Raw genomic sequence first — 118485 nt, forward strand, 5'->3', positions numbered from 1 at the left:
GCAGTATTATTAACTGATGCATTTTGAAAAAAAAAAACATGTTTTCCTGTGACAGAACTCCTTTAATGTAACTTTCAATAACCGACTTTTATACTGATTTTTGCAGCCCTTGTGAAATCCATGAGTGCCTGGATGCCCCTTGTTTTTTGCTGTTGATTTATCATGTCCTCAAGTTGAGGGTCCAGGACCAGAGCACCTGGACCGCCTTATCTACATGATGAGTGTTTCAAATAGTGTTCGTGTTTTTTGTTTATTCTCTAGGGAAAACAGGAAAAGAAAACATCGTCCAAAAACACACCAGAATTTTTTCTTCTTTGTGGACTAGTTCCAAGCGTGATGATGATCCCACAAGATCAGAGGCCTGTCCTTCAAGCTGAAGTGATGCAAGGGTCACAATTTGGTCAGTCATGCACCACCATCCAATACATATGCACATCCAATACATATCCTGGTATCCATACAATCCACCCATGCCTGCCACATCAAATGGATGAGAACAGTCTCGACCCTCAATTACTGAACTTTAATATGGAGCTGGCTTCATAACAATGCTGCACTTTAGTTGCTCTTTTATTGTTATTTATATAGTTTAGAAGTTTTAGGGGTATATTTAGCAAAGAGTTAAGTTAAAGATCGTCACAGACTGCTAGAGTGAAATTTTGCCACTCTCCATTTATTTCTATTGGATTTTGAAAGGCATATTTATTAAGGATGAACTTTCACTTTTACCCATTGATAAATACTCTTTTAAAAATCCCATAGAAATGAATGGTGGAATTTCACTCTAGAGGACTGTGGTAATCTCTAACTTCACTCTTTGATAAATATACCCCTTTGTTTGCACTTTAATATTGCTTACATGTTTTTAATAAAAGCTTACATTTTTGTTAATTTAGCCTGTAGTTTTTATTATACTGTATATACCACATAGAAGGAATCGGGGTTTCCTGATGAAAACAATAGGATGTTTATTTGGTAGAGACTTACATTTTAGCTAATCCACTCATTTGTCAAAGTGCAAGAAGCAATACATTCACTTGTCTTAAAAACATATAGTAATGGGATAGCTGCTAAATTGATGTCAGTTGATAATAGATCCTATACCTGTATATACTCTCAGAAATGATGAAAACAATTGGATGTTTATTTGGTGAAAATGAAGGGTCATGGCCCATAGTTTCATGCTTTAATGATGTGTGGGTTGGACCCACACTCACCTTGCTCCCCTCAATTTATAGACCAGCACCGATCCACCCTGCCAATGATGTCACAAAAGGGGCAGGGCAGGCGCAAGCCTATAAAACAGGAAGTCAGAAGCCAGCAGTCTAAAGTGGCAGGGGAGAGCAAGCAGAAGAGCTAAACCCGAACCCGTCCGCGACACGCAAGTCGAGCAGCGAGGTTGGCCAGACCTGCGGGTAAACCAGCGAGTCAGGCCGCCCATCACTATCATGCTTCTCCACCAGCAATAATGGAAATCGGTGGTGGTAAAAATTGCTATGACGAATTATGGGATTTCTGCCAAAGCTTTTATGGGAATATTTATTATGTTGTGTAAAATGTTGCATTGTGTGTGTAATTTTACGCCATGCGAACGCTAGATTTACCACCATTATTTTACATTGCTTCTGGCGAAACCTCGCAACGTGAAGGTGTATTATCCCGAAATGTTTTAAACAGCATAATAAATATGCCCCTTAAAGTACTGTATATATGAGGTGGATACTTGCCTCAAGCCTACAAAAAAGATATACAAATCATTTATAGTTTTTTGCTTCTGAATGTGTTCATTGTGATGTGCCTTTAATATTCAGTTTCCAACACTAGGGTGATTTTTTGCCATTAATTCTTCATGCACCTTAGACAATTCCAGGAAAAACGTTGCAAAGAGTTTTGTCCCCTGTATATAATTAGACCTGCACAAAAGAAAAAAGAATTCAGTTAACTACTCAAAACAGCTTAGAAGGCGAATGCATTCCATAGTTTTTTTTATTAAAAAAAGAAACATAGACAGATATTTAACCTCTGCACTGCTGGTTACCCCTCAAATGACTATGACTATGGGCCTTTAGTCACCATTCAATGGCAGGTGTGATGTACATTAAAGGTTTTAGAATTATGGATTATCTTTAAATGATCTAGACAATTATATGTGCTTCTCTGGCTATTCTTGAATTACTATGGCAGAGTCAGTGGTACAACTACCATACAGCAGTGGCCCATGAGAAAGGGGGCCCAGATGATCACAGGGTCTGTTATATGGTTTCGGTTCCTTTGCCTGCTGCAAAGTGAACTAACAGGGAGAAGACGGGCCTATTCTAAGAATATTTTGAGTTGTCTTTCATTTTGTATAATTTTAGAATTACTTTTTTTCCTATTAATAGCTGGCAACTGAAAAGACAAGTCAAGTCTGGTTGTCAGGGTCAATAACCCCAAGAACTAAAAAACAGACTTTATGCAAAAGTATGTGACTCCCTCCCCATTTGAACCTTACTATTCCAAATATCATTTTTTTCGTTACATTTTTTGTGCAGTTGAGAGACTGTAAAAGAACGGCAGGAGAGAGACATTTCAAAAGGCTAACTATTTCTACACTTGTTGTACTCTGTTACACATTGCTATATTGTATATTCCAAATATCATGCCTTGTTTGGTGCTTCTACCATATGAACATCTGGCTGCAGTATTGTATATGCACTTCACCTGTGGGAATGTAGTGGGGATCAAATCACCAATAATCAAATACGAAAAGGGGCATATAATGAAAGGTGAAATAGAGCTGCTGGGGGGTTACACGAAGGAGATTCTGACACTTTATTCACTTGTGTGGGACAGATTTAGCAATTTTATTTAACAAAGTAGTGTGGTTATGAAAGGAAATAATTTACTTTACTGCAAGATATTTGCACACTTTGTACTTGCATCTGAGATTATTTTTCCTGGTACTCACCCAGCTATTTGCAATAAACCACAGCCCTAGGTTTTCTATAACTGGGATTTTAGATATTTCCAGGATCAGATCCCATGACCCACAAGACAAAGCAGGATCTGAATGGCTCATAAACATTAACTACACTGCTGCTTGGAATGTTTGATTTAAAGTCTGAAATTATACAGCACACCAAATAGTTACAATGGTTTTAGGTGGTGTGTAGCAAATTTGCTTAAAGCCTAATCTGGTCAATCAGTTACAGTCTGAGAAAGTGAACATCATCCTGCTCCCACCTGCTTATCTTCTCATTTTGGGAGTGTTCCCCAGCATCTGCATCACCAATAGGAAGCATCATAACACTTTTCTTGGTCAAATCCTGGAATATTCTGGCCAGTGGAATGGTTGAACCATCTCGGATCATATTGGGTGTAACTCCAAATACTTAATAAAAAAATAGTAGTGAAACAAATAAATTCTAACATGACTTTATTGCAAAAGTTCCCCTTTTTTAATAAAAGTCTAGTACAGTAACCCATAGTAACAAATATGTTTTCTTTTCAATGGCTCATTAATGCTATTTAATGGTTAGACCTGCAGCAAACATTGAACCATTTATTAAATGACCCCAATATTTAACAGCATAATTTCTGTTTCTATTTATATGTTGAAACATGCAAGTGCAGCCCTGTACTCAATATCTGGTTAAGGCAGGTGTTTGGGACAGGGTATACCATCTTGGGGGAGGGGGGTCTATAATCAACACTGGGTGAATTTGCCCATGGGCGGTAACTCATCAAATTGTTGCATTAATTGTTTTACCTTCAGCTGGCTGAAAAAAGCCAATCACCGACTGGTTGCTATTGGTAACTGCCCACAGGCTAATTTGCCCAGTGTTGCTAAATGAGCACCATGTGCATTATAGACATAAGCACAAGTAGGAGTAAGTGCATTGCGTATACCATTTATAGTCTGCACCAATAATAGTGCCAATCATGCATAAATATGTGTCTATGTGCAAACACAATTTATTTATGCACCCAGTTTGAAATATACAATGACACAGTGAGTTTTCCTATTAACAGAGAAGGAAGTTAGTAGAATGGCATGAACATGATAATCAGCCACATACAGAAAATGGGTTCAGCTAAATTACTTTCTGTATTTTGGAGCTTAGTTTTCAAAATATGCATTTGATTTTCACATAAACCAGAAAAACCAGAATGGATCTTGATCTTCCAGGTAATACAATTGCCTGCTTGCATTCCCTACAGCTGTGATCCCCAACCAGTGGCTTGTGAGTAACATGTTTCTCACCAACCTTTGGATGTTGCTCCAAGTGGCCTCAAAGCAGGTGCTTATTTTTGAATTCCTGACTTGGAGGCAAGTTTTGGTTGCATACCAAACAGTCTCTTATAGCTGTCAGTCCACATAGAGGCTAAAAAATGGCCAATCACAGCACCACCCAGGAACATTTTTTATGCTTACATAGCGCCTTTACTCTTAACATCTGAATGTGGCTCACGGGTAAAAAAAGGTTGGCAACCCCTGCCCTAAAGGATCTGTTTATATGAGTTCCTTTTAAGGCAGAGTTAAACAAATATCAGAGAAATGACAGGGGCAAGTTTCTGTATTGGTAAGCAAGCAGGAGAAGTTGAAATTTACAACCCAAATCTTTGGCATGTCTGTGTGTATTAAAAAACCAACCTTTTGTTATAGCATTCCGAGCTGCTGCGTACTGAGGATCATTGACATCAGCCACCCAAGGCGACGCTCCAATTATCATGGACACTGTTAGTTTATTTGGGCTCTTTAGCTTTGCAAACACATCTTCTAAATGTTTTGTTACCTAGATTAAAAAAATCTTTATATATAGAGAAACATAACTCCAAATGCTTATCTTGTTTGCATAGTAAATGAACAGTCCTCTCTATACAAATAGTGTTACAGGTATGGGATCTGTTATCCAGTTATCCTGTTATTCTGGAAAAAAGGGATCTTTCTGCAATTTGGATCTTCATACCTTAAGGGTCAGGCCACGCAGGGCGTTTTGGGGAGATTTGGTTGCCTGGCGACTAATCGCCTCGTTTTTGCGGCGACCAATCTCCCCAAACACCTTCCCTGACTCTGCGCCGGCTAAAATTAAAAAATGCTGTGTGTGATTAGCGCCGGCGGTTTTTTTTTTTTCATTTTAACCGGCCAGAGTCAGGGAAGGCCTTTGCGGAGATTAGTTGCCGCAAAAATGAGGCCAGATGACCAAATCTCCCCAAAACACCCTGTGTGGACTTACCCTAAGTCTACTAAAATAAGATTTAAATATGAATTAAAACTAGTAGGATTGTTTTGCTTTGATTTCAGTAAGGATAAATTATATCTTAGTTTGGATCAAGTACAAGGCAGTTTTATAATTACAGAGAAAAAAAGGAAATAGTTTTTAAAAAATTGGATTATTTGGATAAAATGGAGTCTATGGGAGACTGCCTTTCCGTTATTCGGGGGTTCTAGATAAAGGATTTCTGGATAACAGATCCAATACTTGTATAGGTATATATATATATATATATATGTAGAGACCCTGAGATTTGGGTGTATTTATCTCAGGCATTCCTCTTTAGTATTTGGACACCTAAGGGTCCTTTAGTTAACTCAGGCAGCTATGTCCCTAGCTGGGTCCACACTAGTACCTGGGGATTGTCCACTAGATGGCACTGTTGGTTAATATAAAAGGGGTTAGCACCATGAGGTCTGGGTCTGTCCTGGGACTTTGCCTCACTGAGAGGTACTACAGGTCCAGGTCTGCCGAGAAAGTTAGTGAAGTGTAAGATAGTGATAGTAGTACTGTAATAGTCGCTCTAGGAGTGAAAGTCAGCTCAGGGTAGCTAGTGAGCAGATGTGGCTCCAACGAGGAGGTGTAGTGGGGTTAGGACCCCGTGGTATTTGAACCACTAGTGCAGGGACTACAGTGGGTGAGTTGAGGACCAGATAGGATACCAAGACCCAAGATCCCAGGCTGAATACAGTGGGTGAGGTGAGGATCAAGTCCGGTGCCAAGATACAAGACCTCAGGCTGAGAAACCCTTGCCTTAGTGTTTCACCAGAGGGATAGTGCCTAGTGAGAGTGGTAACTATTCCCCACGTCTATTGTTGCTGTAATACTGAATACTAGCCCGTTCGCTGCACCCTGTACTCTTTAGAGGGATTATTGCTGTGTGAAGCTATTCTATGATAACTGTGAACATCAAAGTGCCTGTGAACTACTACCTTGTTACTGTTCTCTGTAAATAAACCAGTTATAGTTTACTGCAAAGAAACTGTCTGGCTGAATATCCTGCTGCATTTATTCACACCAGGTACCGGGAGTTGCAGGGAGTTGCACAGGTACACTGGGGGTCTGGGGCACACTAATAGCAGTTTTAGCCTGGTCACACACAGCCTCAATATACAGCAAAAGTACACTCAAGGGTGTGCTACATTTGGGGGCTCGTCCGGGATCATTTTATTGAACTCATTGCTGTGAGAGAAAAGTGTGACAGGCGCTGCAGTGCCGGACCAGAGAGGAAAAAGGCATCTTGGCCTAGCGCAGCTTGCAGCCTGAGTTCCGACCGCCCTAAATTTACTGTTGCCTGAAGGAGAGGGCTGACTGGAAAGTTTTGTGGCCACCTTTCCAGATTGGTGGGGAGAACCAATCAGGATCGTGTGTATTGGCGCCAGAGAAAGGCGCGAAACAAGTGTGAGTGACGTGGGCCTAATTGTCTGCAGTACCACCCTGTTTAGCCCAACCTCCTCTGACACCAGGAGGTGGGATAACAGCCAATCAGAAGTGCGGAATTCGGCGCCAAAAGGGAACAGGGAGGAGCCCCTGTTATACTGACGTCATGGCGGCCATTTTGCGACTGAGTGCGAGAGTAGCTGGTCAGAGGAGAAGACGCATGCAGCGAGCCTTGCAATTGCAAATCCAGCGAGCGTCAGAAGGGTCCAGTATGTCTGACAGTGACCAGGGTAGCTTCCGATCTACCTCAGCAGTGATGCCTCTTGGCGTGCTAAAAGACACAAGCCGCCGTTATACCTGGGGTGGCGTGTTCGCTCAAAAGGTGAGCGACTCGGGTGATTCCGTGATGGTTCCCGTCTGCGGCCGCTGCCGACATGAAGCCTACCCAGCTTTCCATGATGTCAGGGGTCGATGCCCCCATTGCCAGCAAAGCTGCTGGATTGGGCCGTATGTGGATGACAAGATCCAAGGATCACCCCAGGCTGTCCTAGGACTGATTGCCCTCATGGCCAGTGAGGAGCGCTACTTCACAGAGGGTGCAAGTCAGTCTGAATCGACCGATCCAGAGGGGGTTAACCCTCGCCGAGAGCTGACAGCGAGAACCGCCCTCCTGACTATCACCGACCGTCCAGCGGAAGAGACCCCCCTGGAGGGCAGCACCCCGCAGGGTCCAGCAGTGGCGGAGGCCTCCGTCCCACCCAAAGCGGCACCAGCGCTGCCCGCGGCTGCGGAGAGCGTCATGGTGCCTGTGGACAGTAAACCGGAGGAAGGGCCTAAGCAGGAGGTCCCCTCCAAAGGTTCCCAGGAAGCGGAGGATGCCACCCGCGAGGAACGACGCCCACCTTCCCGCCGCTCCAACCGCCCAGAGGGGGTAAGTGCCAATATCCCCAGCCGGGGCCCCCAAGAACCACCCGTGAGGGAAGGACCCCCCCCATACCCTGAGGCTAGCAATAAGGAGGGATGGGCCCGTAAGGGAGCAGATCTGCCAAGCAGAGGGGTCACTCAGGGTGCGTCCAGCGGTAAGGAGGGGACAGTGGATGAGGCGGAAGATGATGGAGCCACCGATAGGCCTCTGTTTAAATTACCCCATAGCTTCTGGGCCCCCAAGAAAATTACCCGGGCTGAGGAGAAGCATTTCTGGGTAATCCCCGGTCGAGCTAATCCTGAAATCTTCTGCAGGGTTTCTCGGGTACAGCGGGTCATCAATTTCCGCGTGTACAGGAAATGGGGGTATTATATGCCCTACGCCCCGTTGTGGGTTTACGAGCAGGTGGAGGAAAATTTGGATGAGTGGGTGGTGGAAGAGATCGTGGCCAAAGAAAAAACAATTGGCAATACGCTCTCTCACCCTGACCAAGCCAGGCGTGCAGCTGCCTGGAGCTTCGTGCGGTCCCTGGAGAATGAGTGGTGGTGGGGACGCACCATTTTGCGCCATGCTGTTCATAGCTGTGGGAAGAAGAACCCCACCCCACGTTATTTCAGTGTGGATGTTTCCGTTCCAGAAGGGGGCACTGTTGAGAAGCCGCACCCCAAATACTACATCAGTTACGAGGACACTAAGATGCGGTTCACATACATGATTTAAGCCGGCATCTGTGGGACTTGTTATTGCTGCCTCGTGATAGGCGCCACACCCAGGAGGGTGCTGTTCTGTTGTGGGGGGAGAGGAAAGTAAACACCCCCAGCAAAAGTTAAAGCTGACCCCAAGAAGTCGGCCAGTGTGGAGTTTTTGTTGCTGCTTGTTGGGACTCAGGTGGATTTAATTGACGAGGACTGTCACCACCATTTTTCTTTTCTTCATTTTCTTTCCCTTGCGATCAAAGGAAAAGGAGAGACTGTTGGTTAATAAAGCATTTTGTTCTTGAAGTATTGTCTGTGCCTGACTTTTCTCACTACTGTAATATCTGTTAACATGTAGTGTTGGTAACTGTAGGGATTACTTCCCGAGGTAATAGGGTTTGCTCAGGTAAAATGCAGGTTGCAATATTTCTTTGTTACAGGAACCAGTGTACCAGGGGCAGTCCTCTGGAGAGGCTGTTGAAGCGTGATGTACAAATGGTAAATGTTATTTAAAATGTGATTTATTGTGCACTTGAGGTTAACGGTTTAGTTTGTCAACGGGGACGTTGACGTTTCTAAGTGGGGGGAGAATGTAGAGACCCTGAGATTTGGGTGTATTTATCTCAGGCATTCCTCTTTAGTATTTGGACACCTAAGGGTCCTTTAGTTAACTCAGGCAGCTATGTCCCTAGCTGGGTCCACACTAGTACCTGGGGATTGTCCACTAGATGGCACTGTTGGTTAATATAAAAGGGGTTAGCACCATGAGGTCTGGGTCTGTCCTGGGACTTTGCCTCACTGAGAGGTACTACAGGTCCAGGTCTGCCGAGAAAGTTAGTGAAGTGTAAGATAGTGATAGTAGTACTGTAATAGTCGCTCTAGGAGTGAAAGTCAGCTCAGGGTAGCTAGTGAGCAGATGTGGCTCCAACGAGGAGGTGTAGTGGGGTTAGGACCCCGTGGTATTTGAACCACTAGTGCAGGGACTACAGTGGGTGAGTTGAGGACCAGATAGGATACCAAGACCCAAGATCCCAGGCTGAATACAGTGGGTGAGGTGAGGATCAAGTCCGGTGCCAAGATACAAGACCTCAGGCTGAGAAACCCTTGCCTTAGTGTTTCACCAGAGGGATAGTGCCTAGTGAGAGTGGTAACTATTCCCCACGTCTATTGTTGCTGTAATACTGAATACTAGCCCGTTCGCTGCACCCTGTACTCTTTAGAGGGATTATTGCTGTGTGAAGCTATTCTATGATAACTGTGAACATCAAAGTGCCTGTGAACTACTACCTTGTTACTGTTCTCTGTAAATAAACCAGTTATAGTTTACTGCAAAGAAACTGTCTGGCTGAATATCCTGCTGCATTTATTCACACCAGGTACCGGGAGTTGCAGGGAGTTGCACAGGTACACTGGGGGTCTGGGGCACACTAATAGCAGTTTTAGCCTGGTCACACACAGCCTCAATATACAGCAAAAGTACACTCAAGGGTGTGCTACATATATATATATATATATATATATATATATATATATATATATATATATATATATATATATATATATATATATATATATATATATATATATATACAAATATGCATACATACGAACATACACACATCTATCATTCTTATTCTAGACAAAAGTGCAGCACTTCTTCCAGTGTCAGTCCCATGTTACAGAACTCATTCAATTTATTACACAGCAACATGAACAAATATTGCAGTTAGTCTTTAATATTGTTATTATTATATATTATTGGTAAAGGTCTCATTTACCTGTTTTTGCACAACTGAACTCTTCATATTTGGAACTTGGCGAATGGAGAATTTTCCTATTACCTTTGAAGGTATAACAGTTTTGCTGCCGGGCCCAGAGAAAGCTCCTTCAATTCCATGGATAGTCAGGCTGGGATATCGCCACAGATGCTGAAGTATTTCCTCCTATATAAAGTAAAGTTGAATGTTGTTACATCAATAACTAGGATAGCCAGAAATGTCAGACTAAATATTCTTATTGAAAGTGCATTTATAGGCTGTCAACAAAGTAGGAATACAAGAAAGTGAAGGTAATTAGAGCTTATTTATTGATATTCTGGACAAAAGTTCAAGGAGGCAAAACTGGACCAATTCACAGAGCACTTGGGCCAGTTAGTATTTATGATCTCAGCACTTGCCGAAAGAAAAGTCTGTACTCTGAAGCTTGTCCTGCATTAAAAAATAGCATTAAAGATAGTAGGTGTCCTAGGGCTAGGGATGCCTGTGCCCCTCCCATTATATATACAGCACCTGCTTGAAAATTAATGTAAAATGCAAAAGTGCTGAGAGAATGACTCTAAGGGGCAGATTGTAAATTCGAATTCGAATTTTCTAGTTGGATTCTTGGTCAAAACTCACAAATTCAAGTTGTGAAAAAAATTGAGATTTAGCATACCTAGACCCTGGGAAGAACTTGAATTTGACTATTCGCCACCTAAAACCTGCCGAGTTCATGTAGAAGTCAATGGGAGAGGTTCAGTGACCCATTTGAAGATGTTAAAAGTCTTCCTGACATTCAAGATTTTTTCTGAGAAAAAACTTGATTTAAGCTTAGTCGAATTCGATTCGAGTTTTTGGTTGGTAATATACGAGTTTTAGATTCATGTTTTTTCTTAAATAAAGATACTATTCGAATTTTGCGGTCATTCGAGTTCATTCAAATTAAAAAAACTCTAACATTCGACCTTTAATAAATCTGCCCCTAAGTATGTTTGCACTGATTACATTGATTCATTTTTGGTGTATACAGCTTAAGCATTGGCTAAGGAGCCATTGTTTCACTGATAAGATGGCCATAAACTCCTTGACACCTCCAAGTGGGCTCCTATTGTGTTTAAAATTCCATTACTAGAAGCCAGAAGGGGGGGGGGTTAAAGCCTAATTGTAAAGTGGGCCTGGCAAGTCAAATGAGAACTGCAATGGAGAGGAGAGGAAGTTAAATATGACATTGACATCTATAAAACGTAAAAACAACCTTTGTGCTATACAAAAATGTATTCACGCCACTATTGTTTTGATGTTCCTCCAAGTCGAAATCTATATGTTCATACAACTTTCTTTCTTCTTCCGTAAGCGGTGCAACATCGTCATAAATGCCAGGGATGAGGATATGGCCAGAAGAATCTATAAGGTTGGCTACATGGAGAAAATAATGCAGAGAAAAAGTCATGTATGAAAGGAAAAAGCAAGGAAGGTTTTATATTGTATACTGAGCAATCTGTAGTATAAAACCTGTACTGGTAAGGGTTATATCTCATACCAATACAAACATCATAACAACATCTGGCATGACTATACTGAAGAATACTAATGGATAGAAATCTCATTGTGACTGTATATCGGCCATGTCTCTTGTTGATACTTAAAAATACTTAAATAAAGCACTGTACAGAAAACAGTCCTAATAATTCAAATTCCAAGTTTAATGATTTCATTTCCCTGGTTCCTGCCTCTGTGACCTTTGATGGAATCTTTATGCTGTTTTATTTAATATGATTCAATAACTCCTGAAAAGAACATGTCTACTGGGAAGGCTCACCAGTGTGTCCAACAGATCCAAAAACTTGTATGACATAATTTTTTTATAGGGCACCTATCTGCCACAAAATATTCTCCCATTGGAGCTACAGGATAAGACTTTGACCTGGAGCTGCTGCCAGCCACCTATGAAGCCACCAAGCATGGGTTTATCTTATAAGCGATATAACTCTTCTGTTACATTAGAAGTAGCAGGACACTTGAGAAATGTATCTTGTCATGCTCCTGTCTATTAAAATATTGTTTCCTCCACCCAGAAAATGGAATGTGGGGGACAGATGCATTTGACATTATGGGGGTTATTTACTAAACCTCGATTTTTTCTGTTCAGGCTTTTTGGGGCAAAAACTCAAAATTTTCATGGAAAATATATATTTCCATGTGGGAAAACATTTTTTGTGGGAAAAAAAATGCAAATTTTTCAAGATTTCATATACATGCTGCATATATATATATATATTTGAAGATATTGTGGTCTGAGCTGGGTTTAGCCCGATAACCTGAAAAAATTGAGCAATTTGGGAGTAAAGTCCAAAAAAAATAGTACTATTCAAGTTTTCGCTCGATTTTATCAAGTTTTTCCCAACCCAATTTTTCAAGTTATTTTAATGACAGATATCAGAAAGGTCCACCTAAACATAACAGTAAACACTCAAAGTAACGCCACTGTCCCCTGTCAAAAGAAACAGTGCATTTCTTTCTGTATCAGACTTCCTGCTCTCAGCTTAAACCTCCTTGCCCTGGGCGTGAGCATGCTCTGTTTGCTCCTCTCCCCCCCCCTCCTTTCTCTGCTGTAATCTGAGCTCAGAGCTATAAGTGAGCAGGGACAGATTTAGGCAGGAAGTGATGTCACACCAAGCTAATACTGCAGCTGCTATCCTAAACAATCAGGAATGATAAAACATTCTACAGAATAAATATAGTATTCTAGCTTGCACTTTTGCAGCTAATCTATTGGCAATAAAATGCCTCCTTCTCCTTTGATAAAAAAATTAGATAATTTAGGATTTTGGTAAATAGCCCCTGTATGAAGCATGCCCTATCCTGTTCCTGTTAATAATTTGGATCAGCACTGGCCTCATTTATGCAGTTGTCAATATCAGAATTTGTATTGATATTTAGCATATATTACCTAAGAGGTATATTAGATCCCTCATTGCTTCATGGATGATGCCTCCAAATGTTCCAGAATGCAGATCTTTTGTACCACCTTCCACCTTAACAGTCATAAAAGTATTTTAATTTTATGCAAAATACTATCACAATCCAGATTCATTATTATATATAAAATATGTGTGCCAAGATCTGGCTATGACCCAGTATGCACATATAATGTATTATGTGTCTAACAGTGTGAGGTTCAGAGTGCTGGTGGGTGCAAATCATCCCTGTCCTTACCACTAGTGGGTAGCTTTGTCCTTACACCTGCTGTAGGGCATATGGTAAGGGTGGGGTTCCTTTGCATCATACGCCTGCTGGTGTTCTCTAGCTTTCATATCTGAATGAAGTGCAATTTAGGGAGTAGGATGGGGTCACATTTGTGCTTTCCGCAGCCCACTCCCTCTTGAATACAGGTATGTGGTTGCAGTCATAAATGAGTCTTACTGTATTTGAATACTGCTGCTAAAAGTGTTTTTACCTCTTTAAATGGACAATGTAGGGGTCTCCAATATTTGCTACCAATGAGCCACATTCCATTATAAAAAGAATTGGAAAACAACACAAGTAAGTTTGTGGGGGTGCCAAATAGGCTGTGAGTGGCTACTTGGTAGGCCTGTGTGAACTGGAAGCTTAAAGGAGACTCTATTTGGCACTACACCTGGTTTTAATGCAACCTCAAGCCTGGAATTCCAATATAAGCACCTGCTTTGTGGCTACTGGGAGCAACAGCTAAGGGATTGATGAGCAACATGTTGCTCGCGAGTGACTGGTTGGGAGTCACTGTCCTAATCCAATTATCTACCTTGAAAGTACCAAACATAGAGTAGCTTCAACTTCCCTGCTTACCCTGTTTAAAGTATGTTTGGCACAAGCCCAATTCATTTTACTCATGTTGAACTTGGGGTATACTGTTCCTTTAATATTATGGTAGTTATTATTGAAAATAATCATCTATGCTACAATGACTATGTAGGGAGTTAGGAAACTCTCCCTTTTACAATATAAGTCTGCTCTATCCCTACATCCGCCATAAGCCAATACCATTATATCATCACCATAATATAAATGGCTACTTGAACTAATGAACCTTCAGAAATCCTGCACAAGTGAGGGAAACTTTAACTAATTCCCCCTAGATGTATTCTAAGCCATACTAAGCCAACTCCTACTGAAGCAAATTGTGTAGAGAAATTAGTATGTTAACAAATGTTAATGTCAAACACTTATACAGTTACCAAATGGTCTATTAATTACCTCAATGAAGAAGTAGGCACTGCCTCTAGTTCCATATGTCAGAGCAGGTTTTCGGCTTAGCCACAGGTTATCAGATATGACAATATAGTCAACATCAGAAAAAAAACTGACATGTGCTTTAATAAGATCTTCTAGCCCTGGAGATCCAGTCTCTTCTACTCCTTCGATAATGAATTTTAAATTCACTGGAATTTCCTAATAAGGAGATCAAAATACTGCAATGATTTATTTAATAATGCACCTTTTCCATTGACTAACGTTCAGATTTCCAATTTTTTTTATAAATCATATTTTTTCTCTAAAAATTTGTTTTTTTAGTTCTCTAAAACCCTAAAAATTAGAGATTAATGAAGTGTAAAAAACATGAAAACTAAGTAAGAGCAGTCGTGGTCCCATAAAAGTCAATGGGAGCTGCTCTGATCCTAATGGACCTTTTTTTTTTAGCCATTCAGACTTCTAGAGATTTTTTTCACTTGTAATTGTCCAAAAAAACTCAAATTTTCAGGTTTTATTGATGTTTGTATTTTTTTTTCTGGATCGTTCGGCACTTTTTTCCTTTTGTACTTTTTATATTTCGATCTTTTAATAACTTTCAAAAAGTTTTAATACAACTAAAATTCCACCTTTAATAAGTGTGCTTCCCAAGCTCTAAATTCATTTTTTGTGATATTATTGTAGGTTAGAAAAACATCTTAAGAAAAATGTAGCATCGCTACATTTATATTCATAGCAATTAAGTGTGTGGATTGGCCAGTTATATAAAAACATCATGGGCCTTGGGCGGGTAAGTAAATCTGAACAATAGCATAATCTTCTTATTCAGACTTGTTATATAAGCTGTTCATACATGGGCCCATGGGCTACCATCTTATCCCTTCTAGACAGACTGTTCAACTAAGTGGCCCTTTTTGGGCCTCTTTAGATGGCCAGAGCAGGCCTTAAAAGCACTAATTCCACCATGCCCAGGCATAAGATAAGATGACACTAGAATCGCTCTATGAGTCCCCAACATAAACTGATGCATTTATGTGCATGAACATTCACTAACACGCCCAAATATAAAACGGTAGTGTCCCCATCATGGCCCAGGAGGAAACTCCCAGCAATTCCCAAAATAAAATGACACTACAGATGATATAATTATTAAAATACATTTATTTAGGTGTAAAAATTGTTGTTGTTTACATTTTCACAAACAATTAATGGGTGATAATTAAACTTAATCAAAAAGTAGTTGTAATTCTTTTGTTAATTGGCTCTTAAACGTACCTGATTCAGACTTTTATATGTTTTGACTGCATTTATCCATGCTAGCACTGGGCCTTTATTATCAGCTGCTCCTCTACCATAAAGATCTCCTGCATATATAAAAGGAATAGGTTAGAGGCATGATTACATAGGAGCAACAATGAGTAATATATACAGAGATCTTTAGGGCAATGACAGAGGTGGGGTTTGACATCAGTGTTTTGTCCTGGCAACAAAACCCCCAAAAAATCCTTTCTGCAGTGGACAATTTTGCCGGAGGTAAAACACTTCATTTGCATTATTGATCAAAAATGGGTATGAAGGTACTTGTCAGCAATTACATGATTCAAGTCTTTTATCTACAATTATTTACTTGTCCCATAACGGAAAGGGATATTTTGTTTTGTTACCGCGACAAATGCCTTGTCTGCCATTGGCCTTAGGGTTGACATAGTGTTTTGATCACTTGATTTGGAAGAACCTCAGGCACAAGAACCTCAGCTAACAAAATGCTGTTTTCCGTAACCCTGAAACAGTAGTTCACCTTCAAATGATCTTTTAATATGTCATGTTTTAAGCAACCTGTCTTTATTTGTTATAGCTTTTGCATTACTTTTGAGGTTTAAAATGTTATAATTGTTGGTTGGTGCCCCCCCCTCCACAGTCAAAAACTATTGCTCTGGAAAGATACATTTTTACTGTTAATCTCACCTATTCATCTTCTAGTATGACTTTTAAACAAAACTGAAGGACTGCTGAGCCAATACCTAAATAATTTATAAATCACACAAAAATGAAGACCAATTGCACATTGTTTTAGGATATCAGTGTCTATATCATACAAAGTCGCCATTGGGCCGAATGCAACCATCAATGTCACAACTACGGTGGATGGTATTAGAGGAGGTGGTGACTAAATCAGACAATGTAGATCAGAAACTTCTCCAGAGTGAAACATTTTGAATTGAATACTTTGGCACCTAGGGACCCCAATGAAGCAATTAACTATACATGTTTCTTATGAATTTATGTCTAAAATCTGCCTTCCGTTTCTTGCAGTGAAGGAGAAGGAGAACACGCTTGGAAATTTAGTTGATTGAGAGGTATAAGATAGAGTCTCCTTCTCTGCAGTTAGTAAGTATTATAATTAACCATTAATTCAGTTATTGAAAATAATTAGCAAAACGTTATGTGTATACCAGATCTGCTTTCACTTTAAATCAATAGTGATGGACTTAAGTGACTTTGTTTTGAACTCTATTGGAACGTTTTTTAGGAAATCGTTTTTGAAAATTTGATATTTTTTGTGCACATTTTCACTAAAAAAATTTCTGGGCTTAAGGAACAAGGCTTGGGGACTGGGATGTACACTGGAGCTGTTATGTCACTACTTTTGGAATTGTTGAATGTAAATTATATACAATGTACCATTGCTTGCAATATAGGGGTTGCACACTAGATGGCACTATACATATTGTTATATAAGCAATGTTGGGATCTATGGTGGGTTATCACTTGAGGAAAGGCAGTTGATGTCCCAAAACGTTTGATCGTGACCGGCGTGTCCAGAGCACTTAATAAATTCGGGAACCCCCCATTTACGACTAAGGTATTGGCATTCTATTTTTTCTCAGTAGCTGGCGGTGGGAGAGGTCAGTACCACATACCTTTTTTTCCTTATACGTTTGAATTTTTGCCACTTAATTGATGCCTCCCTATGTCTGGGCCTTTGCGGCCTTGCCACAAATCAGGCCCTGATTGCTACTTTTTATTGCTCATCTTTCTATTCAGGCCCTCCCCTATTCATATTCCAGTCTCTTAATTAAATCAGTGCATGGTTGGTAGGGTAATTTGGACCCTAGCAACCAGATTTCTAAAATGGCAAACTGAAGAGCTGCGGAAAAACTCAAAAAAACAAATAATAAAAAAATCAAAACAAGTTGCAAAGTATCTCAGAATATCACTCTCTACATCATACTTAAAGTTAACTCAAAGGTGAACAACCCTTTTAAACTCTGCTACTGGGATCTTCCTGCTCTCTCCTAAGAGGCAACTTGTTCAACCCCTGGTAAAATCTCTATCATGGCTGCCTGTTAAGCAAAGCATAGTATTCAAAATGATTCTGCTAACATTCAAAGCCCTTCACTACTCAGCCCCTCAATATATTTCTTAACCTGTCTCACTGTACATTCCTTGCTGTCTCCTCCCCTCCTTTCAGAGCCACTGTCTTTTCAAACCATTCACACCCACTGCCATCTCTCATCTTAAACCTTTCTATCTTGCGGCTCCTTATCTCCTTATCTCACTGAATTCCTCTGTGAGGAGCACTCTTTTAATCTCTTCAAGAAAAACAATTCTATCTTTTGGAGCAGTAGAATATTAATCCTGGTGCTTAAAGGAGAAGGAAAGTAAAAAAATAATTCCTACTTCATTAGGTTCATCAATATGCCCCCTCCTGAAACGCTATATTTAAAATTCGCATTTTGCTGCTGTATCCGTGCACTTTCATGACGAAGATGCGGCGCTTGTCATAGTTTGGCGCCGCCATTTTAACCTAGTCGCGTCATTTCCGCCCTGCGCTTGATCCGTAGTGCGCATGCGCTCCCTTCGTGACCCCTTGACGTCATCTGAGACGCATCTGATTGCCAGCACGGAGTCCATCCTGCAATTACAGACAGACCCGCTCGCTGGATGGCTGCCTTCCGCTTTAAGTTTTAACTGTGCTCGCTCGCTGACAGTGACTGAATGAAAAGCAGAGCGAGCGCAGGAGATAAAAACGCTTCTCTTAGTTGCTTAGCAACGTGGAAGCAGGAGCGCTATTGGCTGCTTACAGAATGGGGCTGGATGAGAGAGGTCAGCGCTGACGTCAGCAGAGATCACATGATGAAAATGTCAGTACTAACCACGGAACTCAGAGGTTTTTTCTGCGCATGCACAGGGCACTGCAGATCCATTCTGCGCATGTGCATGCCCTATTCTAACAGATTTCTGGACTGCAGACAGGGTATGTCAATTTATCCCCCCACCCCACATAGCCCCGCCTCCCTCCTCCCCCCAGCCTAACTGCCCCACTGGGGAAATGCTCCATACTTTATACTTACCCCTCGCACAGATTCAGGCATCGGAATTCCACGCAGCCATCTTCCAGGTTATCGGCAACCTGACTGGGAGATCGGCATGACAGCGCATGCGCAGTTGGAGTAATTTGCCAATTTGTGACAACTGCGCATGCGTTGAAACTCACAAAAATTGCTGAAGCGCCAGAAGAATACACGAAGACCCGGAAGATGGCTGTGTGGAACTCTGCCTGAATCTGCGCCAAGGGGTAAGTATAAAGTATGGGGCATTTCCCGGGGGGGGCAGTTAGGCTGGGGGGAGGAGGGGGTCTATGTGGGGTGCGGGGGTACGTTTTTTTTATTAAAGGGTTAAATTCTCCTTTAAGGGGCAATGACTTAACATTGTGCACATTTCTACCTCAATTTGTGCCTGTATGTTACCCAGCCACTGTAAGCTCTATTTGGCAGGGACCTCCATCCTACTAGCTCTTTTACCACATGACACTTAAGCTCTGTGCACTTATATATATTTATTGTACAGGTATGGCATGTTATTCAGAATTCCTGGGACCTGGGGTTCTCTGGATAATGGATCATTCCATAGTTTGGATCTTCATACCTTAAGTCTACTAGAAAATCATGTAAACATTAAATAAACCCAAGTAAATGGTATTGTTTTCATTATTACAGAGAAAAAAGGAAAAATTTTAAAAAAATCCTTTCCGTAATTTAGCTCTTTCTCAATAATGTGTTTCTGGATAATGGATCCATTTTCCTCCATGCGTATACTTTTATATAGGGATACACTGAATCCACTATTTTGGATTCGTCCGAACCCCCGAATCCGTCGCAAAAGATTCGGCCGAATACCAAACCGAATCCTAATTTGTATATGCAAATTAAGGGTGGGAAGGGGAAAACATTTTTTTACTTCCTAGTTTTTTGACAAAAAGTCATGCAATTTCCCTCCCGCCCCTTATTTGCATATGCAAATTCGGATTCGGTTCGGCCGGGCAGAAGGATTCACCCGAAGCCGAATCCTGCTGAAAAAGGCCGAATCCTGGCCGAATCCCGAACCGAATCCTGGATTCGGTGCATCCCTACTTTTATATACTGTAATAGCTGTACTGCCGCATTTCCTTATAGCGCTTTTTAGACATTGTACATACACATATATATTTAAAAAGAAAGTCACAATTGAATAAAAACTCCTGAACACCACAGCACCAATCAGCAAAACATTTAGGGGGTCATTTACTATTTCCCCAGATGTAAGCACTGGAGCAAAAAGGGGTGCAAAATGGAACTTATATCTATACTCTGGCTGCACTTTGTGCTTATTAACCATAAGCACATAAGTCAGGCAATAATTACATGGCTACATTGCGGCCTGTGCCCACAGGCACTCTCTTACTTGTACATCTGAATAACCCAATAGTGAGGGGGTGGAAGTGGGGGATGCGTATGCGCCTCATCCTCTATGAAACCAGTGCTGCCGAACACAGGTAATTCTATATTTATGGGGTGCACATACATTTTGGAGTGCAGGGACCTGCAGCTCTTCAGAAATGTGCAGGTCACGGTGCAAGTGTGCAAAAGGAATGGCTGTTTGCACATCTTTTTTTGCACTTTGCAACCTGTCCTGCACTTTACAAATGGCCTTTTTTTTATTGTGTACACATACCATTTATTTCTGTCATATTATAGGGATCAGTGTTCCATCCATCTTCCTTTTTAGCTGGCTGCACATCTACGTGCCCATAAATGCAAACAGTCGCTTTTGAAGAATTGTTTCCAAGTTCGGCTAGTATTGCTTTTGGAAAGGGAATATTCCGCCCGTCATTCAGCTACAGAAGAAATAAATGCATGATAAATTAGATCTGTTTTTTCCCCTATTATTTACTTATTGATCACGCTGTAACAAATATAGTTGATTGGTATAGTATCTGTGTGTATTTATTGAATGCATCTAATATTGCGGCCTCCATGATACCTGGGCTATCCCAAAGCCTGCCAGGGTGGATAATCCAACTCTAAGGGGTCTTACACACAGGCATTTTTTTGCGTTTAACACATGTTTAAATGCAGGTTGGAGTGCAAATAAATGCATTCGCTAATTGTTTCAATTGTAGTCTGTCTGGTTGTATTCATGAGTTGCGTGTTACTCCATTTGTGTTTTATTGCGTTTGTTTGGAAGCAGCATGTTGCATTTTCTTGCGCTTGACACTTGTTCAGTTATCAATAGAACGGAAAAAAACGAGTTTAATCTCGAAATATGCGTTTTTTCAAGCTCAGCATGTGTAAAAAAAAACACCCATGTGTAAGAGCCCTAACTGAAAACTGTATTCCTTCAGCACAACAAATTACTAGTGGTGTAACTAGAGAGGCACGGGTCTGGGTACAGCCCCTCCCAGGCCCCTCCACCCTATTGACAGACCCTCTAAGGCCCCCACCCTCTAAAAAATGTGCCTCTCATGTAAGGGCACCTACAGATGAGGTTCATGTGGTTCCTTGTGGAGAGTGAGTACAAGCTCACTGAAAAGAAGGCGCTTGTTTAACTCCTGTGTTACCCTGCAGGAAAGAAATTAGCCTGTAAGAGCCCTAAGGGTTAAACAACTGTTCTGCAAAGGAAAGCGCCAATGAATCTGAGTTGACTCATACAGCCTGCCTGACTGCTGAATTGTTCAAGTGCTTCCTCAGTATTGTGAAATATTTTTGTGCTAAAATAACATTGCTACACAATCAGCATATAATAGATTCCTTTATGAAGCGGAGGCAACACAGAATATGGTATACAGGGCCACCATTAGAAATCATGGGGCCCCCTGATTCTGACCACACAGAAATCAGCACTAAAAACAGTAACCCCCCCCCCCACACACACATACAAGTTATAATATGGCCAGTGGTTTGATAAAATAAAAAAAACACAACTCGTGGCTTCAGGACTTCAACTTTGGCTCCCTTTTGTGGCTTCAGGTATTTTAGTGGCTTCAGGACTTCCAAGTTCGACTCCTTTCGTGACTTCAGGTCTTTTTGCGGCTTGGGAACTTCAAGTTTGGCTCCTTTTGTAACTTCGGGTCTTTTTGCGGCTTCGGGTCTTTTCACGGCTTCAGGACTTCAACTTCGGTTCTTCAAGACTTCAGGCTGTTCAGAACTTTGGCTCCTCGGGACTTCGGCTCCTCGGGACTTCGGCTCCTCTGGACTTCGGCTCCTCGGGACTATGGCAGATGGAGCATGGATTCGGCGCTGTCAAAGGGGGCCAGCTATTTAGAAAAGTGCAGCACAGCTGGGCCCTCCTTTAGGCCCAGTACAGCAGTACCCTCTGTGCCCCCTGATAGCCCCTAACTGTCAGAGGCAGTACATTAATTTTACTACATTATATATACAATGTATCAATGTATATAATGTATTAATGTATACAAATTTTACCTTTTCTTCACCCATATCAACTAGCTTCACAGTGGCTCCCAGAGCTCGAATGCTTTTAGCTGCGATTTCCACCATGTTAGACAGGTCTTCACGTAGGAGAGGGTCACTAGAATCACTTGGGATAGCAACCCAATCCTTAAGGTCCTGTAACAAAAATAACTATATTAATCTATACAATGATAGTTGCATAGGGGCAAATATACAATAGTGTGAATTTTCTCACGAGAGGTACACCAGTGTATTTTCCCTAAGCAATTGTAGTGAGGGGGTATTCTTTACGGAATTTATTCCATAATGAAATAGGGCTGATCTGTCCAGAAGGGCATCAGACCAGCCCTCATTCTTTCTCCTCTTCCTCGACTACTTGGTGGTCAGAATGGTAGGAAACTGACCAGCAGGTATTGGTATCGAAACAAAATTTAATTATATTAACAGTACATGTATACTTTAATATCTTTGAATTAAACAAAAAAATAATGAATGTAAATTGCAAAAGTTCTTAGAATGTCAATTTTACATTTACTTATCCTTAAAATAAAATAAAATGTATTTTCAAAACAAGCCATGAACCAGCTTTAAAACCCAGTGGGTTAGCCTAGCGGGTATTCGATTAAAGAAGAAGGAAACTGCACCAGTCTGGGGTTTTCTTAATGAGTACTAAGGATTTACTGTGAGATACAGGTTATAGTACAGTTTTATAGTGTTAAAATGGATCCTTTGGGAAGAATTTAAAAGACATGTAAAGCCTATATTTTCCTACCATATACATAAGTTGGGCACATCTCCCCCACCCAAATGGCATTATTTGTAATGCAAACATCCCCAGCGTCATTACATTTCCCTAAAACAAATAGCAGCTTTCATCCGGAGGCCATGTTTCCTCTGACACATCTTCAGTGCATTTATATCTTACATATGTAATGTAAAGTTCATGCAATTAAAAAATGCAGGCTAACACAGGCAGAATTTACTATGATGACAAGTCCTGCTTGGTTTGAGCACTGTAATGGTTGCTCTGAGCTTAGGAGAGGGGGTTAGGATTTAAAAATAGAAGCAGAGCAGCTAGAGCAGAGTTTCTATGGGAACCAGCAATACCATCTCTTCATTGGCTGTTAATCTGAGTTGAGAAGAACTGAGCATGCTCAGTAGCCAACAGCCAAAGGAAATAACTGAGGGAGGGGGCTGAGTGGGTTAGAGGAGGAGAATGATTTCTAAGTGATTAAGGGGATGCTTCAGCCTTAAATCAACTTTGGCTCCCGCACACCATCTGACAGATATCAAACGCTACCTGGTGCACAAAGGTAGAGGATTGGCTGCCTCACAAGCAGTATAGCAGAACAAATCCCAAGGCACACAGGGTCAATGCAAGCCTTGCGTGTTTATTGCGAAGTGCAACGTTTCGGGGTCACGCCCCTTTCTCAAGCATGATGCTTCAGACTTAACATTGACCTTTGAACAACCAGAGTGACAGGTATTTAGAGATTTCAAAGATACAATTCAGTGATTACATTTTTGTGTGGGGTTTACATGTCCTTTAATAAAAAAAAAGTTCAACTCATAGCAATCAGGCAGCAGGTAGTATTTACTGGTCAGCTGTTCCACAATAAATATTTTCACCATGTATTACTTACCCCCCGACTTACCTGAACAAATTCATCCTGGTGAGTATCAATGTAATTAAACAGTTCCACCACTCGTTGCTCAGATCCATGACTTCCATTAAGCAGCATGATCAGGTGGATGATGAAAACCTTGAAATAAAAAAACACCTTACATAAAAATACAATGTCATTGCCAAAACAAAAACATAGAAACTTACTTAAAAACCCTGTGACATTTGTGTTCGACTTGCCTGTTAATCCCAGAATGGAATAAAGAAACAGACTTTGTTACAGAGAGAAATTATGCATTTTCCTCACCTTCTGGCACTATGAGTCTAATGACATATGTAAACAGAGACTGGTTCAGCAAGTATTCAGATTTACATTTAACCAGTAAAAATTAAACCATTTCTTTTTACAGATCTGTACACAGGCCCTGTTATATAGGTACAGTTCTACTAGCATTATTGTATAGGTTGTACCGTGCAGCAGCAGTAGCAGGATGTTGGTGCTGGATCAGCTGGCACCGTATAGTGCACACACAATTCTGATTCTGGGGAAGGCAGTGTCTCTGTGATGTATTCATTGTATTTGTCTCTTAGGAGGAATTAAGCTCCCTACATAACAGGTTCTTCTACTTACTCATGCCACGTGGGAATCATGCTTGGGCAATGTAGCTTGGTGGTTTTTGAATTAGTATAAAATAAAATTAACTCTGGAGAACCACAGCGAATTCAGTGTGTTTATTCCATCACATGTTTCGGATAAACATTTCCTTCATCAGGTGCACCTGATGCAGGATATGTTTATCCGAAACATGTTGTGATGGAATAAACACACTGAATTCGCTGTGGTTCTCCAGAGTTAATTTTATTTTGTACTGATCTTGGAAGTGTTGTGGCCTGGACGGTGCCATTACTCTGTTGAGAAGAACCCTGATACATATTGGAGTGAGGGACCACCTAAAATTGCACAATTACCTGGTTTTTGAATTATCAGGCTGAGCATGATTCACTCTACCACTGATATTTCATGTAAACTTTCTAATTAAAAATATATATATATAAACATATACTTCAGTGGCATGGCAAGTGTGGGCCCCCCCCCTCTGCAAAAAAATCTAAGAAGGGGCCCGGTGCACAGCAAAGCCTACCCAGCCCCCTACCCGCTGCTCCCCACTTCCCACCTGCCCACATCCTGCCTCCCACTGGCATCTCCAGCCCCCTACATCCTCCCTCTAAGCTCACAAGTAGAAGAGAGGCTGGTGAAGAGGGAATGATTTCTAGCTAAAGAGGAAGTGTTGAACACATTAAGGCATCTTACCCTGCAGAAGTGGAACCAAAAGAATGTCCAGTGGCACGAGTCACCTCAGTAAGTCAGGAAACTGAGCATTCTACAGTAATCTCAAAAGAGCCTACTAAATATTAGGTCACCAAGTCCTACTGTGGAGTTGTGGGACACACCAATGTCCTTAGAGCACTTAAAGGAACAGTAACACCAAAAAATGTAAGTGTTTTAATGAGATGGCAATATAATGTACTGTTGCCCTGCCCTGGTAAAACTGGTGTGTTTGCTTCAGTAAGACTACTATAGTTTAAATAAACAAGCTGTGTAGCCATGGGGACAGCCATTCAAGCACAGGATACACTGTAGATAAAATATACATTCTAAAGAATCCCATTTTATACAAAAGAGCTTATCTGTTATCTGCAGTTTATCCTGTGCCTTTTCTCCTTTTTCAGCTTTGAATGGCTGTCCTCATGGCTACACAGCAGCTTGTTTATATAAATTATTTTAGAGTATCTGAAGCAAACACACCTGTACCAGTGTAGCACAATAGTACATTATTCTCATTACTTTAAAACACTTAAAATTTTTGGTGTTACTGTTCCTTTAACAAAAGAGCAACAAGACACTGTGAGGCAGATGTTAAGAGAGGAGTGTCATGCCTTTGCAAAAGATGACTAAGATGTTGGATGTATCCCTTCCTTTCAGCTAAGTATATGGCTCAAGGATAACACTCATGTGAAGCGGACTTATATGTCAGTCCCAAAGCCACTGCACAAGAGGGGGAAGGAGTATCTGCAGGTCTTACTAAATCTTGGGTGGATCACAACATTCAAATCCTCATACTCTTCAACAATTATATGTGTAAGAAAGAAGGATGGCAGCTTAAGACTTTGTTGTGACTACAGAGAATTGAGCCAAAAGTCAATCTCTGATCGCCACCCAATACCAAGAATCCAAGACAAGCTTGATGGTTTGGGAGGAAGCTCATGGTTCTCAGTGCTTGTCCAAGGGAAGGCCTATCATCAATGCTTGGGAATCCAGCCAACCATTAACAGCTTTCATTACACACTAAGGGTTGTATGAATTGGTTTGTATCCCCCTTTGGCCTCAGTTCAGCAGTGGCAGAATTCCAAAGGAGCATTGAAGAATGTCTGACAGGACTAAGATGAAAATTGTCAACCCTATCTAGATAACAAATTGGTTCAAAGCAAATCTTTTTAAGATCATGTGGAAGATGTTTGAGCAGTATTAAAGCGTTTTCAGAAGCATGGAGTCAAGTTCACTGCCAAGAAGTGTGAACTTTTTAAGGACCATGTCAGATTTCTGGGGAAAACTGTGTCAAAAGATGGTCACTCTATGGATCCGGCTGAAATTGCACCTGTCTTAGCACTAAAAGAGAAAAAGCAAGGGAATATTGGAGAACTTAGGAGAATCCTGGGATTCATTTCATATTATCAGTCAAACCAGAAATTGAAAAAGGTTAACCAAGCATTCTACAAAGAAATTTGTTACTACCATGTGACTTTCTACCAGCAAAGCCAAATATAATAGTAAGACCAAAGAAATCTCCAAAGAAACCAGGAAAGCATACTGTCCAAAATAGAAAGCAGTTTGTTCAAAGATCAAACCAAGATTCAGACAGTGAATCAGAAGAAGAACATGGATTCATCTAACTTAGGATAAATCACCTGAAGTTACAAAAGAGTTAAACCCAGAGGCAGAGGAGTCCTACCCCTGTAATATGGAAAGAACATAAGATCCAGAAGAGACTGCTATAGAATAAAACTCTCAGAAAGTAGCAATAAATCCTGAAGAGGTACCTGAGAATTTTGAAAGTGACCAAGATGAAGGTGAGGACTTTTGTGATCCAGCACCTCTTCGAAGGATACAGCTCAATAGAACCAAGAGACAGCCAAAGATTATAACCTATGATACATTTGGTCATCAAGTACTGTATACAGAGAGACCAGCATTCATATTTACATAGTTATGAACACATCTACTTATTCATTGCACAGAATACTATTGTTTTTATTTTAGAGTGTAGAAGGGCCCCAACAATAACTTTAGTCATATTCTGCTTTTGTGGATATTGTGGACAGTGAAAAGCTGACACAGTTTACTCCAATGTGGTATCTATCACCCTGTTATTTTTCAGAGGACTCTAAACAGTGGTAATACAACTGACAATTTTATTTGAACAGTTACGAATGTTTATATTGCAGTGCTTGATATGCATATGTAATGTTTGCGTTCTTTGCTATAACATGGTATTTTGAATGTTGATGATGCTAGGTAAGATTAAGTAGGCTGATATTAATATGGTGTTGGAGGAGATAACATTTTTGGATTTTGTGCATATGTATTCCATCTAACACAAAAGAAAACACAGAGATAACACATATGTGCTCCCTAGCTTGCATCATCATTGGGTCTAATTATTATAGTCTGCACATAATTTGTGTTAAAGGACATGTAAACCCACCAACAAAAATGTAATCACTGAACAGCCTCCTTGAAATCATTAGATAACTGCCCCTCTAGTTGCTAAAAGTTAACTGTAAGGCTGCAGCATACCCTTAATCACAGAATTCCTTCTACTCCTCTAACCCACTCTACCCCCTCCCTTAGGAATTTGCTTTGACTCATGACTTATGAGCATGCTCAGTTCTTTTCAGCTCAGATTACTAAACACACCCTTCAGTCTAACAGCCAGTGACGAGATAGCATTGCTGGCTCCCATAGAAACTCTAGCTGTCTGATCCTATTTTTCTCTCCTAACCATCTCTCCTGAGCCCAGGTTAACCATTACAGTGCTCATCCTCAGCAGAACTTTTTATCAAAGTATGTTGTGCCTGTGTAAATCAGCATTCTGCATTGCATAAACTTTACAGCATACTTGTCTCAATGTTACTGATGATGTGTCAAAGGGAAAATGGCCACCAGGTGAAAGCTGCTATTTGTTTTAGGAAAATGTGATGGCGCTGGCAAATGGAGGGGGCATATGCAGTACAAATGATGTTGCTTGGGTGGAGTAGATATGGCCAACTTAAATACATGGTAGGAAAATGTAGGCTTTACATGTCCTTTAAATGAATATTAACACCAAAAAACAAAAGTGTTTTGAAGTAATAAAAATATCATGTACTGTTGCCCTGCAAGGGTAAAATTGATCTGTTTGCTTCAGAAACACTCCTATAGTTTATATAAAGAAGCTGCTATGGAGCAATGGAAATAGAAAAAAGACTATATGGCACAGGTTAAATAGTGGATAACACATAAGACCATTATGTTCCACAGAGCTTATTTGCTATCTGCTGTTTAACTTGAGCCTTTTCTTCTTTGAATAGCTGCCCCATTGCTACACAGTAGCTTATTTATATAAACAATAGTAGGGCAGGGCCGGGAAACATTGCATTATATTTGTATTACTTGAAAACACTTTCATTATTTGATGTTACTGTTCCTTTTAAGGGTTATCTCTTGCATTAAATTGCATGTATATTTCACTGGATACCACAGCGCGCAATGGACTTAGTGTAAACTTGTGACAAAATATATAATGAAGCAAATGTCACAAGGAGGATCATACCTCCCAACTGTCCAGTTTTTCATGGGAAAGTCCTAATTTTGACACCTCAGCCTGCAGTCCCAGATTGTTACTGAAATGTCCTGACTGTTTCTTTGATCTCATGTACTGAACAACCAGAAGAAGATACAAAGTTTCTAAAACTTAATTGGCTTTTGGCAGAGAGCCCAGAATACATGGCAGGTGCACTTCGATACTTTTGTAACAATTAAAGATAAGCAAAGAAACAATTGTAACAATTTAATATAAGCAGGTCTCTTGGGAAAACTGGCAATTCACCTTCACTAGCACATAATAACACATAAAAACCACAGGAAGTTTTATAACCTGATAAATTTTATAAAATGAACATGGTAATTATGGAGTGTGGCAATAAAACGGGCGTGGTCAAAATACTTTCACTACGCAAATCTTTTTGTCCCTCTTTCTATTTCCAAAATGTTTGGAGGTAGGACCAGTATTACTTGATACTGTCCCAAGACTCCAGAGACCCTAACAGAACCATAAAAATGGTTGAGAATACAAGTTTTGTATATGTCAGGATGACATCAGTTTTGTGGGGGAGATTATTATAGATACAAAGTTAAGCATCCCCTTAATAAAATGTGTGCAATAAAACAAGTTCAGCACTTACTTACATTTTGTTTCCTGTAAGACCATATTTGCCAGGAACACTTCCTGCTCTGCTTACTGCACAGGGAACCAATGTGCACAGCTAAGGTAGGAACTTTTACATGATGCACCAGTTCCCAAATTCAGGTTTAAGTGAATGTTCCTGTTATCTTTCAGGTACTAACTAAGCCTTAGTCTAATGTTTAACAAACTTATTGAAAACTGTTTATATGCCACTGCGCAATAGTTTTATACTGTCTCCAGCGCATACAGCCTGCAGTGAGCCGACAGACAATTAAACATGCAGAATCAGTGCACACGTTGCACAGTAATTAATGCGGATTACAGATCCCTTATGTTGCCTGATATAAAGTCTATTTATAAAACTCACGGTAGTATATATATATATATATATATATATGATTGCTATTTGTTATATGTGTTTCCAGAAAAGTATTGCTAGTACAGTAATAGGTCATATTACCTGTATATTGGAGTACTTGTATAGAAGTATATATGTTTACTTAGTTTAGGCACTTTTACCTGATGCACCAATTCCCATGTGCAGGATTAAGTGAATGTTCCTGTTATCTTTCAGCTCCCTGCAATAAATGGAATTACTTCTCTCTTACCTTACCCTGCAGAAGTATTTAGGGAAGTATTTAGCCCATCACCTAATTTTAATTAGAAAGTGTGACTTGCCCTCCTGTTGAAGGTCTTTGGACTCCTTATTTATCATTCTCTATAATTGTGCCAGACTAAGTTTGAATTTCCATATATAGGGAATGATGTCCCCCGTTTTTAAAAATCAGCATATTATGTCAACGAGGAGTTCCATGATCATATAAAAGCACAAGGCCAAAGGCTGAGTCATGAAATCTGAGATGACTTCTAATATACTTTTACAACAAGGAGTACATTACTAGCAACATAGTAGAATGCCTTCCTATGAAGTAATAAATGGTAAGGATCCCTCAGCCCTGCGATTACTATTGTTTTACTCAAACCTGCAAATATCCTACTTTTACAGTGTACAGTGTGAAATAATTACTGCTATTACAATTCCACTTAAGGGGTAATGTTCTGCGTTCATACCTGCACCCATTTATTATGTCATCATTATTTATTGTGATATGCAGGATTTAATAAGGCAATGAAGTAACTTTTATAAAATCCAGGTCTAGTAACCCATAGCCACCAATCTTACAATGGATGAAACATTTGTGCAAATTATGCTGCAACACTGGTAAATAATCTAGTCACAGAAATGTATGCTGTATAATAACATAGTACAGGTATGACCTGGAGTTAATGGGATCTTCATACCTTAAGTCTACTAGAAAATCATGTAAACAATAAATAAACCCAATAGGTTGGTTTTGCTTCCAGTAAGGATTAATTCTATCTTAGTTAGTACAAGGTACTGTGTTTATTATTACAGAGTAAAAGGAAATCATTTTTAAAAATGTTTGCATTTGAGAGACGGCCTTTCTGTAATTTGGAGTTTCCTGGATAATGTGTTTTTGGATAATGGATCCAATACCTGTATTACTATTATTATTCTTACCCTTTTCCTACTCTGCTTATCAGTGAGTTCAAGCATTAAGAAAATCTCCACTGTAGATCCTCTTATGTCAGCAAACTCTAATTTGGCACCCTGATCTGAATTTCTTCAAACGCGTGCTATCAAAGGCAACAAACAATTTATATATGCTTAGTTTTTAAAAACAGGGCTTTTTTCCTAGGTGTCCCTATAGCAGCCATGGCCTTTCTACAACCAGCTCTGACACCAACATAGAGATAAAGGAGATAAAGCTCCTTCACATCAACTGTTTTTTTGGAATATAATATCACTTCAAAGCAAACACAGAATGAATAAGTACAGATTCCAAGGTAAAAACACTGCTACATATAGTTCAGTTGTGTGATAATTGGATATTCATTAACTAAACACTTAATTACAATGTACTTAGCACCTCCCAGCAAGCAAATAATTGAAATGATCGTACCCCTGCCCATTAGAGGTGCCTCGAAACAGGCATCGTACCACGGGGTATCCCAGTCATTAGCAACACAAAATTAAACTTTCTACTGCCTTAAACCTAGCTTCTTACCCGTTTCTACTTGTTATTCCTTCAGTCTGCTGAATACATGTATTTTGACCCATGGATTCATGATCTATTTAGTCACAGTACGGGGGTAAAGGTCCTATGAGAATGGCACAGATGTGCAGAGCTCAGCAAAGTGTCGCATGTTTATGAAAAGGCAATTCTGCAGCTCAATTATACAAGTGCACCGTGTTCCTAATAGTTTCCCAATTTGGCAGACTCATTTATTTTTGTGAAATGTACAGTAATACATCACTCCACCACAGGCAAGACTAAATTAAAGCACAGTGATTGTGCCAAATGTCATCCGTTAATTTATTATCCAAGCCTATTCATTCAGTGCAATGCATAGAATAAAGACATGCATTGTACTTTGGTATTGTTTCAAAAGGCTTTCTGGAATTTCACCTGCTGTAGAATTTTTAAAAAAATGCTTTCGGTATATGAATTATTTCGCATTTCAGCTTAAAATTTACATTCTTCAGTTTGAAATTTATTCTGAACTCAGCAAACAGATATCATTTTAATAAAACACAAAAACTACAGCATGCTAATCCAACTGTCCATAAGATGCCATAAAGTCATTGCAGGGCTAAATAAACACCAGGGGATATTAACAGAACCATTAAAGGAACAGTAACATCAAAAAATGAAAGCCTTTTAAAGTAATGATAAAATAAGGTAGTGTTGCCCTGCACTGGTAAAACTGATCTGTTTGCTTCAGAGAAACTATTATAATCCATATAAACAAGCTGCTGTGTAGCAATGGCGGGAATTGAAAAAAGGCTATATGGCACAGGTTAAATAGTGGATAATAGATAACACCATTAAGTTCTACAGAGCTTTTTTGCTATCTGCTGTGTAATCTGAGCCTTTTCTAGAACTTTGAATAGCTGCCCCCATTGCTACAAAGCAACTTATTTATATATACAATAGTAGTGTTTCTGAAGCAAACACAGCAGTTTAAGCAGAAATCTGAGCTACCTCCAGTACAGTACCTCAATTTGTACTAGCATAAGAGCACATGGGGCATTTTGTCATCCTGCAATAAATCTTCGCTACCCCTGATGACAAAATGTCCCTTGTTTCTGCCCCACCAGCTAAAATGCAAATTGCTGGTGGTAAAACATATACAATGTGAAGTTGGGAAAGTAGCTGCACCACCCAAAATGTATCATGGGTGACAAAACGACCCATGTGCCATAAATTTAAAGGGACACATTTTTGTAATGGATTTCATTTATGAAAGCACAGGGGTATGGAGGTGGGTATCACTTTGCTTGTCACTCTGTTATTTGATATGTTAGTAATGTTGCCATTCTACAAATGCATGAGGTCTCAGTTGCCCATAGCAACCAATCAGCAATTAGTTTTGATCAGTTTACTACCAATTAGAAAATAAAAACAAATAGCCGATGGGTTACTGTGGACAATTTCTGCTTAAAGGTGTGAATATTCTAGTTGCAGTTTTACATTTTTTATACAGGTATGGGAACTGAATGCTCAAGACCTGGGTTTTTTTTTTATGGATAATGGATCTTTCCATAATCTGGATACCTTAAGTCTACTTGAAATCATGTAAACATTAATTAAACCCAAAAGGATTGCTTTGTCTCCAATAAGGATTAATTGTATCTTAGATGGGAAAGGGTACTGTTTTATTATTACTTAGAGAAAAAGAAATCATTTTTAAAAAATCTCTATTATTTTATTAAAATGGAGTCTATGGTAGATGGCCTTCCTGTAATTCAGAGTTTTTTTGATAATGGTTTTCTGGATAACAGATCCCTTACCTGTATAACAACTGTTGTTTAACCATCCACATCTATGCCTGCCCTAGAGCAGCTAATAACTGAATTTACCTAAAACAGGTACATACACACAACTAATTCACTAAACTTTATCATGTGACAGTGGTACTATTGCTAATTCTGTATAGTGAATATTGGAGGGAACAAAATAGGTGCAGAGTTTGCTCCAGTTTTACTAACTGTAAATACAATAGCATGTACTTTCCTTTCGTGATGAGGGAATCTGTCCTGTTTCGCTCCGCCACAAATGTGTGAAGCAGCAAAATTTGCAAAACGCATTAAAGACAACGGGCCTGCTGTTTGAAAGTCCAATTACAGCTGAAGACCCACAGTCTGCGTTCAGGTAAGAGATAAGTGTAAGGTAAAGAGAGATAAGAGTTCACCTCGCTGCTCTGTGACTTATAAAGTGTGAAGCTAACAGACCATCTCGAAAGAAAGAATAAAGGTAGAATGTCCCTCTTTCTGAGGGTTACATCTGAGGCCATACACAGGCAGATTTAAGTTGGCGATTTGAGCCCTTTAGACTGGTTTGGCAGCTTATCTGCCTAATTATGGGGCTCTGAACAACCGATATGTGGACAAAAATTGTCTAGATGTCGATTGGGCAGGTTTAATTTCCCCGTCAGATTGAGTATCACATCAGCTAGTCCATGCAGACAGCTCCGACATTGAAATCAGATCATCTGGCCATAGTGTAATAACACTTCACTTGAATGAGGGTCTCCAAAAAGTAAAGTTGTTACTCACCACATTAAGGAAGTGGCCCAGGTGCACCGCCCTGAGCCCTCAGCATGGGGAGCAGATAAACTGAAATATATTGTCAAGAAGGCAATCTTCCACCGGGTAGTTGAAGCAAAGTAAAAAGGTGCATTGTGTCCCAAGTCTTACACGTTTCGTGTTACAAACACTTAGTCATAGGCCATTGTTTACAATTACCCATTCGATCTAATGATGCATATTAGAAAGTATTTTTAAATGAGAAATAGAAAAAGTTTTATAAAAAGGGACAATTTACCCAGTTTCTTCATTGATTTTACAGTCACTTTATTTTCCAATAAACATTTACTAACACAATTTGGCACAGGTTACACTGCACAGACATCTGCCTGCTTGTACTGGAAACAGCCTCATGCACAAACCTACCACACATTGACAGATATAATACTCAGTTTCCCCAAGCAGTATGTTTACTATACCGTTCATGGAGCGAGTCTACTTTTTACCATACAAGCGTTCTTTTCGAAATCCATAACTGATTAATATGATGTCCCTTTAATGGAAGAGGCGGTGTTAAAAGATGCCTTTCCAAAAGCAGGAATTCATTGTGACTTAAGCCTATTCCCTGCGCAGCAACTCACAACATCTGCAGAACTGCAAACCTGCCAACACATCACACACTTATCCCCGAAGACACCAAACTTGATGGAACTTGTGCAAGAGCAATGCGTATTATTTGTGCTTATTGCAGGGAAATGGGAAAATGTCCTGGGGGCTCAGAGGAATGAGACAAAAGTTCTCTTCTTGCTCCTTCTCTGGAATGTGCGCAATGAAATAGGCAAATGGTTTATAAAGGAAAGAAAGGGGCTAAACAGCTGTACACAGCTAAAATATTTCAGTTAAAATTCTATACAAAGCCAACTTCTCTTATTTATCACTTCAACAGAGCAGGGGTCACAAATGCCCTCTTTGGAATCTGAGTTACATGATGTACGTTGCACATACTGGACACAGAAAATCCCATTGTGAATAGATGTAAATATGCTGCCATCACTGCTCCTCTAATGGAATGCTGCAAGGGACAGTTCATTTACTTTTGCACTGATTATGGTATGCACTGGTTAACAACACAGAGTTAGCTCTTCATTTTTGCAGAGGGAAATATATTTCCTGGTACCCATGTGTTGGTGCTTAATGGCTCATGCACATCTGCAGTTTTACTATCACTTTGGTAATGACTATTTACATCACTGCACTGCTATGCATTCCCAGGGCAACGGCAAATGGTTGGAATCATATTGAGATTTTACAGTGACTATCACATGAAAGTATGGTGCACAATTTTTTTGTGATCCACAGGATTGCGTGTTAAATTGCTTCACCATTCATCTCTATGCAGTCAAAGGAAGATTGCACAGGACTAGATTTCCATAGATCTAGACAGGACAGATTTAAAGCAATTCTGACATGGAATGCCACTATGAGTAGTAGTCACCCCTGTTTTAATATAATTGGCATCAGGGCAAATTGATGTTGCCATGGGCAGCTGTCACCTTGTGATTAACATAAGGATATCAAAAGAACAATAGGGACAACGTTTACACAATAAGCCTGGGGATACTGCCCTAAGCCTTCAGCTTTAGCGAGCAGACATGAAGATAAAGTGAGGGGCTGCTGACCTTTGAGTTAACTTTTAGTATGATGTACAGGTTTTTGCAATTGGTTTTCATTTATTATTATTTATGGTTTTTGAGTTATTTAGCTTTTTATTCAGCAGCAATTGCAATTTCAGCAATCTGGTTGCTAGGGTCAAAATTACCCTAGCAACCATGCATTGATTTGAAATTGAGACTGGAATATGAACAGGAGAGGGCCTGAATAGAAAGATGGGTAATAAAAAGTAGCAGTAACAATACATTTGTAGCCTTTTATTTCTAGATGGGGGGGCAGTGACCCCCATTTGAAAGCTGGAAAGGGTCAGCAGAAAAGGGCAAATAATTAAAAAACTATAGACCAAAAAGCCTGTTTCCATGCAAATGGAAATCTACTTTGGTGCCTACTATCTCTGAATGGTGGACGGAAATGGAGGAGATTCGAAAGTTTGAAGAGATCCATGCAGTAACCCAAACAGCTATTCGGAAACACTGGGCCACTTGGCTGCCGTGGACTCACTATTTGGAAGGGGCTAGACCCGGTTGCCTAGTTGGCTGCTCTCTGCCAGACCATGACAGGGCCACCTCTTAGTTCAATCCATGTCTGCTATTATCTGCATATGTTTGCCTCATTTGGTACTTAGTTTTGCCTAAACTGTATTTATATTGTCACACTGTTCCCTTTCTATTGTGATTCATTGCTTTTTCAGAGTGTATTGATAAGCCTGGACTGTTTCCCCCCCTTTTCTCCCCTTTTCTTACCCCCCTTTATATGTTCTTTGATCAGATTGCACTATACTAAGATTGTATATTTCTGGCAGCGTACCGAAGATAGATATGTTTGTTTTATGAAAGGATACATTGATTAGCCTACATTCAGGATTTTCTATTCTTATGCAAGTCATGATAACTTCAGTAGCAACAAAAGTAATGTGTTTTTGAAATGTTGACTTATTGGCTATGTCTTTGATGACTATGTGCAATTGCTGTAATGTTTCTTTTTTGCTTGACAAAAAATAAAGGTTTATAAAAAAAAAAAAAACTATAGACCAATTGAAATGTTGCTTAGAATTCTATAACATAGTAAATGTTGACTGAAAGGTAACCACTCCTTTAAGGCAGCCACTCTAAACATATTATCATCATTATTTATACCGACAAGATACACAGTGCTTTATTACCCCAGACAACTATTATTAAAGATACCATTTTAGTAATATATTATTAATAGACTATTACTGAAGAGTCACCCTCCACCCAGCCATCAGTATGGCCATCTTCCAATGTCAACACAAATGGTGCCCACTACCACAGCTACACCGTCATTGTTTAATGACTACAACATGCAGGTGACAAACCATCCAAAATTTCCTGCAATTCCCTAACATTTAAAATGTTGCAGTCAGTCAAATTCTGCAATCACACTAAAATACAATGCAAGCTTTTTATATAAAAATAAAATACATTGAAATATTGTGTACGTTTAGAATTACCAATGTGTCATTGCCCTAATAGTGTCAGAATCTGACTCTCACATTATCCCTTTGAGTGCTTGTGTCGGTCATGCTACTTTTCCTTTAAAGTATTGTCTCAAATCCTCTGTAAAACATGTTATTTACTAAACCTCGATTTTTATTTGGTCAAAATACTTGGGCAAAAACTCAAATTTTTAGAAGGAAAAAAAACTTGAATCTTCTACTCTTATACCCCAAAGTCAGAATCCGAAAATCCACCATCTCAGACCTGTCGAGGTCATGTAGATGTAAATCGGAGCTGTTGCTTTTTTCATTTGAAGATATAGTGATCTGCTCTGGGTTTTGAACAATGATCCGAAAGCTGGAAAAATTGACCAATTCAGGTGTCAAATAAGTTGAAAAAATCGACCAATTCGGGTGTCAAATAAGCTGAAAAAATCGACCAATTCGGGTGTCAATTCCGAAAAATTCATACAACTCAGGTTTTCGTTTAATTTTATCCAGTTTTTTACCAACCATAATTTCTCAAGTTATTTTATTGATAAATAAGATAAAATTGTGGATCTGAGTTTGGTTGAGCTTGATTTAATAAAAATATGAGAGAAATTTGAGTTTTAGTAAATAACCAATAACTATAAAAACATTTTATAGTGAAAAGAATGCCCTGCTTTAACATCAGGAAAAGAGAAACACAGAAAAAAATAGAAACCAGGACACATTGTAGCTTCATCGAGACTTTAACTAAAGCTGGACAGACATATAAAAGTCCACTAGTTTGTCTGATCTCAATGTGGCTACCCACATGCTGAGCCAAATTGGGCTGTTCTTTGGATCATAATGCAGGACTATGCAGCTCTATCCAGAGCGGATTGCATCAATGGATCAGTCCGGTCCCCACTCTTTCTCTAACCTGCCTCACCTGGATGGATTTTTGGCCAGATATTGGTTGAATAATGCTCCCCCTATCGTAAATCAGGTTATGGAATTTCAAGATGCCCTCTAATAATGTCATATTTTGCAACAGGGGTACATTATTTATTATGACACACAAGTTTCAGTGAATAATGTAACAGAAATTACATCAACTGATGAAATCACTATGCACTGTAATTGGGTATAATTTACAGGATATTCGTCTCTCATATAACAAATGCAGATCTACACTGAGGATGGAAATACTTACCAAAAAGCAATCTTTGAACGCCCACTGCTTCATCCTGCAGCCTATTCCTTAAATGTGTGCACAAGGAGGGAACTGTTTTCCTAGTGTTGTTCCTCTGCCTCAGGGCACTGGGCAAGTCCTTCTCTTAAACAGCCAAACACAATGTGCAACTGTCCGGCTTTGTCTCAGACCTCAGATCTGCACCATGAAAAGACAAATTACAATATAAATAACAGAGAAGTATAACTGCAACCGATTTCTAAATGAAAATCAAAGAGAATATATTGTATTCGTATCAGTTTCCATCCAAAATGTTTTTATTTTCTCCCTTATATACTCACTTAGCTACAAAAATGATTTCTTACCTTCTCTTGTGTCTTTCAATAAATTAGTCATTGGTGCCTGGAGATCAAGTTTATGGCCAAATTTCCCTGTGTCATGCATTCCTCCACACTCTCCAAAGTATTGACTCTTTTATTTGCAATCCCTTCCTCTTAAGTTCTGAGTTAACTAACAGCAAATTCATCCAAAAGAGCAAATTCACCAAAATGTATTTTCAGCTTCATATTATTCATATTGTTTTTGCCACAGGGTACAGTATCTGCACGTCTCTCTAAACCTCGCCCTTAATACCCCGGTATATTAGGTTGCACTCTGCAAGCTGTTGAAAGTCATACTCCAGAAGGCAAAGGATTGGAATATTTCTTATTTCTGCATTTAACTTCACTCACACACGAGGCAAGATGTATCATGTAATATATATCTGAAAAGACACTGGAGTTAAAGGGGGTCTTCACCTTCCAATACTTTTTTCAGCTTAGATGTTTTTCCAATTACATAAAATTTCATATTTGTGATCATTTTTATAATACTGACGTTTAAAGTTAAATTTTTCACCTTCCCCATAGGGTTCTCATTGGACCACCAGGTTTTCTCCATGCTAAACCAGTGTCAGGTAGCAGCAGCTCCTGAAACACTGCTGCAAAGACAGACCAGAGTTTATATGCCCTCGGGTGTACCAGCTCTAAGAGAAAGTATGTGAAGGGAGGTGGAGTAATTGGGAGTGGTAGGGAGCACACTCTATGCGAAATTACCTGTTACGAGAAAAATAAAGGTGCATCCAAAGGAGCACTAGGAGATCGCACTCCTGGGCACAAGACAGTATTTTTTTTAAAAAAATTGGTTTTGTATACTACGAATAAAAAACACCAAACGCATATTAACCTTTAAAATTGCAAAGTCTTGCGCTCCTCTTCAGAAAAGGTGATCCATTGTGTGGCGCTCGATTTCTCCTCCCTGCCTTCCTTATAGGAGATAGCCAGGGAGGAGAAATTGAGCACAGCAGGATGGATCGTCGCCCTGTCGCCTTTTCTGAAGAGGAGCGCAAGAGGAGATTCGGTAAGTTTTTTCTAAATAAAGACTTTGCGATTTTAAAGTTTTCATAGTATACAAACAAAATTTTTTTAAATTTTTTTTGATGTTACTGGTCCTTTAAACAGTAAATGATAACTGATAAGAACTGCTCTGGAGATGTTACACAACTTGAGGGCAACTTGAAACAATTTCGAAAAAGGGCCTCAGGGGCATTTAGAAACCGTCCAGTGCAGGGTGCATGAATCTGCAGGTAAAGTGTGTCTTACACAAGATTCCCGTCACATTCTCAACATTAAATACTGTGACATGATGTTTATAAATGAGACAGCTGATCATAAAATGATATTTGCTGTGTGCAGCTTAGTGTCTAGTTAGTTTGTAAGGTAATACCCAGCTCTGAAGAGAGTCATATTTATGAAATATATCTTCAGAAACTGAACACAGTCACAGCTTCTACCTGATAAACCTAACAATATACTTAAATATTTAATATATATATATATCTTTAATATGGGCCCAATGAATATACATACATTTTCGGTTATTATGCAAATGCAGCACAGAATAGTTTTTCACCTTCTAGTGTGTCTTTGGAGAGCCACGTTTGCTCCTCATTTATTTAGAAAGAAAGTGAGGAAACAATGATCCAGTTCATTCCAATCAAAATCTTACAACTGGGCTGCAAAATGACATGATTGGTCACTTCACAGTCTGACTTGTACTTGTGTGCTAGAATCACTGCCATTTGGATATCTACATGAGCCTTAATAAATGTGTAACAGGTTTAAGGAACCAGGGTGCTCACTAGTACCTTGTACTGTATCAGGTCTTACCCAGGCTGGAGTTTGGGCAGTGGCAACTCCTGGTAGGCACGTGTTACACAGGACACTTGTCACTCAGGTGAGCCCTTGTTAACTATTAGAGGAGGGGTTAAACACACTGTATCTCCACCATAAGACTAATTCGTCACATAGGCTTGGACATTAGTGGTTCTTTTAAAAACAGGGGAACTCTTTATTGACTCATGGTGGGTGCCGACTTAGAAAAACACAATCAGTCATGTAGTCATTCAGTAAACACTCACAGACTTACTACCCCAGAGGTAGTATTGTCTGCTTTTGGTGCACAATCCCAATTGCAAGCAAATCTCACAGTGGTCCTGTGCTCCAAGAATCTTTCTTTCCCTGAGCCTAACTGCTTACTTCCTTAGCCTGGTGGCCTTTTTCACTGCAAGGTACTAATCTCCCTGGTGTCTTTGTAAGAGCCCCTGACTGTTCTATTAACTAACCCCAAATCCTATTTTTCACTCCTAACAAAAATGCCCTGGCACTTACTTTTCTTATACTTGAACCTGCCTCTGTTGCAGGCCCTATGGAGCACCACTACCTCCAGCAAGTGGGGGAACCAAAAAGGGAGAGCACGTGTGTGCTTCCCTTTTTATAACCTAGATGAAACCTGACACCTAACACTGTAAGGGGCCTACTCCCCCTCCCAACAGTTATTAGGACCCAAACCTAGCTGGCTAATAACCCTCCTGGGGAAAACTAACAGACCTAAAGGTTTATAAAGCCTTCACCCGCCTACAAACGTATAGAGAATCAATTCTATAGCATGCAGTCACTCCATACAGTTTCAGTTATAATAAAATCATTTGAACTTTCAGTTACACTATTTGTAGAGGTTAAGCATGATCTGGAAATTGTCTGTTTGGCTTTGAGGTAGCAGTAGATACATGGTCAGCATCGAACTGGGGGATTGGAGGCCCACAGGGCTGCAGCCTCAGGGGCCTGCACACCACTGGGCCCCAGCCGCAAAACCCTCCTTTGTCTCCCTGCCCCCATCCCAGGCACAATTCCTCTCCAACCAGCTCCACGCAAAGACAAAACAGGGAAAGAGGAATGAAATATAATTTTCTATTTATCAGATCCTCTACTGATAAAATGTATTTAGATAGATGGTTGATAGGATTGACTCATATTCATTTACATAAAGGCAAAGCTAATTTTCTTCCCTACTTTCCTGTTGTAAAGTTTTCAATAAAAAAACATAAAAACCCTTTCCTATTCATTTTAAAATCATTAAAATCTTTGTTTGTTGCTAGGGTCAAGGGGACCCTTAGTTATGGACTAATCTAGGTTCTGACTCATGGAAAAATGTAAAGAATGCAACTGCTTAACATGCAAGGCATTGTGGGAATTGGAGTCTTGACTGGAAGAAAGCTAACGTGCTACATTGCAGGGCAAAAACAGTGCAAACAAATACTGCTTTTAGTGCTTACTTCTGAGGTAACGTCCCCCTTTATGAAGGATAATGTTCGGTGTTTAACCCCATTTATTGTACAGTGCTGCAGAATATGTTGGCACTTTACAAATACATGTTAATTATAACTGTCACATTATGCAGAACATTTTTAAAAATAGTGAATCTACTCATAAGTCTCCAGAAGATGGCGACAACTTTCCACCTAGTGTAAATACAGTATAAATAGCTATTAGCTGTACCTTGAAGTATTTGTTCTTTAAACTGACATTCTTTATGTGTGGGGCACATAAGTCGTTTTCTCGGCCTGCTCTCTTCCAAAAATACAATTGTAGGCATTTTCATGCCGAAATTCACTACTTGTATTTGCTGACATGCTGATGCCAGTGCAATCAGATCATAGAGCGTTACAAAGCGGATCAGTCTTTCTAAATCTAAACGCAGGTGGAGAAAATGGGTCATGTGATATGTGACAAAACTAAGCACAATGATTCCTAGGACCTTTCTTTCTGTATAGACGCCTGAGGCACTTTTCTAGGGCAGAAGCTTCATCAACGGTGGCATTTGGCCTGCAAAGGGGTGAAGTGAGGTTAGGCAGGGCCCCCCTCCCCCGTAGATTATGGACGTGCAGTTTGGGACACTGGCCTCCCCCTCCTTCATGGGGTAGAACAATAGCAAAGGACTTTCAGTGGGAAAAAAGGGGGAGGGCTGGGTGGCAGAACCAAGGGGCAGGTAAACCAGGAGGAGTTCTTAAGGAGAGGTAAGCTGGCAGATAACTTTGTTTTTTCTTTCTCCCACCCTTCCATCCAAGGGGAAGAGGAAGAAGTATGCGAAAGACAGTGCTCCAGGGTTTTTGCAACCGATCACCTTGAAGGGGTCAGGAAGGAATTTTTCATCAGGCTGCTAATTGGCTGAGAGCACCTGAGTTTTTTGCCTTGCTCTGGGGTACCATTATCTCTGTGTTGGTCAATAAGTACTCCCATGATACAGCTGCGGCTCCAAGTTCCTAAGTGCAGCTCCAGGAAGATGGATGGTTTTCAGTGAAGTGCAGGTCTACCCTTGGGAAGTCACGAGTGTGGAGCAGACTTTGACTGCACGGTCTTGTCATGCGAGAGGCTAGGTTAGTGCCATTAATGCACATGATGGGTCAGCATATGGATGGGCTACAGGTTGGTCAACAGAGGGCTCTCTGCCCCCATGATCCCTGCTCCCTAAAATAATTTTTGTTATGGTATGGGCAGCAGGCCCATGTTTTTTGCGATTATAGGAGCCACATCTGAGGGTCAGGGTGTACCTAGTCCTTTATATAAGATTGTTAAATAAAAAATGTGACCTCCACTGATTTTGCCACCATAGAAGTCTCTGTGTTTTATTAAGATGATGGGAAACACAACTGAAGGGGGTAAGGGAAGCCGTTGCCTAGGGTAACTATATATGAACAAAAACTCACTTTAAGTTCCCAGCCCACTACTGGACAGTTGCAGCTAAATCTGGCAGCAAAGCTGAGGCAGGATACCGTTCCTGATTGGTGCATGTGTATCGCAAATATTGCATGTGCGCCACTGGGAAGGAGCAGGGCCGGATTTAGATAGCGGCGCCCCTAGGCCCACTGTTGTTCGTCACCTCTGTCCCCTCCCCTTCATTTGTGCACATGCACACATTTTCATCATCAGGTTGAAAGAACTGGGGATCGGCGCATGGGAAATTTAAAAAACGATTGTATCTCATGATCAGCCCCAGAGCTTCTGAATCAATGCAGGTGTGGTTGGGCTTCATGCTGCCCCCCTAAAATCCTGCCACCCTGGGGCCCGGGCCTTGGTGGCCTTTCCACAAATCCGGGCCTGGGAAGGAGAAGTTGTGGGCCAAAGGGTGTACCTTGGGCAGCTTGGCACTGCTAATAATATCACTGAACATTGCTTGTTTGGATTTATGGTATATTGCAGGATATTTGTTGCACCTCAGACTGATTGGTTGTACCGTTATTATTTGAAGCATATATATGCCATTTATCAACATTGCGTTCAGAATATTTTCAGATATAATGTATGATGTTGTAGGCACCCATAGGATTCCTGCTCCCCATATGGTTTTAAATTCCTACACTTCATTATTCCCTAGTGGCTGGGCAGAAGCAAATGTATCCAGTTTGGGTTATTAGCATAATGTGTATCATTTGTCCAGAGTCTGATGATCACTTCTTGGTGCATTTCAGTATAGCGTTGTGTAGAGGGTGTCTTCCACTTTAGGAGGGTGTGGATTATGCTGGGAGCCCAGTAAGGGAGAGGCCCCAAAGGTGGTGGGGTGCTTGTTAAAGTTAATGAGCCTGTAGTCTGGACAGGGTAGATTCTTTCAGGGTAGAGTCCTTTCTAGAAAAGTGAGACAGACAGAATTATATAGCAAAAGCAGCCTGTGCTCCAACTAGGAGGCATAGCAAAAGGAGGTAGCTCTCCCCTCAGGCTATACTGACCTGTAGTTTAGGGATCACAGACCTATAGGGATTAAGGCTATGTAGTTTCCCTGATCCAACATGTGGGGATCCAGGTCACTATTCAGGTCACTATTCAGAGATCCTGAGGGTGCATCTATAAATTTGGTATGCTATCTCCACACAAGGTGTTGGCTCTTAATTGCTGCGATGTTACCTGACATGTATGTGATAAACCTCAAAGGATTGAAAAGCCTGATTTGCTTGAAGAGAATAAAGCCTGTTACTTCTTATTACGTTCTAGAACATTCTGGCATCCAATTTAGGTACCCAGCACAAGTGAGTTGTAGTTTAACTACACCTCCACTTCACCCTTTCACATAGCAAAGGCCCATCCTGTGGAGAGAGGGTCAAATGTAACAGGTGCTCTGCCTGTTTCCTAGCTGGACATGGTCTAGCCTACATGGGGTTACAATATTCTGCACATTTTTATGAATTATGATAGCTGTGGTCTCTGAACAAGTTTTGTCTGAGGATCTAATTGTACACTGTCCTGTTTCCCCTTCCATGATGGTATTGTACACCTTTTCCCACACAATTCAGTCCTAGACATTTTACTGGTGTAGCAAGCAATGTAGGCTGGGGCGGAGAGACACCACTAGTTCATTCACCTATATTTTTATTGCTCTTATAGAGAAATCAAATGACTAAACAGCAAGCTGTATGTCATATCTTCCTGCATTACCTTTCCGATGTCAGAAAATATCAAAAGTAAATACAATAGGCATACCTTTAATCATCAGTGTTGCCTTTAGATCCCCTTAACGTAAACCCTCTTTGCCAGTGAGCCACATTCAAATGTAAAAAGAGTTGGGGAGCAACACAAGCATGAGAAATATTCCAGGGGGTGCCAAATAAGGGCTGTGATTAGCTATTTCATACTATGTGTACTGGAAGCCTACAGGAGGCTCTGTTTGGCAGTAAACCTGTTTTTTATGCAACCAAAACTTTCCTCCAAACCAGGAATTCAAAAATAAGTTTATTTAAAGGGGTTTATTTCAAACATGTTGCTCATGAGCCATTGGTTGGAGATCACTGTCTTTGGATAACAGCACACAGTAGTTAGCACAAGCATATCCAAAAAAAGCCCCAAGCAGGATTTAATCAACTGAATTAATAAAGCCATATTCAGCATCAGACTGGGGAACCCACCAGCCATAACCCCCCTCCGCCCAGGACCCCCATTCAGCCTGCTACGCGCCACAGTCGCGTTGCGGTGATCAGGGAGAGAGGTAATTGGGAGTGCAGGGAGCGGGTCTGGGCCGGCTGGGCCCAAAAGAGCCGGTTCCCGCTGGCCCAGTCCGATCCTTGGGGGGGCTGTTTGATTGCAGGTGCATTGAGTGCCCATATTTACAGCAATGCAGTCAGGCAGAGTTGCCCAATTTCAGCTATAGTAGTGGAGTTACCAGGTACCAGCAGGATTGATGCGCTGCTGCAGTGTGGGTGCCAGGGCCAGTGAGTAAATGAGAAGACCCAGCCCCATTGTAAGTAACAGCCTACGGCACCTCCGCACTCCTCTAAAGTGGAGGTGATCCCTGTCATTGCTTCCTCCCCTGCACCCTGGATTCACTGACACTGCTGCTCATTGGACCTGTTGTCCCTCAAAGTCACATGACCCTACCCGGAGCCCTACTGCCATTGCCATGGAGACCAGCGCTGCAGCTGCGCCCTATTCGATTGTTACATTCATTGTTACTGATCCGCGCAATTGAGCTGAGTCTAGCAGGGGATGCTGCGAGTTATCTGACATCATGGAGAGCTGTAGTTGCACAAATCAATAAATTCTAGAGATTCTCTCTATCCCACTGAAATCGCTGCATTTAGTGATCTATTGATTTTGCTGTGGGGCCCAGTAACCTGTATTGAGATGTGTCACTGGGGCTGTTGGGAGTTGTAGTTCCAGCCATTGTTTAAAGGTCAGAGCGGCCAGCGCGCCAATGAGCCCCTCGTTAGTTCCAATCAGTCCGCACCTAATAGCCGGTTTGGCTGCCTACGTGGTTGGCTGCCTTCTGCCTCACTGCCTGAAACGTATAGTTTTCGTGCAGGCACAGTGAGGACAACCACTAGCATCATAGCATTGTCACTTATTGTACCAATTGCGATTCTAATTTTATTGGGGCCCACCGCCTGCATATGTGTCACTACCCCCACGGTACAAATTTATTTAGTTTACTAGGGGCCCACCAAGCTTGAGGCCCACCGGGTTTTTTCCCGGAGTCTCGGCAGGCCAGTCCGACCCTGGCCATATTTTATATTCTATAATCTGTTGGTCATTATCTACACAATAAAATTTCCTTTGGATTGGACAATTGCTACAAAAATTCTAGTTGGCTGAGTTGAAGGATGAAATCCTCAGTTGCCCTAGTTGAAACACATAGCAAGAATAACGAATCAGATCAGCCTGGATGTGATCTTTCTGCTTCTGTTATTTATTAAATGCTAGGAAAACAGAAGAAAATAGCAATAGGCCAATTGGCCTCTCACTCAGCCTCGGAACATTTTATCTACCTTCACTCTTCCTCCTAGCTTTCTACTTTTAGACAGGAAATCTTTATTTTAATTTGCTGCATTTGCTGATATTACATTTTCTTGACATTGCTTTATAAACGTACATTGACATGTTATGTCCTGAATGGCCAGTATTAATTCCATGAAATCGTACTTATACCGGCTTTTTTTTAAAACTGCATTAGGCTTTGGGAAACCTCTACTGCTAGACATTTAGAAAGCCTGATTGCTGAATCTTTGTCCCTTGCTGTATTGTCCTTGAATAGCTCATTTTCAGCCTTCTTCTTATTGCTAGTAAGCTTATGTTTCCTTAATGATACAAAAATAAAAATGCAGAAGAAAGTTTTTATATTAATCTATACTGTACCTTTGCACTGTTAAATATATTCACAGCACTGCCGAACATTTTGGTGCTTTACAAACATGTTTTAATACAGGTATGGGACCTGTTATCCAGAATGCTCTGGCCATGGGGTTTTCTGGATAAAGGATTTTTTTCCGCAATTTGGATCTTCATACCTTAAGTTTACTACAAAATCACTTCAGAATTAAATAAACCCATTTATTTTTAAAAATCTGAATTATTTGATTAAAATGGAGTCAGTGGGAGATGGCCTTCGTGTAATTTGAATCTTTCTGGATAACAGGTTTCCAGATAACAAATCCTATACATGCAATAACTTGTTAATAATTTACATTTGTTCCTCATTTATACACGATTTTATTGTATCGTCCTTAAAGGAACAGTAACAATAAAAAATGACATTGGTTTAAAGTAATTAAAATATAATGTACTGTTTCTCTGCACTGGGGGTGTTTGCTTTAGAAATACAACTACAGTTTATATAAACAAGCTGCTGTGTAGCCACTGGGGCAGCCTTTCAAAGTACAGGTTACATAGCAGATAACAGATGCAGTATATAGAATCCTATTGTATTATATTACAGAGTTTATCTGTTATCTGCTAAGTAGCCTGTGCCTTTGCCCCTTTTTTAGCTTGAATGGTTGCCCCCATGGCTACACAGTAGCCAATTTATAAAAACTATAGTAGTCTTTCTAAAGCAAACACATAACTTTTACCAATTCATAGCAATAGTACATTATATTTGAATTACTTTAAAACACTTTTATTTTTTTGGTGTTACTATTACTTTAAGTCTGTTGTTTGATGGCACAAGCTCTTTTATAGGGAACTACCAAAAGTGAAAGGATCTGGTGTGTGAAAGTATACACAACATTATTATACATAATTTCAAATGAATTTAAGGAAAAAGGAATTAGCATTTACCATAAAGATAACTATGCATACATTAAGCAATCCCAGTTTATACTGTATGTACTGCCGCTTTATGCCCTGGTCAGGCAAATGAACTGCTTAAGAATGTTTGTGTTATTCAATGTAATATTTCTTTTGTATGTAATCATTAATCTCAGGGACACATTAAAATGAAGTGAGGGAATCACTTTCTTATTTAATTGCCATTAGTGTTATGCTTTTTTGATGTTGTTTCTGCACTTCGTACAACGCCATCCCATAATATATGAAGTTCGTTAAGATATTTCTGGGTAGTGCAACAAGTTTCAGTAGCACAAACTACACATACTCACACATGGCTAGAAAGAACAGGTTACTGTATGGACCATTTCAATTTACAGTTCCAAGGCACATTATACTTTATTATAAGGCACATTACAACATCTCTTCAATATACAGAACATAAAGAGATGACGGATATAGCAAGGACACATACAAAAATACTGTAGATGATATCATGTAAATGTTATGTGTGCTATTTCTAGATCCTGCTTATTTTAAAGTATTTCTGTATAAACACGACTTTTTGAATATGCACATTCCTGGTTGTAACCAAGCAATATTACCTATTGTGCCACTAAACACTGCTTGGTTTGCTAAATGTGGTTAAATGGTAATTCCCAAATGAGCAGCATTAGATAAAAATGACTAGAATGTGTTCAAGCACTAGAATAAACATTGTTCTTTATATTTCTTTTGATTTCATGATTTTCCTGGCTAACTTAATGCACACCCAACAAAAAGTGTTTTTTGGGTTTGTGGCCGACATTATATAGCAATACATTTATTTCCAGCAAATCATTGACATTTCACAGCAGCTGAAATGTGCAGGGTCTTTATAGACAGTAATGCAAGGCTTTCCAGATATTTTGGGGGGTTATTTACTAAAATCTGATTTTATCTTTTATTTAATTAAAAAAATCATGACCAAACGCCCATACCGGATTTGACCTTATATATTATTTAAAAATCCAGGGAAACCAGTGATAATTGTATTGCCTCCAAATCGTACGATTTTTTTCGGGTCTTTGCTTGAAAAGCCCAAAATGATCGGATCTTCAGGCTAAACCCAGCGCAGACAACAATAACTTCTGATTAGGATAGGGACCTCTGCTATTGACTTATACTCAACCTCAGTAGGTCTGAGATGGCGAATTTTCAAATTTGGTCTTTTTGTAGCTTCAGGCTTTAATAAATCATGAAAAATAAGTTTTTAAAAAGAAAATGAAAATTGTGAATTTTGCCCCAACTAGATAAATTCAAGGTTTAGTAAATAACCCCCCTGAAGTCCAAGTTTTAGGTTCAAGTTTTGGCCAATCTATGCACTCTCCTTAAATAATCAGGTCTTGAACCGACCTTAAACCAGACAAAACAGAATTGATCCATTATAAAGGACAATAAAGATTGTTTACAAAGCTGTACAATAGAATCACATCACAATATTTTAGAGCAATTTATTTTTGTCCGTCCTTTTGTCAAAGAAAAGAGCAGTGCTGCGGAGTTTATACACTCCACTTTTGAAGCTGTTCCTGGCTAGATCTAAGCAAACTGTATAGCTCAGAGTAAGGAGTTTGTTTGTTTGTGGATTGAGCACATTGCTGAACGGCCTTATGGAGCTCTGCTTGGAGTGGAAAGGAATTGGTAGATCTCACAATGCTTCCTGTGAACCAACGGCGAAATATCTTGTCACAGATCACCTGGAAAAATAGAAAAATACATGTTTTTAACAGCATTGCACTGTAGGCTACCTCCTAATTAATATAAATGGTGGGTATCTACAGCAGCTTGATGCAAAATGAACATTGCCTCTGTGCTACCCTATTCCAGACTCTATGGAGGAATGTAATATTAGTCGTTAACGCAAAAATCTTTTGCAAAGTTGTTATGTTTGCTCCAGTTTCCAGGTATTCACAATATGCGATTAAATATAATTTCGCAATGCAATAAAAGCCTAATGAAGAATATTTCATTGCAGCATGCAACTTTTTATTCATAAATTTGCGAATTGTATTACATTTTCCCCCTTGTGTACAGCTCTGTTCCCTGGAACTGCAGCAAATGGTGTGAATGAGAGAAAAGCCTGGACTGCAATACCTGTTTTGCTTGATTGTTTTGTAAATGTGCTGTGTAAAGGAACAATAATCCTCACTCCTCCCAAGCTGCAGTTGTTTTCTAGCAATGCTTCATCCACAAGAGTATGTCCTATATCTTATATGCAAAATGTTGGCAAGAATCCAGATATATATAATAGAATGCCCCAGAGTTTTTGGAAATAACACGGCAGAGTGCAAGTGCAAAAGCCAGGCACAAGCTGCCATTTTTTTGCACACTTGCCCTGCACTTTTCCTAGTTTTCCTACCTATACAAGTTAGGAAACACCGGCTGGAAGTAAGGACAGGGCAGTTTTGCACCCACTTTTGCTGTGTCTAACCGGATTTCCAGCCCAGCACTAGAAGTATTGTGCAGCCAAACCCTGAATGCAAGTACTTTTTAAATAAACATTAAAAGGGTTGTGCGTTTGTGCCCTTTTAGCGCTTTATAGCACTTGTGTCATAGTACAAATATAATATAATAATAACAATAATATATAATAAATAATATAAATCTAGAATATAAGTTAATAATATAAAGTTCAAATATTCCAAAAAGCAATATGTCTTGCTTTTAAATATAGTAAATATAACCCCCGCTATTTTTGTCAGTTTATATGACAGTTCACAAAAACGGAACTCTTAGGGGCAGATTTATCAAGGCTCCAATTTCGAAGTAATGAGAGGTTTTTTGAACTCCTATAACTTCGAAATTCGAATAAAAAAAGACCAACCGAAACTTATTAAAAAAATCAAAGTTTTTTTTTTTTGCGGGTGAATAGGCTCGAATCAAAGTAAGATCAAATTCGATTCAAAGTATTTTCAAAAAAAATGTCAAACTCCACCAATTGACTCCCCATAGGCTAAAACAGCAATTTGGCAGGTTTTAGATGGTCGAAGTCAAAGTTTTAAAGAGACAGTACATGATTAATTTCGATATTCAAATTTTCACATTTTTTTCAAATTCAAATCAAATTTGGACTATTCCCTAGACGAAGTACACAAAAATAGCACAAATTAGAATTTTTTTTACTTCAATTCGACTCTTAATAAAGTGCTACTTCTATCTGAACAGCAAAGTGGGACACAGGAAGGAAGCAGAATACTTCTCATTAGCTGCAGCCTCATACAGATGGAACTACTGTATGTCATTAAAATCCCAGGAATGGTGAAAGGTCACTTTCCTTTTGTCTCTAATTAAAAGCATATCAGGTTATCCTCAGCCATAGATTCTCATGGGGGGGGGCACATTTATCAAGGGTTGAATTTCAAATTCATGTGAGTTTTTTTAACTCACATAAATTCGATTTAACTTGAAATTCGATTGGGGGGTTATTTATTAAAAAAAACGAATTTGTAAAACTCGGACAAATTTTTCCAACCCGAAAGCTCGAATCGAATTTGATTTGAATTTGACCAAACTCGATTCAAGTTTTTGCTCCGAATGTCAGGAAGGCTACAAACATCTTCAAATTGGTCACTGGACTTTGTTAAATCTCGAAAATGAAATTGAATTTTTTTAAAAACTCGAATCGAGTTTGAATAAATCTCGTCGAATTTGACAATTTTGACCATAAAAAAAAAATCGAAAATTTTTATTTGAATTTTCAATTTGACCCTTAATAAATCTGTTCCTTAGTGTGTTTTAAAACCATACTCATGGGCCACGCAACACTCACATTTAATCCCATTACAGTTATTTTAAAACCGTTCCTGGCTTTTTGTTGAATTAAGCTGAAGTGACTTAAGCCATCTTTCCCATAGTCCTTATTTAATGTAAGGAGCAAGGCAAGCAATTGGCAAATAATGTACTTTACCCCAGTCCCTGCCACTTTCATTTGTAGGCAGACATACTACTATTTCTTTGCCTTGCAAGTGAAGACATTTTTATCCTGTTTCATTGACAGTGTACATTGCTAGTTAGCAAATATTATTTTAAGATGTAAGTGTAGCACTTTGAATGTAGACTTCAGCCTAATTCGTTTCAGACTGATGTTTCCTGCATTGCTTCCCAACATCAACCACCTCTTTGATCAAAGGATTCCCTGATTCCATGAGTAAGATCCCATAAGCTTTGATTTGATGCAGATGAGGTTATTAGTGGGTGATTCTTCTCTAAAAAACCATTTCATATACATACCAGCAACCTTAATCAAGAGAATACATGATGAGATAGTTTACTAAAAAGACCTGCCATATGAGAAACAACACATTTCATTATTCCTCTTTATAAGGCACTTGTAAGGTTCTATCTATCTATATATCTATATCTATATCTATATATGTAGTTTACCCTACAGTACAGAAAAAGAAAAATATGGCACTAGAGAGCATCCAGAGCAATGCAACAAAGCTAATAAATGTAATAGTCTTCAGGGGTAGCTCTCCTTTAAACTAACTTTTAGTATGATGCAGGCAGTTTACAAGTTTCTATTTTCTGTGTTTTGTTTTTAATTATTTAGATTTTTGTTCAACAGCTCTACAGTTTGGATTTCAGCAACTGGTTCCAGTTTCAAAGAAGTACTGTGTATAATAAGGTCTGAATAGGAACATAAGGAATAAAATGCAACAATAACAATACAATTATAGCATCACAGAAGAAGTGGTTTAACTATAGAGGTAGCAAACCCCGCTGTTGCAAAGGGCCGCAGGGTCTGCTACCTCTATAGTTGTAAAAACTAGGAACCAGCCACTCGCCCAACTCCTGTACCTGCTTCTGTCTCTGCTTCCCAACTACCCACCCTGCTCCTGTCCCCGTTTCCCAGCCACTTGCCCTGCTCCTGTCCCCTAGCACTTTAAGGTCTGAGGTATGTGAAGCGTTTTGACAGTTAATGCAATTTACTTGAGGACTCTTCATGAAGGGATCTGCAAGGAAGACAGAGAGAGGCGTTTTATAAATAAATCCAAAAAGACCAGCACGCAAATGGTAATACAATTAAAATTATATTGTAGAAAATGTCCCTGCATTCCTTTTATTTGTAATTGTATTATGTTCCTCTTCAGACCTTTTTATACGCAGTACTTCTTTGAAACTGGAACCTTAACAACCAGATAGCTGCTGAAATCTAAACTGTAGAGCTGCTGAACAAAAATCAAAATAATTAAAAACACAATATAGCGTTTATAGCCATCAGATTGCTACAGCATTAAGGCAACATTAGGGACTGCTTAAGTCATCTCATCCAGAGGTGATAGAGTTCAGACAGCCCACCTTAATATCATTTAGGAGGGGATGAATGATAGGTAGCCACTTGATGAAAAAAGACAGTAGGAGTATATCTGGAGGGCAACAGACATTATGGGGTGGCAATGCTGCTTTATGAAAAAAGGGGACACATTTATGACAGGACGTAAGTACAAATGTAGGGGATATTTCACATATATTGAAGTTTCTGGTATATGTGATTGTATGCCCTTGTGGACTTCTCTATGTGGGTGAGACCATGTTAGAGGTTAGAACACATACATCACAACATCTATCCACCATTAGGAAATGTCAAGTTACTGGTTTCCATACATTTTGTAGAGAAGGGACACTCAGAAACAGAGACATTTTTTGTAATGGAGCAGGTTAATATGCCTAGGTGTAGAGGCGACCAGGAGTTGATTCCTGCACTTCTGGTCAGTCTAAAGGTTATGAGTGTTTGTATATAACAGGGTAAATACACTCAGGCTTATGTTCAGTAAGTAAGGAAGCCCCATCAGAAGGGAATACATTAAAATGAGATATTCTAATATTATATTTATTAGTGAAAAAAGCAGTCTTGACTTTGTCACTATTACCACTAGACCACAAATAATTACACAGATTGTTTTCATTACTTGATATTCAGTTCTTTAATATTATTGCTGGCCATGCACTGGAGCACAAGGATGTTTTATGCCTAGCTAAGTGGAAAATGGATTTTATGAAATATTACCACAGGGAGCTAATGGTAGCTAATAACTGTGAGGTTTCTATATATCTGGGCTGATTTCCAAGTAATTTCAGCACTATTCAGAGAAAAACTGATTTTAATATGATATTAAACAGGGCCCGGAGGGCAAAAGTGCATGGGCTACATGCTGTAGCAACTGCTTACAGAATTCAGAAACTGCTTCAGTGTAATGGAAGTGATGAGCTAAAATACTAGGCACTAAGATGTTGCTATGGAATCCAATTTCTGTAAGTTGTAAGCTGGCTGGGAAAGCTCATATGGAGCCTTGTGATAAGTCATTGCAAATATGCAATGTCAAGATCAATAGGCTAGTCTATCACAAACCTTACCGATTTTATTAAACTGTCAGCAAATTCTTTGGTTTGGGATTAAAAAATTGTGATTTGCTGACCATGGAAGCAGTTTATAGAGCACAGAAATGCATGATTTGTCATAACAGTACATCTCACAAGTCTAGCTGTAAGTCTGTTTGCTAAGGTTCTGCTTAGATATGAGACCTGTTATCCAGAATTCTTAGGACCTGGGGCTTTCTGGATAAGAGATCTTTCTTTTAAGTTGGATAACTGGTTTCCGGATAACGTATCCCCTACCTGTATATAGCCTGTGATATTACAACTGTATCTGTATTAAGGGTATAGACAATTACAATTACACAGTTGTCATGTGATTGCCATGTTCAGGCACAAGTACAGGATCTATTATCCAAAATGCTTGGGACCAGTTGCCCCGGGGAACAGGGGGCCAAGACTGTGGAGTCAGCTTCCTCTATAGCTAATAAGAAAAACCCCTCTAACCCAGCTGCTCTCTTACCGGCGAGGAAGGGGACACAAGTTGGGGCATGGGTGGAGTTACGGCGGGACATGGGCAGGATGTGGTCGAAGTTGGGGCGGGGTCGATGTGGGGCATGGGCAGCGTTGGGAGATGGGATATGGGTGGGGCAGGAAGTGGGTGGGGGGGAATATCCTAATTACGAATGAAAACAGGACTTCAGCCTATGGAAGGATTGCTCTGCCCCCAGCCCAGTGTCACTAAAGCAATACAGAAGATCTGTTAGTAGTGTCATTCAGTCTGCTGCACCAAGGTTCACAGGGCTGGGGGCAGCTATGAGAGGGGCTATTGCAGGTGCAGCACATACTTCATACTGACATGTTCCTATGATTTTTATAGGAATGTGTCGGTATCGCTTTAAGTCTGCTAAAATCATTTAAACATTAAACCCAATAGGCTGGTTTTGCTTCCAACAATGATTAATTATATCTTAGTTTGGATCAAGTACAAGCTACTGTTTTATTATTACAGAGAAAAAGGTCATCATTTTAAAAAATGTGAATTATTAAATTAAAATAGAGTTTATGGGAGATGACCTTCTCATAATTCTGAGCTTTCTGGATAATGGGTTTTGGAATAATGTTTGCAATGGGATGCATGGTTATCAGTGTACCAGAAACATTCAACTGAGTGACTGTTCCAGTTTTACACAGCCATGCATGTACACACAGACCTCAATTTACTGCTCAGTGATGCCAATAGAAAGGACATACTAGTAGGTTTGTAAAATGTAAACCTTATTTAAAAAAAAAAGGCGCATTGCCAAGAAAAAGCTTGATTTTATCTTTCACCATATGCACTAAACAAGCATGGAGCTAGGCTCCAAATCTACTGGGAATTGCCAATATATACAAATGGCAGAAAATGTCAACCAAAATGGGAGTGTTGAGTGACAGAATATATGCAAAGGAGATGGCTGATCACAAAAGAAAATATTCAAACAAAAAAGAAAAATATACCTGGTGTTTATTTTATGAAGCATGACCTTATCTAGAAGATACTACATTTCAGCAAGCTCAGCCACCTCATATATGTACAGTTACTCTAGGGTTCTAGGGCCAGTGCTGTTTCTTTAATGCCCAACTAAATTGCTGTTATCCGGAAACCCATTATCCAGAAAGCTCAGAATTATTTGAAAGCCATCTCCCATAGACTCCATTTTAATCAGATAATTCAAAATTTTAAAACTTATTTCCATATTCTCCGTAATAATAAAACAGTACTTGATCCAAACTGAGATATAATGTAAGGCAAATCCTATTGGGTTAATGTTTAGATGATTTTTAAGTAGACTAGAAGTATGTAGATCCAAATTAGAGAAATACCCCTTACCTGGAAAGCCCCAGGTCCTGAGCATTCTGGATAATAGGTCCCATACCTGTATAACAGCACATATTGCAAGTTTATAGCAATGCCTTAAATAGAGAAACTGCAGCATTGCCTTATTTTGGAAATGTCCAATTTACTGCCAGTAAGAGAAGGAGCAGAGAAGGGGAGCTCAGGTCTATGGTTTTACAGCAGAAAACATCTCCCAGCAATCTGAAGTTAATCCTTTTAAACTATGGCCCCTAAATAGGCAGGTCATTATCTAATTCACTGAGCTATGACTTAGATGACATCTGATCTGTCCTTTCCAAGTTAGCTATATGCAGAACAAAGTCAGGTTAGAGAGGTTGTGAGGTAGAGATCACTCGTGCATGCTTGCACTTTAATGTATACAGGGCAAATGCAAACTCTGTTTGTCACTTTGCAATTTCATCATGACCATGTCATTCGTTTTTTATTGATTTTCTTTATTTTATTTTTCATGTTTTTTCATTATGGAAAAATACTACACTTGCATTTATGTCCAAGCTTTACTTTCCATCTCATTAAAGGGATTCTGTCATGATTTTTATGGTTTACTTTTTATTTCTAAATTACCCTGTTTAAATTGCAAATAATTCAATCTACCATTTAACATTTTATTCTTGAACCAACAAATGTATTTTTTTAAGCTGTAATATTGGTGTGGAGGCAGGTATTTTAGTGCATTCAACCGGATTCTGAGCTTTGATATAATGCCAACTTGCAGTGTAGCAGTGAAGAGTGACTGAAGTTTATCAGAGCCACAAAGTCACAAGACCTGAGGGCACCTGGGAAACTGACAATATGTCTAGCCCCATGCCAAATTCTAAAATTAAACATAAAAAATGTGTTTGCTCTTTAAAAAACAGGTTTCAGTGCAGAATTCTGCTGGACCAGCACTATTAACTTTTGTAGAAATATGTGTTGCTCTGCCTTAAATTGAAATTCAACTTTGTTCTGAAAATATTTTTGGATCTAGCCATCTGGGATAGCCAGAACTTTTTTTTTTTTAAAATCTTTATTTTTTGTCAGGCAAAAAAGAAACATTACAGCAATTGCACATAGCCATAAAAGACATAGCCAAAAAGGCAACATATCAAAAACACATTACTTCCGTTGCTACTACAGTTATCAAGATTTGCATAGGAACAAGAAATCCTAAGAGTAGGCTAAGCAATGTATCTTTACATAGAGCAGACAGAACTAACTTCGGTACGCTGCCAGGAGTATACAATCATAGTATAGTGCAATCTGATCAGAGAACAGATATAGGGGGGTAAGAAAAGGGGAGAAAGGGGGGGGGAGAACAGTCCAGGCTTACTAATACATTCTGAAAAAGCAATGATTCACAATAGAAAGGAAGCAGTGTGACAATATAAATACAGTTTAGGCGAAATGAAGTACCAACAAATGCAAATAATAGCAGACATGATTGAACCTAAGAGGTGGCCCTGTCATGGTCTGGCAGAGAGCAGCCAACTAGGCGACCGGGTCTAGCTCCTTCCAAATATTGAGTCCACGGCAGCCAAGTGGCCCAGTGTTTCCGAATAGCTGTTTGGGTAACCGCATGGATCTCCTCAAACTTTCGAATCTCCTCCATTTCCGTCCACCATTCAGAGATAGTAGGCACCAAAGTGGATTTCCATTTACGAGGAATCAGGATTTTTGCAGCATTCAATGCATATTGAACCAAGGATTTATTGTAAAGGGATGGTGAAATATCATTGTGATGTAGCAATACCGCCGTCAGCTCGATCTCTAGATGTAGCTGCTCCTTGCATACAGACAGAAGCAGCGTCCAATATTTCTGAATTTCAGTACAGTCCCATAAAATATGGAGCAATGTGCCCCGGCCAGGTCCACACCGCCAGCAAATATCCGAGACCCCTGGGAAGATTTTGTTCAATTTAGTAGGGGTATTGTACCATCTCGTCAGGATCTTATAATTGCTTTCCAAGATGCGGCAACTCCTAGGACCAATACAGGATTTGAGAATCATCTGTTCCTGTTCCTGCTCAGAGAACGGATGGTTAAGATCGTGGCCCCATTTAGCAAAATGCGGTTGTGGAGGCAGTCGCTCATCAGTACCTGTCAGGAGTATCCGGTAAATAGATGAGATGTTACGTCTGACCGTAGCTGCTTGACAACACAGGGATTCAAATGACGTAAAAATAGAAGTGCCCAAGGGCTGCGGAAGCTTAGGGCGAATAAAACTCGCCAACTGTTGGTAGCGAAAGAGTTCTGATGCCGGTAGGTGTAATAACTCTTTGAGTTGTACCCAATGAGGTAAAATTCCCTTGGGGCATAAATGGAAAATTTGTGTTATTGTGCCTTGTTGCCAAAGAGATAGATAGCCCTTAGTCACACCAGGAGGAAAGTCAGCATTATGCGTAAGAGGGGTCAGCAAGGATTTTGCCGACATAAGACCATTCCTAGTCTTAAGCATATCCCAAACGTTGAGGGCATAATTAGAAAGGTGATGATGTGAATCAGTGTTGCGATGCTTCGGAGAAAGCCAAGGAAGAAGTTGCAGAGGCTGAGCTGAAAATGTTTGTTCCATAGAGACCCAAGCTTTAGAGCGGCCATGATAAGTCCAATCCAAAATTCTTAGCAAAACACTTGCTTGATGATATTTGCTGAAGTCTGGTAAACCTGTACCTCCTCTAGTTTTAGAACGTGTGAGAATGTCGAATTTAATCCGAGGGCTTTTGTTATTCCACACAAAGTTCCGGATCAAGGAGTTCAAAAGTTTGAAGAAATCGAGCGGAGGTTTCATCGGAAGGGCCTGAAACACATACAACAAGCGTGGCAAAATATTCATTTTTACTGTATTAACTCTGCCAAACCATGACAAAGCCTTACCAGACCAATCACTCAAATCACTCTTGATAGTCTGCAACAAAAAAAGATAGTTAATACGAGCCCAATCTGCAAAATTCGGAGTCAAGTGGATACCCAAATACAAAAGTTTATCTTTTGCCCATTTAAAGGGAAACTGATCCCTAAGCGCCATGAAAGTAGTATGAGGTAAGCTGATATTAAGTGCGCTGGACTTATCATAATTTATTTTAAAATTACTCAGCCTGCTAAAATGTTTTATTTCAAGTAACAAATTAGGCAGCGTAACAATAGGTTGTGTAAGCGTGAATAGCAAGTCATCTACGTATGCACATATTTTGTGTTGTACCTTGCCATCGGAAATACCATGGATATTAAGATTAGCTCTTATTTTACACAATAGAGGCTCCAGAGACAATATGAACAGAAGTGGCGATAATGGGCACCCCTGCCTGGTACCATTATGAAGTGAGACAGATTCTGATAGAGAATTATTTATCTTGATTTTAGCAGACAACTCAGTATACAGGGACGTGATCCACTTCATAACATTTGGGCCCATGCCTATATACCGAAGACAGTGGAACATATAGTCCCATCTTACCCTGTCGAACGCCTTTTCGGCATCAGTAGACAGGAAAAAGAGGGGGACCCGATGCCTCACAGCCAACGCAATAATATTACCAATTCTGTAGCCAGAACTTTATCGGTTTAACATCATCTTCCACTCATTTACTATGGAGGAGCAATGTATAAAATGCAAAAATAACTGGCACAGATTGCAGCATAAAGCTCTATTTGTGCCTCCCGAATGGAGCACAAAGGTTTGTGTCTACAGGTAGTTGTTCTCTATTAGATACAATAGACAATTAACAAGCGGCCTAGGCAGGCCCCTTGGAGCTAATAAATAAATTTCACACTGCATAGCTGCAAAGTACTTTAGTTCTTTGTTTTTTACTCCATAATATACAGTTTGTGACAACCATTTAAGGGGCATGCATATGGGTGGTCATGGGCTTCCACTTACAGCATGCATGCCCCCAAGTAGGAACAATAGGAATAAAAGTGCAAGGCCCTAACCCACTGCTCCACCACTCACACCTGAACCCAGGGGCGCTTCGCCAATGAGGCAAGTTGAGTAACTTGCCTCAGGCGGCAGCGCCAGAGAGGTTTCCAGGGGCGGCAAAGAGCCCCCCCTGGTACCATCAAGTGCAGAATTTCCGGTTTTTAAACCAGAAATTTGACTTTACTATTGAGAGAGAGCGCAATTGCACTTTCCACACTAGTGTTCCTGCCTCGCCTCCCGAAAGGTAAGCCGACGAGGGGCGGCGGCATTGCAGGAGCCTGACCCTAACCTGGAGCACCTCTGTATTTATAGACCTGTGTCCACCCACTGTGACACCACGGAAGGGGTGGGGCCTCACAGGAAAGTCTTTACAAAGTGATCAATGGAGGTGGAAGCCAGTAAGGTCTCAGACGGGAGAACGGAAGGAAGAGCTCAACCCAAACTTGCCTGCTACCAGCAATCGCATGTAGAATTTGACCTGAATGAGCCTGTCACACGGGTAAACCCGCATGTTTGCGGGTTTTGGGCCAGGATGCACAACACTACGAGGCACAACTGCAGCGCAGCACCATAGTTTTGTACACCTTGAGCAGGGCTACATTGCACCATACTTGCATGGGTGATAACGGGTGGTAATAAAAATAGTTAGTTGAGTGTCAGTAAAGAGATATAAAAAATGTAATAACTGTAAAGCAGTAAGTATTGTTTCCAGAACTACTTTCCCAAGTTTTAATGTAAAAGTAAACTCTTTTATCTTATTCTTTTTTTTTTTTAACATTTTTTTAACATTTTTTTTATATTTTTCTATTAATATATTTTAATGGTGACGTCCTGTAGCACTGTTACATTGAATAAACACCATTCACATGAGCCCCTCCCTTACTGAAGCTTACAATCTAAGGTGCCTGTTAATTTTCAAACACTATGGTCAATTATCAAGAGCCAATTAACCTGTCTGTATGATGCATTATCTTTATTGACGCTGTAACTGACAAGTTTTGTCATGTACGACTTATTCACATTTCACCAGAAAATGTCACAGCGAAATACCACCCCCCAGTCAGAAGGACAGATAGAAACCTACATATAACTGTCTGCATTCCAGTGTTGTGTAAAGCATAGGTTTTCCATCCCAACAAGAAATGTTAGAGTTATGGTGGCCCTTTAAGAAATAACTGGCTGATAATGAGTTAACAACAATAGCATTGTATATTCTTGGAGTTTTTTGCAGACTTTGTGGACTGTGTGTTTACTGGATAGAATGAGCCTTTAATGAACACAGAATATTTTAAATATTATCTATCTATCTATCTATATATATATATATATATATATATATATATATATATATATATATATATATATATATATATATATATATATATATATATATATATATATATATATATATATATATATATATAAAACCTTTCAATAAATAGCTTTAGGTGGAATATCTGTCTGACACATAAGAGGAATGAAAGAATAAAAATATTTTGCTCTCACTTGTAAATTGTTGTTCTCTCTTTGTGCCCCACATTTGTAAGTCTTTAAGTCGCACGTTGAAAAGCAGTCAAAGAAATTACAGTCTTGATTAGATGTGCAGTTTTGCTCCAGGATATTACGCATTTTAGGTTCAAAGAATGCCATGTCCATATCAATAGCGACCACCTGCAAGTAATAATATAAACACAGTATTAAACACCGTGTTAAAACCACAAAGTGAAGCCTTTACTTACATTGTACTGTATATGCAAACCCATGGTCTTAATGTTGGTATCCAACCAAGATAGTGTTCTTCAGGAAACAATGGTACATTATTTTCATTTTCTTTTCATCCACTGGGCTTAACTCTGTTTAATTCAGTTTATTATGTTAACCTACCTGTTTGTTCATTTGTTAATTGCATGTATACCCTTTTTTATTCTGTCCTCACTTCTTGAGGGCAAGGTTGCAATTTGGGACATTTGTTCTTACATCTGAAAAAAATGTTTATTGTAAAACTATAAAACAATAAAACGTTGGAAAACACATAATACTATGCAATAAGTAGAAGCCACTATTATGTTTTTGAAATTAATCCTGTTAATTATTTTGTTTGTTGTTCCTTGTAAACCATAACAATGCCAGTGTTGCTCTCCTAAGGTTTTATTCTTTTATTGCTTTAATTATTGTTATTATTATTAGTAGTATAACGAAAGCTGCTTTTAATTGTTTTGGTTTTTTTTTGGTCTAGTTTAGGGGAATGCCTGTTTTCTGTCATGTTCAGTCATTTTGGTTTGGCCAAATAATAATAATAATAATAATAATAAGATTTAGCCCATTACTGAACTGAATCTGCACATTTAAATTTGAGTTAAAAAATAATCCTATAATTTAGTTTAAAAGACACCAGACTGGGTATTTGTCAGAACCAAATGCAAAGTATTTGCCTGAATCCAGACCCATCTTAAGTGCTGCTAAACCAAATTCTAGTTCTTTAGCTTCTCAGCACACTCTAATGATGCCAAACCATAGTCCAGTCACTGGGTCCTTCCCAAATGCTTGTTATTTGTATTCATAAGCCTCAAACAGTGTAAAGCCATTTGGGCAAGGTCTAATGCTATTAAATGGGGCACGGATGATACTAGAGACGAGAGTATATTATTTAGTAAAAACTCACTATATAATCTCTAAATTTTCTCTCCAGGAAATCATTTAAGGTGGATGGTGTGGGGGTTAATCCTATATGTTGCTTATATTTTAAAGAATGTTCATATCTTTTGTGAATTGTTTATATATCTTACTATAAGCGATGGAAACTACACGCAAATTACTGTTTATTTTCTGTGATATTGGTATATAATACTAGTTTTACTAGCACCATGTTGTTAAAGAATATGCATGTATGTAAAATTTTGGGATGAACTATTATTACTTACTATTTATCTTTATATCCCACATTTAGAGACAGGCATCCTTTTAAAGGAGAAGGAAAGGCTAAAATTAAGTAAGCTTTATCAGAAAGGTCTATATAAATACACCAGTAAACCCTCAAAGTAAAGGTGGCCATACACGGGCCGATAAAAGCTGCCGACAGACCAAGTCGGCAGTTTATTGGCCCGTGTATGGGGGCCCCCGACGGGCTTCCCCGATCGAGATCTGGCCGAAAGTCGGCCAGATCTCGATCGGATGGGGTTAAAAATCCCGTCGGATCGCGGCCGCATCAGTTCGTTGATGCGGTCCCGCGATCCGACCGCCCGTTTGCTTTCGCTAGGATCCGATCGTTGGGCCCTAGGGCCCACGATCGGATCAGTCCGATATTGCCCACCTCAAGGTGGGCATATCGGAGGGAGATCCGCTCGTTTGGCGACATCGCCAAACGAGCGGATCTATCCGTGTATGGCCACCTTAATGCTGCTCTGAGTCCTCTGTCAAAAGAAACACTGCATTTCTTTCCTTCTATTGTGTACACATGGGCTTCTGTATCAGACTTCCTGTTTTCATCTTAAACCTCCAGGGCTAGGGTTTGAGCATGCTCAGTTTGCTCCTCCCTCCTCCCTGCTGTAATCTGAGCCCAGAGCTATGACTGAGCAGTGAAACTCAGGCTGGATGTGATGTCACACCAAGGGGCAGATTTATCCAGGGTTGAAGTGAAGTGAATTTGAGGGAATTCGAAATTCAAAGTAATTTTTTGGATACTTCGACCATCGAATAGGATACTACGACTTCGAATTTACTTCGAATTCGATTCGAAGTAAAATAGTTCGAATATTCGACCATTCGATAATCGAAGTACTGTCTCTTTAAAAAAACTTCGACTTCAATACTTCGCCAAATTAAACCTGTCGAAGTGCTATGTTAGCCTATGGGGACCTTCTACAACCATGTTCTAAGTCTTTACACATTGAAGTAAAATCGTTTAATCGTTCGATCAAACAATTTTACTTCGATCGTTCGATGGCCACATTCGGTTAAAAATTCTTCGACTTTGCTATCCTAAACAAACAGAGAGCTTCTAGAGCTGTTTACTCATTTATGGGAAGGGCAAGGCCAGATGTGGCGTTTTTACGTTGCGTTTTTAAAAAAGAACAGCCAGGCGTAAATACACATAAACTGCACTACCACTGAAACTAATGGAAAACGCATTATGGCAATTCACACAGGGAGCTTGCAAGCTGAAATCCGCCACAGGACGCCAGTATTGGCGTTTTTTAGCAGAAACGCCAATACGTCAGGAAACTACAAGATTAATAGACTCTATGGGATCTGAACGTTTGAAACCACAGTTTGCATAAATATGCAGCGTATTTTAAATATGGCGTCCAAATTCTCAATGAGAACAATGAGCAGTGCATGTTTTCATGCATGCTGAAAAACGCATGTTGACTGTCACATGTGGTTTCAGTGGCGTATTTACGCCTTTCTTTTTTAAAAACGCAGCGTAATAATGCCGCAAAAACTCCACGTCTGGCCTTGCCGTAACATTTTACAGAATAAATAGTGTTATAGCTTGCACTATTGTGGCTAATCTATTGACAATAAACTGCTTCGCTACCTTTCCTTCTCCTTTAAGCTTCATGCAGCTCTCAGAAAAATACTATATTATACCCTAACAGCTAATATAGGAATTCTGTTAATGAGGTTTGTGTAGTGGGGGGGAGGGGTGAATTAAAGATTTCCTATAATGTAATCATGTAGAATACAAATCCAACATAACTGCTAAGAAACCCTACAAATAATAAGCGATTGGGTTTATTTCTTAAGAAACAGTTCAGCTGTAACAGCAAAAGCTACTTATGTTAATCAAATGTCCAGAAGTCAATTACATAAAAGTATATTGAGGGTAAGAAATCACACAAAAAATCATTATTTTTTAAATCTCCAATAAATTAGTTTTCCTTATATAAGAAATAATGGCACACAAGAGAGAGAGACGCCGCATATTATATAATGTAAAACAAAGGGTCATTTATTTCTGCAGTGTTCCATAATCATTGCAGAAGGGGAAGTGGTGCCTGCCTATGGTGAGGGGTGGATATTTAAAAAGGGAGCCAAATTACAGATATCAGAGTAAATAAAAATAAATCCAGTGCTCATATTCAACCCAAATATATGAATTATTTCTAGCAAAAAAAGTAATTTTCTGGATTGACTTTTTTTTTACTTATTTTATGACCTTATTTATTAGTCGTGTTACACTACTATGCGTATAATGTACTTTCTTGCTATCATATTCCCAAATAGCATTGTAAATTAAAGATATCCCTTCTTATATTCGCAAAGGAACCATTCATGCATATCAAGCATTTTATTGCTTGAAATAAAACACAAGTTACTTTGTGGGCTTAACCCAAACCAGGCATATGATCCCCAGCTGGAAATGTTTAGTCTCCTGGAGGGTTCTTTAAGCAGCTTGGGGAGTTCCATTGATTTTGAAGGTTTAAAGGCTGTATAAATAAATCACTTTTGTAAAGGGCCTAATAGCCTTGACAATAAAAGAAATGCTACAAGCTGCTCAGTTTCTTAAATTTTTTTATCAGTTATGGTTACCACCTCTGTCCAAAAATCAATGCAGTCTGCACCCTGCATCTGATTTAGGCACTATTTAGCAATATGGGCCTTGCTTTATATGGCAACTGTAACATCAAAATAAGAAGGTAGAGCGTTACATAAACATACTACTGTTTCATAAAGGAGAACTAAACCCTAAAAATATATTTGCTACAAATGCCATATTTTATATACTGAACTTGCACCAGCCTAAAGTTTCAGCTTCTCAATAGCAGCAATGATCCATGACTTCAAACTTGTCACATGGGGTCACCATCTTGGAAAGTGTCTGTGACACTCACATGCTCAGTGGGCTCTGAGTAGCTGTTGAGAAGTTAAGCTTAGGGGTCGTTGCAAATTATCCAGCAGAACATGTGGTTGGTCTGTAATATAAGCTGATGCTACAGGGCTGATTATTAAATTCTGATGCTAATTGCACTGGTTTCTGAGCTGCCATGTAGTAATTATCTGTATTAAATTACAAATCAGCCTTATATTGTGACATTTATATCCTATGTGTTCAGGGCCGTATTTATATTAAGGCCTGTGTCTAGGGTGGCGCAGTTTTGGGGGCGGCCCTCGGGTTGCCTATTTTTTTAAGTCTTTGTTTTTTTTTTAAACCCTCCGCCACGGATTTCCATGGGGGAATTTTAGTGCCGCAGCTGAAGGGTAAGGGGGGCCGAGGAAGCATGCGGAAGCCACATGCACGGGCGCTGACGTCACTACCACTGAATATGCAGCAATGACATCACTCGCATGACGTGCTGACGTCACACGCACAATGTAAGACCGTGTTTAGGTCCAATGCCTAGGGCTGCATCAGACCTAAATACAATCCTGTATGTGAACTGTATATTGTGAGTGGGTCCCTAAGTTCAGTAAATGACACAGCACAGAGCATGTGCAGTGAATCAGCAGAAAAGAAGATGGGGAGATACTGGGGCATCTTTAGAGACACGGATCTTTACTGCTAAAGCACTGTGGTTGCCTTGGGCTGGTACAGAAGCACATAACATACACATGTACAACATTTCTAACTATTTTGTTAGTTAAACTTTAGTTCTCCTTTAACTGGCCACACACACCTTACATGCCAAGACTAATAAAGAATGTCTGCACATAAGTGTATAGATAGTTACAATAAATACCCCACAATGCAGTTTTGTAGTCTATTGTAGTAAAGATGGCTGTTTATGTGCATGTAATGATATACAGACTCACTGATCCATTTTGCTATCACGGCCCATGTATTTAATCTAAAGAAACCATTAGGGCTCATGCACACTACTGAATAATTAATCTGAATGAGTGCAACTAGTCATAACACAGGGGCACCCAGTACACTACTCAGATGCCATCTACCCCCATTTCATTAACCTCTGTCACACACAGCTGGCAGTTTTCTGCTGGCAGAAAATATGCTGATCAGTCACCTCCATGTGTGTAGTAATTTGCTTGAATGTGATCTACCGGTCATTGTGCACACAAGGCAGATTTTGGCCGAAATGATTTAACCGGGTCAACTATTTCATTTCTGAATGCCACAAGCTACACACACTGAGACGTCATGTTACATACATTGTATACACGGGGAGGCAAATTTATCAAGGGTCGAATTTCGAATTCATGTGAGTTCTTTAACTCAAAATTCGACCAATCGAAATTTATTATAAAAATCGAATGAATAGGACCAACCAGAATACTCTAATCGAATTCGATTTGAATTTTAAAAACCCAATTTGAGTTTTTTCTCCAAAAAAAAAAACTTGAATGTCAGGAAGGTTGCAAACAACTCCAAATTGATCCCTGGACATCTCCCATTGACTTAAACAGCAATTCAGCAGGTTTTAGGTGGCGAATAGTCGACTTAGAGTTCTTAAAGGGCCAGAGTATGATAAATCTCGAACCTGAACTCAAATGGAATTTGAGTAACTCCCTAGTCGAATTTGACAGTTTTGACCATAAAAAACGCGAAAATCCGAATTTCGAATTCAAATTTTTAATACGACCCTTGATAAATCTGCCCCATAGATTTAATTGTGGATTTACATTTTTGTTTGAAAATTCTTTTAATACTGGGAGCGTTGCTCTTGGCCCTGTGCATTTTTTTTTTAATCTTTGATAAAGGTTCCTAAGGCGGGCCAAAATGTTGGATGCATATACACAAATACAATTTTGATCACAAAAATCAAACACAAATGCTGGTTCTCTTTTAAATTTGTATATGATATCTTGACCAGGCACCCAAATTATATAAGAAGCCAGAGTGTGGATACTCTCCAGGTGTCACGGGACAACACAACCCAGAATCATATATCAAAGAAAATGCCAGATACAATGCAATAGCAATTGGATAATATAAGTCTTTGATTTGGTGTCAAATGAAATGTTGGCTTCTCAATGATTATTTTTTTAATACATTCTATTTCACCACTAGACATTTACTAAATAGTTAATTTGCAAATATATGATATGCTGTGGTATAAACTGACATCGCCTTACCACTCCCCTAAAGCAGCTTGGGATCTGCTTAGAGTCTAGCATGTTTGGCCCATTTCTAAAACAGGTATAGGACCTGTTATCCAGAATGCTGGGACCTGGGGTTTTCCAGATAACAGATCTTTCTATAATTTGGATCTTCATACCTTAAGTCTACTAGAAAATTGTATAAACATTAAATAAGCCCAATAGCCTGATTTTTCTTCCAATAAGGATTAATTATATCTTAGTTGGGATCAAGTACAAGGTACTGTTTTATTATTACAGACAAAAAGGAAATCATTTTTAAAATTTTGGATTGTTTGGATAATATTGGAGATGGCCTTTCCGTAATTTGGAGCTTTCTCAATAATGGGTCTCCGGATAATGGATCCCATACCTGTATCATTCATTGAGCAGCAATGCCTGAGGAGCATATACATTTTGCCAGTAAGTAATATGTTATGACATCATTATGCAATTCATTCTCACTACTGATTGGCTGATTCATTCAGAGATCCTTTACAGGGATGTCTGTGTGGAGGAATATATATATATATATATATATATATATATATATAATATTTTTCATTGCTTCCATCACTAGGCAAGAGACACATTGTACATTTTAATCTCTTATGGATTCTGGCATCCAAAATGCTGGGAACTTGGCATAATTCTGGATAATGCACGTTTATTGGGGCCTTGCCCGATATTCTTCTTCTATTCGTCTTATTATCACACAGAAAAAATGAATTACACAAGTTAAGAATTGTTCAACACATAAGACAGGCATTGCAGCTGGCATTCAAGGGGTTAAATAAGACTATCAGAAATGGCATTGCTTTATTTACACTGAGTAAAAGAATGGACAAGATCAGTCTGCAACATTGTGCAGCTCTCTTTATTTTACAAAGCATTTGTTTCTCATTATGCCATCATCATGCTCAAATCCATGCTCATAAACCTTTCACTCCGGAATGCAGAGACATCAAAAATATTTCCATTGGCCTCTCTGCTGCTTTTTCCCTAGTCCTTCATAATGATATTTAAGCTAGGCATTTCTGTTTCGACGGTGTCCTCATCCAAGAAAGAGGGTGGATCATCATTTTGATCGGTTATGAGTTTCTTGTGGAAACAGGCAAAAGGGAGTAGACCAACTGTTCTACTAGGACAAGCAACTCCTTTGTAATCATTGATGAATTTATAAGATAATTAAAGAGATCATATCTTGCATCATAAAGCCGTGGAGAAATAAGCTGTGTTACAATTATCCTTTATCCATTGTAGCACTAAAAACTTAATATTGCATTAAAGGTTTGCCATTTTTGTTGTAATTTTGTAGATGTTAGGGCCTGTGTAGTGATAAGTATGCAAGTATGTATTGAAGGAAACACAGGGGATCAGGGACACGGGGGCCCTAACTGTGGGGTCTGCTGTCTATACGCCACTGGAAAAACCCAAGTTAACAAAAGACATATCTGTGAATGTTCATATCTCATACCACACCTTGTATAAGTCTAGCTGTACTGCCTGTTATTGGCTGAAGTCTGTCAGGCAGATTCCCTTTTAATCAATTGCAGGAGACATACAGTATCAGGTTCAGGCACTTCTCCTCCACTTAAAAATACACCAAGAGGCCTATTTAATATGCTGTGTGAAAAAATTCACCAAAAAGGTGTAAAAAGCTGTTTTTTATCTGGCGATGACTGGTGATGTGTGTCGAATTAGTCCGTCATTTTTTGTACCAAATAATAAATCTGCCCCATGTGTGTCATGGCCTTTAGTCCAGGTCAATATAGGATAGAAACTGAAGTTTAGTTTGTTTAATCTTAAACAACAGGGTTCTTTTACAAACACAACTTCAAATGCTGAAATGGACACTTGACAAGGATTAGGTAGGGGGCATTGTGGAAGCAGAGGATGAAAGGCGAGTCCTTTAGGCAGGGACAGGCTGTGCCCACGGAACAAGTAAAGGGAATTGCAGGAACAAGGTGCAGTGGGTGACAAATCAGACTGGAAAGGGTGAAGAGGGCAATGAGTCAGACTGGATAGGGAAATGAGGGCAAGGAGTCAGGAGCAGGATGTAGCGTGCGTAGATCGGGAGCAGATTGGAAGGATAGAAGGTGTGGGCATCGATCAGGACAGGAGGGATCGGGCGTAGAATCAGATCAGACTGGTAATAGAGTAGCAGGAGGACTGGATAGCAGGAGAGGACAGAACAGCAGGAGAGGACGGAACAGCAGGAGAGGGGACTGGAACAGAAATGGAAGGAAAAGGCAGAGCAAGATACAGAGCGAGACTAGGGAAGATATAAGACAGGGTTCAAGGCAGAACAGGACAGGAGGCAGGAACAGGCAAGGCAAGGTCAAGTCAAGGTCAGGTAAGGACAAGGCAGGGAATAGTACAAGGCTGGGTACAAGGAAGGAACAAGGATACAAAGCAGGTACAGGGGGAAATGCTTAAGCAGGAAACCAGAGCTAGGGGCAAGCCACAGTGCTCTGGAAGGCAAGGATGAAGCAAGGGAAAAGGGCTACAGCTAGAAACAACCTAGCTAGGAGAGCTGCCACAGTACTAGGGAGGCCAATGCTCAGGCAAGGAGTGTGAGGTGGGCTGGCCTTAAATATGGCAGAGTCAGTCCTGATTGGCTGACTCCAAACCACCAATCAGGCTACTGCTGGGCTAGGGCTGCAAAGGCCAGGTAACATATAGTGAGCAATCCTGCAGGCTGCTCATGTGGCCCAATGGTTAAGGTGTAGAGCCAGAAGCCCAATGGTCCCTGGTTCAAATCTCAGCAGAGCCTGACAACACCAAATTAAGCACATATTGATCCTGACTAATGAATTGCATGCATTAATGCAATGGAACCCATCAGCCTGAACCTGGCAGCACTTATTAAATGATTAATGATTCTTTGTTGATTGAACTATTGGTGTCACAAGCATTAGAACGTAAAAGTTGAGCTTGTTAAGCAAGGGTGCAATAACTACATCATTCATCCTCTCCACTCACATTAAGCCTTTTCCCCAACTAGCTACTAACGTAATGCCCCCTTTAAACAAAACAGATATTAGGGACAGAAAGGCAAATGCACCTGCCTAGGTTACAACCATTTCGGAAAAAAGGAAAAAAGCTTAGAGTTTTCATAGTATAAATAATAAGATAAAATATTCTTCTCAAATTGAATCTGGTGCATTATCTGTACCCTCATCTGTTAGCTCACTAACTCTAAGCAAGGCTGTTCATTCCTGTTCCTCTTCTTCGCTAATTCTGATCTTCTTCAGCCTTAGTTTTTCTTTTAGATTACTCTTTTCTACACACTCCCAGGTTTCTGTCATCTGTGCCTTAGGCCTCTATACTAATTGCAGAAGAGACTGCATGAATTCATTTAGCTTCAATCACCATCCATACAATACTGTAATTATATGCAACTTGACGAATCTAGTCACTGATCTCTAATTCCCTCATTACTAGCTTCTCCTTTATGGTAAATTGCCTTTTCAAATGAATGTAGATAGCCTAAGGGTTGCTGCCAATTTGTTGTTCCTTTTTTCAATGTTCTTTCCATTCTTTCACTGAAACGCCTCCAAAACCTCTTCCCTATTGCCTCAAGCACCTAATAATACTGTCCTATATGTGTTTCCCTTATCCTGCTTGGATTAATATAACACACTTCTAACTGGCATACCTGCCTTCCAGGTGTACTGCAAATACCTAGGATAACCTAAAATTGGCTTCACATCATGTAGGAATCATCTACATCTCAGCTCTGCTACAGTTTATTTCACTATATTTTACAACCACTTTAAACCATGGCTGTGACTCCTTGCACCCAGAATTGGATTCCTGTACTCCTGTATCAAATTATGTCTCCGCATGTCTTTAAAATGTATCAGGCAATCAACTATTTGCCATTTTGATCAGCCCATCAGGTTCATCATATCGGCTTTATTCACAACAAATTCTTATTTATGCCACAAAAGGAGAGTTGCTTTACAACAGATATATAATGAAATCAATTTATATTTGGGGTATATGCTATCTTATAGTGAGCACTGTGCACAGGTTCACAGCCACGTGTCATGTAAGCATTTTAACACATGCACAGTATCTCACTTAAATCATTTATTTGTGCAAATCACCAATAACAATATAAATCACTTTGAATCATTGAAAAAACTTTTCTCCATATCACACCACAAGGCAATGCCCTTCCCCCCGTCTGCCTACCTCATGTCAGCCACTCCCTTCTGACCCATTTCGCACTTTTGGCCTCTGATGAAGTGCCTAATAGCGAGAAACGCGCCAGGAGGGAGTGGCTGAAAACAGTTATATATAGCCTTATATATGGATGTATTTAATGAAAGCAACATCCTTGAGAAATAAAAATAAATAAATAAAATAAAATAAATAGCTGATGGCTGAATAATGTATGAATATAAGATTAGACATATAGAGTAATTTTTGAGGTTTTTTAAACCATGACTAAACTCGCTTTCTCTAAAACCATGAATGTCATGAAATGTAATATAAAATCTGAATAACAAACGTAGGAATGGAAAATAATGCTAAACAATAGGCTAAAAAATACAAATACCTGAAAAACTGTATGTTTTTTAGACAATACCTAGCGTAAAAGAAACCCGAAAATCCAAATGGATTTAAAACGGTCCAATAGGACCAGCACAGCTCCCACTGACTTCTATAAGACCTCGACAACTTTTACCTGGCAAAGTTTTGACTGATTTTTACACAATAAATCTCATTTTAAAAATAGGAAAACCACAAATATGGAAAAAAATTTAATTAAATTATTAGTAAATCAAATCCTTAGCTGTCTAGGATATAGACATCTCATGATACATTATTTAAGCTGATATACATTTTTGGCTTAAATGATATCAAAAATTGATGGACAAAGCAAAACAAACTGGTTTTGGTAAGATATATTTGTGATCACGTATAGATAAGATGGACAAATGTGCAAGAGCAAAAGCCTGACCCTTAGTTCTCAATTTGTACAAAGTCTGGCTGCACTCTGCACCTTGTTCCAAACCAATGACACACACGGGACATGGCGGGTCCTCCCAACTGTCCTTCATGAATACAGTGTTGCCGAATGGAGTGCAGAGCAGGGCACAATATGCAAAAAACATGGTGGCCTGTGCCCTGCTCTGCATGTAGTGAAGGACCCCGCTAGTATAAGCAAATATATTCATATAGGAATATGAGAAAATTGTTGCGACAAGAGTTATATGTCCGCTTTCTTGTATTATTAGGTAACATCTTTGAATATTTAACACTGCTTGCATTCCACGCAATAATATTACTTTTTTCTGGCCCCGTGAATATCATGGACTCTATGCTGACCACAAGCCTTCACCAACTACTCAACAGTTTTATAAGAAACAGACGTAGCCTGGTATTTTTTTTTTCTTTTACATAGAAGCCATACAGAGGGCAAGCTTGAGAATGAGATTTATGCTACAAACTCATTGCCTATGTTTTGTCATTCTTATACAGATTGTATTCAGCTTGTTTATGTATCTGTTTGTTACTTTGTTTTTTAGAAGTTGTCCGGCAACTGGAGCTTGTCAACAGACTCATTCATGGACATTGCTACTAAGCAAAGACATTTGTGTTTGATTATGTTGCACTTTTTGGACCAATCTCAAACTTGGAATTCTGTTCTGAATAGAAAACAATACTTGCCTGTTCTTAAAGCAGCTCATGGCCAAACTGGGCTGATCTTTTTAAAGTAAAACAGAACATGCCTTGGTACAGTGCCTTGCTTACGTATTCACACCGTTAGATTTTTCCAGGCTTTAGGGTTTTTACAACCTTTTGGTTGTGTTACAACGCATTAGTCAGGTTTGGCAGTGATTATACTATAGTTGCTAATCTTTTGGGGAAAGTCTCTACCAGCTTTGCACATCTGGGTCCTGCAGTTTTTGGATAATCTTGTTGGCAACATTGTTTAAGGTCTCTAAGGTTGGATGGGGACTGTGGGTAAACAAGTCACAGATTCTCAGTTGGACTGGGCTTTAGAATGGAAAATGGATGACTTGAATTTAGAACTAAAGTAGAATGTTGTTTGAAAGGATAATATGCATCTGTCCCTTTTGTAAATGCAAACTAAATGACTGGATTTGATTTGCTGTAATAAGATGGGAGACATATCATTTTATAGAGGTTTACCCCTGGTAGGAGAAAATCTGGCCCAGTGACATGTTCCTTAAATGTCAAGTAGTAACAGCAAAAGAAAAAGCTTTAAATAAATACATTTATTGATAATGAACGTGGATCCGATCATGTAAACCTGTATATTGACATGGGGTTGGATGTAATCAGCAGAGCTGTCCAATAATGATTTAAGTGGTAGGAATGTGCAATCCTTTGTCTTACTGTCATTTGTGCAAACTAAGGGCAAACTAGACTTAACTGCAGAAAAGGCTGATCTTGCGACCTGTGTGTGTAGTGAACGAAATGAATATGATCTGCCTGTCACTGCACACATGGAGTGTGGGCCCCTCTGGAATATATTGCTGTCAAATTAAGGTACTGCTTTAGTCATGGGGGGGGCTCAGCTCTCTGTGCAATGAAACAGAGCTCAGAGACCTGTGCCATATTTGCTAAGAGCAAAAATATGGCAGACTGATTTTCTGCATTTTGTGCCATACCTTGCATGTCATAAATGACCTTTGTAGTCTTTAAGTTTAGTTTTAAATTTACCGAAGGAGGATTCTCTCCAGTGAAATCCCACAGGTAAGAGAGAAATGTTAATAATTGAAAACAGCAGCAGAGATAGGTGGGGTGACCAGGAGGCCACTCAAAGAAAAATGGAAGAGTTAGCCAGGAATCTATAGAGGCACAAGAGAAGAAATGTAGTGAGGTGTAAATGAATGGTTAGCTTCGGAAGTTATGAGAAGGATATTTTCACTTATTGTTTGCATCACAGGAAGGCATGATAACCACAACATGGGAGTTTCCTGATCTCTTTTAGAGAAAATAAATTTGGAGAGAAATTTTGGCTAGTGAGGGAAGAGCCTAAAGGTAACCCCAAGACAGTGTGGTGAGTTAAGAGGGATAAAGAGAATGCTATCAGTAACAACAGTAAGGGTGGGTGTAAGGGCAGGTTTAGGTGTAAATATAAGTTCAGTTTTTGTTGGGTGCAATATGAGATGTGTTACTGTTAATTCAAAAGCCAGATCTTAAAAGACTCAAGAACAATTCATAAAAAAAAAAAAAAAATTCTACCCAAGTGTTTTTTTTCACTGAAATTGAAAATAGTTTTTGATCTTTTTCTTTGATGTCTGTATATGTTGCATAAACTACCATCAGACAAAAGGGCCAAATTGCTATTTATTGCATATACTTTAAAAACATAACTTAAATATATGTAACAAAAACAGTCAGTTCCACTGGTATTGGACTCTGATGGAGCTCCCTTAAATGTTGGTTGTCGATGTTCTGGTACTCTTGACTCATTTACTAGGGTTGCCATAAAGGGATACATCAAATCCAGGATTCAGTTTGGGATTTGGCCAAGGCCCTTTTCAGCAGGAACTGAATCTGAATTGTTAAAATCATGTGACTTTTCACCCAAATAATGTTTTACCATGTGCTGATTTGCATATGTAAATTAGGGTTTGGGATGGTTATTCAGCTGATTCTTTCATGAAGGATTCAAGATTCAGTTGAATCCCTAGTTACCACCCAAATATTTCAAGGGAATTTTCAAAAAAAGACAGAGCTATTTATTATAGAACAGATCTTATAGTAGTGCCTAGAATCCCCAAGTTAACAAAAGCTTATAAAGGGCAGCGTCAGACCTACCCAGAAAGCCATGAGTTATTTTATATGGCCCAGATTGCTTCTTGCTGTAACATATTCCTGGCAATTCCCATCATTTCCAATCAGGTTGCTTAGATATTTTATAAATGGCATTGTTGTTCCCTGCCTGATACAGAGAATATCTGGTTATGGTTAATATGGTTTTCCAGTTGTGGTTTCCAGGCAAATGCCCTACCTCTTCACCTCCCATCTTAACAGCTGCCTGTACTGGAAATACTAGGCATGAGGACAAAAGAGGTATACAGGCTGTGACCTTTAGGTAGGGAAACCCACAGCCATGGCACAGTTTTCCACACAGAATGGAGACTGACACCACCTTTAACGTTTAAATGCAGCTTGGCTGGTTTTTATTACACAGAATGAGCAGGTTCAGCACACTTGGTTCACATTAACAGTCCCGCTTTATCACCCTCACTGGTGTTCCCATAAACTTCCCAAGACATTCTTGGCTCCTGGGAGGGGTTTCTCTCTTCTATTCTCCAGTCCTTTTGGAGCTCTCTCCAAACTCTTTAACACAGTGGGGAATCACACTCTTTCCGAGCTACTCACAAGTTGCCATCCTTCCACTTTAGGAGGTTTTCACAGCCCCTCACCCTCCTCCATGTCTCCAGGGAGAAGCTCTGAGGTGTAGTCCCACACCTCCTTTTAACTACAGCTCACCTGTAGCTTAAAGAAGAATTCAAAGTAAAAACCCTACCCCCCTACCCTATAGACATCCCTCCCCCCCAGCCTAGCTGCTACCCCAGGCTCTTTACTTACCCTTCGGTGCAGATTCTGTCTAGTGGAGTTCACGGCAGCCATCTTCTTCTCTTCGGTAATCTTCGGGAAGTAAGTGCTGCATCGGTGCATGCGCAGTTGGAGCATTTTCCCGGTTCGCTACAACAAGTGATGAAAATCTGCACCGAGGGGTAAGTTAAGAGTTAGGGGCATTTGCCCAGGTAGCAGCTAGGCTGGGCGGGGGAGGAGAGAGGGCGATCTATGTAGGGTAGGGTTTTTTTTTACTTTAGGGTTGAATTCTCCTTTAATTAAATAATTGCTTCTAGCTTGGCAGCTGAAATTCCTTACTGGAGCAAAGAATGGAAGCCCACCCTGCTCTCTTCCATTCACTCCAGTGACCCATTACCCACCTTTTCTTAAGCCAGTACACAATTACACAGCTTGCTTGCTGCCGAAACACATACTTTCCCTGGAGAACACTAGTGAAATACATATGATATTGTGCTCTTTTTACACGCATATCTTACAAGGCATCCGTAAATGTAATAAAGTGTGTTTCACAGGAAAATCAATTTATACTTTCCAAACTAGACTGATTTTTTTAAAGGATTTTGGCGACATATAGGGCCAGATCTAATTCAGTGAGAAAAAGGTTTATAACTTAAAAAGTCATGGACGAGATTGAATTTGAGATGCAATTGTCCATAAGTTTTCACGTGATAAACAGAGAACTTTTTCTCACTGAATTTAATTTGGCCCAAAATTTGCTAAATAAGCCCTTCTTTTAGAGACTTTTATCTAGGGTTTTTAATCTAGGGTTGTAGGGAGTCAAACTAGGTGTCTATGCAGTGCTAGTTCATGAAAACAGCTTAAAGGAGGCAAAAAGGATCTCACCCCCCCCCCCAATATTGTAGGCAATAATGAATAATATATGGTACTAAACATAACTTTTTTTCAGCACTTTACCTCTATATTTAAGAGTTGTTTTTCACACAAGGGGCCAGATTCAATTCAGTGAGAAAAAGGTTTATCATGTAAAAACTCATGGACGAGATTCGTTTTGAGATGCAATTCAATTCAGAAAATCTTATTTCATTTGAAAACTCTAATGGGAAAAAACTGGAACTGAATTTGGAGAAAAGTCTTTTCTCCTGGAATTGAATCTCGTCCATGAGTTTTAACATGATAAACCATGAGATAAATTTTTCTCACTGAATTGAAACTGGCCCAGTATGTCTTCTTTAAAGGAATTATGTGGGATGACACCCCACTTTTAAAGGAGAACTAAACCCTAAAAATGAATAGGGCTAAAAGTGCAATGCTTTATATACTAAACTTATTGCACCAGCCTAAAGTTTCAGCTTGTCTATAGCAGCATTGAACAAGGACTTCAAACTTGTCACAGGGGGTCACCATCTTGGAAAGTGTCTGCAACACACACATGCTCAGTGGGCTCTGAGCAGCTGTTAAGAAGCTAAGCTTAGGGGTCGTTGCAAATTATCAAGCAGAAAATAAGGTTGGCTTGTAACATAAGCTGATGCTACAAAGCTGATTATTAAATTCTGATGCTAGTTGCACTGGTTTCTGTGCTGCCATGTAGTAATTATCTGTATTAATTACTAATCAGCCTTATATTGTGACATTTATATTCTATGTGTACTGTATATTTTGAGTCGGTCCCTAAGCTCAGTAAGTGACAGCAGCACAGAGCATGTGCAGTAAATCAGCAGAAAATAAGATGGGGAGCTACTGGGACTGGGGAGCTACTGGGGCATCTTTGGAGGCACAGATCTTCCCTACTAAAGGGCTTTGGTTGTCTGGGGCTGGCACAGAAGCCCAAAACATAATGTACAACATTTCTAGCCTACTTCTTTAGTTTAACTTTCCTTGTCCTTTAAAGGGCACAGGAATATGATTAGACAATGGCTCTCTCTAAGAATGAAGCTAATATGCAGCATTTGCCTTGCCTGTAGAGTAACCAGCCAAACAATAGTCACAGAAATAATACAACAATGACATGAGCTATAGTGTAGGTGTCAAAATAAATGGACTATTATACTAGGTACTTTAAACCCCGTACCAAGCAAGTTAGGATAAGGTTTTTTTCTCCTGTTAAAATATTTTCACCCACATGTTGAAAGAGCCTGTGCCCAGAGAATGAAATGCAGACCAAGTCTACAGGTCAGTCTGCAACAACTGCAGTGCTGAAGCAACCAAGCCATAATGCTGCATCCTCTTCTTTTTCAGACAGTATTACAGTAAACGTTTGCTTGAATACCATTAGCCATCTGATTTAGTACCTACTGCAGTTTCACAGTGGAAAGGTTATCTTTAAATTATGGTGGCTTCTACTTTACAGTTCACATATCACATGCTGTAGCTCCGGCGTTGTTGGTTAAACAAAGAATCAAATGTGTGCCTATATCAATTAGACGAATACCTATTTTAAACGAAATGCATATTATAATAATAAAATCACTTACGGTTAGATCACTTCTGATTGCAAAGTTTTCCGGTTTGATATCACAGAGGTGCAGCCTATGAGAGAATTCATTTTCAAATTGATGGACCATATCTAGGAAACTGACTGCGATTTCTAGGAGTGCCCTCATTCGTTTTTGCCCGCTGTTACACTGACCAACGACTTCTTCTAAAGAAAACAGGTTTTGTTTCCACGAATGTCCAGCAGTAAGAAATTCCACCGCGTAGAACTGTCCACAGGTGCCAATGACCTGCAAGACGTGCTTGCTAAAGTCTTGTAGCAAGTTGAACAGTAGATATTCTTCTTGCTCAAATAAGGACCACATGCTGGCCAGTTCAGCTTTCCAGTGGCGGCTTTTCCTCTTTTCATTCCAAACAGGCATCATGGTGTTATTTGGTAAATCCAATCCCAGGACATTTTTAACTTCCACAGCCACCATAACAAGAAGTTCTGTATCAGAAAGTGTCTGGATTTCTGATTCGTCCAAGAAGGCAGGACTTTGTGATTTTGACAGGGCGTCATTTTTGGATTTTAGGATTATCGAGTTGCCTTGCCATTCAGCTTGCATGACCTTCTTTCCTTTATGGTAATAAAGGCAATGCTTATACACCAGTTTGCGGGTTACGCAAATGTCTTCACAAAGGTTTCCTGCAACAGCTCCACCTGTGTAGTCATAACACTGTAGAATAAAAATAACAATTAGTGCGAACCAACTTTCCTACCAGATTAACACATTATATAGAGGGTATGTGATATATATTACACCAACAGATTAAGTCACTAACCAGTCAACAATAATTTCAAAATCATTTCTCCATCATAAATATTTTTTATCATAGTAACCTGAAACAATAATGCCAATACTCCCTGAGAAATGGTCCATGAATATTTTATTATATTACATGTGCTACTGCAGTGGTGGAATTACCAAAGATTGTCAGCAAAACAACTTTTGCAGGCTTTTGCCACAGCTTTATTATGCAGCTGTAAAGTGCCCTTTCTCGTCTCTGCATTCTAGCAGCAGGACCCATGCTAGTTTGTAATCAGCTTCAGCAATCCCACCATCCAAAATAATTGAAAACAAATAGAAGCACACAGGATAGATATTGCTGTAACAAAGAGACACAGCTGGAACCCCGGGAGGAGAAGGGTGAACAATTGAATCTTCTGCAGAATATCACAGAAACTGTTTTCTTTTAAGAATACCTAACTTTGTGAGTGCAAGCAGTTTTTGTTAAAAAACTAGAATTTATTGTTATTAGGTGGATTGAAAACTATATTTGTCTATCTGGTCTATTTCCACCTTTTTCCCTCCTGGGAATACGGTGGAGGGGTGTAACCAAACAGTGCTGTGGTTATAGAGTGTATTCAAAATAAATATTGCTCTAAAGGTGGCCATACATGGAGAGATCCGCTCGTTTGGCGATGTCGCCAAACGAGCGGATCTCCCTCCGATATGGGCAATATCGATATGGGCAATATCGGGCTGATCCGATCGTGGACCCTAGGGCCCAACGATCGGATCCTAGTGAACGGGCGGTCGGATCGCGAGACCGCATCAACGCACAGATGCGGCCGCGATCCGACGGGATTTTTAGTCCCATCCGATCGGCCAGATCTCGATCGGGGAAGCCTGTCGGGGGCCCCCATACACGGGCCAATAAGCTGCCGACTCGGTCTGTCGGCAGCTTTTATCGGTCCGTGTATGGCCACCTTTAGCTAATAAACTAATCAGATCCTAGGCCACCATCCTAAAACACAGAAGAGACCTCTGTCCAGCAGGTGTGCAACAGAAGAATAAACTCAATTTAAACAAATCAAATACATTAAAGATCACACTAGAGTAGTGATCCCGAACCAGTGGCTCAAGAACATCATGTTGCTCACTAACTCCTTCGATGTTGCTCCCAGTGGCCTCAAAGCAGATGCTTATTTTTCAATTCCTGGTTTGGAGGCAACTTTTGGTTGCATTAAACAGACCTTCCTATAGGCTGCCAGCTCACATAGGGCATAATAGCCAATTGCAGTCCTTATTTGGCACCACCAGGAACTTTTCCAAGCTTGTGTTGCTCCTAATTCATTTTACATTTGAATGTGGCTCATTTGTAAAAAAAAAAAAAAAAAAGGTTGGGGATCTCTGTCTTAGTTAGGGTTTTAAAAAGTACCCCAAAAGTATATTTCTGCACACAAAGTAAATGGAGTGCTTTTTGGGGCAGGGCAAAGATGCCATTGTTTAGAAAGTTCATATTATGATGCCGTGTAATAGATATTTTCAGTTTTTCACGTTTTTTGTACTTGAACAAAAGCAGGTGAATATGAGAGTTTTCATTTATCAAAATGGCACCCCAATCTTCGTACATTTTCATGGGGAACCTCTTGTCTAAATCCAGTACTGAGGGGGGCTCCAAGGTCAGGCTAGGCAAGCACAGACACACACATACTCTGTCTTTTAGAAAGATACATGTTTCTGAAAGTATGGGCAGTCTTTATTGCATAGCAACAAGGGAGCAGCGCTGATGCCATTTATCTTACAAATGAAGCTGACAAGCTGAAAGCAGCATGATTCTGTTGGTTCTTGCATCACTGGACTGGTTTTGTGCAGTCTTCCCATTCTTGATCTAAATACAGAGGCAGTTTAACACTGACATCTTTGTTTAGTTTGCTGGAATCCGGAGAGACCTCCTAACGATGCACTGACTGTAAATAAGGAATAGGATGATACTTTGTAATACTTTCCACAGTTTGTTTTTGCTGTTCTTTCCAGTGGCAAACAGTCTAATACTTGTTTTCAATTCTTAAACCAGAATTTTTATGCATGCGTGTGAGTTATTGCCCTGAGACATGAGATAAAAAAGTTTTATACAAAGTAAGCTTATGAAACCCTCTCAAGAGTATATTGGATTATTTCAGAACAATTTCAGTGTTTATTCAGTGGCTACTATTGCTCCCAACATATTACATTTTATATATAAAAACACAAGGGGTCACCTCTAAGGAATGTGCCCAGATAAAATGTGGGCTTAATTGGAAATTAATATTAGGCTAATAAATTCTACAGCTCTACCTTGTGCTGTCATCTAGCCGCACATAAAAGTGGAACAGGAACAATTATTGCTCCTAGAAACATACATTTTTTATCAACAGTTGAAAGTAACAAGAGGACAACTGATTTAAAGAGCAAGTCAACCCGGAAAAATAAAAATTTGCCTAATAAAAGAAAACAGAATTTTAAGCAACTTTCCAATATACCTGTATGAAAATGTTCAGTGCTTTTAAAGTAGCTTGTAAAAACAGTTGTTATTGAAAGCAGCATTTGCTTAACTCCTGGTTGATACTTTTTACACAATGTTGCAAAAGTCTTAGTTCCCCAGCAAAGTCAGGTCTGTTAATCAGCTGCCTTGTCTTACATTGTATCAACAGTCTGAGTCACCAGAGAACAGACAGGGACAGACAAACACTGCTTTGAATAGCAATACATATACAAATAACTTAAAAACCACAGACAAATTGTAACGAATAAATATTGCAAAGTTGTTTAGAATTATGTTTTCTTTTATTAGGCAAACAATTATTTCTTGGGTTGACTTTTTTCTTTTAATAAAGGAATTGGATCTGTTCCAGAAAGCTTCGAATTACAGAAATGCCGTCTCCTATAGACTCTATTTTATTCAAATAATCCAAATGTTTTAAAATGATTTCCCTTTTCTCTGTAGTAATAATAAAACAGATCTACTCACGAAACGTTAATGGGTTAGCTCACCCGGACCAATATGCCGTCCTGCTCGAACGTTGCTCTCGCGATATGCCGGTCACTGCTTGCCGGCTACTACATCAAAGCCACAAACCGCTACCAAGAATACCAGGAATCCGGCACAGTTAACATCAACGTTCGGCTTTATTCACGCATAGGAAGGATGACAGTGGAGGGTGTACAATTCTAACGCGTTCTACACCCTGCACTGTCATCCTTCCTATGCGTGAATAAAGCCGAACGTTGATGTTAACTGTGCCGGATTCCTGGTATTCTTGATCTGCGCCTTGGTAGCGGTTTGTGGCTTTGTAATAATAAAACAGTACCTTATACTTGATCCCAACTAAGATATAATTAATCCTTATTGGAAGCAAACCCAGTCTATTGGGTTTATTTAATGTTTACATGATTTTCTAGAAGACTTAAGGTATGAAGATCCAAATTACAGAAAGATCCGTTATCCAGAAAAACTCAGGTCCCGAGCATTCTGGTTAACAGGATCATTCTGAATTATATTTACATTGTATTTTTCTCTTTTCCTACCTCCAGTGGCATAACTAGAGATTGGACCCGGGCCCTACCTCCAGGCACACATCCCGAGAAATTCCCCCCTGCCCTTTTTCAAGTGATAACACTCCAGCGGGCCCAAGGGGGTAAAGGCCTGAGTGTAATCGCACCCCCCTCGCCAGTGGTTATACCATTGCCTACTTCTTTGTGACACTGGCTCAGCCTATTATGTAGGCTAGCATGGGCCCTCTTGTAAGACCCCTCTTTGTTATAAATGAATGTAAATTGTTGCTTAACTTGGTGCTATATACACTAATAAATAATCATGATGATAAAGGGCCCAGGTGGCCCAAAACGTTGCCCTATTTGAAATGATTTGACACAATAAATTTCACACTTCTGCAAATCTACAGTGTGCTGCTGACATCTATCTTGACTGGATCACTTGACCCTGAAGCAGGTGTGGGTCCTTCAGTACAGCACCTGGTACCGTAAAAGGTATTTGTTCAGGGATTTAAGGTCTCCATATTAATTATGATGTGTAGTGCAGTGAAGTGTCGGACTGGAACACCACAGGCCCACCAGAGAATCTGATATCAAGGGCCCATAAGTCGAGGAAGCCCTAAAACCTTTTCTTCGTATTGAGAAAAACTCTGATGCCCATGTTCATTGTTCAAATGTAACTTTTTAACATAGCCTAGAAGCCTAGAATATAGCCTAGAACAGGGCTGTCCAACTGGCGACCCGCGGGCCTTGACCCCCTTTGTATGGCCCCGCACATGAAAGTCTGCCTGCTGTGTCTGCTTACCATGTGTAAACAGGTATCACTACAGAGATTAACTGGCCCTGGCCTTGTTTAGGGCAGAGACACACGCTGCTATTTCGGGAGATTAGTCGGCCATGAATGTAAATCGGCAGCAGGAAGGTCATCTAAAGAAGAAGTGATTTCTCGCTTGGCGACTAATCTCCTGAAATAGCAGCATGTATGTTTGCCCTTAAACCTCAAATTCAGACAGTAAAGCCCTGTATTGTTCACACCTGTGATCCCCTTGCATTGTTCACACTTGTTCACACTCTATTGTTCACACCCTAAAGCCCTGTACTGTTCACACCTGAGACCCAGACTGAAACTGCCCACATTGTTTACCTGTTCACACTTCATATAAACTGTTTAAGGGGCACTAGCATTGTGTCACTGTATGTAGCACAGTATGAACTGTTTATCTTAGAGTCCTGATAGGTTTCCCTGTCTCCAGCTCTATTCTTCCTTCCCTATGCTCCCTGTGTGTGCCATACTCTGCATGTGTGTGCCCTGCTCTGCCTATGGAACATAAACCTGGTATTTGTTCTGGGAGTTTGTTTGCATTTATAAATTGTTGTTAGGGCCCCTAAGATGTTTAATCATGTGCTGGAGGGGGGTGCTGTGTTATCCACAGGAGAGGAGGAGGCATATGAATTTAAGGGTATAGTTTAGTATGACTTACATTTTTCACATACTGTATGAGTGTTGAGTGATATCCTGCAGTGAGCACCAACCATTTGTTTTTTGGTGTGCTACCACCATTAATGTGGACAAAATGTGGTAAAATGGGTGTGATTTAAAGTGGGAGTGGTTTAAAAACAGGGAGTGGTTAACAATGGCTTCCATTATTGGCCCAAATTCCGCCCCTCTGTAGTTGGACAGCACTGGCCTAGAACATCTCTATGGCACATGGCCTAGAACATCATATCCCAGATTGTAAGCTTGTTTAAGTAATCAGTTAGCTCTTGCTCTTCCATTTACACTGGGATAGGGCTAAAAGGAGCCAAAAAGCCTTCACAAGCAATTACATGCAAAGGGAAGTCTTCTGAAATCAGAAGGTATTTATTTGTCTCGTGCCATACACACAGCACTGCCTAAATACCAAAAATTAGAGTCTTAATTCTCCCTTAAGGCATCATTGGCGGAGACATGAATGATGGCAGGCAAGTTTGGATATATACTCTAAACCATTAGGCTGTATCTTTGCTATAAAACCAGCGGTTCTGGATGCATAGTTGGTCAAAGGGACATAAAGGAGTGATTTGTACAGTATGTCTCCACCCGTGATGCCTCAAGAGCTGGTTGAGAAAAATAAATTTTTACAGATCTTTTTTTCATAAATCCTTAATGTAAGAAAATGAAAGGAAAACCTGGGAGACTTTCCTTTCCCAGGAAAAAAAAAGAATTAGAAATAAAAATGTGAATGTCAAAACAACTGGTAAGAAAGGGAGGAAAGGAGGAATCAAGGAAACATTATATAAACACAATCAGGATAAAGGATGACTAAGGTTAGGACCTAATGGAAAAAGCAGACATAAAGCACACGTGGCAGATAAGCTGAGTAAAGAAATTTTGACTCATTGATCCATATGATGGTACAATATTTGAGCTCATGTCAGACATCTCAGAAACAAAGATTAATGAGTACAAGAAAGCATTGCTAATAGTAATAATAATGATGATGATGATGAAGGAGAAATCCAGCGGAACTGTTTAAAAGCTTACCGGGTGGTGATGCTATTGAAGTGTTATGAAAAAAATCAGCAGTAGCCAATAGATCACAAAAAGATCAATCAGTAAAAAAAAGAACAGTGCTAAAATGTTCAGTATCACTTGTTTCTAATTAGAACCATGTAATACCCAGGACATTGCAAACCAGGCTGTAACAAAGCATAGAATGGGGACTGGAAAATATACAACTTTGGTTTGGAAGAGAAAGGGCTGCTAGAGACACAGCTGCTGACACTGATTGAAAAAATCAAGAGAGTTTGGAAAATATGTTGAGTTCTGTTATAATGGCTGCTCCAATGCTTTTGGCTAAGCAGATATAATCTCAGCAACCTCTTACAGAAATAATAGTTCTGGTACACTTCATCTGCCTGCTATAAAATCAAAATAACAAACATAAAGCCAAGGTTAGAGCTCAATATGGAATAAGAGAATTGGGAAAGGGGTGATCCTACTGGCAACCTACATCTTTTGATTAAAGACCTCCTCCATGAAATATTATGAGCCTTTGTGAAGTGAAGAACATATCACTTGACTCCTAGCTGCTCAAGGGAAGGGCTATAGTACACATTGTTTTTGTTAGAAGTAAAGTGGTCAACACATCTTAAATAATCATCTGTCAGTGCTTATCATTGAAGGGAATGAGAACCACTCTCTCTATGGCAGATGCTGGTGGTGGCATGTGGGCACTTCTCAGCAATGCCAGATATAGTCTTGTTAACCTATTTAGTGTCATTTCTCTTCTGAGAAGCAAAAAGAGCCCAAAAAATACTTCAATATTATGTCAACATACTCTACTCTGATCTCCATGTCTAGAAAGAAAGGTTTCGGAGAGAGCATAGGAAAGAGCCCAATGAAGACTTCTGCACTTTCCAATTTGTACTGTGATTATAATGGGATCTGGCAGGGAATCTGCATGAAACAGACAGTTTGGATAATGTGGGGTGAGCATGTATGTACAGTTTATCTGTGGGAGAATGTGTATGAATTCATGCATAAGTCTATTGGTGCCCTATTCCCATACTACTCACATTTGGCCATTTAGATACTTTACATTGGTGTGGCTTGATGTTGTGTAATAGATTTTCATGGCAGGTTGTTGGCTATTTCTGGGACATTTTGATGATTTTTGTGGCCCGTAGTGCCACTGAAAGCGAAGCTTACTGCTACAATGTACAGTGATTTTACAGACAAGACTGTGACAAGAAAGAGTCAAAGTATGTATGAGTAACAAGCAATAAAAGGGTAAAATTTCAAATTCATGGGAATTTTAAAAAAAAACTCCCATGAACTTGAAACTTGAAAATGTATTAAAAAAAAAAATCTAATTTTCTAAACTCGGGTAAATAGGATCGACCGAAAACTCGAATCGAATTCAAATTGAATTTTATTTGTTTTAAAAACTCAATTCGAGTTTTTACTCCGAAAAAACTCAAATGTCAGGAAGGCAGCAAACAACTCCAAATTGATCCCAGGACATCTCCCATTGACTAAAACAGCAATTCAGCAGGTTTAAGGTGGCGAGTTGTTGAATTTGAGTTCTTAAAGGACCAGTATAATAAATCTCGAAAATCGAATTTAAAAAACTCGAACCGAATTTTAACCATTACCTAGTGGAATTTGACAGTTTTGATCATAAAAAAACGTGAAATTTCAATTTTGAATTTTCACTTCAACCCGTGATAAATCTGCCCATAAATGTGCAAAACTACTGAGCAGTACCCAACTATCTAGGGGAATGCTGTGATGACACCCATGCCATGCCACATAGTACCAAATATTTGCAGCAGTTAAAGGGCAAGAAAAAAAATCTGTGTATAATTATAATGTACAATTAAGAGATCATTTACAATGAAATCCGTGATTTTTCATTTTTGCAAAGCGATCTACATATGTGGCCATCTTGTTCTGATATCCTAAGTACTTTGGCATTTTTTATTCTCTCCATGCTCTCCCAAATGATTTGTCACAGTCTCTATGACGATGAACATGACATTTTGCCAGAAATTTTCGTTGCTCTAGGTGAGCACAGTCTTTTTGTCCATCTTTCCAATTTACAAATGTTGGAAGGTATGGAATCCAATAGTTATGACATCCCTATGGATACACCACCCAGAAGCACACAACTGCAGCAGCAATAGCCACTTGGCAATTTACAAAGGGCAAATTCTGTACAAGTATTTTATATCTGTTGTTCACTTCTATGTCTATGTTATGCTTGTCTTTATCTCAGAATTCTTCTGCTCAAAAAATGTGAAAAGAACAAGTTTTGATATGAGATTAGAATGATTTAAAGCCTTTCCAAGCTTACTGAACAATGTGTTGTAGTTGTCAGGAAAGCAGATTATCTCTAACCCCACAGCAGAGTCCTTTTCAATCTAAGCTTGAAGCAAAATAGTTTAATAAGCCCTGATTTCGTTTACAGAAAAGACATCACCAACATGTGATAGAAGTATGTGAAAAATGAAAGGAAAGGCATGTCTGGCAAGATGGAAATGTAGAAATGTAAGTGAATTTTCTTTTGACATTAACATTTTTTTAACTGAGAAATTGTGTTTTGCTCTAAATGTTTTTATCATAATCAAGTCCTCCTAGTAACAGATCAAAAACAGTCCATAGGCAGTCAACTCACATACATCATCTAGAACAGTGATTCCAAAACTGTTGGGCTGGGGTGCCTTCCCAGTCTGAAGGGCAGTTAGAGATAAGTTTGGATAGAATGCCTATTTGCTCTCCTAGAAACTCCTGAAGCCCACTTTAGATTTATATTTAGGGGTAAACACTTCAATGTCCTAGATATTCATTAAACTATGGCTGAATGGCCAGTACATCCAATTTTTCATATGTTTATGAGCTGTTTATGTGTTAAAGTGGACCTGTCACCCAGACACAAAAATCTGTATAATAAAAATCATTTTCAAATTAAACATGAAATCCAATTTCTATTTTTTACTAAAGCAATCATAGCTGTTGTAAGCTCATTTAAAAATCTCAGCTGTCAATCAAATATTGTCTGCCCCTCCTCTATGCCATGGGCATAGAGGCGGAGCAGACAATTACTTTCACTTTCCATTCAGCACTTCCTACATGTCACTGCTCTCCCAATATTTCCTCATTCTTTAAACCATTTAATTGTGTAGCCAGGGCATGGGAATGGACATCGGGTCCCCCATTCTGGTGCACAAACAAGATTCTGGGATGATTCAAGGCTTGTCTTAATAACAGTGTCCACAAAATGGCTCCTGCCTGTTTGTTATAGTTGTGAATTCCCAGACTGAAAGAAACATAATATTTATTTAGTGTAATAAGGTTAATTTTGCTTGTGATAAAATAGGATTTTGAATAATTTTTTTGGGTGACGGGTCCCCTTTAAGGGGCAACCATTATCAGGAGAGTACCTAGGTGAAATAGGGAATCTCTTTTGCTGCCCCTTTAAGGGGGGCCATGGCCAAATTTAGGGTCCAAAGCAGTGGCGGAACTACAGGGGGTGCAGGCCCGCACCCCCTCAGGGCCCCCGGCAGCTCGCGCGCCACTGAAATCCGGGCCGAAAATCAAGTACGGTGGGGGGTGGGGGGCGGGGGGCCCGGCTGCACGTCCCGCACCAGGGCCCGCCCCCCTCTAGTTATGTTACTGGTCCAAAGGGGGACTCAAGGTAAAATAATCTCAAAACCACTGCTCTAGACTGAGACGAATACAGTAGAACCCCCATTTTACAGTTTAAGTTTTCTCTCATTTTACATTGTTGTTTTGTGGTCCCACCTATATATTAAGCATAATACATTTCCCTGATTTTACATTTTCCTGGATTTTACATAATTTTTTTTTTGGTCCTCTGAAAAACGTAAAATGGGGGTTCTACTGTATATCATATAGTTATTCATAGGAGTTACTATGACTCCAGGGAAATCCCCTTAAATGCTTTTCTGTCTATGAGTGTTTTCATATGTAAATCCATTCAATAGTTTGCCCCTAGGCACTTTGAATTATATAAAAAATACATAATTTGGTTATGTTACTACTTTGAAATTGAGATAAATTTGACACCCCAGTGATAACATCGCCGCATTTCCTACCGACTCTATGACCAATGAACACAATAATTAGTAACATATATTTAAAAATGAATGAATGAATCACTACTGTTCTCAATGTATTCCTTTACGAAGGAAATGCACGTGTTAAGGACTACTCACAAAGTTATGAAGAATGAATGACGAGGAGAGCATTTCTTTGTATAGAGGAGACAGACACTTCTGTTAAGGCTTGTCAATTCTACAGGTTGTTAAGCAAAATCAAGGAGACAAAAATGGAAAATGATTGCTTCACAGGCAAAGTATATGAACAGTAAACAGGTGTGGGTTGAGATTGTGGCTGCATTAAAGGAGAAGGAAAGGTTAAAACTAAGTAAGCCTTATCAGAGAGGTCCACCTAAATATACCAGTAAACCCTCAAAGTAATGCTGCCCTGAGTCCTCTGTCAAAAGAAACACTGAATTTCTTTCCTTCTATTGTGTACACATGGGCTTCTGTATCAGACTTCCTGCCTTCAGCTTAAACCTCCTTGCCACGGGCCTGAGCATGCTCAGTTTGCTCCTCTTCCCCCCCCTTCTCTGCTGTAATCTGAGCCCAGAGCTATAAGTGAGCAGGGAGAGACTCAGGCAGGAAGTGATGTCACACCAAGCTAATACTGCAGCTGCTATCCTATTACTATAATAAAAGTCTTGAATATATTGTATCTGTCTGCTCGGATTGCTTTCCTGACACAGAGAGCTGTTGGTGTGCCAATTGACCTGTGAGGGAACCCGTACAGTATCTTAACTATCTGGTGCAAGACCTTGCAGGACAGTAGATACGTTTTCACCAGTTTTACATATACCTTTGTGAATGTTACAAATGTCATATTTTTATATTGAACAAATTTGATTGTAAGTGCTAGGGTGGCACCACACAACACAAAACAGATGTGATATACCACACAGTATTATTGAGATGAAGGTGTCTAGCACCAGAACATTTGCCAGGACAGAGGGATTTGTAAATCATGAAAAGTGAGTCTGCTACACACTGACTCAGCTCTCGGGCTGCATTTCAAAGCAACGCTTAGGGACAGGACAGGGCAGTTCCATCAAAAGTGTAACACTTAAGCATTGGATTTTTCATAAAATGAAAGCTACTTTAGTCTTAAAATGAAAGGTCCTTTTGAAAAAAAATCCATTCAAATGAAAGAAGATTGATTTTAAATAAGTTTATAGCAGTATGAGGTAGATGATCTCTTCTCATCATTTTTTTAGGCTATCCAGATATGCAAATACATGCAACTGTAAGGTAGTTTAAAGGGGTGGCTCACCTTTTAGTTAACTTTAAGTATGTTATAGAATGGCTCATTCTAAACAACTTTTCAATTGACCTTCATTTTTTTCTTTTTTTGTAGGTTTTGCATTATGTGCTGACTCTTTCCAGCCTACACTGACCCCCATGTTCATGTTCATTACATCATTTAGCAGACAATATCATAAAATAAAGACATTAATAAAGAAGAACATACCTATTCTGTTTAATGATGATAGTTTACATAATATCTTAAAAGATGATTGCAAATTCGTCACACGACGAGCACCCACGCTAGGTAATCTATTGGCACCGAGTGCAGTACCAGGTAAAATAAAGACAAAAACCTGGTTACATGTAAATGGCACTTATAAATGTGGTGCGAATAGATGTGTTACATGTGAAAGAGTAATGGTATCGAAAGATTTCGTTAGTAAAAACACAGGAAAATTATTTAAAATGAATCATTTCATAAATTGTAATACCAAATTTGTTATCTATCTGCTAAGTTGCTCTAAATGTGGCATACAATATGTTGGGTGTACGTCCAGGAGTTTAAAATGCAGAATGAGAGAACATATACATCACATAGCCTCCCGCAGTCATTCCACGGTAGTATATAGGCATTTTCTTCATTGTAATAATGGTGACGTAAAGTGTTTGAACATTCAAGGTATAGAAAAAATTGAGCCGGTCTATCGAGGAGGTAATTTAATGGAAAGGCTTCTCCATAGAGAAGCATTCTGGATTTTTACACTGGGAACTCGCCAACCTGCAGGCCTAAATTTTCCGTTGGACATAACTTGCCACGTTTAATTTAATTTTGTTTAATTATGTGTCCTTGTGCAATAATTTAGTTAAAAAATTGAGATAGTTATTGATAACATGGCAATTAGAACTTTTTCTTATCTATGCCTTTGAATTTCATACACTTGGGGGCAGATTTACAAAATTCGAGTGAAGAATTCGAATGTAAAAAAATTCGAATTTCGAAGTATTTTTTGGGTACTTCGACCATCGAATTGGTTAAATTCGATCGAATTCGATCGAATTCGAACGATTCGAACGATTCGAAGTAAAAATCGTTCGACTATTCGACCATTCGATAATCGAAGTACTGTCTCTTTAAAAAATACTTCGACCACCTACTTCGGTAGATAAAACCTACCGAAGTCAATGTTAGCCTATGGGGAAGGTCCCCATAGGCTTGCCTGTGATTTTTTGATCGAAGGATTTTCCTTCGATCGTTGGATTAAAATCCTTCGAATCGTTCGATTCGAAGGATTTAATCGTTCGATTGAACGAAAAATCCTTCGATCGATCGATCGCAGGATTTGCGCAAAATCGTTCGACTTCGATATTCGAAGTCGAACGATTTTAGTTCCCAGTCGAATATCGAGGGTTAATTAACCCTCGATATTCGACTATTGATGAATCGGCCCCTGTGTGTCAAATACGTCTAACACTTTATCCAATTGTCTCATAAGTGGCTGCTTTTATATATACAATGCATACTACACATCGCTGAAAATCTTGTCTCACTCTACATGCTTCATTATGATCATAAAATAATTTCACTCCCAGTTTGGGTATAGCTTATCAGGGTAAAATTTATTAGCCTAGGAATAATGATTTATTTAAATTATTTAAATTATTTAAATTATTTACACCATTAATCATGAATTGTAAAATATTAAATACCGATAACTAATAATAATTATCATTAATGCCCTTGTGTCTTTATTCATTTACAATTTACGGTATATACTAAAATTGTGAATTATTAAATATTTATGACATTATTGACACATTGACATTAATTTCTTACAATCATTTAATACATTAAGATGAACTAAAACCTTTTTTGAAATTTAACGTTTTTTGTTAAATGTTTATAATTAATATCCATTGAATGAAATTGAGGGTTTATTTTATTTGTTAATTCATTTATTTGTTCATCTTTGTATTTTCCTTGGCTTTTCTCATAACTTGCTTTCAAATAACATTTTCACCTATGTTTTAACAACCGAGAGCAGTTCTATACGGCAGAATTTTAATTAACTCATAGCAACGCTAAGGGCATCGCTAACATCTGTTTTTTATTCCAAATGATTGAATTAAATTAGTGATGTCATTTCCTTTGAGAATTGTTTCAAAAAGCCGTTGAGAGTTTGTGTAAACTTGTGCCTATGACTACGTATCGCATGGATACGAAACGCGTCAGGACAGTTTGGTTTTAATGATTTGAAATAAAAGTTGTATTTTACCCATTTCGAAGTGACGTCCGGCAGTGCTTGCCTATTCTCCTATACTTGACAGTGCACACACCCCCTGCTACGGGTTCGGGGCGACGCACCCGGACCACTAAAGACTACGGGTGAGTGCTTTCCTATTTATACATCAGCGACTTTTCCTTTGATTATTCGTTTAAGTGCTGGACCTGGGGTTTTTACACCCAGGTCACGTTTGTTGCTGGGTGAGCAAGATTTTCTTTTCTCATCCAATGAAATTCCTTTCATTTATTCACATATGACCCTTTCCGAGACTGTGCAGCTTTAAATTTTCTTGTATATTATTACTACACTGACCCCCATCTAGAAACAAATGCTCTGTAAGGCTACACATTTATTGTTATTGCTACTTTTTATTACTCACCTTTCTATTCAGGGTCACTGACCCCCACCCAGAAACAAATGTTCTGTAAGGCTACAAATTTATTGCTATTGCTACTTTTTATTACTCACCTTTCTATTCAGGGTCTCTCTTATTTTTATTACACTCTCTTATCCAAATAAATACATGCTTGGATCTCTCCCCGATATGCGTGGGCCCTAGGGCCCAACGATCGGATCCTAACGGTGGCTTTACAGGCGGTCGGATTGTGGGACCGCATCAACGAACAGATGCGGCCGCGATCCGATGGGATTTTTAGTCCCATCTGATCGAGATCTGGCCGATCTCGATCAGGGAAACCCTTTGGGGGGGCCCCATACACGGGCCAATAAGCTGCCGACTCGGTCTGTCGGCAGCTTTTATCGGCCCATGTATGGCCACCTTTAGGGTATTTTGGATCCTAGCAACCAGATTGCTGAAATTTCAAACTGAAGAGCTGCTGAGTAAAAAGCTAAATAACTCAAGTACCACAAATAATAAATAATGAAATCCGGAAGCAAATTGTCTCAGAATATCACTCTCTACATCATACTAAAAGATTATTTAAATGTGAACGGCCCCTTTAATGTACTTTCAATTGTTGTCAGTGAGAGACAATTCACAGTACTCTAGTAATGTCAGTTTTTGTACATTTCCATTTTCTAACCACAACCCAATGTAAAAGTACTGAAATCCTTCTGTACTTTATACAAATACAGCATTTGCAAGGAAAAGCGACATTATTGAAAGCATTTCCTGACTTTTGACACTAAAGTGCGACACTGCCGCAGTATATCTGGAAAGGAAAGTCAGTCAGTGACAAGCTCGGCACTGGTAAGCCAGTAAATATTGCTTACATTACCTTTATAGCCTCCGGCAGGAACATTTCTCCTGCATGCTGGAGCTCTCAGACACAGGGAAAAAAAGGCTATATTTTAAGATCAAAGAGCTTTAAAGTTCAATTCAATACAGATGCTATTAACTAAAGCTGGCATCTGTTCTACAAGGAATCATTCATTTCTAATGTTTATTTTAAAGACTAATTTATTAAGACTAATTTCATCTTTAGTAAATACAGTAAACCTGATGAGGAACAAACTAAAATTAGGAGCAATTTAAGGAGTGCAAAATATCTACCCACTGCATTTAAGTCCCAACAGTCCTTTTTTTATTACTAACCAGTGAGAGGTAAATTTGAAGGTTGTTCTTTAATCAGCTACTAACAAGACATGGAACGTTAACAGTGTAATTTATTCCAGACTGACCAGCACTCTCATATTATGCTGTACATACTGTCAGTTGCTTCTAGGAAGTGCAATTAAAAATGTTTTGTAACATTGTTGGTTTTATGTTTGTCTTTAAGGGTTGATTCTTAATTAGTGGATCCTTTGCTTTTGTTTGGACTGGAATTGTGAAGCACCAACATTTTCCACAGGGCTGTACAACGATTATGGATGACACAATGGGGTATATTTATCAAAAAGTGAAGTTAGAGATCCCACAGTCCACTAGAGTGAAATTCCGCCACTCTCCATTAATTTCTATGGGATTTTTAAAAGAGTATTTATCAACGGGTGAAGTGAAAGTTCATCCTTTGATAAATACGCCTTTCAAAATCCCATAGAGAGTGGCAGAATTTCACTCTAGAGAACTGTGGCGCTCACTTTTTGACAAATATATCCTGATAATGGGAAAGAAGACACCAGGTGGGACATTCACTAAGATTCGTTATTGCGCCAGCGTCCGATTCGCCGCGCTCCACCAGGCGTATTTTCGCCAGCGCTACGGGAATTCACTAAAATCTGAAGTTGCGCCCAGGAGAAGCGTAAGGTTGTGTAGTTGTGCTAGCTTTAATTCGCCAAGCAAAGCAAAGTTACCCTAGTGATGCTTAATTTGCATTCGGCGCCAAATTCAAGTTACAATGGAGGTATATGTAGCAGCACTACACAAGCCTGGGAAACCTTCAAAACAGCAAATAACATTTTTATTTTGCCCTACACATGTGCCCACTGTATAGTTAAGGTGCCATGAGTTAGGAAATGTAGGGGGGAAGGAGGGTAGCCCCCAAAAAAAATTTGCTCTTTTTCAGCCTATCACCCATAAAAAATGAAAAAACGCCAGCGTTTTTTGGGACTTAGAAAATTTTTTAACTTTTTTTGAAGCAATCCTTATCTACTCTATTGCACTTCGTCTGGTCTGAGGTGGTGAAGGAAGTCTGGCGTAAAAGGTAGCGTCCAGAATAATTTGCGCGGCGTCAATGAATTTGCGTAGTTACGTCCGTTGTGCAAATATGCCAGGCGTAAGGGTGCGAAGTAACACTAGCGAATTTACGTTAGTGTATCGGCGAATTAACGAAAATGCGATACGCTGGCGCATTCGCGCTAGCGTTAGGTGCTTCGTTGTTTAGTGAATTTGCCCCTAGAGACCCAGGTTCAATGCCTAAATATAGATCCTTTGATTCCTGACTTTCTGACTTCGCTACTTGCTGCCTGCCCTGATGTTTTGCCTGGATACGACTATGAACTTTCTTAACCCTTTAGATACCGTGAATTGGACTTTCTGTATAGAAGCTTGCTCCTTCCTCCCGACTTTAACCTATGAAAATCACTAGGCTCTTGCAGTATGGTTTGGGAAATTCAGGAATGATGTCCCATCTTGTATTGTGCATCTGTATGAATGAATAATGCCTCAACCCTTAACCCTTAAACCTGCACAAAATGTTGAATCCTTGGATTTTACATATTACTTTTTCATTGCCAAAGCTCAGAAAGTAGGAGTCCCTTGGTATTCCTGATGATTGCTTATAGCCCGATTGCTCCCCAACTACTTACACAGGGCTGGCATCCTAGGAATGGACTGTTGTCATCCATTGAATTGCAGCTGCTCTTTTTACCTGAACATTTACTGGTATTAAACCACCTTCAATCATTAACCTTTATATATAAACATTCCACAGGGTTTTAATATATTTTCTGTGAAATCACTGCCTGTCACATGGAAATGCTCTGGAAAATGAATAATTTGCAGCTTCATAAAAGAAGCTTTTCGTTTTAAATTCTCTTTTTCTCTGAGTTTCTTTGTTTTTTCCACCCTTTAATAATATAGTGCCATAATTCTCAAAGCGTGCTAGGTAATCCAACATACCATGAAAGAAAAAGAGCCATTGATCTTTCAAAAATCTCTGCATACTCTGAAAATCCATGTTGTAACTGGACACAAATATTGTGTGGAATTGGATAAGTACAACTCACAGATTTTGTTTGGTACTTTCTAAGGCTAAGTTAAGCCTGCTAGGATTTCTGGAGTAGCTACATCTGTATTTGCCCCAGGGCCTCTAGTAAGTTCCCAGGCTCTAAGACAATTGTTTAAAATGCATTTTATTCAAACAAAAGTGCCGCATAGGGGTGTTGCTGCTTTAGACCCAGTGTCATTTATACTGTTGCCAGGCTATTTGGGTTAGACAGGCAGCGGGACAGCATACCAATGGACTCAGTGGCAGCCACAGATTAGTTCAGAAAAACTCTTCAGACACAGCTAAGCATGGCTGTACAACCACAAGCAGCAACCTCTAGCTGAACTAATATACTGGGAAACATAAATCTGTTACGAAGATACATTGTTTGGCAAACACAAAACAATTGCTCGCTTCTAAAGTTCATTAAAATACTGGCAGAAGGCTGCTGGTCTGGTCCTCACAGCTTCACAGCTGATGTCACGGGAGCTTGCCTCTAGGGACTCTACTAGTTATCATGGGACCCTATACAAGTTTACAGGGCCGAATTGTGCTCTCCACACTAGTGATAAAGGTAAATGGGCGAGGGGGGTCTGCCTCAGAAATGCCTCTCTGGTTAGAAGGGATACAATTTGGAAACAAGCACTTCATTGGAAGGCTGATATGGTCTACTTTCAAGGCTTATCCTAGTCCCTCATTGTTGTTATTATTATGTATTCATAAAAGGCCAACATAGTCTGCAGCATTGTAGAATAAATGGGTGTATACATTAAACATACAGGAAGAACATACAAACATTCAAAACAACCAATTACTGATACAAGAGGTAAAGAGAGCCATGCCCAATAAGCTTACAATCTAAAAATGGACCAGGAGACAATCAATTGGTTTGGAAAGATTTAAATAGTTTTGTTTCCCAAAGGTCAAATTTGAAATACTTTATGTATTTGTTTTCCTTGGAATTAATGGCAAAATTGACCCAAGGGACAAACGATTGGATTATCCTTATTTGGCCCAATGTGGCGGTGGCCACATTGGGTAAAGAACTTATCTAGTTGTAGTTTAGTAGAACAAGGGGTATATTTATCAAAGAGTGAAGTTAATAGTGAAGTTCCTCCACTAGAGTGAAATTCCGCCACTTCCCATTCATTTCTATGGGGTTTTTAAAGGCGTATTTATCAAAGGGTGAAATTTCACTTTCACCCATTGATAAATATGCCTTTCAAAATCCCATAGAAATGAATTGAGAGCTGCGGAATTTCACTCTAGTGGCGGAACTTCACTTTTTGATAAATTTACCCCCAAAACCCTGTGTGAACAGTGTGTGTCAGTCAGGTGGCAGGGGGCAACTTATGGGCAAAAAGGTTAGCAAAATGGGTGCAGGTAAAATGTTATAATTCCACTACACCCACATAAAGCTCTAGCTAAGGTATAAATAACCCCTTAGTGTGGAATATACAGTATAGCACACAGATTATTTATTGTATGGGCTGATATAACCCAGCACTAAAGAAATATTTACTGTAAATATAGAAAAGCTCTATAAAAATAAAGTTTTCCATACATTTCCATAAGTGTTTACATAATAATTACTACAGTTCATTCCATCACCAGAAGAGTTTTGACTGGAGCCAAAAACTGAGGATGAAAATATTGTGTTGCATTTGACTTGTATCTCCGCATTTGCTTAAAGGTTAGAGCAGAAATATGAGATGCCATGTCAGATTTAAACATTTTTGTTTCCCAAAGGGGCGACTCAGCTCAAATTTGAAATATTTATTTGCTTTCCTCAGAATTAATGGGAAACGTGTCCAGTAAAACTTGGGAAATGTATGACCTTTGTCACTTTCAACGAGAAATGATCACATGAGTTCTGAGGCAGCTATTAGCCAGAATGAATAAAAAGAAATAATAATACTTCTCTGTAAGAAAATCACATACTGTATATTATTTGAGAGAGCAGAGGGCAGAGGCAGACAGGTCTGGAGTGAAAAAAGAAAGGAAGTATGGTCATCATCTTGGGAGATAAATAAAATCAGAGATATATCATCCACATGGCTGTTGATAACTACAACTCCCAGCATCCCTATTTGCCATTCTGTTAGAAAGGGTTGCCACCTTTTCTGGAATAAAAAAATAACAGCAGGGAATGCAGGGAGGCTGTGGGATGTGCTGTTGGGTGATGTGATGGACAGACTCTCTTTTTAAAGCTATTTTCCTCATGAGGCTCCTCTGGTGCTGGTGTACCTGAATTCATATTTGCTCTACCCAAAAGCTTGTTGCTTTTAGGGCCATTTCCCAAAGCATCTGCTTCCAATTTAATTGAATAGGAAATACTCTCCTTAAAACAGAGATAGGCGCTGTCAGGCATGGAACCCTCAACAACACTGAACGACAGGTAGGTCTGGAAAAGTCCTTTTGCTGGACATAGGGACATGTTGCTAAGTGAGACCTTATTATAAGGTCAGATTGCTAGCTTAATGGTTCAGTATGATAAAGTATTACTTTGGTAGAGAAGAGTCCTTTCAATCTGTAACTTTAAGGGGCCGATTCACTAAGCTCGAGTGAAGGATTCGAATGAAAAAACTTCGAATTTCGTAGTTTTTTTTGGGTACTTCGACCATCGAATTGGTTAAATTCGTTCGAATTCGAACGAAATCGAACGAATCGAACGAAAAATCGTTCGACTATTCGACCATTCGATAGTCGAAGTACTTCCCCTTTAAAAAAAACTTCGACCCCCTACTTCGGCAGCTAAAAGCTACCGAAGTCAATGTTAGCCTATGGGGAAGGTCCCCATAGGCTTGCCTGTGATTTTTTGATCGAAGGATTTTCCTTCGATCGTTGGATTAAAATCGTTCGAATCGTTCGATTCGAAGGATTTAATCGTTCGATCGAACGAAAAATCCTTCGATCGATCGATCGCAGGATTAGCGCTAAATCCTTCGACTTCGATATTCGAAGTCGAAGGATTTCAATTCGAGGGTCGAATTTCGAAGTATTTTTAACTTCGAAATTCGACCCTTAGTGAATCGCCCCCTAGTATGGCTAAAAATGTGTAATATCCTAATGCACCTCCAGGATGTTACCCTTATAATAAACTTTGACTTTGAGTTTATAATGGGACAAAACACAATCTTATTTCATAAGCAACCCCAAGCCTAATGCAAGTGAATCAGAAATAAACATACACAATCGCCACACACATCGATAATTAAAAAAGGATTACAAAGAGAAATGCTATTACTTTAAATGATATATACACAGACTAAATTTGTACTTTTGCAACTAAAACTTTGGGACATTAGCCGGCAACCCATGGGATCATGTTGTGAAGCAGTCTGGCCAAGTAATCTTCAACCTGTGGTTGTCCAGCTAAACTACAACTCTCTGATTTCCAGTGACAGCCAATTGTAACGTTTCTATTGGCTTATCTTCTGTTGAACACACTACATGAGTCCCCTGCAGTAAAACATTAATCAGGCAGACTGGCAAAACGGTGCCATTTTCAACCAATTGCCTATGTGTCGCCACCATTATTTTGTGTTCAATATTTAAATGCACTTATTGAGGCATCCATTGGTGGGCAGTTGTTATGTTTTAGAGCTAATAACTAATACATTAGTTCTGCATTCCCTCACATAAATTGCATTGCTCGAATAGTCATTGCTCCAATAGTAAACAAAACGTTATATATATATTATATATGATAAGGAAATAAGGAGTAGAATAAAACACTACTTTCCACAGCCTACCTCAAACAGCTGACATCTCAAATTCTGTTCATATATTAAAAATACATTGAACCCTGTCAATGTACACTCTTCTCTTTATATCAGATCAACCTGTATTACTAGGTCCCAGGGTAAAAAGACAAGTCACTTAATTGCACCTGCCAGTGCCACTAATTACAACCATGAGTATAGAAAATGATAGATAATTGATAAGGGAGAGGATTGAAACAAAATATTTCCTACAGCCTAAAAAAATATATATATACCTATGGGATCTGTTATCCAAGATGCGGAAAAAGAAGCGTTTCCATCCCTTAAGGCTACTAAGAAACTTTTAAACATTAAATAAACCCAATAGAATTGCTTTGCCACCAATATGGATTCATGCAACTTAGCTACCATCAAGTACAAGCTACTGTTTTATTATTACAGAGAAAAGAGGAAAGCAGACCAAGAAAATAATTATATATATATATATATATATATATATATATATATATATATATATATATATATATATATATATATATATATATATATAAAATATATTTCCGAAAATGGGTTTCCGGATAATAGATCCCATACCTGTATATTGACCCAGCTATTGTAGCTCAATTCCTATATTAGATCGACCTGTATTATTACAAGGTCCCAGGTAAGCTAGACTAGTCACTTACCTGCACTTGATTACAAACACCACTACTTCAAATGAAAAGAAATATATCCCCACACTTGTATTCATTTAATGAATTGAATGCTGTCAGTGTAACCCAGTTCTCTTTCTATTAGTTCAACCTCTAATACAAGGTGTGTACTAGGAGCAAAACTTCAGCTTGTTCTGTTACATACCAGTCTGGCGAGAATCTTTTGACTTTCCTCGTCAGTGCAGCGATCGGAGAAGAGGCTCTTGTGTACAAACAGGAAAGTGTTGATGAGAATCCAGCAGGAGAGCCAGAAAAGCAGGAAGAGCAGAGTGTTCCTCTTCAAGATCCTGATCCTCAGCCATTTGAGAGGCAGGATTCTCATGGTAAGTTTGCAGTAAGCATCACATCTTGAAAAAATAGCGACATCCAAATGTGTACTCACACTGCTGATAAAATAACACTTGCAGTTTGCTACATTGCTGCCTTGGGGCTGTTTTGATTCTTCAGTCTTGGAATTTAGTTATTATACTTTGTGGTGGTCCACAGATACCTGAAATCTACAGCTATATGAACTTTGATTACAATTGAACCATTATCATTTTGTTCTCTCGACATCCAAATGCTCCCGGGCTTCTGAAAGTCGCTGCTGTGCTACTGCTGCTTAAAGGCTTTTCCCCACAAGCTAATCCATCCTGTTCCATGCACTTATCCACTGCTGCTGCTGTGCTGTCATAAATCCCCTGGCAGGTGGACAGCATGCCATCCTTATGCAGCAGCAGCAGCAGCATCCCTGCTGAGATCAGTAGCCTCTGATGAAGATACGAGTCCTGACTTGCTGCTTTTCCCACATGTACAGGGACACATACTGAGCACACTCTATTGCTCTCAAAGTGCTGCTGCTTTTAAGTGAGAACTGAGTCGCCTTTTCAATTTAAGCTACACTGTTCCGCCTTCTTTTGTCTGCTGTCTCCTGTGTCAAGCAGCCTTCTCATTTACCAGGCAGCTATTTTGTTAGGTTCACACACACCAGAGTAAAGAGGGGTTTGAGCCCCCGTTCAGAGCTGAACCTTTAGGAGGTGGCCGTCTAAAGAGACGTCAACAAGATTGATAGGTCTAGTGATGAATTCTGCTTCACTACTGCTCAGAATGATTTCATTATGTTAGTCGTTTGTATCATTTGCACTGCAAATAATCACACGTCATGTCCATGGGTAACTAGGAACATCTTTTGGTTTTGTATTAAAGCCTGATGTTTGTGCAGAATGGCATGAACTAAACTGTCAGCTTGTTGGTCTGATTAGGCATGCTGACTGATTACAAGGAATCATTGCTGCACATTTAATGAACAGGGAACAAGTTGCCCTGGAATATTATAAATGCATACTTTCGGACTCTTTTGTGGCCCTTTAAAGTCTGCATCAGTCAGTGACTGCCCTGTGGCACTCCAGCTGTCTCTGAGCGTCAGCTTGGCGGTAGTAAAATGCTTGGAGGTGCAACTTAGCAACATGTTTATACCTATTTGCAGCTAATAGAAATCACCTGTAATTCAATTTGGAAGAATTCCTGGATCAGCAAATACTATGCAAAATTTGCACAAATTCATGCTGCTAAATATACCAGTAGATACATTGATACATATGTAAACCTGACGGCAATGCTGCTGCTCCAGAAAAATGTCAACCATGCATGGGTGTAAATAAGCAACATGTTTGTACCTATTTGGTGCTAAAAAAAAAAAAAGGAGTGTAATTCACTTTGGAAAAATTCCTGGATCAGCAAATACTATGCAAAATTTGCACACATTCATACTGATAAATATACCAGTAGATACATTGATGATGTAATTCCAATATGTAAACCTGACGGCAATGCTGCTGCTCCAGAAAAATGTCAACCATGCATGGGTGTAAATTAGCAACATGTTTGTACCTATTTGGTCCTAAAAAAAAAAAGGAGTGTAATTCACTTTGGAAAAATTCCTCGATCAGCAAATACTATGCAAAATTTGCACACATTCATACTGATAAATATACCAGTAGATACATTGATGATGTAATAAGTTTAATTCTATGTAAGCTGATTGCAATGCTGCTCCTGAAAAATGTTGACCATGCATGGGAAGATCTGTTAGTTTGGTGAGTTCACCTGTCCGGGTCTGTGTACTCATATGCACTTAATAAAAGTTGGTACACTTTTACAGCTCCCAGGTTAATGGCTGGATCATATAGAAGTAAACCCATTAGCTGAGCCCTGCATCCATAGCCCAATAAAGTCCTCAGCTGACAGCTGTCTTGCATAAAATCAATGTAGAATAACATTAAAAATACATCAGGCAGATAGCCACAACTCTCTTTCTCAGGGAAACAGAATGATTACAAATACACAAGGTAAAATGAGATTCCTGTGCACAAACCTCAAATGGTTGGGGCAGAGCTGATCTAATAATATATATATATATATATATATATATATATACACTGTCATTTTATATTAAAATTGCCTCAACCAGCAACACATAGCTGTTGCTGATCCACAAATCCCACTGTCTCCCAACAGCCTTGAGAATGTTTGGAGTTGTAGTGCAACAATAACTGGACGGCCATCTGTTTAATGCCACTGGTTTGATGAATAAATACATTTTAAAACGTATTATAGACATGTTTACCTTAAAATAGTTTGGTCCTTTGTTTTTGCAGGGGGATGGGTGAGCTGTAAGGATTTTCAAAAAGCTGTGTTTATTTTATTCTTTCTGCTGCCAAGCTCAACATTCAGACACAAGGAGGAGATGTACGAGGTACTGTATATAGCTTAGATACCCCCAGCTGTAGCACATATCGATAAGTAGAAGTGTTGCATAGCATATGCATATATGTAATTATATATACTCTATATCATTGTTGCCCAACCTGTAGCTCTTTAGTGTGTAAGACAGGTAAGCTATAGTTTTGGATACGTGGAATGGGAAAATCTAATTTATAGTATTGTCACTACTTGGCAGCAACCTTGGGCCCCAGAACCTTTATAATGGGGGTAAGCATTTTCTCTAACTATGTTTGGGCCCTTCCCAATGGCCTCCCCTACAGATATATGGTCAAAACTAGCTAGATATCTTTTGGACACAGTAATTAAAATTCAGTTGGGTGAGGACTGTATTGGTGCATTGATGTGGACTTCTGGCTCCCGGGAAAAACAGTTGGATCAGACAGGTGGCAAAATTTGGCAAAAACCCACTCATTTGGTGAATTTTTGCCCAATCTTAACGTGTATGTGCAGATTTAGTGAAAAGTACAGTTCCTGCAAGCAGGTGTTTTTTCTGTGCAAAGAAGCAAACTGTCATTGACTAGAGGTCTGTTAGTTAAAAGTAGGCTACAGAGATGTCAATTTCCTGGATTTTTTTGGTCATGGCCATAGAATGCCTTAACCACACATTGCTATTCCTGACCATGCCCCATTATGACCAAACACACCCCCACCTGGTATATAACTCCATGGGGCAAACTTACTAAAGAGCGAAGCGGTTTTTTTTTGGTGAAAATTCACCAAAATGACAATTTACAGGGACATCGCCAACTTACTAAAAGGCAAATAACACATTTCGCTAGAAGAGACGTTTTGCACTCTTTCGCCAGGTGAATTTCCCCTCAGGCGACCAATCGTTAATCCTCACATTGATTAAAGTTACCCTTATTGCCAAAGTCCGTTTTTGCCAGGTTCTGCTTGGTGAATTGATAAGATGAAGCAACATCCTCAACATTATTATGTCATTGATATTATATCCAATACTCAAAAAAAAAATCATGAAAAATTGCAAAGCTCTGCCATTTTTCATATTTTAATATGGAAATATGTTTACACGTTGTAATTGTTAAATATATGTTATTTATAATTGTTTTAACCATTTTTAACCACATTTGTTTTAGGGTGGGCTCTGGCTCTTTTGTCTTTATTTTGCTTCCTTGGACATTTTTTAATAATAAGTGGCCAGCAATTTCACCAACTTCACTAATAAACACATACATATGACCATTATGTACCCTCCATATTTAAAGTGACAAAAGCGTAAGTGTGTTAACGAAGTTTCGCTGGGAAGAAAGTAACGCTAGAGAAAATTTGCTAAGAAACTTAAGTTCTGACAATTTTCACTGGCGAAATTACGCCAATGTTCATTTGCCGAGATAAAGTTTTGCATTTATTAAGTCTATATTAGTGTGAAGAGGTGCTAATGCACACTCCTACCAATCATACCCTGAAATGCGCAGTACCTTTGTTATCATAAAATTGTTTTAATAGATGGAATTTTGGATGCCCCTTACTGGCATAAGATCCACCACAGAAAGGAAAAAAGGAGAGAGAGCAGAAGAGACAGCATGATTTACGAGCAGACCTAGTGTCAACCTTCCCATATTTTCTGGGAGTCGCTGTATTAATAATGTTGGCAACAGGTGTGGTTGAGTGAAACAGGTCATGGTCAGGTGCCAGATTTGGTTATTAGGAGGCTGACATCACTGGGTGAGTCTGAACAAGGGGTGGGAATGCACAAGAGAAGGCTTGAGTGATTATGGGAGATTAGAAAGCAAAATATAGAGAATGAATGAGGTGAAGGTGAGAGCACAGGTAGAGGGAAGTATAGGGAAAGTAAAAAAAAATGAGGAGACAGAAGGGGAGACTATAACTAGAAGAACAAAAGATAAGAAGGACATCTGGACACAAGATATGTAGGGACAAGGCTGTACAACAGAAAGATTACAGATTATATACAATTAGGTTAAAAAAAAAGCCTCTGTTCATTAGTGTTACAATCTAAGAAGATTTCCCTTACCTCGTCCTTAACTTAACTTTAATATGTGATGATTGCACCAATTGAAAGTAGATGGCACCTCTGCTTCCCTCTTTTGCACAGAACAAAGGGTCATGCAAAATTCAAATATATGTAATTCCCGCAGTTACCAATGGTTGGCAGTTCATTGTTCTCCTTTACCTTTAAGGTAAGACTAGGTCCCTGGTCCAACAAGTATGCGTAGGCCACACAATTTAAAAGTCTAAAAAAATATGGTTCTCTGCTCTGTGCAGCTCCTCACATCTTGCATTCTCTCCACTTTTCTAGACAATTTAATTTTAGCTAATATTGAATCCATTATCTGAAAATCTGTAATTCAGAAAGGGCGCTTTTTAATTATTAGTTTCCTTTATATCTGTAATGATAAGAACCTTTTACTTGATGTAATGACGATCCCATAAATTAATGGTGATGGCAAAACAATGCTACTTTGGTGGTTTTAATATTTAAATGTTTGAAATAGCTTTAAGGAATGGTACTTCACTAAGCAGGAAAAGCTGAGGTCTAAAAGGTGCTCTGCATGATAGATCCCATACTTGTGTCCTATACTTACAAATCTATATTCTTCATGGATGAAAAGTGCAATACAGACATGTACCAAATCTGTTTCTCATAGATAAGTACCTGCTCTACTTGATATGACGGAAATACTGACACCTTTATTCTGTGATAACTAGGGTTGTGACATTCAGGAAAATTCTTACACAAACAATGCCATGGTGACCTGCACAATTCTGCTAACTGATTGACTAACACTAGGGGGCACATTTACTTAGCTCGAGTAAAGGATTAGAATGAAAAATACTTTGAATTTCGAAGTTTTTTTGGCTACTTCGACCATCAAATTGGCTACTTTGACCTTCGACTACAAATCGAACGATTCGAAATAAAAATCGATCGACTATTCGACTATTCGATAGTCAAAGTACTTTCTCTTTAAAAAAACTTTGACTACCTACTTCGCCACCTAAAACCTACCGAGCACCAATGTTAGCCTATGGGGACATTCCCCATAGGCTTTCTAAGTAATTTCTGATCGAAAGAAAATCGTTTGATCGATGGATTAAAATCCTTCGAATCGTTCGATTCGAAGGATTTAATCGTTCGATTGGACGATTTTTCCTTCGATCAGAAATTACTTAGAAAGCCTATGGGGAAGGTCCCCATAGGCTAACATTGGTGCTCGGTAGGTTTTATATCCTAATATCCTAAATGCGGTAAATCCTTCGACTTCGATATTCGTAGTCGAAGGATTTTACTTCGATGGTCGAATATCGAGGGTTAATTAACCCTCGATATTCGACCCTTAGTAAATGTGCCCCTTCTTGTATAAAATACACCCCATGCTTTTACAGCTATGATGTATATTAAATAATTTGTCTGTTGACAAATGCACCTTTTGTATTTTGTATGGAAGCAGCAGTTATACAGTACCTTGCATAGTTATTTATTTATCCACATTTAGTTTTGTTACAACTCAGAAATGAAATGTGTTTAAAAGGTATATTTACCATATGATTTACACAACATATTTAACACTTTAAAGCAGTAACTGGAAACCTAATACAGCACCCAGGGTAAGCCTCAAAAAAGAGCCCATCCTTCACCTGTCCCCTTGCTAGATGACAGGAGGGGGGGCAGCGCTGAGACACAAACCCACCACCCCATGCTTGTCATTATTGTGCACAAAAGGCCAGCACTTCTCAACTGCCAACTGCTGAACACTGTACCCATCCATAGCCCGAATTTGAGGTAGGCATAAGAAGTATGTTCACTATTGCACCATAAGCACATGCCTACCCCTAGTTATGGCCCTGCTTTATTGGTGCAAAATAATAAAACTATAAACTAACAAAAATGCAAGTATTTGTTGGCTGCATAAGTATTTACCTCTCATCGTCAGGTTTGACCACCTTTGGCTGCATTTACATATGTGAGTGTTTAAGGGAAAGTAAATACAAGCTTTGGACACTGTTTGGAAGTGATTTTGGTCAGTATTTGCAGGCAGATTTTCTCATCAGATTAGTCACTGATTTTCAAAAAGTTACACAGATTCTCAGATGGATTAAGATCAAAGCATTGACCATGCCATTACAGAACATTCACCTTTTTTGTTCTTGTACCTCTCCAGTGTCACTCTGGCCTTGTGTTTGGTATCATTGTCCATCCTTTCTTCTGTTTAAACAAGATGCCTATACCTTGCTGAAAAGCAGCTCCGCAGCATGATGCTAGCACCATTCACCCTCTTTTCTCTAGGTATGCGTCAACCAAGAACCAAGAGCTCTGCTTTACAATAGCCTTTAATGGAAAAGATGCCATAAGTCAAAAAGAACCATATCAAAGCACATCTGGAGCGGGCCAGCAATTTTCAATGTGGAAAAATAGCAAGACCAGGGGAGTTTATGTAGTATATGTGGTATAAATCTATAACTGTCTAAACCTAAAAAAAAACAGCATACTTACAGTTAAATATAATGGTAGGGAAGCCTCACTGTGGATCCTTATTTCTCAGTGGCTAAATTGAAGCAGTGTAAATCAAGTTTTGTAAGTGCTTTGAAACCATATGAACATGTAAAATATTTCCCATGTGTAAAACGTTACTTAGGTGACCCCTCCAGGTAAGAAGGGGGAGAGATCCAGAGTTCACCCACAGATACAGACCTCATAAAGGCACCCAGCATATATAACATCTGAAATTAGAAAGAGGGTCAGACCATTAGACATATCAGACAAGTCTAAATTCTTGAGCTTAATAAAGAATGAATTACCTGCAGTTAATTTTCTTTTCTTATGTCATTCCCTTTGAAGAAGTAAAACACCCGTGGAAACGTTTGGGATAGGTCAACCTGAGGGGGGGGGGGTTTCTTTCTGTCCTGTCTAAATTTGCCCTAAAGTGGATTGTTTAGGTGACTGTATGGTGGCCCAGCCCAAGAATTTGCCTATGACCAGTGACAGCCTTGGGGGATTTGGAACACTCCATTCCTGCATATTATATTTGTACTTTTCCACTAATATATATTTGAAAATATCCTCTAACAACAATTTCAATTAGTTATTTTCTGTGTTTAGGATGTTATGAATGTTTTCATGTCATTTCAATAAACAATATATTGTTTATTCTGAACACACTATGCCTTAATTGAAATTAAGATATAATATACTGCAAATTTAAACATGAAGCGGTTAAGGAATACATTCTTCTGGGCCTCCCGATTGTTTCCATTGTAGGCACGCGTGAATGCTATGAAAACCTGTTTCGAGTGCCTGCAAATAAAAGAGAAATTGAGCACAAAAAATTTCCATCCAGGGGCAGGAGATTTATACATACAAATGATCTAATATTCATGGAGCGCAGATGTTATTATTAGGGCCCCTGTCTTCTTCTGGCACATGTTTTATCTTGCAATTATCTGCCTCTAAATATAATTATTGAGGCTTGGCTGCAGGTCATTCTGCTGCATCATCTGTGACTGCAGGGCTTTCTTGTCATATTAGACAAAAGACTGTCTGGAGCAAGACTTTCAGAAAATGATGCCTTAAATCAATGTGCTGCAAAGAGACTCCCATTATGCACCACAGGGTTCTTGTATATCTCTATCTCATGGCACAGTTATTGAAGGAGCATGTCACAGGGGCAAAGCAATATTCAACATAAAAAATGCAGCAATGAAAGCTGTGTTATATATATGTTTGTTTGTCAAATACCGAAAAAATATAAAACGTGCCAGACTTATATCATGCTTGGTAGGCAATAAAGATAAAGAAAATTGTCTATAACAAGGGTATGGCAGCACTGTAGTTGCAGATATACAGCCAAAGAAAAAGCAGAGGGGGCAACTGTCCTGGGCCTCCGGCCTCTTAGCCTTACAATAATGCTACATAATCTATGTGTCTTTATCAGTAATGGTAATGGTAGACTATTCCTTTCTGTTAAGATACAATTCCTGTCCTTCACCAATAATCAAATGATTAAAACAATTATTTTAATCTGGGCACTCCTTTCAGATAGTGCCCAGACTGGAATCGAATCCTGACCTCAGCAATTGTTATAACCAACAAAAAAATAAAATACAATGCCCAGTTATAAATGATCATATCAACATTGACAATATAGTAAAAATAAGTGTACTTTAATTTAACATTTAATTATAGCACCATAACAATATGCCAGACAAATAATATAACTTTGCTGCCCAGGGCTACTCAGTTTTTGAAGCAGTACAGTCACCCTATATAAGACAGCTTACTGAAAAGAAGCACATGCAATGTTTAATCATTTTCACTATAGTTCAGAAAAATGTGAGCACCAGTGCAAGAATTGGAGATTTGCACCTAAATTGTCCCTTTTGTGCACCATAAACGTGTGACAGAGTATGAATACATGCAGACTGTAAATTAAACCAATGTTATGGCTTCAGTGTTTGGAGAAAACACAGTAGGAATAAAACTTAGTCTACATTTTATGCATGGAATGCTTGGAGCAGAATATTCATTTCTTCTGTAAATTTGCAAGTAGTAGAACCAGGGGCGATCCTGGCCCCTCTGCCGCCTGAGGCAGCAGCAGTTGCTGCTGCCCCCCCTCCCCTGGAAATTCACTCTTAAAGTACCAGGAGCAGCATTTTTGCTGCCCCTGGTACCTAGTGGGGCTCTGCTGCCTGAGGCGACAGCCTCAACTTGCCTCATTGGCGAAGCACCCCTGAGTAGAACTACCATAAGGATTTATCTATAAACAATCCTAGCACACGAAGTTTAATAGCCATTATTTTATGTTGCTCAGGCAATAATTTCCATCTATCTTGTACTGTGAGGAAATGTAGGTGGTAAAAGCCATCTTTACACAGTGTGTGCTATTGTATGTAATCAGCATCAGACTAGGGGGGTCTGGGACCACCGGGGCTGCCACATCAAGGCCCCCTGCCCCCCAGTTGTTCAAAGTGGACTTGCAGTAGTTTTGTGGCATGTGTGACAGGCATCACTGTGAAGTGTAAAGCATAAGTAGTAAGTGATCATACAACCCTTGTACTGACTGATAATAATAATAATAATAATAATAACAAAACGGACGTGTTGAAATTACATTCTGCCTATAGTTTATAACACTAAGTGGCAGATTTATCAAAAGTCAATGTGAATTTCCAAATTAAGAAAAATCAGATTTCAAGTTATTTTTGTGTACCTCGACTAGGGAATAGTCCAAATTCGATTTGAATTTGCAAAAAATTCGAATTTTGAAATTTATCATGTACTGTCTCTTTAAAAATTTGAATTCGACCATTCACCATCTAAAACCTGCCGAATTGCTGTTTTAGCCTATGGGGGTCCTAGAACCTATGTGGAGTCAATTGGTGGACTTTGAGAAATCTAAGGATTTTTTTGTGAAAAACTTCGAATCAAATTCGATTGAATGCGCTATTAATTCGATTCGTAAGATTCTAATTCAGCCGAATACGGACCTATTCAATCAAAAATGGACTACAACTTAATTTCGGTTGGTCTTTTTGAATTCGAATTTCAACGTTTTTTCAATTCGAATTTCGACCCTTGATAAATATGCCCCTAAATTGAAAGTTGGGCTAGTTTCACTTAACTTAACTCCCCCTTGCTTTATAAACAGGGCAATTAGTTCAGAGTTCTCTATTAGTGATCTGCGGGTCCAGATTTTTTGGGCCCACACCTGACCCTAACCTGTCCTCACCCAACTTGCACCCAGCCCTCATTGGCTCCTCCTTTTAAAGACCTGGGCCACCCCGTAGGGATGTCACGAAAGATGCAAATCTATAAATGGAGGAGCCGGAAGTGTTAGGTTGCAACGGTCCAAACCCGACCCCGCAGGTCCCACGGGGTTTGGCTGGCCCGCACATCACTATTCTCTATCTACCGTTGAACAAGCAAGCCCTCCCTTATTTAAGCAGCAGCCTTTAACAAGCTCATTATCAGGGTCTTCTAAGTGGACTGGGAATTAATGTCATCAGCTCCTCTGTGGTTCTGCGGAACAGAAAGTGACAGGAAGTACTAAAGTGAAACTGGCTTAATATTCTTGTTTAGTGTCAAAAATAACAAAAAACATAGATATTTCTTTATTAGAACAATAGGCAAGAAGTACGTTCAGAACAAGCCCTATTCATTGAGTGTATGCTAAGGGTTGTATAATGTTCTTTTAAGTAAGTGCTGGGTATCACTTTAGGATTTTAGGACACTGCCAGACAAGGAGACTAATCTCTTCCTCCTTGTGAGACAACTTTGAGCGACTTAAGAAAGCCAAATTGATTTGTATGTTTTCCTACTGACAATTCACTTTATTGCTGGCATATATGTGTTTTTGCAATCAACTGGGATAAGCCCACTGGCATGCTTGATTAGTTATGTCCTTATGCTTTATTATGTATTTAAAGGAAAATTAATGGAAGTTAACCCTGCATTGAATGTGCTTTTTTGTGTCACAGAAGAATACAGATACCCTTTTGCCAAAGTACTGTACATATTGTAAAACGAGAATCAAAGCGCTGGAGATGAAATTCTCCATGCAGTAATTTGTAGGTTTCCTGCCTTCCCTTTGATAGATAACATCAAAGCTAAATCAGGGAGCATGTAATCCAGAGATCGTACTACAAGGCCAATTTAGCCGCTTATGATCACTTATCGATAGTATGCTTTAGCATGTATAAATGAATGAAACCAAAGCAGGACATGTCTTATTAACAGATGCTCAAATGTCAGTTCTCAGTTGTATTTCATTTCATAAACCTGGGCACAGTGCAGCTTGCCTTGTCCCTTTTCCAATAGAATAGTGTGAATGCTGGAATCTGTGCAAGGTTTCTGGCTCCCTGAAAATGTTACTGTGCCCAGTTTTTTTCGTTTCACGGAGGTCAGTGAATGTGTGATGGCAATGAAACATATACACAAGCAATGCCTGGAAAGGGAAGCACCTTTTTCCTTTTGAGCAATTTGGAATGTCATGAAAATGCTGGTACCAAAGGGATTTTCTAGTATAAAACAAACTTAAAGCTGGGTGTTTGCTTCCATTCCAAGATGTTAAGCAATGGATGAAGAATGCTATCTGGACGAAACAAGCCTTTTCTTTTGCAGTCCCAGAAGAGGGCCTTCTTGTAGCCAAAAATGGATTCTTGTCCGTTTGCTGATCCTGCTTACATTTATATGAATATATGGAAAACTGTGTATATATACTCTGTATTTAGTCTCTTGCTTAAACAAAACAAAAAAAAACAATTTACGACTGATGTAACTGACACTATTTGTATCTCACTTTTAAATCTATCTCCTTCCTGTCTCTTTACTTATTCTTCCATCATTGCATTCTGGTTGTCATCTGGCACAGGGCTATGGGTGTATTGGGATACGACATCGCCAAACGAGCGGATCTCTCTCCGATATGCCCACCTTGAGGTGAACGTGAACAGGCGGTAGGATAGTGAGGACCGCATCAACGAACAGATGCAGCCGCGATCCGAAGGGATTTTTAGTCCCATCCGATTGAGATCTGCCCGACTTTCGGGCAGATCTCGATCGGGGAAGCCCGTCAGGGGGGCCCCATACACAGACCAATAAGCTGCCAACTCGGTCTGTCAGCAGCTTTTATCGGCCCGTGTATGGCCACCTTTAGAGGGGAAGAATGAATAGAAAAAGTAGAGAGAGGATAGGAATAGGAGCAGTGTCAGTGGGCTCACTGGAAATACGGAAGCAAGGACCCCACCACCACTGAAGCCCGCCCTGTTGCACACTCCACCCCACCGTTAAACATACCTTTCTTCTCACCTGCATACTTCTGCTCTGCTGTTCCTCCTCCCCCAGGTACAGAGGGGCATGCCAGGGCAGCCAAACCGACCCTGAATAAAGGTATAATAGGAAATGATGAGATGGCTCAGTTACTAAGATAGCTGCTAGACTGTGCCAATGCACTTCCCCAAAGGAATCAATCTACAAATAGATTTTTCAATTTGCTACAAGTTAGAAAATACAGTAGATTCCCCATTTTATGTTTTTCAGAGGACCAGGAAAAAATAATGTCAAATCCGGGAAAATTTAAAATCAGGGAAATGTGTTCAAGTAACGTTTTCTTCAAATACTGAAAGGATATAAGCACAGGAGTCAGTTTTACTTTGAGATACAATATTTACTCTGTTAATAACAAGTTAAGAATTGCAGTGTTACAATATGGGGGGCATGCGCTAGGTTCTTACAGGTGTCAGTCACATACACAAAACACAACCTTAAGCAATAAGTGATTGTTGCAGGACTGTATAAAGGGCAGAATAATTGGAATTGACCATTTACAGGCAGAGCCAAAATATACACCTGGTTAGTATTTTAAACCTCTTTATTTCACAAATAGTAACATTCATAGAGCATTCAAAAAGCAGGTTTTGGGTACATAAGGACAAAATTTTGATGTCAAATCTGGGAAAACATTACTTAAAATCAGGGAAATGTACTCATTGAAATGCATTATAAATTGGTGGGACCACAAATAAAAAAATGTAAAATGCGGGGAAACGTAAAAACAGGGTACTTAAAATCAAAGTTTCACTGTAATAGCAATGTCCCTATTGGTCGCAGTAGGTGACTGCACAAACCCTGTCTTACCTCTCTTTTCCACTTTTTGTTTTGTTATGCAAATTAGTATATTTCAAGCAGCAATCTTTATATACTTTTATACTGATGCCGAAGCCTCCAGTCGTTTAAGCAGCTCCTTAAAGAAAATGTAAATGTGTAGTACAGTATTTGATTGAGGAAAAAGTATTGTAAAATGCCACCATGTGGAATTGTATGGGAATTACAACTATCAAGCTTTTTTTTTTTTAATTTTTATTAGAGAAAGTAAAACATTTTTTGTTTAATAAAGCAAAGATATATAGGGTGTGTATTTTATGCTTGATTTTTGGACCAATTCTAACCAACACTTCAACTGCACTTTTAGGGGTCTATTTATTAAAGGTCTTATGGGGGAATGTAATAAAAGTCGGTAACGGAAAAACTATTCGCAATGCGAAAAGTTGTGCCTTTGCGCGTACAAATTTTGTTTTGCGTGAATTTAATATAGTTTTTGCGAACCCAGAAACCGTTTAGCGACCACTTCCGACAGTGGAAGATCGTTTGCGAATTTTATAGTTTGCGCCAATGCACAGTAAATGTAATAAAACTTCTTACTGAAAAAGTCATTATGTTTGCTCCAAATGATTACTACACCTTCAAGCACTTCTTAAGCGGGCGCAATTAAAATTCGCAATGCAATAGTTTAAGGAACAACATTACATTGCGAGATGTGGATTTTTATTCTTATTGGTGCGAATTGTTTTGCACTTTGCGACTTTAATTACATTCTCCCCATAGGCTTTTGTGAAATGTATGATCTTCAGTCTTTGCACAAAAGTTATGTCAAGAAGATATTTTCCAAATGTCAGGAAATTACTTACAATATAATTATATAGATGGCTACTGCACTGCATTTTCTTATTAAGACGTATTGAGAAATTGTTTGCCAGAATATCTTTGGCATTCAGTTTCAGGCAGTAAGGGAAAAGCAAAAGTACCATGCATACAATGTGGAATAAGCAGATTGATGTAAATTCTTTTGAGCCTTTCTCATACAGTCATTTCCATGATCTGGCATTCTATAGTGTTTTTAGGGTTATGTGCTATAAGTGATCTAGCTTGGATACAGGCAATAGGATGGAGAGCAACTGAGCCCAAAACCTTGGTCACACAGCCATGGCAATAAGTGAGACATGAATAGGAGGCATGAGTAAAACAGTTCCCCTTCATAATCTTTATAATGGTAGTTCGCCAGCCTGGACGTGGCAAAATTATTTCTGTCAAAACAAAATTGTCACTCTTGATAATTTGGTATATTTTTTACATTTTGTAGTGGCATAATTACACCTGCCAAAAAGAAAGAAATGTTCTTCAACTTTAATACCTTTACACCAAAATTAGTTTTACTTACATTTTATTCCCCTATGAGTCCTAAACGAAGAAGCCACTTATAAAAGTATTTCGGAATTTGATATTCATTTTAAAGGGATAGCAATTTAAAAACCAAACAATAGTAAAGAGGTTATTTACTAAAACTTGTTTTTTCTCATATTTTCCCAAACTCAACCTAACTCCCATTCAAGAATTCGGCTGATTTACTAATAACTAAACTCGATAAAATGACATTGAATGTTTTGATTTTTTGGAGTTTATAGGATAAAAAACTCGAATTTATTGAGTTTTCAAGTGAAAACCAGCATCAAACACCCAAAAACACCTGAAGAACTGCAAGAACTGAAGCAGTAAAGAGGTCCCTCAGAGTTGGGCCCTCACATTAGCTTAAGTACCCATCAGTAACGTAACTAGAAGGGGCCCACCCCCTCCGTACGTAATCAGTGGTGCTCGAGCTGCCGGGGGGCCCTGAGGGGGTGCAGGCCCTGGCCCAATCGCACCCCCTGCTCCCCCAGTAGTTCCGTCCCTGGTACCCATCTTAGTTAATCTGAAGACTGAGCTGTACTTACCTTGCTGCCACAAGAGGGTTTATCACTCCTCACGTCTGAAAGTGTAGGAGAGAGAGAGAGAGTTTGTTGCTGCACCCTGCGCCCTTTCGCTGACTTCTATCCTCTCACTTGTGTCAAGAACTACTACTTGCTTTTTGTTGCTGCAGGGATTCTTCTGAGAGTAAGTGGCCGAAAGAGCAAAGAATACTAAAATAATTCAGTTTCAACAACTCTCTGCAGCCTTCCTGATAAGGAATATGTTGGCACTTTATAAATACAGTAGACCCCCCATTTTACATGGGACCAGAAAAAAAACTCTGCACACTATTTGGGGGTGAGTTTGGCAGCCCAACAGCATGATAAGTTGCAATGTGCTATGACTATTTGCATCTTGCCCCTTTGCTATTCACAGGGCTTGCATTCAGGAACATTTGACAAATAGACCAGAAAGAGTTGTGGCTACTTATATGTGCAGGATTGGCAGCACCAAGACTGACACTACATGATAAGAAGGATGCATGCTGGTGGGGTGTGGACATTCCCAGGCATTCAATAAAGTAATTGAAAGCAGGAGAGGCAGAGAATGCTGAGCACAAGGGAGTCCTGTACTTGTGCATACCAAAGCCAGAGGTTATGTACAATCATCCCAATGCAATCTGTACTCTGTACCTGTGCATGCATAATGCCCTGGGCATGTTAGTAAATTACTTCATAGTACTGTAGCACACCTGTAGATATGTGTTTGAGTGGTGTGACGTGCTGCCAGTGTGCCCTGGCACCCTTGGAATATGAGGAACTCCCTGCAACTCCCAGCTATGTGCAATGGCCCTTTAAGCACCTTACACTCAGGAGGTCTCCTGGTGCACAGATGCACCAGATTAAAATTAACTGCACCTTGATTGTTGCTTTAAACCAGATGAACTTATTTTTTAAATAAACAAGTCAACAAGTCAACACTTGTTTCATACTTAAGAACAGTAATTTATGTGTAATAGTTAATCAATTAGAACAGCTGCTGCAAAACTCTAGCAACACAATAGGCAATCCATCGAGGAAGTTTTGCCATGTGTTTCATTTATATACAATGCAGTTTATTATACCAGATGTATAGCATAACCCCTTTTCATTAAAATGTGTTTTGATTTTAAAAATTGGCAGCATAAGCACATTCATTCAATTTATTCATGTCAACTTTCTATAATATTAGGAATAGAGCAGCTGTTTTGTCAAAGATAAAAAGATAGGATTACTTGCCTTGTCACCATTCATTCCCACTAGTAATAATTTATTTAATTGAATTTTAGTAAATAAGTTCCTTCTTTTTACTGGTGTCTGTGGAATTCATCATTAGATTCATTTTAACGTTGCCAACACAGATTAGTCAGATTGTTTATAATAATGTATTTATATACAGGTATGGGATCAATTATCAGGAAACCTGTTATCCAGAGAGCGCCTTATTGCAGCATGGCCGTCTTCTATAGACTCAATTTTAATCAAATAATTCAGATTTTTAAAAATGATTTCCTTTTTCTCTGTAATAATAAATCAGTACCTTGTAAGATATAATTAATCCTTATTGGAGGCAAAACTGGCCTGAGGTCCTCAGACGTGAGGAGTGATACACCCTCTTGTGGCAGCAAAGTAAGTACAGCTAAATCTTCAGATTAAC

The 118485-nt window shown here is 39.3% G+C and overlaps 2 protein-coding genes across 2 annotated transcripts; both read right to left on the minus strand.

Moving 5' to 3' along the window:
* Positions 1–313: 313 nt before the first annotated feature.
* On the minus strand, positions 314–31207 carry cndp1.L (carnosine dipeptidase 1 (metallopeptidase M20 family) L homeolog). Its single transcript, NM_001089952.1, is given in 12 exon segments — positions 314–1913; positions 3223–3370; positions 4634–4775; positions 10034–10198; positions 11268–11428; positions 12963–13047; positions 14246–14440; positions 15515–15603; positions 20234–20396; positions 21982–22125; positions 23625–23732; positions 31188–31207. Coding segments are annotated over 11 exon segments (1485 nt in total). The 5' UTR covers positions 23712–23732; positions 31188–31207; the 3' UTR covers positions 314–1807.
* A 17073-nt stretch (positions 31208–48280) lies between these two features.
* dipk1c.L (divergent protein kinase domain 1C L homeolog) lies at positions 48281–102523 on the minus strand. The gene is made up of 4 exons (XM_018267851.2): positions 101692–102523; positions 79111–79788; positions 61553–61717; positions 48281–49636 (listed from the first exon to the last, which is right to left on the minus strand). Exons 1-4 carry the CDS (start codon positions 101866–101868, stop codon positions 49442–49444), a joined length of 1215 nt encoding a protein of 404 aa, XP_018123340.1. The 5' UTR covers positions 101869–102523; the 3' UTR covers positions 48281–49441.
* Between the last annotated feature and the right edge of the window lie 15962 nt (positions 102524–118485).

This window comes from Xenopus laevis, chromosome 6L (assembly GCF_017654675.1).
Source record: "Xenopus laevis strain J_2021 chromosome 6L, Xenopus_laevis_v10.1, whole genome shotgun sequence".
NCBI lineage: Eukaryota > Metazoa > Chordata > Amphibia > Anura > Pipidae > Xenopus > Xenopus laevis.

What these genes read in the sequence shown, in the direction of transcription:
- dipk1c.L (XM_018267851.2), bottom strand. Translation starts at nt 101,868, where the DNA reads ATGAGAATCCTGCCTCTCAAATGGCTGAGGATCAGGATCTTGAAGAGG. An exon ending in AAAAGATTCTCGCCAGACTG is followed by an intron (nt 79,789 to 101,691) that starts GTATGTAACAGA and finishes TTTATTCTACAG; the next exon opens with TGTTATGACTACACAGGTGG. An exon ending in CAATCAGAAGTGATCTAACC is followed by an intron (nt 61,718 to 79,110) that starts GTAAGTGATTTT and finishes TATTACTTGCAG; the next exon opens with GTGGTCGCTATTGATATGGA.